The sequence below is a fragment of the Salmo salar genome, chromosome 15 (genome assembly GCF_965601325.2).
Source record: "Salmo salar chromosome 15, fSalSal1, whole genome shotgun sequence".
NCBI classification, from domain to species: Eukaryota; Metazoa; Chordata; class Actinopteri; order Salmoniformes; family Salmonidae; genus Salmo; species Salmo salar.
The window spans coordinates 29,562,443-29,682,704 of record NC_138305.1 but is presented as its reverse complement, the minus strand read 5'-3'; the positions used below and the strand labels follow the sequence as shown (position 1 = coordinate 29,682,704).

The following is a 120,262-nucleotide window of genomic DNA, read 5'->3' as shown; positions in this document are numbered from 1 at the left end:
GAGTGGACTGCGTTTTGTAGACTTTACCCTTTGCCAAAGTTTCTTAAAAAAAAATTGTTTAGGAGTGCAAGGGCGAATTGAGTTATTGCACAGCGCACTTCACAGAGTAGGCGTCCTCTAAGTGAAATATGCAAATTATTGCCCACTATGATTAATTTTCTTTCAATGGAAACGACAGGCTCTGGTCCATCTTGGGTTAGTTATACAAATCTTTGCTTTTAGCAAGTCATGAAATCTTCCTTTCAATAGCAGTCAATGGCGCCATCTTGTGGATATAGTTGAAACCTGTTTATTCCATAGTCCATGGCATCAAACCTTGTCCTAAAATTGCAATTCTCAGCCTGCTGAATTAGCGTGGTCATTTACTCATAATCCCTTTGTTCTCATAAACGAAAACACATACTCAAACCCACATGATGTAGGAACCAAGTACTGTACCGAAAGCTAAACATGTTTTTGATCTGATAAGAGCATGAGAAAATGTATTAATTATTTATTATACTTAAATTAAGTAATTATACTTAAATTAATCCAGATATAAAATATTTATTTCTGAGACATTGTTTGACTTCAGATTAATTAGTTCTAGACTAGGGAGTTCCATGCTAAGGTAAGTAAGGACTAACCAGTTAATCTTTGTGTAGCCTAATTAGATTAATGATGTGCACTTGGTGCTGAGCTGACCTGAGGATGCTTCAAAAACCAGGGATGGGACACCAATACATAAGCATTGTGTGGAATTGGAGCAAGTCACCTAAATCAAGCAATGTAAACATTTTCTAGAGGCAGATGATCACCATAGCTTGGAGGGGATAAGACAGGATGAAGGTCAGCCCGCTAGATCTGCAGCAGCCAGGAGCGAAGACTGTATCACTAACCCAGCCTGGAGGGGGCTGGAGGACAAAGAGAAAGCATTTTCCCATCCTGGAGTCAGAGACCATTTTGGAGATCTCTGAGACCTTATAGGAGGTCTCTGACTCCAGGGTGGGAAAATTCTTAACAAGAAAGAAACAGACGAAGACACAGAGGGACCATGAAACCCTATGTTGTGTTTTAAATAGTTAATCTGTTGTCAATTTCTATTCTGACTTGTAATGTTAAAAAGGGGAGAAAAATATCCCCCCCTGCACTTTTTATGTGAATAAGCTAGCCTACCCACTATACCAATGATAGGCTACAGATTTGAGTCACTGCAATTAAAATTGCTTTACCAATGTATCTTTCTATTAAATTGCATGTCCCTTACTATGTATTGCATATTTGAGGAGATTATATGCTTTTATAAATGTTTGTATCTCAATAAATGGCAAGAAGTTTTCCACTTTCTTTTAAGGTACAGTATATTTTAATAAGTTATATTGGTAGGCCTAACTCATTAGTAAATGGTCAGTAGGTTTCCACTTTCTTGAAAGGTATCTTTTCAGCAGTTATAAATGTTGGTAACTCATTTGTTAATGGTTAGTGGATTGCCACTTTAAAATAATGTATAATTTTAGTAGTTATAAATGTGGGAAAATAATTTTATAGATGATTTGGGAGTTCACTCCAAGCTTAGACATACTTATAGGCAGTGGTGGAAAAAGTACCCAATTGTCATACTTGAGTAAAAGTAAAGATACCTTAATAGAAATTGGCTTAAGTAAAAGTAATGCAGTGTCACGGTAGTCGTAAGGAGAAGCGGACCGAAGTGCAGCGTGTGTGTCGTTCCATAAACAAAACAACAAACCGTGATGCAGAGGTGAAACATACACTACCCAAAAACAATCTCCCACAAACCCAGGTGGAAAAAAAAGCCTACTTAAGTATGATCTCCAATTAGAGACAACGAGGACCAGCTGCCTCTAATTGGAGATCATCCCAAACAAAACCCAACATAGAAATACCAAACTAGAACCTGACAACATAGAAATAGAAAACATAGAATAGAACAAAGAACTACAAATCTCGAATGCCCACCCAAATCACACCCTGACCTAAACAAAATAGAGAAACAAAATGTCTCTCTCAGGTCAGGGTGTGACATGCAGTAAAATCCTACTTGAGTAAAGGTCTAAAAGTATTTGGTTTTAAATATACTTAACTATCAAAGTAAATGTAATTGCTCAAATATATTTAAGTATCAAAAGTATACATAATTTCAAATTCCTTATATTAAGCAAACCAGACGGCACCATTTTCTTGTTTTTTTAATTTACTGATAGCAAGGGCACGCTCCAACACTCAGACATCATTTACAAGCAAAGCAAGTGTTTAGTGAGTCCACTAGATCAGAGGAAGTAGAGATGACCGGGGATGTTCTCTTGATAAGTGTGTGAATTAGACCATTTTCCTGTCATGCATTCAAAATGTTATGAGTACTTTTGGGTGTCAAATGTATGGAGTAAAGAGTACATCATTTTCTTTAGGAATGTAGTGAAGTAAAAGTAGTCAAAAATATAAATAGTAAAGTATAGATACCCAAAAACTATTTTAGTACTTTCAAGTATTTTTACTTAATTACTTTACACACCTGCTTATAGGCAGTACTAGGTACTCATCACTACATACATGAGAGAAGATTCAACACTTTGCTAAACATGTTCAGTCAATGAATGGTGTGTATGAAGACCAAAACATTCAACATTGTGAGAGGATACCTCCTCCACTGCTTCACCAACCAAAGATTTTACGGTTACCATTTCACACCAGAGCCTTTCACCATACTTGGACTATCACAGAGAAGTGGTAAGTGTGTTGATATAATCTGGTAAGGGGTAAAATGTTAGGAATGATGATTGAATAATGTCCTGGATGTAAATTTGGCCAGGGCATCAGGGTTAGAAAGTTGGGTTAAGACACATCATGAAAACCAACCTCTACTGTTCCTGGGACAGGGCACCAACGCATCACACCCAAAAGTGAGAAAAGAACTATTGCTCAACTGTGCAACTATTGAAAATAAGGTTGCATGATTATACACAAGGGTTAATCTTATAAGCATTTGTAAGTGAATTTATAAATGGTTAATAACTGGAGGTAAATATTGGCTCACTATTTGGCAAACACTGACAAGTTATTGCACTATTTTGACCAATGCGATATAACCATTTATGAATGGTTTACAATGCATTTACAAATGATTAAATAATCATTATTAATGTAATTATAACCCCTTTATAAACACGTTACAAAAGGAACCTTATTGTAAAGTGTTACCCCTTGTCACGCTCGTCGTTAGAAATGGTGGACCAAAACGCAGCAGGTATGTGTATACTCATCTTCTTTATTTACGGGAAAAGAAGGGAAAAAAACCAAACAAACACGTATACAAAAATAAACAAACGATGAACGACAAAATGACAGTCTTGAAGGGAACACAGCAATCCAAGAACAATCTCCCACAATTAAACAAACAAACACACCCAACTAATATAGGACTTCCAATCAAAGGCAACACCACACAGCTGCCTTCAATTGGAAGTCCACCCCAATTAACCAAACATAGACATACAACTAACTAGATAAACATAGAAATACGTAAACAAAGATCATAACCCAAAAACCCGGAAATACTAAATCAAACACCCTTTTTCCAAAACACCACCCTGAACCACATAAAACAAATACCCTCTGCCACATCCTGACCAAACTACAATACCAATTAACCCTTATACTGGCCAGGACGTGACACCCCTTTTTGTTATCAATCCATGGCTATTGTTCGCTTCAATCACTTGAGCTACAGTATCTTTGTAAGAAGTGCTGCATAGCAAAAGCATCTCTTCAGGCTAGTCCATTTCTGTCATTGTCCGTCTCAACCATGGGAACATCCGGGTACTCATCTTCAAATCTTCAATGTGAGGATCTGGGCAGCCATGCTGTTTGAGGTCATTGATCTGGGCAGCCATTCTGTTTGAGGTAATTGTGAAACTACTGTTACAATTATTGCAATGCAGCATCTTCTTGGTTGAAAGCGCAATGTGTTTCTGAGACACCGGAAACGACTCTTCCATAAACCAAACATGCACTCCACTACACCTCTGGTGCGGATATGAGCTTGGTTGTTCCGTTGTTGTGCACGTCCTATTGCATTAAGATGGGGGGGTGAACAAGAAGTTGGTCTGTGCATACCCACTATCACCAGGTATGATTCCACTATGTTGTCCTCCTTGAAGCTGAGCAGGCAAAGAGGAGTTTTGGAAAAATCCTTGAGTCTTGAGATGCATCTTTCCAATTTACAACAATGTTGGAGTCTTGGAGAACTGAAAATTGGGAGTGCACTCACTTTGTTCATTTATTGAAAGCCAGTTTTTAAGATTCCTGTACTCCTTAGCATCTGCTATACAGGGAGACTCAATGGGAATATGACATATTCATAGAACTCGACCTTGTAGTTGGCTTGGGCAGCAGCATCAAGGAACTTGATGTACACTGAACACAAATATAAAACACAACATGTATAGCGTTAAAAGATCCCCAAAATATTCCATATGCACAAAAAGCTTATTTCTCTCAATTTGTTTGCCCAAATTTGTTTAAATCCCTGTAAGTGAGAATTTCTCCTTTGCCAAGATAATCCATCCACAGGTGTGGAATATCAAGAAGCTAATTAAACAGCATGATCGTTACACAGGTCCACCTGGTGCTGGGGACAATAAAAGGCCACTAAAATGTGCAGATTTATCACACAACACAATCCGCAGATGTCTCAAGTTGAGGGAGTGTACAATTGGCATGCCGACTGCAGTCCACCAGAGCTGTTGCCAGAGAGTTGAAAGTGAATTTCTCTACCTTAAGCCACCTCCAACATTGTTTTAGAGAATTTGGCCGTACTTTCAACTGGCCTCACAACAGCAGACCACGTACAGTGCAGTCGGAAAGTATTCAGACCCCTTGACTTTTTCTACATTTTGTTACATTACAACCATATTCTAAAATTGCTTAAATATTTTTTTCCCCCTCATCAATCTACACACAATACTCCATAATGACAAAGCAAAAACAGGTTTTTATACATTAAAACCTTTTTATTAAACAAAAACTGAAATACATTTCCATAAGTATTCAGACCCTTTACTCAGTACTTTGTTGAAGCACCTTTGGCAGCGATTACAGCCTCAAGTCTTCTTGGGTATGACGCTACAAGCTTGGCACAGCTGTATTTGGGGATTTTCTCCCATTCTTCTCTGCAGATCCTCTCAAGCTCTGTCAGGTTGGATGGGGAGCGTTGCTGCACAGCTATTTTCAGGTCTCGCCAGAGATGTTCAATCGGGTTCAAGTCCGTGCTCTGGCTGGGCCACTCAAGGAGATTCAGAGACCTGTCCCAAAGCCACTCCTGCGTTGTCTTGGCTGTGTGCTTATGCTTTAATCACACCAACAGTGTTATTGCGCAAAATAGTACGCAGCATCATCTGGATATGTATGCAACAAAAGTTCAACGTTCACCTTCTGCTACCATTTCTGTCAAGCCGCCTACGCATATAGTTTGAAGCATATGTTTGATAAATCCAACATATACACCACACCGAAGGCACTGCAACTGCCTCAGTAATGCAATGCTGCAAGGGAAACATAGGGTTCCATTGGAAATGAATGTAATTCTGGTGTACCAAAATGCAATGACGCTGTAGGTGTGATAGAAGCGTCAGGGTTGTTGTCCTGTTGGAAGGTGAAACTTCTCCTCAATCTGAGGTCCAGAGTGCTCTGGAGCAGGTTTTCATCAAGGATCTCGCTGTACTCTGCTCCGTTCATCTTTGCCTCGATCCTGACAAGACTCAAGAGTCCCTGCCCCCAAAAAACATGCCCACAGCATGATGCTGCCACCACCATGCTTCAACGTAGGGATGGTGCCAGGTTTCCTCCAGACGTGACACTTTGCATTCAGGCCAAAGAGTTCTATCTTGATTTCATAAGACCAGAGAATCTTGTTTCTCATGGTCAGAGTCTTTAGGTGCCTTTTGGCAAACTCATAGTGGCTACCATCTGGTCACTCTCCCATACAGGCCTGATTGGTGGAGTTCTGCAGAGATGGTTGTCTTTCTGGAAGGTTCTCCCATCTCCACAGAGGAACTCTAGAGCTCTGTCAGATTGACCATGGGGTTCTTGGTCACCTCCCTGACCAAGGCTCTTCTCCCCCGATTGCTCAGTTTTGCCTGGGCGGCCAGCTCTACAGTCGTGGCCCAAAGTTTTGAGAATGACATAAATATTAATTTTCACAAAGTCTACTGCCTCAGTTTGTATGATGGCAATTTGCATATACTCCAGAAAGTTATGAAGAGTAATCAGATGAATTGCAATTAATTGCAAAGTCCCTCTTTGCCATGCAAATGAACTGAATCCCCCCAAAACATTTCCACTGCATTTCAGCCCTGGCACAAAAGGACAAGCTGACATCATGTCAGTGATTCTCTCGTTAACACAGGTGTGAGTGTTGACGAGGACAAGGCTGGAGATCACTCTGTCATGCAGAGTGAGTTCGAATAACAAACTGGAAGCTTCAAAAGGAGGGTGGTGCTTGGAATCATTGTTCTTCCTCTGTCAACTATGGCCACCTGCAAGGAAACACGTGCCGTCATCATTGCTTTGCACAAAAAGGGCTTCACAGGCAAGGATATTGCTGCCAGTAAGATTGCACCTAAATCAACCATTTATCGGATCATCAAGAACTTCAAGGAGAGCGGTTCAATTGTTGTGAAGAAGGCTTCAGGGCGCCCAAGAAAGTCCAGCAAGCGCCAGGACCGTCTCGTAAAGTTGATTCAGCTGCGGGATCGGGGTACCACCAGTACAGAGCTTGCTCAGGAATGGTACCAGGCAGGTGTGAGTGCATCTGCATGCACAGTGAGGCGAAGACTTTTGGAGGATGACCTGGTTTCAAGAAGGGCAGCAAAGTAGCCACTTCTCTCCAGGAAAAACATCAGGGACAGACTGATATTCTGCAAAAGGTACAGGGATTGGACTGCTGAGGACTGGGGTAAAGTCATTTTCTCTGATGAATCCCCTTTCCGACTGTTTGGGGCGTCCAGAAAAAAGCTTGTCCGGAGAAGACAAGGTGAGCCAACAGTAAAGCATCCTGAGACCATTCATGTGTGGGGTTGCTTCTCAGCCAAGGGAGTGGGCTCACTCACACTTTTGCCTAAGAACACAGCCATGAATAAAGAATGGTACCAACACATCCTCCGAGAGCAACTCCTCCCAACCATCCAGGAACAGTTTGGTGACGAACAATGCCTTTTCCAGCATGATGGAGCACCTTGCCATAAGGCAAAAGTGATAACTAAGTGGCTCAGGGAACAAAACATCAATACTTTAGGTCCATGGCCAGGAAACTCCCCAGACCTTAATCCCATTGAGAACTTGTGGTCAATCCTCAAGAGGCGGGTGGACAAACAAAAACCCACAAATTCTGACAAACTCCAAGCATTGATTATGCAAGAATGGACTGCCATCAGTCAGGATGTGGCCCAGAAGTTAATTGACAGCATGCCAGGGCGGATTGCAGAGGTCTTGAAAAAGAAGGGTCAACACTACAAATATTGACTTCTTGCATCAACTTCATGTAATTGTCAATAAACGCCTTTGACACGTATGAAATGCTTGTAATTATACTTCAGTATTCCATAGTAACATCTGACAAAAATATCTAAAGACACTGACACCAGACTCTGTGGAGATGGGACTGTGAAAATTAATATTTGTGTCATTCTCAAAACTTTTGGCCACGACTGTAGAAAGAGTCTTGTTAAGAATGATGGAGGCCACTGTGTTCTTGGGGACCTTCAATGCTTCAGAAATGTTTTGCTTTCCTTCCCCAGATCTGTGCCGCGACACAATTCTGTCTCAGAGCTCTACGGACAATTCCTTCGACCTCATGGCTTTTTTTTTTTTTTCCTCTGACATGCACTGTCAACTGTGGGACCTTATATAGATGTCCAATCAACATCCAATAAATTAGATTTACCATAGGTGGACTCCAATCAAGTTGTAGAAACATCTCAAGGATGATCAACGGAAACAGGATTTACCTGAGCTCAATTTCAAGTCTCATAGCAAAGGGTCTGATTACTTACGTAAATAAGGTATTTCTGTTTATTTTTACATTTACAAACATTTCCAAAAACCTGTTTTCATTCTGTCATTATGGGGTATTGTGTGTAGATTGCTGAGGAAATTGTTTAATTTCATCAATTTTAGAATAAGGATTTAACATAAATTGTGGAAAATGTCAAGTGGTCTGAATATTTTTTAAAGTCAGTGTCTGCAGATCACGTTTCTGTACGAAAATGCACTGCCCCATGTCACAACAATCTGTACACAATTCCTGGAAGCTGAAAACGTCCGTTTTTTTTTTTTTCATGGCCTGCACTCACCAGACATGTCACCCATTGAGCATGTTTGGGATGCTCTGGATCGATGTGAACGACAGCATGTTCCAGTTCCTGCCAATACCCAGAAACTTCACAGTGTGGGACAACATTCCACAGCCTGATCTACTCTATGCGAAGGAGAGGTTGCGCTGCATGAGGCAAACAGTAGACGCACCAGAAGATCAGAAAACCAGTGAGTCGCGCCAAGGTATGTGACCTACAGACACATCTGTATTACCAGTCAATTGACTGATTTCTTTATATGAACTGTAATTCAGTAAAATCTTTTAAATTGTTGCATACATTTTTTTTGTTCAGTATAACTGACATACAGCATTGCAGACATTGTGGACTATTATGCTGTCGGCTCACTTACACAAATATCCTGTTTCACGAAGGTTCCAGATACCAAAAACCTCAAGGTGATCAGTACATGTAGGGAAAGAGTGATGGGCCATCCGCAAAGAGTCAGATGAAAGCCTTGGATCGAGCAAAACAATTGTCAGCTCCATTTTCTTTGTAGTCACAGAAATTGATGTATTTTTTTATTCAAACAAATTTAGTGGGTTGCTTGTCTGGCCTTGGTGGTTCTCTTTGGTCATCATTGAAATAGTCCAGGTTATCAATTTGTCCATTGTCAAGGTCAACATCCATTAATCAAGTTAAACCTGCCTTTGGCCAGGTTTTATTTAAGCCTTCACTTCGACCTAGATCATCCTCCTCCTGGAAATCACTTTTTAAATCTAGACTAGGACAAATCCAAGACTATTTTAAACCATGTCTGAGAAATGCCATTTCATTTAAAAAAAAAGAAAAAAAAAAAAAGTGCAATTTAGTCTAGGATTGTCCATGAAACCTCCCCTTAGAGCCTAGTGCCAAATGGACCGAGTATTTTCACAGGCAGTTAACAGTAACGGTTGGACATTTTACTACTTTATTTTGTCATTTATGTTCCATTTTCATTCTCACATTGCCTAAGAATATCAAAGATGGGTTAGACTTTACAGCTCAAGACATTAACCTGAACTGTAAGCTACAGTAGCAGCCATTTTATGCCACTATACTCATCATATTGGTGTAACTACAAGCGTTGAAGAGGAAATGGCACCAGTCAAAGAGGAAATGGCACCAGTCGAAGAGGAAATGGCACCAGTTGAAGAGGAAATGGCACCAGTCAAATTCATGGTCAGCTTTGTTCCTAAATTTAGTACACCAATATCGGATCTCCTTGGAACCATGGGAGATAAAAAAAAAACTGAAACTGTTAACTTCAGAAACGTCAAACTATATGCGGCAAACATTCTTTAATTGATTGGAGAGGCAAAATACACAGAAAACAAATGCAGTGCATTTAGTGCTCTAGTATAAACCACAAAATACTCTCCACCCATATAGAAACGTCACTCCATCTAGCGATCTTGATAAAACAGGCGCAAAGTAAATAGATTGATCTGGTAAAGCTGGAAGGTAGTGGGGGGGGGGGGCATGCAAAATTGATGTTCCAAAACTGGTCGGTGGAGGCTTGTTTTGTTTCTAGATGGCGTCGATGTCAAGGTCGTCCTCTTCCTCAGCGGGCTTCTCTGGTGTCACAGTCTCCACTTTCAGCTCGCGGGCAGAGGACGAGTAGACCACCTGGGAAAGCGAAGTTGGGGGGGGGGGGGGAAATGTTAATTAGGTGAAATCAAGACACTCCGACACTACTCATTTCTCACCAGGAGCTTCAGTAGGATGCACAATAAACAGAACGGTTAGATAGAAATGTATTGAGTAGAAAAGACAAGTGCTCTGCCATGCAGAATAGGGCTTCGTGTCAGCTCTACACCTTTCTGAATAGATCCATGGAGAGCTGAACGCTTGTGACAGGGATCATTTGCATTTCAATGCCGTAACAGCAAACCTGTCTTTGTGTATGATGGGAATGACTGTCTTCAGGTAAATCAGCTGTAGCAATAAGTCATTACCTCCACATTATCATCTTCCTCCTCATCTGCGCCGCTGCCCTCGCTCTCCTCTTCCGCCTCCTTAAGCCACTTGACGAAGGGCGCAGCCTTGGCGTGGATCTCTTTGGCCAGCTCTTTGGACACGTACTTCTTGGACACCTGACACACAGGGTTGATGTGTTAGAGGTAGCATGTGAGATGACTTGTAAATCTCAGGTTCTAGTGTAGATTACCGGCTTTAAAAATATCGGTTTAATATGCAAAATATCTTGGATGGAGGCGTGTCTAACAAAATACATTCTCTCAATGACCTAGATGAATAAAATGTTCTCAGTTACCCCCTTTAACCCTGATGGTCATCCCAGTTACCTTCTCAGCCCAGGCCAGGATGACATCCTCCTCCAGCAGGTCGGCGTCGTACAGGTCTTTGAGGACGATGGGCACGCGGGGCAGAAGCTGGGCCTGGTGCAGCTTCACCAGACACTCAAAGCCCCCCAGGAGGTACTTCTGGGCCTTCTTGTTGTTGTGGGTAAACTGGACACCAGAGAGGAGAAATACTCAAGATTGTGGCAATAGATTTTCCCTCAATCATTTTTGTTGAGGTTATGCCAAACAATGACAGCACTGACCGTCATGACCAGTTTGAGTTACGGCACAGAGCTAAGAGAATAAGGAGCCAGAACGGACACAGTAAAGCAAAGTGGGACTCACTCTGAGGAAGTGGCGTTTGTACTTCTTGATCTGGTCACGGATGTTCTCGTCCATCAGAAGCTCTGTCAGGATCAGCGGGGCCGTGTCCTTCACGTCCAGACGCTCAGCTTCCGCCAGGATCTCTTTATCCGAGGAGTCGACGGCACCGTCCTCCTTCTTTTGCTGTGGAGGGAGTGATAGAGGTGAGAGCCACCCAAAAACATCTCAAACAGTTACGAGGATCTCTTCATTTCCCCCTCATTTTCTTTACTCATTCTTATACAGCTGATAAGAGTCAAATAAATGTTTAATCAACAGAGACCTGTCCAAAGGCAGTAACAACGGTGCATTTGCACTCTGCTTAGTGCATGTTTATTTCCTTGTGGTGTTTATCAAACCCATTTGGATACATCGATAAATTATTTTCATTCGTGTAAGCGTGCAATAAGCAAGGCAGAGCGTTTTGAGTTGACAGGGCTCAGGCAAAACAAAATGGCCATCATACCTAGACGTAGCAAACATCCAGGTTTGGGATGAGAATAGTCTCGAGTTTATAGGTGGAACACAAGACTTGGGTGACCGAGGCATCCCGTCACCTCCGTAACACTCCTAAGCTCCCTACTGTGACCGCAGTAAATTGAATTGGTATGACGCGAGCAGAGGCAAATCTGAACTACAGCAGTGGGGATTGTTTCCACGCGAGGCCCGGGATCTTCAAATATGCAAGCGAGCAATAAGCAAGGCAGAGCGTGTTGACAGGGCCCAGGTAAAACAGAAATAGTCATTTCTGGACAGGGTCCTCCTGAGTCTGACCTTGACAAAGTTGTAGAAGAGGTTGACCCTCTCCTCCAGGGGTTTCTCCAGGTCCTCGCTGAGGGTGAGGTTCTTAGCGTGCGCGCTGATCTCCTCCATCCGGCGCTGCTGGGCCTCCTCTGTCGTCTCTTCGCCCCAGTCCTGGTCATCATCGTCACCGTCCTACAGCAAATACATCACATTTAATTTATACAAGTGCTTTTGAAAATAAGACAGTCAGCGCTACACAGTAGAATGGAGACTGGTTGCGTTTAATTCCAGAAAGCTGTCCATTCAACTGGGTAAGAAACAGCTCTACCTAGACCCTAGAAACAGCTCTACCTAGATTATGCTTTCACCTATCCAGTTCTATCAGAAGTGTGAAGGATGATACTGAAACTTCTCCAGGTCAAGGTAACCGTCACGTCGGTCAAGGTAAATCAAGCACCCCCTCAGGTTTCTGCCGATGCTTTTGACTGAGGTCTGGCTGGCCACTGGGGCGATGAAGTGCTGGTACTCACCACAGCGTCGGGGGCGTCTATGTCATTGTGGTTGGAGGCTTCTCCATCACTGGAGCCGTTCTCCTTGTCCTTCTTCTTGCTCTTCTTCTCCTTCTTCTTGACAGACCCAGTGTCCTCTATTTGCAGATAAAGAGAGGTGGTAAATTAGGACAGACAACTTGACATTACACTCGCAATCATTTCTCGATGCCTTGTGTTTCTGACATTTACCCGACTAGAGAAGAATGGTTCTTTAGTGTAATAAATTCAACAAACCGACAGCCTTGGATGACTTGAGACAGTGCCAAGAACTGCGGTTAGAACAGGTGCCACAGCAGACTGTGCACTCTGAGGATACTGCAATGCTCACTGCTGCTCATCTTTGACTCATGACAATGACTCATGTTTAAAAAGGTGCATTGCGTAAGATTTCAGCAGCAAAATACCACCCAACATGACTCATCTAGTGCCTTAAGTTGGTCATGACCCACAATTCAAACATATCCTGTGTCTAGTAGCAAAATAATGGCTGTGTTGACATGTGCTTTAAAAATGAAGGACATAGCATGTCTGGTATTTTTAAACCAAGCCCACATTAAACAAGCCTCAGCCTGAACAACCCTGTATAGCACAGTCTGAAATTCACAGATTTTCAAAGAACAAATTAAAATGAATGGAATTTCCAGAATGGCAATGCTGGGAAAGTATACATGTCTGTCAAAGCAGTGTTCCTGAAAGTGCTAAATAAGAGAGTATTTTTCCAGAGTCGTAGCTTCCGTCAGGCTGCATTGGAACACTTCTGGCTCACCTGGTGGGTTCCTGAGGATGAACGTGCAGAGCTTGTGTCGCGTGTCCAGCATACCCCTGTAGCCGCAAGCCTTGCAGGAGTTCCCAATGGTTTGTTTCTTGGCATTGATGTGCTGAATGACAGAGAAAGAATTATATCTTCAGTATGGCCTTATTAGTACTCAAGTCTCATATCCTAAGCGGTAGCCAAAGCAACAACAATTTGCCTTTTTTTTTCTTTCTTCATAGCCATCTTGTGAAGTTGGGTAGCAAAAAATATGCAGATGTGTGCAAAACATTCGCAGGAGGCCAGTTTGAGAAGCTAATTGTGTTCTTGCTGTTAACACCTTTATGACCCAATATTGTGTTTAATATCATCCCAGAAAAAGAATGGTGCTCAAGTACCCTTGCTCTATGGGCCAGCTGCAGAGACCTAGATCAAGCATGGCCTGGGACCAAAAAAAAAGGAAGCTCAATGCTTGGCTTAATCTATGCAACCACCCCAAAATATACCAAGATTTTTTCCCCGGACTTGATAATTGAGCAGACAGTTAACGACATTGTTCTAGACAGTGTAATACAGTATGACGTCTTGGTTGGCAAACACTGTCCTCTACTATAGTGCTTGAGGGCAAGGCCTACTGTAGAAAACCAATGAATAATGCAAGCGGTTCGTTCCTGTTCTTAGAATAGACTGCATTCACTCCATACCAAAAGGGACGCGAACAGTCTGCGACAGGCCTATGAATGAGCCCAGTGTGGCCAGGAAAGATGTGCACAGATCCTGTGTCAGTTCATGATTGGTTTAGGGGGATGGAGACTTCGCTAGTCATGTTATTCTCAACATCTGAACCAAGATTTTAGTTCTAGGTTTTCGAGATGAATCAAAGTTCAACTGACCTATTCTATACATTGCCATTGGGAATTTTTCAGGCCCTGATGAACAAGCACCTTGCTGCCTCCAAAGATACGCAAGTTGTCAGCAGGGCCCAGACTGACTGCAGCATCCTGAGCCCCACGGAGAGATCATGTGACACCTCCAGGAAGTGCCTGGATCGCTGCAGTGCAGGGGAATAGGGGACGAAAAAAAACGCACCACCGCTTTGAAGGAGAAACACTGACTTTATCAAATTAGGGCCATCCATAGACAAGCTATACTAGTCAATCAAATACTGTGCTAATCCTCTATGCGGACAACTTAAACATATTATATGAGATATGCATCTATCAAACAGCAACACCCCTCATTGCAAGGTTTAGAACCTGACAATTCGATATCAATACATTGGATTTCAATTCATCTCTGACATAAGAACCCCTGCCAACTAAACAGTGTCAGCCAGCCCCAGTTAACCGCTGAAAGCTGTGGAATGAGTCACTGTGCACATTCCATCCGGTCATCTGTAACAGCACTGGAGTTCTCTCGGAAAGCATCCGCGCATCAACTCGTGATGCAGGCCCTGCCTAGATATGCCTCGCTGCAGAACAGAACCCCCATGGCTGCGCAGACCAGTGACAGTGCTGACCTAATTACAATAGAAACCTGTCCTGTCAGCGAAAAAAACAGCACAGAGGGGTGTGGCGGGACCATCGAGTTCACCCCTAGATCCTTGTTGGGACAACACAGCACAGAGGGGTGTGGTGGGACCATCGAGTTCACCCCTCCCTCCCTGTAGGGACAAGACAACACAGCACAGAGGATACCAAGTCTAGCAAACAAAGCTGTTTGGATGAAAAAACAAAGCAAATACCAAAAAGGAAGCTCCAGCATGTCACACTTCATCTGCAAAACAGTGGATTTGGTATCTAAAAGGAAGGGAGCCCAGTCGGTCCTGGTTGGATCTAGGAAGAGTACGGTCACAAGCTAAAATGGAGTGATAGTGAAGTGGTGTGCGTGCCACCCCCCCCCCCCCCCCCCCTTCATTCGATAACAGAGGGCGGGTCAGTTTCAATGAGGCCTTTTCCAGGATCTGACAAATGCGAGGAAAAGGAAAAGCTTTCCGGACTATTTACCAGGTCAGTTTCGGGATTGTCACATTCGGGACACAGCACAAACTTGCGAATGAATCCGTCCAGCATGTCTTGCAGCTTGCTCGCTTCGTGCGACCCGTTGACGATGAAGCGGTCGTTCTTGGCGTCAAACTGGGTCTGGGCACCCAACTCACAACCAAAGAACTTGGTGGGATCTGGATAGGGAGAACAAGAAATAAATGTCAGTTTACTTTGTCCAAATATTATCAGATTAAAGCTTTTACCATCCTCCTCATAGGTTGGAGAGCTTGGCTTATTGTATTTTGTGCTGATGTTCATAGCCTCACTCTTTCCTACAGATGAAAAAGGGGTTCCACCATATTGCCATGTCAAAATGAATCCACACGCCACAACATCAGTTGTGTAGATCGAGCTACCTTCCACAATCCAAAAAGAATGAAAAAGATAAGCAGCATATAACTTCCAGAATTGCTGTGCTCATCTTTTCCATTCATTTTGTGTTGATGCATAGGCTTATAGACCAATCTACCCCACAACATATTGTGGGACGTGGACTCATCTTGATGTCAAGACTACATCCAAAAACATCCGACAAACTTTAAATGTGGAGTACGATGTCCCCTTTTAACCTATCGTTACAGATGACTGGGCACAATGGAGGGAACAGAGAGAGGCATTTACAAGTACTAACAACTATTCCAAACTGTTCACAAACTTGTGAAATAGATGTCAATCTCGTGGGTCAGACCAGTGCCCAAAAGGCTGGGGTGTGTTCAGCAGGACAATGTGGAACATTCAGATAGAAAACGACCTGTTATAAATAAACATGCCTTTAAGAGAAGATATCCTGTCTGCTCTATACATGGCATTTCTACCTGCAAAGTTGGACAACATTTGGCTACTGAAGGTGCCCCTGGCAACGGTGGTGGGGGTTATACTTACAGGTGGGAGGCCTATTCAGAGACTTGGCAACGTCAGTCATGTTGACTATAACAGTCTTTATACCATTCCCCTTGCCTTCCACCTGGAGGATGACATGAGAAACAAAGTTTGATGAAGACATCCTTCCAACTGGATCACATTCTGACAGCGTAAATACCTTTCAACTTGCACCATCAATCAAGATGCTCCTCATGTGCAGGGGGGGAGGGGGGACATTTAAGTAATATTTTGTAAATGTAACCTTTTTATTTAACTAGGCAAGTCAGTTAAAAACAAATTCTTATTAACAATGACGGCCTACACTGGCCAAACCCAGACGACGCTTAAACGTTGACCTATGGGACTCCCAATCATTGCCGAATGTGATGCAGCCTGAAAGGCTGTCTGAGGAAACATCTCCTTCTGTGTCTTATGAACAAGTTAACCCGCAGTTAAGCTGTGGGTGGCCTTATTCCCTTGCCTCCAGCACTAAAATGGATTGGTTAGGTTTCCACCATATTGATTTCCTTTATTTCAGTGCGGGAAACAAGGGAATGAAGCTTTGACTATTGGGACATCCCTAGGTCGCTGGACTAGTTGTGCCCTGTTCACTGACCAAACCCTCATGGGAACAACTAAACTGTTCACGGTAGGCATTTCCCCTAACCACAGGTCTAGAATCAGATCCTGACCTCCAAACCATTAGGGATGACAATGACTCCAGTCAACTATGACCCTGTACTCACCTTGGCGATTATACGGGGCATCTTGTATCGGTAGAACTGATCCAACACGCTGCGGTTGACGTTGACGGACATGATGGCTGGCCGCAGGCTTTATCAGTATGATAGAAAGATCTTGGACTGCAAATTTTTGGTATCCTCTGTCTGGCGAAGATGGGATGACATAAACGACTGGAAGAGGGTTCGGGCTCGGACATGAAAAAGGTCTTGCCAATGAGGCTGCAAGCTCCGCGCTTGTAGGTTAAGTTCACCCCACACAGGTTCCAACAGCTGCGCAACAGCTCTGAGAAGAGAAGGGAAAAGACTGTTGATCGATGGAAGACATCACAGCAAAGTATGAACGTACTCTGCTATCTTGTGTGAGACCAGTACAAGACATGAGTCCCTATTGGCTTCCCACCCTTGCCCGAGGTCACTTATCTGTGGTGAACACCTGCCAAAAGGCGTACCCAATGCATTTGCTTATATTAGGGCTGGGTGATAGTTGAATTAATTTATGTTTTTGCGCAATATTCCAAATGTCTGTATCGCAAGAATCATTTTTATATATGAGCATTTAGGTCCGCTTGTTTCCATGTCTTTTTGGTCTCGTCTCCTTTGCTCCTTCTGTGCCGTGTGCGCCTTCCCATTTATACCAGAGATCTGTATATAATGACGAGATGCTCATGTCTCCGCCCTAACAGTTGGAGTTATTGTCCCCAAGACAAGCGACAACAGAAACACATTGGGGCTTATTTTGGAAAGACTTTGGCGAGTGAAACCTCTTGCATTGCATCTTCTTCCACACACAAACAACTTCAATAAATAGATATCACTTCCACCTCAATATCTGCATTTGAGAGGTTTGGTCCAACAGACAAAAATATAAATAAAGATTTGTCAAAATGGACACATTTTACTGTAAAAGAGAAGTTAATATTGTATTGTTAGAAGGAAGGTTATGTCTCAACTCTTCAATTTGCAGACACTACAAAAATTAACATTGATTCTGGAAAATGCTCAGTTTGTCACACCTGGCATTGCGGTACCACATACTACTAGCAGCATTTTAACCCAAGACCATTGTACTAGCTGTCTAGTCAGTGATTTATAAAGATATCCAATCGGCAAAAAAAATAAACACAATTATAAATGAATTGGCAACTTCTTATTCTGAGAAAGATGAGCCACTTGATTTCAACATCGGAACAAAGTGGGGAGGCTGTTCAAACAGTTGGAGACAGAAGGGTGTGTTTATAACAATTCCACAGTTCTTCCTTGTTAGCTAGCAAATAGACCCAACTTGGTTAAACTTTAAATATAAAAAGATTAGCTGGCTACTCACTAGCATGTAGGCTTGTGCTGGGAGTGTTTATGTTACCAGTGGTCATTTTATATAAATGCACAATACAAAAAGTTATTCATTAGTTCTGGTTAAATTAACAAAATAAGCATTTTAATAGACGGACTTGAATGCCAGATCTGTTTTTTGCCATCACTGGTTACACTTTGGATAAAATAAATTATTATTATTGAGTCTGGTTGTGGCTTATATTTAGCCTTGGTATAATTTCACAAGCCCTGAATTCATTAGATTATTGCTGACTGTTTGTAATGACGTGTGAATCACCCTGAAGTTTGAAAAAAAAAAGACTAAATGTTTAGGCCATATCGCCCGCCGTAGGTTATATCCCATCATTTTGGGTAGTACTGAAGTAGCCATGACTTTTTTACGTGAAAAGTACAAATATAGCTTATTTTTCGAATCTTCTTCCAAAAAACAATCACCACAATGTACAAGTTAATTTGGAAGGGATTAACTGGCCTACAGACAGTAGTATCATATGGCTAGCTATGCCATTGTAGCTTGCTAACTATGTAACACTAACCATAGGAAAATGCACACGTGATAACTACTACTCAAACATATGACTCATATAACCTATAGCTAGTGTACTACAGTGGGTTTCAATATAAACCTAACATGTCGATTCCACTATTGGTACGAAAAGATAAAATTGCCAATATAGCTAACATCACTATTAATCATGGCACATGTAACAGGCTAAATGGGGTTTGAGAAGCACACCAGGCCTCGATTGAGCAATGTGCTGCAGAGTGCGTCATTCAAAGGAACAGTACGCGAGGGAAGAAAGACGCCATCTTGGTCCACCGAGGAGGCGCATTCACCATAAGAACATGCTGTAAATAAATGCAATACGAAATGCCACACAGTAATTAAAAGTATAATTGAGTTAAAAATACCTTTCCCATCCGTCGCTCCTGTCGTCCGGGTACTCACCGTTTTCGCAAAACAAAGACATAAACACACCGCTGGTCGCCCAGAGACGCAATAAAGTGTTGTGTGGATGAGCAGTAACGTTAGGGTTGTGGAGACCTAGCGGCACTGCAACAGTGCCGAAAGAGCAGTCCGACCTTACGGTGGAGGGTACTAGAGCCCGCAGAGAAAACTCGAGACGCCCAAAAATGGGGTATCTGGAATAAACCAAAAGGGACACTCAAAATCAGTACAAAATGACAGGTGTCAGCTTATAGTAATAACTAGTTAACATTAGCCAATGACTATGATAACATATGGAAGCCACAGAAACGCTAGCTAACCTAGTTATAGTGTTGGCCAAATTGTTTTTATACAAGTTGATCTGCTCTGTTACCCTTGATATATTTGCTGAATAATTAACATGAATAATTAAAAAATAAATAAAACGGTCATTTAGCTTAGTCACCATTGCTCTTCAAACTTGCTTCGACTCACCTCCAGAACGTTCTCACCAGGTTCTTGCAACGCCACTGTAATGTAGCTGTCAATGTAGCTGTCAATCTACACCAGCGCCGTCACTACTTACCGCCCATTTGAATGACGTCACTGAAATGGCAACTTCTTATTCGTTTATTTTGGTGCCAATCATTATTGGCTGAGAAGCAATCTCACGAGCTCGTTCGTGACAGTAAAATTGATGGGGAAAAAAAATATGAATGAAAAATGAGAACACTGTTCAATTGGATGAGATCCCACCATTTTGAGGACAGGTTCATTTCTATTATGCGGTGGCTTTACTGTCTCCAGGAAATATCAGTTCTTATTAAATGTAAAATGTGGATTCCAACAGGCTTTAAATATGTCAGTTTTTTTTCTCATCATTATTGTGTTAATTATTTTTATTTAAGATTTTCTGTGTCCCTGATATCCCTTTTCCACCCTGTTAGCGTGTTGTAATTCTCCATTTAAGAAAACAATCCCTTGCTGCAATGACAGCACATTCAGGAAGTGTCATAATGTCTTTGGTGGGATAACTATGGTGCAAAGCTAAATACATATAAACACTCAGTTGTATCTATTTTTCAAGTTGTTAAGTCTGTATGTCTCACTCATAAATTTCCATCCTGTTAGGCTAAATTATGTATAGATTTAAAAAAAAATCTAGATGTTAAAATATGTTTGATAGAGAAGTTAACATCCTGTTCAAGTGTTCACCGTTTTACTAGGTCAGTCTTGCTCACTCACAGAGCTATGGCTAATTTCTGCTCAAAATGTCCACCCTGTTAGGTTCCACCCTCTTAGGGTTATACACCTAACAAATTGGAAAATGCACCCAAAATGTGTTGATAGTGCCTGAGCTTGATCAATATGTTTTTCTGAAAACCAAGCATGTCCTTTTTCTGATAGAGTACTTAAAAAAATATTACCATTCATTCCTACAGCAATACTTTGGTAGAGAACTAGCTTCGATGCACCTAAGAGTTTTTACAGTGTTTTTACATTGTGCTGAACTCTGTAAAAAAACACTATAAAAACTCTCTTGGTTGCTTTGAAGCTAGGAGAGAGCATGCACATGTTAAAGTATAACATATCAGAGAGTGCTTATGCGGTGGTTCAGTTACTTATTTTAAACTGGATGTAAACTGCAACACATCTCTTTGTGGTGACACATATAATGCTCAGTTGGCCTGGGCAGAGAGGGCTGCATACAGGCCGAAGTCTCTGGACGTGTTTTCAGCCACTGTAGTAAAAAACAAATACAGCTCTGGCAGGGTGTGAGGCCAGGGGACAGATTGCTAAAGCATGTGGAATGCTGGTCTGAATAGAGTGGGCCACTGGAAACCTTCCTGGATTACCTGTGGAATTATTGTTGGGGGTGGAGAGTGGAGGCTGAGGGGGAGTTGTTGTTGACCACTGAAATCTGGGGCAACCTAGTTCAGCAGCGAGCGAAGCATTTAACCCTTACAGACCACCAAATTAAGATTATAGCCCCCCTCAAGTGTAGTGTATATAAGAATAATATGCTATGCTTCATAGTTACAATTCATCTTACTTCCTTTTCAGGGTACAGTTCACTTTGAAAATGTAAATTTACTGAGTGTGGTGCCCAGTTATGCCATTGTGCACTTTAATTAACAAAAATATTGCCTGTTCAACAACATGTTGACGGAATCGTCCGGCGGACACTCCACCAAGTCAAGCATTCACACTGTGCCATCATGTGAGCTTAATTTAAATTTCAAACTGTTCCACAATCCACAGTGGTTGGGTTCAGCAACTTCACTAAAAAGCCAACTGGGGTCATTCATTTGATTGCATGCTGCTGCTGGCTCTATGAAAAAAAAGCTGACTTGACTACTTTTAAAACCTGCCAGACGTACAGTTCATCTACTCTATGCCAATCAGATCCTCCCTTCAGGGTTGGAATTGGTGTGACCTCGGTTTAACCTTTCACCTCACCTCATGTCAGAAATAGACTTGTAACCCAAAATGGAAACTCAAGAGTGTGAAGACAAAGCTACACTCAAAAGATGAACAGCTGGGGCAATCAAATTAGATTTCAATCAACATGACAAAATCAAACTGTGAATAGTAATAAACACATTTTATTTGGCTAATGGATTAAAAACAATGAAGAAAGTCCGTTTTTCCAACTGATGGCTATATAGTTGCATGTCAAATCTGTCTGATTTACAAGAATACATTTGTCAGGCCACACCTCTATGCACATTAATTGGTTCGTAGTGGCCATGTTCGAGCTAAAAATCTGATCATATTTATCTACTCCTTGGACCATAGATGCTGTATGCTATTGTCTACCAGCTACGACAACATCTTCTTCCACTAAAATGACAAATACTTTTACTAACATAGCTTACATAATTTTTACTTATATAGTCTACTAAAGAAATCAGACCTATCCATACTAGGCTATTATTAACCTGCTTCAGTTTCTGTTCATCTTAAATTCTACATCTAACATTTCTCCCACTTCCATTAAAAATATTTTTAGATGGGTGAAGCAAGCACACACATTTTCTTTAGGACATTTAGCCTTTCTAGTTGTAAAGTACGTATTTTTTCAGATCATTACATATGTAGGATCTTAATTTGATCCCTTTGTTGCAGGATAACTTTCCTGCAATGGTGGCAATTTAACTTGCATTGTATTTGAGGTTTAAAAAGGCTTCTGAAGTTTGAAATTTCCACTTTGAAATTTCAGACTTGATTTTCCCTTACGAAAAATTGATCAACCCGAACAAAAATCTCCATTATTTAATCCTCATAAAAATTCTAATTTCCTGATGCTGCAGGTTTTTTTCCCCTGGTGTAGCAAACTGGGCTCAAATTAAGATCCTACATCTGTATGCAATTATTATAATCATGTCTACATATATTCATATCAAAGTTCCTTCTGTGTCAATGAAAGTATCTTAACAGATGGTCCAAAACCAAAATGGATCCCATGCTGAAATCCAAGCCCAGGATAGAGGGGCTGAGTGAATTTGGTCTGGACTCTGTGGAGGAGGATCATTGTATCAGAGACGTTGTAAAAGGACAGAGTCCCTGCCTTGTGGTCTAGGTACACTCCTACTCTGGAGGAGTAGGGGACACGTATGGCAGTCTTTTTATCATTGTGGTAGAAAGAACAGCCCGAGTGAGAGCAGATTAAACACCAGGATTGATCATTCTGTCCAAACAAACACTCCTCTCTGCATTTCCTGCTGATGCCTTTATATGAGACAGCTATATAAACCCCAAACCCTCTCCACTCAACTTCCCAGTAGCAGGCTCCAGACAGACCCTTGCTACATAGCACCTGTGGGTGTGAGGTAAATCTGTCTGGATGGTCAGGATAGGACTGGAACCTAGAACTCCATGTCACCTTTCTATTCCCCTCAGATAGACACAGACGATTATGTACTGTATTGGGATCCAGTGTAAGCTGATCCAGTCCAGATACCTTAATAATTTCCTTCTTAAATACATCTTCTAGTTGCTTTTTCAGCCCAGAGAGTAATTTCTTTACACCCTCAAAGGAGACGCATTGGTTGACGGTGATGATGGTCTCAGATCCAGGAGGGACGGAGAGAGACTGGAAACTCTGGAGGAAATGAATATGATCCTCTGTGTTTGAGAGATGCTCAAACTCAGCATCTCTCCTCCTCAACTCAGCGATCTCCTGCTTCAATTGCTCCAGGAGTCCTTCAGCCAGAATCACTTCAATCTTCTCCTGGGCTCTGATCTGCTCCTTCACCTTAGAGCAACTTCGTTCAATGGAGCGCATCAGCTCAGTAAAGATCCTCTCAGTGTCTTCCATCGCTGCCTGAACAGAGATCTTGAGTGACTTCATAGACTGTCTTACCTCCTGCATCTCCTTCTCTCTCTTCTGGATTCTCTGCTGGGATTTCTGCCTTTTGTTCTCCAACTGCCTTTGTTTCTCAGTCCTTTCTGCTGCAACTGAGACTGTATCATGGCCTTTATGTTCATCTAATAAACACTGATAACAGATAAACTGCTTATCGGTGCGGCAGTAAACCTCTAACAGTTTGTCATGACGAGAGCAGATCTTCTCTTGTAGTTGTGTGGAGGCTTTGATCAACTTGTGCTTCTTGAAAGCAGGAGATTTATAGTGAGGCTGGAGGTGAGTCTCACAGTAAGAGGCCAGACACCCCAGACAGGACATGACGGCTTTGCGTTTTCTCCCAGTGCAGAAGTCACACTCCACATCTCCAGATCCAGCATAATAGTGAGCTGGAGAAGCAACTTCGAGTCCTTTCTTCAGTTTTTCCACTAATTCAGCCAGCAGAGTGTTTTTCTTCAGAACTGGCCGAGGAATAAAGCTTTCCTTGCACAGTGGGCAGCTGTAGACACCCTTCTGATTATCCTGATCCCAGTAACCCTTCATACAGCCCATACAGTAGCTGTGCCCACAGGGAATAGTCACTGGATCCTTCTGTGTATCCAGACAAATCGAACAACTGATCGAGTCCATAGCTTCTGCCATTTTGCCGCACTCACTTCCTGGTTCTGTGTGTGAGCATGTGCACTCTGAACCTCTAGAGGGTGTGGTGTTGGATAGAGGCCAAGAAGAGATTAGCTCTGATTGGAGAGACAAAATTCCACACCCCTTATAATACATTATAAATTGCTTCTTCTTATCTATGGTAACAGAATAAATGTTTTATTATTTTAAGCAAATACGGTACATCTTAGTTAGGGTGCTGAGTCAAGGCCTCAGACCTAAGTCAACTAATGTTCCTGGAATCTAAGCTACTTTTCAGCTGACTTGGGGGTTCAGCTGAGGTCTAGAACTTATGGAATGATTTGTACCAAATGCAATGCTCTTAGTTTTAGAGATGTTTAGGACCAGTTTATTACTGGCCACTCATTCCAAAACAGACAGCAACTCTTTGTTAAGGGTTTCAGCGACTTCATTAGCTGTGGTTGCTGACACGTATATGTTTGAATCATCAGCATACATGGACACACAGGCTTTGTTTAATGCCAGTGACAGGTCATAGGTAAAAATAGAAAAGAGTATGTATTTGTATACATAAAAGCCCCGCAAACAATTTGATGACACTCGGATGTTATAACATTATAATCGATAGACATTTTATCAGAGTTCCAATAAATTCCAAAAGAACAAAAAAAAATACCGTACTATAACAGCCCAAATAACATTATGCAAATAGCTTTAGTTATTGGTCAACATGGCATGTTCACAATAGAATTGAAGGCTATTTGTAGAATAATTTTACAAGAAATCAAAAATGATTACACTCAAAATATAAGCCTACTCGTTTTCAAATTATAATCACTAGGGGGGAGCAGAGTTTATAATATGAAATTTATGAATGTGTCTCGGAATGATCTGTTCACTAAGAACACCTTTGAACAAAGCAATGTAAATGAAATTATAATTTGACATTTCTTTTTCATATAGTCATTTTCTATACATATCTGTCACAATCCATCATCTGCTGTTGCTAAATCCATCTATCAAGAGAAGGCCTTTAATGAACATTTAGCGAAATACTAATTTGACGTGTTATTCATTAGGGTTAGTCTGGAAACGCTTGAGCTGAGGTAATGGAAATGTCAGCATTGTTCTACAAAATCACGTAAATAATTCTGCCAGTCCTTTCTCCTCTATAAGCAAACATCACAGTCATAAGAACGCATTTCCCTCAACATCATCAACAAGAACACATTTCCTTTCTCACAATATGTTAATTTCCTCCCTCAGAGTCTCATCTGAGAAACCATTCTGTTGAGTGAGTTCTCTTTATAGGGCTATTGTCATTTCCATGCCCTAGTTTTGATTAAATCAAATAAGTAGACGAATACGTTTTATCCCCAGAATTTACCAACAACTTCACAGAGGAAAGAGATTGCTTCTATTGGTCTGTACTATGTTTCCCATTATTCTAATGGTATGTATTGTACTGAAATGTTGTGATACAAAGTCACTAATGGAATTTTGGCTTGACCATTATCAAGGTTTCCCAAACTCGGTCCTGGGGCTCCACCTGGGCAGTGGCGGTTCTAGACCATTTCAACTGGGGGGGGGGGGGGGGGGGGGGGGGCAAGCTGGGGCCAGTTGTACTGTTAGAGGGGCCAGTTACATTAGACGTTATTGTTGTGATATCGTTTCCTTCACTGCATTGCAGGCATTAGCAGGCAAAAGACCATGTTCATAATCATCATCGTTGCCACTGTCTAATAACGGATATAAAAAAAGAACGATAGCAAAAATTAGTTATGTAAAAATTATTATTTCATACTCCACATTTAGGGGGGCCACAAGGGGGTCCAAAATTGTTGTCACAGGGGCATTGCCCCCCGCTAGTGCACCTGGGTGCACATTTTGGTTTTGCCCTAGCACTACACAGCTGATTCAAATAATCAAAGCTTGATGATGAGTTATTTGAATCAGCTGTGTAGTGCTAGGGCAAAAACCAAAATGGGAGCCACAGGTCAGAGTTTAGGAAACCACACCCTCTTCCTGAGGTGTGGCACGGTGAGAACAGATCATTGGCACCTGTTTGTAAATTTACATTTACATTTAAGTCATTTAGCAGACGCTCTTATCCAGAGCGACTTACAAATTGATGTTGGTCTCATGTTAATCTAATGCTGGATTATGATCTAATGGTAATCAGTCACGTTGGAGGGAGAAATGTATATGATTGCAAAGGTCTGGGGGGGGGGGGGGGGTTAAGCCAGACTGACTCTCAACCCTAACAAAATGTTTATGAAATGTAGTTTCAATTTGATCACAGCTTAGTTGTTGTCCTGGCACCACACGGGCAGGTCTCTGACCTTATATACTGTCTCGTCGTTGTCGGTGATCAGGCCTACCACTTTTGTGTCATCGGCAAACTTATTGATGGTGTTGGAGTTGTGCCAGGCCGTGCAGTCATGAGTGAACAGGGAGTACAGGAGGGGACTGAGAACACACCCCTGTGTTGAGGATCAGCGTGGCAGATGTGTTAGTTACCTACCCTTACCACCTGGGGGCGGCCCGTCAGGAAGTACAGGGTCCAGTTGCAGAGGGAGGTGTTTAGTCCCAGGGTCTGTAGCTTATTGGTCACATACACATGTTTAGCAGATATTATTGCGGGTGTAGCGAAATTATTGTGTTTCTAGATCCGACAGTTCAGTAATATCTCCCAATTTCACAACAAATACCCAATACACACAAATCTAAATAAAGGAATGGAATTAAGAATATATAAATATATGGACGAGCAATGTCAGAGTGGCATAGACTAAGATATAGTAGAATAGAATACAGTATATACATATGAGATGAGTAATGTAAAATATGTAAACATTATTAAAGTGACTAGTGTTCCATTTATTAAAGTGGCCAGTGATTTAAAGTCTATGTATATAGGCAGCAGCCTCTAATGTGCTGGTGATGGCTATTGACAACAATCTGACAATCTGATAGAAGCTGTTTTTCAGTCTCTCGGTCCCAGCTTTGATGCACCTGTACTGACCTCACCTTCTGGATGATAGCGGGGTGAACAGGCAGTGGCTCGGGTGGTTGTTGCCCTTGATGATCTTTTTGGCCTTCCTCTGACATCGGGTGATGTAGGTGTCCTGGAAGGCAGGTATTTCCCCCCGGTGATGCGTTGGGCAGACCGCACCACCTGTCGGGCTGTATCTGGAGAGCCCTGCGGTCTGGGGGGGTGCAGTTTCCGTACCAGGTGGTGATACAGCCCGACAGGATGCTCTCAATTGTGCATCTGTAAAAGTATGTGATGGTTTTAGGTGCCAAGCCAAATTTCTTCAGCCTCCTGAGGTTGAAGAGCTGCTGTTGCACACTGTCTATGTTGGTGGACCAATTTAGATTGCCAGCGATTAGTACGTCAAGGAAATTGAAGCTTTCCACCTTCTCCACTGCGGTCCCGTCGATGTGGATAGGGGTGTGCTCACTCTACTGTTCCCTGAAGTCCTCGATCAGCTCCTTCGTTATGTTGACATTGAGGGAGAGGTTTTTTCCTGGCACAACTCCGCCAGGACCCTCACCTCCTCCCTGTAGGCTGTCTCGTCATTGTTGGTAATCAGGCCTACTACTGTTCTGTTGTCTGCAAACTTGATGATTGAGTTGGAGGCGTGTGTGGCCACCCAGTCATGGGTGAACAGGGGGTACAGGAGGGGGCTGAGCATGCACCCTTGTGGGGCCAATGTGTTGAGGATCAGCAAAGTGGAGGTGTTGTTTCCTAACTTTACAAACTGGGGGCAGACCGTCAAGAAGTCCTGGACCCAGTTGCACAGGGCGGGGTTCAGACCCAGGGCCCCGAGCTTAATGATGAGGATCTGTGGATCTATTGTGGCGGTAAGCAAATTTAAGTGGGTCTAGGGTGTCGGTAAGGTAGAGGTGATATGATCCTTGACTCGCCTCTCAAAGCACTTCTTGATGACAGAAGTGAGTGCTACGGGGCGATAGTCATTTTGTTCAGTTACCTTTGCTTTCTTGGGTACAGGAACAATGGTGGACATCTTGAAACAAGTGGGGACAGCAGACTGGTATAGGGAGAGATTGAATATGTCTGTAAACACTCCAGCCAGCTGGTCTGCGCATGCTCTGAGGACACTATGGATGCCGTCTGGGCCGGCAGCCTTGCGAGGGTTAACACGCTTAAATGTCTTACTCACGTCGGCCATGGAGAACGAGAGCCCACAGTCCTTGGGAACGGGCTGCGTCGGTAGCATTGTGTTATCCTCAAAGCGGGAGAAGGTGTTTAGCTTGTCTGGGAGCAAGACGTCGGTGTCCACGACGTGGCTGGTTTTCCCTTTGTAACCGTGATTGTCTGTAGACCCTGCCACATACATCTTGTGTCTGAGCCGTTGAATTGCGACTGCACTTTGTTTCTGTACTGACGTTTTACCTGTTTGATTGCTTTACGGAGGGAATAACTACACTGTTTGTATTTAACCATATTCCCAGTCACCTTTCCATGGTTAAATGCGGTGGGGTGAACTTTCAATTTTTCGTGAATTCTGCCATCTATCCACGGTTTCTGGTTTGGGAAGGTTTTAGTCACCATGGGAACAACATCACCTATACACTTCCTGATTAACTCATTCACTGTGTCTGTGTAAGCGTAAATGTTATTCTCAGAAGCTATCCGGAACATAGCCCAGTCTGCGTGATCAAAACAATCTTGAAGCATGGATTCCGATTGGTAAGACCAGTGTTGAATAGACCTTAGCATGGGTACTTTCTGTTTGAGTTCCTGCCTATAGGAAGGGAGGAGCAAAATGGAGTTGTGATCTGAATTCCCGAAGGGAGGGTGGGGAGGGTCTTGTAGGCATTCCGAAAAGGTGAGTAGCAGTGATCTAGTGTTTTTCCTAAGCGAGAACAGTACTTTGGTTGCATTTTCCAAAAATGTTCTTTGTTAAAATCCCCAGCTACAATAAATGCGGCCTCAGGATATGTCGTTTCCAGTTTGCATAAAGTCTAGTGTAGTTCCATGAGGGCTGTTGTGGTATCGGCTGGAGGGGGAATATAAATGTCTGTGACTATAACCAAAGATAATTTTCTTGGGAGGTAATACAGTCGGCATTTGATTGTGAGGTATTCTAGGTCAGGTGAACAAAAGGACTTGAGTTTCTGTATGCTATCACAATCCTACCATGAGTGGTTAATCATGAAGCATACACCCCCGCCTTTCTTCTTCCCGGAGACTTCTTTATTCCAGTCTGTGCGATGAACTGAGAACCCAGCTGGCTGTATGGACGGGGACAGTATATCCCAAGAGAGCCATGAATCCGTGAAACAGAGTATGTTACAGTCCCTGATGCTTCGTTGGAAAGAGATCCTCGCTCTGAGCTCGTCTACTTTACTGTCCAGAGAATGAACATTAGCGAGCAATATACTCGGAAGCGGTGGATGGTGTGCCCGCCTCCTGAGTCGGACTTGAAGTTCACTCCGAATACCTTTTCTTCACCGGAAGCATCTTGGAGCAGCTTCTGGGATAAGTTAAATTGTGCTGGGGGGTACGAACAAAGGATCCAATTTGAGAAAGTCGTATTCCTGGTCATAATGCTGGTGAATTACCGCCACTCTGATATCCAAAAGTTATTTCCGGCTGTATGTAATAACACAAAAAACGTTCTGGCCTAATAATGTAAGTAATAACACACACAAAAACAAAATACTGCAAAGTTTCTTATGAGCTACAAGCAAAGCTGTCATGTCTGTCAGTGCCATTTTACATGTGAGACGTGGGGCCATAAAAAATAAATCATATCTTAGCTAGCTATAAATGTATACTCCAGTCCAGTTGGTTGTGGTAATGCACCTTATAGTTGGTTGCCAACTGTCAAATAAAAGTCAAAAGAAGAAGAAGAAGCCTGAAGGAGGACAGATTACTACAAACAAACTTGGCTTACCATTTTATCTGTGGATTAATTGTCGGGTTAGAGGACCTTGTGCATTTCCTAGTACATTCATTGTCAAATTCATCAACCAGCATCAACCCTCTCGGCCTTCTCGCAAAAGTAGCCAACTCAACAAGCCCGCCAAAAGCTTGTGTAGTCAGCAGCAGCGAGCACTCTGCCTTCTCACGAGGTACATTTTCTAACCTCGAAGGTTGCATGATGTAACTTATTGGCGGGCTGGATGATGTGCTCTTGTCTTTTCTATTCCGAGGCTGTTTACTCCCAATTTGATATGTTGAGTTTTTTTTTAATAATGCATGTCTACTAGGGTTGAGGTTGAGTGCATCTGATTAGTGATTATTTTGCCGGGGCTCAATACCTACTCCCAATAGTTTTTTTTTTTCAATACCTACTCACAAAAAGTAATGAGTGACCATTTTAGAAAATCGTGGGACATATACTCTTTGGTTGCATGCTATTTTATGTCAATCATATATATATATATATACACTGTATATTGGAAATATTAATGAATTAATTTATTCACATTAAAACATTGGTGAGGCAGCTGAGAAATAAAGTGTATTTTTCTTACTAATTCTTGAGATCAGTCTCAAACACACCTATCGCAGCCAATTGCTGGACTTTCACAGAGGTTATTAGGGATGCATTCGTAAATTCCCTCTGGCTATCTACTCCGATTTCAGAGCACTCTAGTCCGAGTGTGCCAGAGCGCAGAATAACTCATTGTTTTACACTCAACACCCGTTGAATATGGCTGGTGTCAGTAAATGTCAGCAAAAAAAGTGTAATTAAATTGTTGGCAGCAGCACAGTTAGTCACCAATGCTCTGGATAATATACAAACAGCCTAACCAGAGTGAGGTGTTCTCTCATTTGTGTCTGGAAGTAGCTAGCAAGCTAGCCAATGTTAACTAGTTAGCTTGGGTGCTTGACTGTCGTTGTGAGGTCAGAACACTCTGGTCAACCCTACTCCTCTGCCAGAGCATCTAGTGTGCGCTCTGAACCTGACCTCTTCACCGGATGTGCTATCTGTCCCAAACCTGCTGTTTTCAACTCTCTAGAGACAGCAGGAGCGGCTATGAAAAGCCAACTGACATTTACTCCTGAGGTGCTGACCTGTTGCACCCTCTACAACCACTGTGATTATTATTATTTGACCCTGCTGGTCATCTATGAACTTTTGAACATCTTGACCATGTTCTGTTATAATCTCCACCCAGCATAACCAAAAGAGGACTGGCACCCCTCATAGCCTGGTTCCTCTCTAGGTTTCTTCCTAGGTTCTGGCCTTTCTAGGGAGTTTTTCCTAGCCATCGTGCTTCTACACCTGCATTGCTTGCTGTTTGGGGTTTTAGGCTGGGTTTCTGTACAGAACTTTGTGCCATCAGCTGATGTAAGAAGGGCTTTATAAATACATTTCATTGATTGAACGCTCCAAGAGCGAAACGCTCTGAATTTAAGAATGGACAATCTGACAAAGCTCTGAGTTTACGAACGCCCAGAGCAAACTCTGAGCGCTCTCTGGCACTCCAGAGTGAATTTAGGTCACACCCAATTCAAACCACATGTGGCTTGTTTAGCAAGTGTTCTGCCTTGCAATAATAAATATGATAAAATAACTAATAATAACAAAAAAACTGCAAAATGCTTACTTAGCTTTTGATTTATTTTCTTCTAAATGCTATTTAGTACTATAATGGTATTTATTAACATAATATTATTACTAAAATAGTTTCTAAAAGTGTTCTAGGCTACCCTACCCAAGAATTAGGGTTAAGGCTAAAATAGGTTATACCTATTGTTAGGGGTTAGGGCTAAAATAGGTTTAGGGTTTTTAAGGCAAAAAACAGAATGGGTTTATAGCTCTCTTGCGCCATCATGTGGCCTTCTGTGGGTATGACATAACTCATTCATGATACTATAGGCCTTCCTAGTGTTTAAATATTTTTTTAAATATATATTTTTTAATCTATTCATTCGTTCACAGTGCGGACCGAACTGAGGCCTCCGAACCGTTCTGTACGAATATGTGTACCGTTACACCCCTACACAGTACAGTATGGCACAGTAAAGTAACATACGGTACATACAGGACAGCAGAGTTTTATTCAGTAGAGTACAGTAGACTACAGTATGGCATGCTACAGTATAGTAGAGTTTAATACAGTAGAGTACAGTACAGAACAGTCAAGTTTAATTCAGCAGCGTAGAGTACAGTTTAATTAATCTGAACACTGACACTGAGTCACCAACCACTCCTGGACATGATTCCAAAACCAAGCCCCCGAAGGAGAGTACCAAAAGAGATGATCTATTGATTCTGTTTCTTTGCTGCAGTCCGCACATGCAGGGCTGACTGTTCAACATCCCATATATTGAGGATTCTTTTTAATTGGCAAGAATTTTATATAATAGTTCAAGCTGAAAATAACAGAATGATGTGTCTTGTTGATTTGCATATCAGTTCATAATCCCGATGCCATGGTATTGGGACATCAAAAATCTGTTCCAAATTATCTTGAATTTTATGCGGTATAGTTCTCAAAGCTCTCAACCTTTTATACAAGTTATTTTAAGCTATGCATGGTTTTGGATTGGCTGCAGACAAACTAATTCATTCCTTTCTCTTTTGAGTAATTGCCTCTTCCATTTTTGTGGCAGAGTTGTGATTGAGTTGGTTATATTTTTGTATTGAGCATACATCTCCATCTCCATACACCTTTGTCAATTGCTTGGGTGACAACATTTTGGCGTCCTTGTTTACAATGTCATTCATAAACATTTACATTTTACATTTTAGTCATTTAGCAGACGCTCTTATCCAGAGCGACTTACAGTAGTGAATGCATACATTTCATACCATTTCATGCATTTTTTTTTTGTACATGATACCGTCCTTATATATTTGATATTTTATTAATTTTCATTTAACCTTTATTTAACTAGAAAAGTCAGTTAAGAACAGGTTCTTGTTTACAATGAGGGCCTAGATGTGCCACATTGATTCATCACCAAGTAGTATATTCAAGGCTTCCTTGAGGATCTATTTGAACAGATTGCACCTAAAGATCTAGATTATTTTTCAGTAGGATCATAACACCTTTTGCCTTCCTTAGCCTATGACAGAAATAGATTTTACCATCCTACCCATTTTCCCTGGCCACTTTGTCAGAAGATATTGAAAGTGTTTCCTGTAAACAATAAATATGGTAATCCTTTTCCTTTAGCCATGTAAACACTGCCCTTCTTTAGCCAATTATCAGCCAAACCACTGCTATTATAGCTAGCTATATTCAATTCACCAATTACCATGATACAGTTGAAGTTGGAAGTTTACATACACTTAAGTTGGAGTCATTAAAACTCATTTTTCAACCACTCCACAAATTTCTTGTTAACAAACTATAGTTTTGGCAAGTCGGTTAGGACATCTACTTTGTGGACGACACAAGTCATTTTTACAACAATTGTTTACAGACAGATTATTTCACTGTATCACAATCCCAGTGAGTCAGATGTTTACATACACTAAATTGACTGTGCCTTGAAAACCTGTTGGGGCTAGGGGGCAGTATTTGCACGGCCGGATAAAAAACATACCCGATTTAAACTGGTTACTACTCTTGCCCAGAAACGAGAATATGCATATAATTAGTCGATTTGGATAGAAAACACTCTAAAGTCTCTAAAACTGTTTGAATGGTGTCTGTGAGTATAACAGAACTCATATGGCAGGCCAAAACCTGAGAAGATTCCATACAGGAAGTGCCCTGTCTGACAATTTGTTCTCTTCTGTGGCATCTCTATCGAAAATACAGCATCTCTGCTGTCATGTGACATTTTCTAAGGCTTCCATTGGCTCTCAGAAGGCGCCAGAAAGTAGAATGACGTCTCTCCTGTCTCTGGGCGAAAAACAGCAGGAGATTTTGTGAGTGGTCAGGCTGGGAACAGTGACACTGGAGATGCGCGTTCATGAGAATTCTAATTTTTTTTCTTTCAGCCTTTGAATGAATACAACGTCGCCCGGTTGGAATATTAACGCTATTTTACGAGAAAAATAGCATAAAAATTGATTTTAGATAGCGTTTGACATGCTTCGAAGTACGGTAATGGAATATTTAGACATTTTTTGTCACGAAATGCACTCGCGCGTCACCCTTCGGATACTGACCTGAACGCACGAACAAAACGGAGGTATTTGAATATAACTATGCATTATTTGGAACCAAAACAACATTTGTTGTTGAAGTAGAAGTCCTCGGAGTGCATTCTGACGAAGAACAGCAAAGGTAATCCAATTTTTCTTATAGTAAATCTGAGTTTGGTGAGGGCCAAACTTGGTGGGTGTCAAATTAAATAAATTATTTCGCGCCACGCGATTCCACTGGCTGTTGACTAGGGCGGGAAGTTAAAAACCTCTTACATCTAGATGTTCCGCTAGCGGAACACCGCTCCAATATCCAATGATAGGGCGTGGCGCGAATTACAAACACGTCAGAAATCCAAAAACTTCCATTTTTCAAACATATGACTATTTTACACCATTTTAAAGACAAGACTCTCCTTTATCTAACCACATTGTCCGATTTCAAAAAGGCTTTACAACAAAAGCAAAACATTAGATTATGTCAGGAGAGTACCCAGCCAGAATTAATCACACACCCATTTTTCAAGCTAACATATAATGTCACAAAAACCAAAACCACAGCTAAATGCAGCACTAACCTTTGATGATCTTCATCAGATGACACTCCTAGGACATTATGTTATACAATACATGCATGTTTTGTTCAATCAAGTTCATATTTATATCAAAAACCAGCTTTTTACATTAGCATTATAGATCTCGAGTTGTCTTCCATTTTCCCTCCCGGAAAGAAACGTCCCCATCCCAGGTAGGGAAATGTTCCTTGTCACTAGAAGACCACCCCTTGTACACATGGATCCTAGGGCCATACGAAGTTGGGACCTGTTCCTTGAAGAGCATAAAGTGTCACTTTCACCAGAAAGCAGTTCTAACCCTTTCACCAACAATTGTACTACAGTGCATTTGGAAAGTATTTCCACATTTTGGCGGGGGGGGGGTCTTGGTGGTTCCAAACTTCTTCCATTTAAGAATCATGGCCACCGTGTTGTTGGGGACCTTCAATGCTGCAGAATGTTTTTGGTACCCTTCCCCAGATCTGTGCCTCGACACAATCCTGTCTCGGAGCTCTACCAACAATTGCTTCGACCTCATGGCTTGGTTTTTGCTCTGACATGCACTGTCAACTGTGGCACCTTATATAGACAGGTGTGTGCCTTCCCAAATCATGTCCAATCAATTGGATTTACCACAGGTGGACTCCAATCAAGTTGTAGAAACATCTCAAGGATGATCAATGGAAACAGGATGCACCTGAGCTCAATTTTGAGTCTCATAGCAAAGGGTCTGAATACTTATGTAAATAAGCTATTTCTGTTTTTTATTTTTAATACATTTGCAAAAATGGCTGAACCTGTTTTAGTTTTGTCATTATAGGGTATTGTGTGTGATGAGGAAAAAATGTAATTTAATACATTTTAGAGTAAGTAACGTAACAAAATGTAGAAAAAGTCAAGGGGTCTGAATACTTTCCGAAGGCACTGTATATATATTTTATCTAATGCCTTAATTCCTTTCACATTAGATTGCTAGAACTTCCTCCAAAAGGATAGCGACCTTTGACAAAGGAACTGCTAATAGAGTATCAACATTTAGGCAAGCAGATAGTATTTAATCACAATTGTGGGATGCACTTGTCCATCTATCCCTTTCCACTTGTACACTCACCTACACAAGAGTAGACTTGCTAAGTGAATGTGCATACAGTACCATTGTAGACATTCGAGAGGAGCGCCAAAATGGGTAGATTGCCCAATGTCTAATCCTTGCTTAAATACCGCCTTCCCCCATAACAGATGCACGCTGGTCTGCCCATGCACCAAGTTTTGCCCGCTGGGACCTTGGAGAAGAATGGTGGGATGGTATTGAAAGTGGTGACCGTGGGCCGGTTCTCTACTAGGCTCTCTTTGATACCTTGGACATCAGCCGTGGATAGGTTGGCTTTGAGGGAAAGCAGAGCCGAAATATGTTTCCAACTGAGAAAGGTGGAAGAGCAAAAAAAACACAGTCATCAACAAAGTTCAAAACACTCAATTTTAGTCCATTATAGTTCATCAACATACAGTCATGTGAAAAAGTAAGCACAACCCCTGGAAAGTGGTATTTTTTTTTAAATATTTGGACAGATGGATATGTAATCTTCACTTCTACACTGTTGACAGATGAAGGTAACCTAATTTAACAAATGAAACTTTAAGATTATACTTTAATAATTTATTCATCAAAAAGTAACAAAAATGCAATTCCATAGTGCACCCCTAGCTTCAATAGCTAGTGTTGCCCCCTTTGGCTGAAATAACTTAATGCAGTAATTTCTTGTAACTGTCTATCAGTCTCTTATATCGACTTGGAGGAACTTTTTCACACTCTTCTTTACAGTACTGCTTCAAATGTGTCATGTTCGAGGGATTTCTTGCATGCACGGCCTGCTTTAAGTCCCCCCACAGCATTTCGACAGGATTGAGATATTGGCTTTGACTCGGCCATTCCATAACCCTCCATTTCTTCTTTTTGAGCCATTCTGTTATAGCTTTGTTTGTGTGTTTTGGATCATTGTCCTGTTCCAAGATCCATGTTCGGTTTAGTTTCAGCTTTTTGACAGATGGCCTCACATTCTCCTCAAGAATTCTCTGGTACCATATGGAATTCATGGCTGACTAAATGATGGCAAGTTGGCCCTCAGGCAGCAAAGCAGCCCCAAACCATGCTTTACGATTGGTATGAGGTTCTTCTGTTCAACAGCAGTGTTTCGTTTTTGCCAAAGAATGGCATCTGGCATTGTGGCCAAACAACTCCACCTTTGACTCATCTGTCCAGAGCACATTGTTCCAGTAATTTTGGTCTTTACCCAGGTGTTGTCTGGCAATGTCAGTCTTGTTTTGATATTCATTTTTGAGTGCAGAGACTTCCTTCCTTCTTGACCTCCTATGTGGGCTAAGTTTGTGCAGTCCCTTTCTGACAGTTGACTGTCATTGATTGTGGTAAGAGAGGCCTGTAGATCCCTTGATGTTACCCTGGGGTTGTTAGAGACTTCTATGAGCATCTTTCGGTCAGCTCTTGGGCTGAATTTGGTGGGACGACCTGTCCTAGGTAGATTGCCATTGGTCTGGAATGATCCGTCGGACACTGGAATGATGTACTTTGAATTGCTTGGAAATGGATTTGTAACCCCTCCCAGACATCAATTATCTTTCTTCTGAGGGCCTCGGAGGTCTTTTGATCTTTGCATGATGTGTTACCACACACCCATATGGTTACGACCAAACCAGACCAAGTTTCTAATCTTTATGGAAGGCTGGGCCCTCCAAGGTACTCTTTGATGATTCCTTAATCATTTGCACCTGTTTTGGGCACGTCCTGGATGGTAAAGTTAGGGGTGTACACATTTTTTCTACATAAGAACATTTTTGTTTATTTGAATTGCATTTTCAAATATTTTTCTGTTTGTGTGTGATTTGTTAAATTGGGTTACTTTTATCAATGAATGTGGTTGGAATATAGCTCAAATATTAATTTGTCCAAATATGTATACATTTTGTTTTACTTACTTTCACATGCCTGCAGTTCAAAACAGTCCATTTAAGTCCATTATGGTTCATCAACATAGTTCAAAACAGTCCATTGTAGTCCATTATGGTTCATCAACATAGTTCCAAATGTCTAAGTCATGCTAAGCTTGAGTGAAGTTCCTGTACAGAGTGCAGGTCTCTTCCAAGAGAGGAACCTCCACCGACAAGAACATAAGCCTCTGCAGTTATAATTTTGACCTCATGGCTTGGTTTTTGCTCTGACATGGACTGTCAACAGTGGGACCGTATATAGACAGGTGTGTGCCTTTCCAAATCATGTGCAATCAATTTAATTTACCACAGGTGGACTCCAATCAAGTTGTAGAAGCATCTCAAGGATGATCAATGTTAACAGGATACACCTGAGCTCAATTTTGACTCTCATAGCAAAGGGTCTGAATACCGATGTAAATAAGGTATCTGTTTTTTATTTTTAATACATTTGCAAACATTTCTGAACCTGTTTTCATTTTGTCGTTACGAAGTATTGTGTGTAGATTGATTACATTTTTTTTATTTAATCAATTTTAGAGTAAGGCTGTAACGTAACAAAAATTGGAAAACTCAAGGGGTATGAATACTTTCCGAATGCACTGTATATACAAAAGCATGTGGGACACCCCTTCAAATTAGTGGATTTGGGTATTTCAGCCATACTCATTGCTGACAGGTGTATAGAATCGAGCACACAGCCATGCAATCTCCATAGTCAAACATTGGCAGTAGAATGGCCTTACTGAATAGCTCAGTGACTTTTATCGTGGCACCGTCATAGGATGCCACCTTTCCAACAAGTCAGTTCGTAAAATTTCTGCCCTGCTAGAGCTGCCCCGGTCAAGTGCTGATATTGTGAAGGGGAAATGTCTAGGAGCAACAACAGCTCAGCCGTGAAGTGGTAGGCCACACAAGCTCACAGACTGGGACCGCCGAGTGCGTAGCACATAAAAATCATCTGTCCTCAGCTGTAACACTTACTACCGAGTTCCAAACTACATCTGGAAGCAACGTCAGCACAATAACTGTTTGTTAGGAGCTTCATAAAAGGGGTTTCCATGGCCGAGCAGCCGCACACAAGCCTAAGATCTCCATATGCATTGCCAAGCGTCGGCTAGAGTGATGTAAAGCTCTCTGGAATGACGAATCACTATTCACCATCACCCAGACCGATGGAAGAATCTGGGTTTGATGGATGCCAGGAGAACGCTACCTGCCCTAATGCATAGTGCCAACTGTAAAGTTTGGTGGAGGAGGAATAATGATCTGGGGCTACAGCATTCAATAACATTCTAGATGATTCTGTGCTTCCAACGGTGTGGCAACAGTTTGGGGAAAGCTCTTTCCTGTTTCAGCATGACAATGCCCCTTTGCACAAAGCAAGGTCCATACAGAAATGGTTTGTCGAGATTGGTGTGGAAGAACTTGACTGGCCTGCACAGAGCCCTGACCTCAAACCCATCAAACACCTTTAGAATGAATTGGAACGCCGACTGCGAGACAGACTTAATCGCCCCCAAAATCTGTGCCTGACCTCACTAATGCTCTTGAGGCTGAATGGAAGCAAGTCACCGCAGCAATGTTCCAACGTCTAGTAGAAAGCTTTCCCAGAAGAGTGCAGGCTGTTATAGCGGCAAAGGGGGGACCAACTCCATATTAATGCCCGTGATTTTGGGATGAGATGTTCGACGAGCAGTGACCAAAGGTATGTGGACATGTAGTGTATCAAAGGGACGCAAAAGGCACTCTTTTCATGGATCAACCCTCTGCTTATATGAGGCACATGCAGGTTTGGCTTTTACACTAGGCAAACTCCACATTTAATCTGAGGGACCCATTTTGTTAGTCTTGTGTCTTGTGATTGGGGTACTGTGAAAGCAGTACCTGGTCTTGTGATTGGGGTATTGTGAAAGCAGTACCTGGTCTTGTGATTGGGGTACTGTGAAAGCAGTACCTGGTCTTGTGATTGGGGTACTGTGAAAGTAGTACCTGGTCTTGTGATTGGGGTATTGTGATAGCAGTACCTGGTCTTGTGATTGGGGTACTGTGAAAGTAGTACTAGGCAGTGTTGTAGTACTCGAGTCCAGGATTTTCATGACTTCTCAATCGACTTGGACTCGACCATTGGTGACTTGGACTCGCCTTCTTGACCATTGGTTACTCGGACATGGACTCGGATCCGCCTTCTCGACCGTTGGTTACTCGGACTCGCCTTCTCGACCGTTGGTTACTCGGACTCACCTTCTCGAACGTTGGTTACTCGGACTCACCTTCTCGACCGTTGGTTACTCGGACTCGCCTTCTCGACCGTTGGTTACTCGGACTCACCTTCTCGAACGTTGGTTACTCGGACTCACCTTCTCGACCGTTGGTTACTCGGACTCACCTTCTCGACCGTTGGTTACTCGGACTCACCTTCTCGACCGTTGGTTACTCGGACTCACCTTCTCGACCGTTGGTTACTCGGACTCACCTTCTCGACCGTTGGTTACTCGGACTCACCTTCTCGACCGTTGGTTACTCGGACTCACCTTCTCGACCGTTGGTTACTCGGACTCACCTTCTCGACCGTTGGTTACTCGGACTCACCTTCTCGACCGTTGGTTACCCGGACTCACCTTCTTGACCATTGGTTACCCGGACTCACCTTCTTGACCATTGGTTACTCGGACTCATCTTCTCGTGACTTGTATTTGCACTGGATAGGCGACTATGATAAGCAGAATATTAGTAGCACTGTATGCGCAGAGCGGCGAGGGTTCTGTTCTCTAGCAGTGGGAACAATGCGCCACACCCGGCATACACAACCACATCAGCTGGTGATCTGTGGGGGAGCATGCGATAAGTGTGGGCAGGCAGGCTCTGCCTCCAATCATAGGCTACACATCGCTCAAGCGACTCTCTTTCTTCCCTGTAACCACCAGTCACCAGCCTACTTTTTAGCTTTGCCTGGTTAAGAAACACAAACTGCTTTACGAAATTGAAAATAATAGTTATTAATAGTAAAACTATAGTCTAGCTATTTGTCTCTCTAGCCCCTTCAGTATAGAAAAGTAGGCTGTCTTTGAGTTTGTCGTCTCGCTCTACCCTCCCAATTTCCACCCTGCATCCCATAGCCAGGTTCTGACAAGTCTCCCTTTAATATCAGTGGGCAATTACAAAAATTGCAAATAATAATGAGGGCCCGGTTTCCCAAAAGCATCTTAAGGCAACGTCAATTTTTTTTTAAACCTTTGTAGGAGCATCGTTAGATCTCTGAGCTGTTTCCCAAAACCATTGTTACTAAAGTTGCTCTTGAAAATGCTCGTTATTTATCATCGACTGCCACTCGTAGAACAGCTAAGTATGTCGTTAGTAGCTTTTTTGCCCTTCATACACAGTAGATCTGTCTTTCTATGACCGCCGATAACTTCAGAACTAATGTGACAGTGACTGCAAATACAAAGTTGCCCATTTCTTTGCATAACAAGTGAAGGATATAAAGACGCTTCAAATGAAATGACAGTATTAAAAGATACATACATTATAGGCTACATAAACCTTTATACTGTAATTTGAATGATTTTGAAATCAAGGTCATGTTAATTCAATTGAGTTTTATTTAGCTATTTGTATGCTACAGTCTGTAATTTTTACCTCAATATATATGTCATTATGTGTATTGTGTAACGTGCACAATGATGTGCCAAATCTTGATCAGATTCAGTTCATCATTACAGGGTAAACATTAGAACAAGCCACATCAATATTTGTAGCCAATATTTCTCTAGGAGTTGATCCGTGGTCAGTATTGTGCAATCATTATAATGTTAGGGGTAGGATTAGAAAGAGAACCCTGATCGGAGAACAGTTAGCGAACGTTCTCTCTGTGTGGTGTTTTTGGAAACGCATGTTACACCTTTAGGCTGTTGTAGGTAAGCCTAAATTCCATTGCTCTCAGGAAACCAGGCCCTGGTCAATCTGATAGGATCCAATTTCGTCTAGAGACCATTCATCCTGACCTACCTAGTTAAATAAAGGTTAAATCCCTTGAAAACATCATGATTGATTTGACATAACTATTGAACATTATATAAAAATAAAATGTGTGTGAGCCTGTGTATGAATTACCTTGTTTCATAGGCTACTGTATATTGCAGGCAATTATGACCATTGGGCAACAGGAGGAAAATCTTTGCCTTACTTCAACGCTCACAGGAAAATCTTTCCGCCAGCCCGCCACTAGTTTTAGCTGAGCAGATTTAATCTACCATATCCGAGCCAAATCAATAGAGGAGCGAATCTAGCAATAGACAAGCACAGAGCCAGCAAGCCGGCAGTACGAGCAAGCAAAAAACTTCAGTAACCAAAATACCAAATATGTCTAAACAACCCTGAATCATTTGTTTTGCTTACAAACGTTTCTTCAGCAGATGGTGCAAAGAGCGTAGTGCAATGTCAAATATGTATCAGAAATATAGAGGAGACCAGAACCATGTCGAACTTCAAAACTCCGACCCAGTGACTCAGACATGAGCACTGGGAGTCAGATTTCAGCCATAGACCATTGGTGACTCGGACTTGGACTCGACTCGGATTTAGCCATAGGTACTCGAGCACAGGGTACTTGGGACTTGACCTTGAGATTTAGTGACTCGACTACAACACTGGTACCAGGTCATGTGACTGGGGTTCTGTGATTATGTGAATGTAAACTCTCCATCTGTCTTCAGCCTGTGGAGGAGCTGTCTGTCTGTCTCACCTAAGGTCTGGGAAGTCCCTAGCCAGGGTGACAATCTCCAGCTGGATGCTTCCTGGGTCCTGCAGTCTGACCACCTCCGCCATTTTAGGGAGGACCTCACTCAGCCAGTTTATTTTGGACCCCTGTGGACAGTGGATAGGTAAGATTATGCATACTTTCATATATTTAATGTCTTCCATTTACTGTATTATGGCATTAAAATGTCTACTTTACTGTATTGAGATGTTTACATTCACTTTAAATAAAGTTGCATTTGATTTGATACTACACTGAACAAAAATATAAACGCAACATGTGAAGTGTTGGTCCCATGTGTAACGACTGTCGTGGTGAATGGATGACCAAAACGCAGACGGGATATGAATGCTCATCTTTCTATTTAATTAGAATAAAATGAACACAAAAATACAAGACACAATAGACCGACAGGAACCGTTAGCAGGCTAACATAAAGCAGTGCTAAAACAACAACCCACAAACCCCAGGTGAAAAACACACTCCTAATATATGACTCCCAATCAGGAACAACGACATACAGCTGTTACGGATCGGGAGCCACACAGACTAACAAAGAAACAGAACAACTAGATAAACCATAGAAAACCAACACTAGAACAAAACTTAAACACCAGACTACATAAATCAAACACCCCAGGACGTGGCAGAGGGGTATTTGTTTATGAAACAAATACCCCTCTGCCACGTCCTGACCAAATATAATACAATTACTCCCTCTGCTGGTCAGGACGTGACACCATGTTTCATGAGCTGAAATAAAAGATCCCTGAAATTGTCCAAACATACAATAAAAGCTTATTTCTCTAAAATGTTGACAGACCTCTCCCCATCTTTATAACCATTGAATCTATATGTTTTGACCATGACAGTTTACAATCTAAGGTAACGCCAAGTAAATTAGTATCCTCAACTTGTTCAACACCACACCATCCATTACCCGATTCAGCTGAGGTCTATAAATTAGAGAATGATTTGTACCAAATACAATGCTCTTAGTTTTAGAGATGTTCAGGACCAGTTTATTATTTCCAAAAAAGACTGCAACTCTTTGTTAAGGGTTTCAGTGACTTCATTAGCTGTGGTTGCTGATGCTTGTATGGTTGAATCATCAGCATCGGCATTAAAATAATTACAGTTGCAACATCAAATGGTTTTGTGATGAATAAGCCATCTGATTCAATGAAAGATGGAGTTGAATTTATCCTTCCGCCCATAATTTCATTTAAAGTACTCCAAAGTTTTTACGAAAGAAGTTGAATACATTTGTTATCATCTTGTGTTAGAAATACATAGGCTTGCTAACACTCATATTCTTTACTTTATAGATAGCCTATATCTTACAGAACATTCATTATGGAGGGGTGGAGTGACGAGGTTGGCCTGCTATAGAGCAGCGAGAGAGAAAGCTGGAGGAAGGTGCTGACAGACAGGTGATGAGGGAAGTGTAGCTCAAGATCAAGCTCCTCGTGAAAGGCATGAAGAGGGATGGAGAGAAAGGTTGAGAAAAGGGAAATGAGAGACTGGAGAAAGAAAGAAAACAGAAACATGAGCAAGCAGAGAGACGGAGAACGAATGAGAGGAGAAAGAGAAGGCTGGAGGACATAGTGGAAAAAAAAGAGACTGAATGAGAGGAGAAAGAGAAGGCCGAAGGACATAGTGGAAGAAAAAGAGACGGAATGAGAGGAGAAAGAGAAGGCTGGAGGACATAGTGAAAAAAAAAAGACGGAATGAGAGGAGAAAGAGAAGGCTGGAGGACATAGTGGAAAAAAAGAGATGGAACGAAAAAGAACGGAAGGTTTGGAGGGTGAGAAAAATATTGGTCGGGCGAGAGAGTGAGTGCATATTTCCGGAGGAGAGAAAAAGAGAGATGGAAAGACATGAGAAGAGAATGGAAGAGGACAGAGAATGAGAAGAGAAATAAAGAGAAGGAGAAACAGGCTGAGGACATGAAAATTAGAAAGGAGGAGAAGAAATAGAGCAGACACACTGCAGAGCAAGAGGAAGACCTAGAAAGGAATGCAGAATGGTCAGAGACTAAAGAAAGTGAAAGTGATGATGAAGAACAATACAGTACATAGAAAGTCAAAGCTTTGAAGTGTTTGAGTAGTTTTTGTGGGTCAGAGCAAGAACAATGCTATTACTTTCATGTGTTTGTGTTCACACACGCTCAAGCTGTATTAACTGCAATATGAGGTGTGTGTGTGTGCGCGTCTTCAGTGCTTACCGCTTCAGTAAAGTAGGTGCTCAGTGTGCTGCTGTCATCAGCAAGTAACTTGGCTGCTGCCTCCTGCTGCTCCTTGTCTTTCAGCCTCATCTTCCTCTTCATCATCCTCTTCACATACTCCACCATCATCTCCATGTGGAGCCGGCCCAGCAGCTCCTACACACACACACACACACACACACACACACACACACACACACACACACACACACACACACACACACACGTCCATATGTGTGTAATGTTACTATGTGTGTAATGTTACTATGTGTGTAAGGTCAATGTGTGTGTGAGTGTAACCTTACCTCCATACAGATGGGTTTGAGGTCTGTGAATTGCTGCATGTGTCTGTCCAGTGTCTCCAGAACTTCATCCAGTACCATCTGACCCCCAGTAAACCAGGCCTGCGTCCACAGCATACGGTACTGCACCTGAGGAGACAGGAAGTCATGGAGAGGTCAATATCTGACCTTGAAGCAGTTGACACCAGCGGTCATAACATGCTGCAGAGGCACAGACTCATTAGCAATTTTTTGTTTGTTTTTCTGTTATTTCATAAAATCGTAGAAATGAGCGCCACTTGGTTTCTGCCTGGAAATGACCCAGTTTGATAGAAATTTAGGGGAGACCATTGATAGGATATTGGACCAGTTTGAATGGCGATGTCCACTGCTCTCAGGGAGTGACTCGACATAGGGCAAGACCATCACCCACCTGCCCGCTCCGAGGTCTCCACCCTTAACACCGGGCAGAGTCGACACCCCTCTGCTGTTACACAGGGCCTTGATGAAAGCACCACCAGACCTGTTCCAGGTGCAGAGAAGAATCAGCCCTCACTGAACCTCCTGTGTGCCTACTGTAGACATTCTGACATCTTAGGCACTGCAGTGGAGCCCATTGTGGCAGAAAAGCGCAGACCAGCTACGAGCCGTCTGCTGACAGTACTTTTTTTATTCCATCTGTAGTTAGTGAAGTTAGCTAGCTAGCTAGCTAGCTAGCTAGCTAGCTAGTTAGTGCTAACAGATTGCTAGCAGGATAGCTAGCCATCGTTGGGCTAATAAAATGTTGCAATTGCAACATCAACTCTCTAGCTTCTCAGTACCTGATTAACTAGCCATTTTTAAATACTATAGCTGTCATTGTTACTGTAGCCTGCACATCTTGCTTTTTTTCACAGCCTTCACAAATCCTGTTGTGCCCCAGCAGTGTTGATGTTGTTGTCAAATTCTATTTGCTTCCATTTCGTTTCAATGTTGTTGTTTTTATGGCAAGTTGTTGGTATTATAATGGGTCCTTTTTTAAATAAATAAAAAAAGTACATCTGTGCTCCCATTTGACCATGTTTCTTGGAGATCCTTTGAATGGTAAAGTTTTGTGATACTCTCAACTCATCCTATGGTATAAGCACATTCATAACTGTTTAATAACACTTCAAATTAAGGTCACTTTACTTGAGGCATCTATGCACACTCTATAAGGGCTGTTAGGTTCTAATTCTCAGAGAAAATAACTCTACGAACATTATGAAAAGCTTAACCAAGCTAAATTCCTCCCAGAGGATCAATACAGCTGCAGTAGACTAAACATGTTTCCACCAACACAAGTATATATACTCCAATTTAGGAACAACTCCTTCTCTCCAATCCTTACATCTATTATGGTTTGACAGGAAGACAAAGTAATAGGGTAATAAACCATAATTTCTCCCTTAAGGCGGTCTGACTTCAACCCTCTTAATGCCTAATCCAAAGATCTTCACCCATATCCCCTATAGCAATCCTGTGACTTCCTCCCGTCCACCCAACACATTCCAAAGCCATCTGACTCCTACAGATAACCATTAACTTCTGATGTAAAAACAGTCTCTATCACTCCTCAGATACTATACTGCTGAGTATAACAATGTTCCAAGTTTAACCCAGAATCTAACAGGACATATGACATTCTATATACACAGAGGTTGGTAAATTACACAACATCCTGTTATTACATCTGGTATGTAGAATCTAATGTAGCATGTAATAACATATGACATAAGTTGTCAAGAAGACTGTATAATAGTAGTTGTTATTAACAGTTGACATTAGAGCATGACAACAGGATGAACAGTCATTTATAACACCCATTATAATCGGTTTCATATCATCTCATGCCGTGACTCATAAGTCTTGAACATTACTTATGACAGCTTATGACAAATGTTATAATGTGTTATATAGCTGTTATAATGGCATATGAATGCATGCATAAGGACAGTAAACTGTTACCTAGATTTTAACTATGGTGCTATCCAGAGGCCGTTTAACTCGTTGGTAAGGCAAAATCATCTAATTTGAGAAAGGTTGTCTGGGATTTTGAACTAGATGCCAAAAGACAACCAAATTAACGGTGCAGATGTAACGTTGTACATTGGAGTATTGCTAGACTATTATGCTTGGTGTCTCTGCTGTCCCATGTTGCCTACCCTGAGCTCCTCATGTATGGGGTCGGTGAAGTATCCGTAGCCACAGTCTCTCAGGTCTGCCAATGTGGACATACAGCTTGTCTTGATCTCTTCTGGGATTGACTCCTCTCTTCTCACTATGAAGTCTCTGTAAAGGAGGATCCAATGTCATTACATCAATGTTGGATTTATGAAGTCAAATAAGACGTTGGGAGGATTGGAGGAATAGAATGACAATGGCAGTTCAAAGGTACTTTCAATCATCGAGCTGACAAGGTCAAAATATGTTGTTCTGCCCCTGAGCAAGGCAGTTAAAACCTGTTAAGGATAGGGGGCAGTATTTTCACGGCCAGATGAAAAACGTACCCAAATTAAACTGGTTACTACTCTTGCCCAGAAACTAGAATATGCATATTATTAGTAGATTTGGATAGAAAACACTCTGAAGTTTCTAAAACTGTTTGAATGGTGTCTGTGAGTATAACAGAACTCATATGGCAGGCAGAAACCTGAGAAAAATTCAACCAGGAAGTGGAGGATCTGAGAATTGCAGTTCTTCTTTCTAGTCCCTTTCGAAACTACAGTGTCTGTGGGGTCACGTTGCACTTCCTAAGGCTTCCATTGGCTGTCAAAAGCCTTCAGAAAGTTGTTTGAGCATTCTCCTGTCACTGGGCAGAGTATAGTAGCTCATTCACTGAGTGGACTGCCTGGGGACAAAGAGATTGGATATGCGCGGTCCCTGCGAGCACGCTGTTCCTTCTTGCGCGTTAGCCTTTGGATAGTGACCTGAACGCACGAACAAAACTGAGGTATTTGGACATAAATATGGATTATTTCGAACAAAAATAACATTTCTTGTGGAGGTAGCACTCCTGGGAGTGCATTCTGATGAAGATCAGCAAAGGTAAGAGCATATTTATAATACTAATTCTGAGTTTAGGTGACCCCAAACTTGGCGGGTGTCTGTATAGCTTGCTGTGATAGCGAGCTATGTACTCAGAATATTGAAAAATGTGCTTTCTCCGTAAAGCTATTTTAAAATCTGACACAGTGGTTGCATAAAGGAGTACTATATCTATAATTCTTAAACTAATTGTTATGTATTTTGTCAACGTTTATGATGAGTATTTTTGTAAATTCACCGGAAGTTTTTGGTGGGAATACATTTTCTGAACATCACGCGCCAATGTAAAATGCTGTTTCTGGATATAAATATGAACTTTATCGAACAAAACATACATGTATTGTGTAACATGATGTCCTAGGAGTGTCATCTGATGAAGATCGTCAAAGGTTAGTGCTTCATTTAGCTGTGTTTTGGGTTTTTGTGACATATATCCTTGCTTGGAAAATGGCTGTGTGGTTATTTTTGTCTATGTACTCTCCTAACATAATCTAATGTTTTGCTTTCGCTGTAAAGCCTTTTTGAAATCGGACAATGTGGTTGGATTAAGGAGAAGTGTATCTTTAAAATGGTGTAAAATAGTCGTATGTTTGACAAATTTAAATTACTAGATTTTTGAGGTTTTGTATTTCGCGCCATGCTGTTCCATTGGATCTTGGCTAGGCGTTCCGCTAGCGGAACGTCTGTCCTCAACATTAACCCACTGTTCCCCCGGGCGCCAATGACGTGAATGTCAATTAAGGCAGCCCCCCGCAGGGGTTGGGTTAAATGCAGTGGTGTAAAGTACTTAAGTAAAAATACTTTAAAGTACTACTTAAGTAGTTTTTTGGGATATCTGTACCCAAAAGGACCACCAGGGTGCCAGCTGGCCCCAGGGATAGTAGCCCAGCCCAGCATTTGAGTAAAGGTGATCAGAGGAAGTTAAGCACAGCTGACGGTACTAATCACCTATTTTATTCCACCTACAAGAACAGGCAGTGGGGAAGACTGGAGGAAAAACAGGGTGATTGATTCTCCAAAGGGGAGGATTTACCTGATGAAAGGGAGAAGAAGAGGACAAACTACCTCTTGGGAATGGCAACCAGGGATCTGCAACACCAACCGAAAGGAGCTCTCCACAAACGGATAGTTAAGGCAGAGACACACCCGTGATTTATGTTATAGTTAAAAGTTATTCACCTTGTGTTCCTTATTCCTGTAAAGAAGAAGATTTGTGATATCCTTGTGAGATCATCCTTGATTGTGTGGGAGTGTTTGAGAAGAGAAAATACCTCAATGGAGAACTTTGTTCAATGTAAGAAAACCTGCTCCCGACTCGTATATTCCACCTTTCCGCTTTAGAGCAACCTAAAAATACTTGGTCCGCTCACAGTACTTTATTATATATATTTTTAACAACTTTTACTTTTACTTCACTACATTCCCAAATAAAATACTGTACTTTTTACTCCATACATTTACTCCTGGCATCCAAAAGTACTCGTTATATTTTTAATGCTTAGCAGGACAGGACAATGGTCCAATCCACGCATTTATCACTTGAACATCCCTGGTAATCTCTACTGCCTCTGATCTGGTGGTGTCACGTCCTGGCCAGTATAAGGGTTAATTGTTATTGTAGTTTGGTCAGGACGTGGCAGAGGGTATTTGTTTTATGTGGTCCGGGGTGGTGTTTTGGTAAAAGGGTGTTTGATTTAGTATTTCCGGGTTTTTGGTTTATGGTCTATGTTTATGTATTTCTATGTGTAGTCTAGTAAGTGTGTTTCTATGTAGAGTTAATTGGGGTGGACTTCCAATTGAAGGCAGCTGTGTGGTGTTGCCTTTGATTGGAAGTCCTATATTAGTTGGGTGTGTTTGTCTGTGTGTTTGTGGGAGATTGTTCTGTGTTTAGCCGTGTGCCTTGCCAGACTGTCTATTAATCGGTCGTTCTCTTGTTTTGTTATTTTTGTACGTTCATTTTGGAAGTTAATAAACGTCAAGATGAGCTTACACATACCTGCTGCGTTTTGGTCCTCCATAACCGACGAAGATCGTGACAGGTGGACTCACTAAACACAAATGCTTCGGATGTAAATAATGTATGAGTGTTGGAGTGTGTCCCTGGCTATCTGTAAAAAATATATATATGAAAATTGTGCCATCTGGTTTGCTTAATATAAGGAATTTTAAATTATTTATACTTTTACTTTTGATACTTAAGTATATTTTAGCAACTCAATTTACTGTTGATACTTAAGTATATTTAAAACCAAATACTTCTAGACTTTTACTCAAGTAATATTTTACTGGGTTACTTTTACTTGAGTCATTTTATATTAACGCCACCAGGCGGGCTCCCCCGGAGCGGGCCTTTCGGGCCGTTCCTGCCTCCCCGGAGTGTCTAACAGTAGGTAGATAAGTAGAACAAATGATACATCTTCAGATTATGAGACTGCATGCATGTAGATCAAGACTGTTTCATGAGATTGGGGATTAGTAGAAACAAAAAGCACTTACGAAATGCTTATGAATGCTTTATGTAAGGATTATACGTGTGTTATGAAGCTCGTGTGTATCTAGCTACCCTTCAAATACCAAGCAAATTCGTGAAACAAATGACTTGGTGAAATGGACAACGGTCGTTAGCCTACCTGAATTGTTCGATGTTAACCAGGTTAGCTTTCACGACTGCCTGAGTGTTCTCCCCTGTTCTCTTCACAAATTCTTCAAGAGAGCTCTTATAGCTGCAAATATACATTGTACAAAATGTCAACAGGCATCTCCAGGTTCTTCTTTATCATGTCAGTAAAATGTTGAATAGTAACACTGCAGTGCATATTACTCATTTGTAGCATACATGTCCATTATAAACTAAACAAGGTCAAAGACAGTCTGCAACAAGACAGTGTAGATAGAACACCAAGGTTGAATTACCAACTTTTCCCTGGAAAAAGGTCATGTAGAATTATGCAATTTGTCTGTGTGGCTGTGAAACCAGAACATAGTAAGCTAATTGAATGGCTTTGAGCATGATGCTGGATATCAACGTGCATGTTCATCAGTAAAATATTATTTCGCTCAGTGTGGACAAGCCTAAGCCAAACCATTCAAACTTAATGCAAAAACGAATTTGGTTTTCAATAGAAACTTGGTGAATAAGTTCAGAAGAACAATGGAAAAGCAAACGTTCAACTACGACAGGATGTGTTCATTAAGGCACACAACCTAAATGTTTTGCAATGGAAAAGGAAAATCAGTGTTACTTATTGGACAAGTCCAGGTAGTCTCTCTCTGTTTCAGTCCATTTGGTGCCTAAGGAGCACGACCCAGTGGCCAGAGCTATAAGGAATGGTTACACTACCTTATCAAGAAGCTGTCCAGCTGACGCAAGATTCTCTGGGCTTTAGCCTCACTGCCCAGAATAGTCCTGGCCTCTCTCATGGCCCCATCAACAGCCTAGTTAACAGAACAACATACAGTATTAGCACATAAAACCTGACCCTGTACAGTCAACATAGCTTAGAGCAGGGATGGGATTCATTCCATGAAAACTCAATTCAGTGCAGTGTTAGGTTCTAATTCTCAGACTAAAAAACTCTACAAACACTATGAAAGCTTAACCAGGTTTATTCTGCCCAGAGGATCAATACAGCTGCATTAGACAAAACATGTTTCCACCAACACAAGTATATATACCGTAAATTCCGGACTATAAGCCGCAACTTTCTTCCCAGCTTTGAACCTCGCGGCTTAAACAATGATGAATATATGGGTTTTTCCCGCTTTCACATTTTTTTCTTCCAAAAAAACATTCTGTGACGTGCTCAGTTTTTTGACGGCATGAAGCTTTCATTAGACCAATGAAATTGCCGAACGGGTTAAGGTCAAACAACTTTTTTGTTTACTGTTTAGATTAAATCGAGCGCTCTCAAACCTCCCATCATTCTGATTACGGTAGTCATTTTGTCACCCTCATCGTGGCAAAGACACGGAGAAATGCATATGTGTCACGTCCTGGCCAGTATAAGGGTTAATTGTTATTGTAGTTTGGTCAGGACGTGGCAGAGGGTATTTGTTTTATGTGGTTCGGGGTGGTGTTTTGGAAAAAGGGTGTTTGATTTAGTATTTCCGGGTTTTTGGGTTATGATCTTTGTTTACGTATTTCTATGTTTATCTAGTTAGTTGTATGTCTATGTTTGGTTAATTGGGGTGGACTTCCAATTGAAGGCAGCTGTGTGGTGTTGCCTTTGATTGGAAGTCCTATATTAGTTGGGTGTGTTTGTTTGTTTAATTGTGGGAGATTGTTCTGTGTTTAGCCTTGTGCCTTGCCAGACTGTCGGTATATCGTTCGGTCACTTGTTTTGTTATTTTTGTACGTTCATTTTGGGAAGTTAATAAACGTCAAGAGGAGCTTACACATACCTGCTGCATTTTGGTCCTCCATTACCGACGAAAACCGTGACAGAATCTCCCACCAAACCAGGACCAAGCAGCAGAGGAAGGAGCAGTGGGATTTTGAGTTGGATTATGGTGAGAGATGGACTTGGGAGGAGATCTTGAAGGGAGAAGGCTCCTACACTTGGGAGGAGATCCAAGCAGGAAAAGATCGCCTTCCATGGGGACAGGTGGTAAGAGAGAGAGAGGAAAGGCGAAAGGCTGGTATGGACCGGGAACGTTTCCGAGGAACACGACTGGCGTTGAAGCACGAGAGGCACCCCCAAGACTTCTTTTTGGGGGGGGCACACGGGTAGTTTGGCTAGGCATAGGAAGAGCCGGAAGCCAGCTACCCGTGGTTATATGGAGGAGCGTATGAGGTGGAGAGCGCCATGTTTCGCTGAGGAGCGCACTATCTCACCCATACGCACGCACAGTCCGGTGCGCGTTATTCCAGCCCCTCGCAGGTGCCGTGCTAGAGCGGGCATCCAGCCTGGTAGGAGGATGCCTGCGCAGCGCATCTGGTCGCCGGTACGCCTCCGAGGACCAGGCTACCCAACTCCCGCTCTACGCACGGCTACCATCAGGCCCCTGCACAGCCCAGTCTGCCCTGTACAAGCACCCCGCTTGTACAGGGCTACTAGTTCCATCCAGCCAAGACGGGTTGTGCAGGAGGTATGATCAAGACCGACTGTGCGCCTCCATAGCCCTGGGTTTCCAGCTCCTGTCTCTCGTGCGGACCCGGAAGTGCGTCAACCCAGTCCGACTCGTCCTGTTCCCGCTCCCCACACTAGCCTGGAGGTGCGTGTTCCCTATCTGGTACGCCCAGTACCAGCACCAGTCACCAGGCTTCAAGTGCGTAAACCCAGTCAACATTCACCAGAGCCGCCCGCCAGTCAACAGTCGCCAGAGCCGCCCGCCAGTCAACAGTCGCCAGAGCCGCCCGCCAGTCAACAGTCGCCAGAGCCGCCCGCCAGTCAACAGTCGCCAGAGCCGCCCGCCAGTCAACAGTCGCCAGAGCCGCCCGCCAGTCAACAGTCGCCAGTGCCGCCCGTCAGTGAGGAATCGCCAGAGCCGCCCGTCAGTGAGGAGTCGCCCGTCAGTGAGGAGTCGCCAGAGTCACCCACTAGTCAGGAGCTGCCGGAGTGGCCAGACTGCCCCGAGCTGCCGGAGTGGCCAGACTGCCCCGAGCTGCCGGAGTGGCCAGACTGCCCCGAGCTGCCGGAGTGGCCAGACTGCCCCGAGCTGCCGGAGTGGCCAGACTGCCCGAGCGCCAGCTGCCCGAGCGCCAGCTGCCCCGAGCTGCCAGACTGCCCCGAGCTGCCAGACTGCCCCGAGCGCCAGCTGCCCCGAGCTGCCAGACTGCCCAGACTGCCCCGAGCTGCCAGACTGCCCAGACTGCCCAGAGCTGCCCCGAGCTGCCCAGACTGCCCCGAGCTGCCAGACTGCCCAGACTGCCCCGAGCTGCCAGACTGCCCAGACTGCCCCGAGCTGCCAGACTGCCCCGAGCTGCCCCGAGCTGCCAGACTGCCCCGAGCTGCCCCGAGCTGCCAGACTGCCCCGAGCTGCCCCGAGCTGCCAGACTGCCCCGAGCTGCCCCGAGCTGCCAGACTGCCCCGACTGCCCCGAGCTGCCAGACTGCCCCGACTGCCCCGAGCTGCCAGACTGCCCCGAGCTGCCAGACTGCCCAGACTGCCCAGACTGCCCCGAGCTGCCAGACTGCCCAGACTGCCCCGAGCTGCCAGACTGCCCAGACTGCCCCGAGCTGCCAGACTTCCCCGAGCTGCCAGAGTGGCCCGACTGCCTGGAACGGCCAGAACCGGAGCTACCTCCTGATATAGGTGGGTTGGGGAGGGGGGGTGTAGCACAGTGCCGTCGTTGACGGCAGCCACCCTCCCTTCCCTCCCTTTTAGTAGAGGGGAAATTTTGTTTTGTTGTTTGGGGTTGTGTTTTTTTTGTTTTGTTTTTTTAAGGTGCTTCCCGGGGTTAGCACCTTTAAGGGGGGGTACTGTCACGTCCTGGCCAGTATAAGGGTTAATTGTTATTGTAGTTTGGTCAGGACGTGGCAGAGGGTATTTGTTTTATGTGGTTCGGGGTGGTGTTTTGGAAAAAGGGTGTTTGATTTAGTATTTCCGGGTTTTTGGGTTATGATCTTTGTTTACGTATTTCTATGTTTATCTAGTTAGTTGTATGTCTATGTTTGGTTAATTGGGGTGGACTTCCAATTGAAGGCAGCTGTGTGGTGTTGCCTTTGATTGGAAGTCCTATATTAGTTGGGTGTGTTTGTTTGTTTAATTGTGGGAGATTGTTCTGTGTTTAGCCTTGTGCCTTGCCAGACTGTCGGTATATCGTTCGTTCACTTGTTTTGTTATTTTTGTACGTTCATTTTGGGAAGTTAATAAACGTCAAGATGAGCTTACTCTACCTGCTGCATTTTGGTCCTCCATTACCGACGAAAACCGTGACAATATGATGCAGCTTTCAAGTTGAAGGCGATTGATCTGGCTGTTGGAAAAGGAAATAGAGCTGCTGCACGGGAGCTTGGTCTTAATGAGTCGATGATAAGATGTTGGAAACAGCAGCGTGAGGAATTGACTCAGTGCAAAAAGACAACTAAAGCTTACTGCTAATTGTTTTTTTGTTACAAGCCGTGTTTCATTAAAGCCTATTTATTTTTGCTACAAGCCGTGTTTCGTTAAAGCCTGTGTAAAGTTCATTTGTTTCAATGTACCGGTAGGCACCTGCGGCTTATAGACATGTGCGGCTTATTTACGTTCAAAAAAAAATAAAAAAATTCTGTGGGTGCGGCTTATATTAAGGTGCGCTTAATAGTCCGGAAATTACGGTACTCCAATTTAGGCACAAATCCTTCTCTCCAATCCTTACATCTATTATGGTTTGACAGGAAGACAAAGTAATAGGGTAATAATCTACAGATGTCTATCCGTCTCCCCTGTAGCAATCCTGTGACTTCCTCCCATCCAACCAGCACATTCCAAAGCCATCTGGCTCCTACGGATAACCATTAACTTCTGATGTAAAAACCCTCTAAACCTCAGCACTCCATCAGTGACATGAATAAGTATATTTTCATATTCTCAGAACCCAACAGTAGAAATGTATGACATTCAGTGCATTTATTAAATATTTCTGATTTGTGGCGCTCATTGTTTTGAAGTCTGAAAATATCAGAGAAGCCTTGTTGGCATTGGAGGTTAATGTCAGTTTAAATGGAATTATGTCAAGGTTGACATGTTAATATGAAGCTTGTATAAAACCATGCGGGAGAAATAACTACTTCATATCTGTAGTATGAATACGAAGTAGAACATGTTCAGGTCAAAGACAGAGTAGGGCTAAACACAGAAAAGTACTAGAAGAAGTAGTAGTAATCCAATAGGTATCAACCTGTATGATGTCAATGGCCAGAGGACAGAAGCAGTACCCGTCAATGAGTTCTGGACTCTTTCCACTGAGCCAACCCTCCTCCATCTTACTGAGAGCCTTGGAGAACCAGGTCCTGACTGTACTCTGAAAACGACATAGCACAGGTCATCACAAGTCTGTAAGTTTGACACTACGGTTCTGAAAGACATTCCATGCAACATTATAAAATAGTCCATTATTTCCAATTCTAAAGCACTCTGAAAGTAGACTGGTCCCAGATCTTTTTTTGCTATCTTGCCAAACCCTACACTCTTATAAAAAAGAGTTCCGAAAGGGTTCTTTGGCTGTTCCCATAGGAGAACCCTTTTTGGTTCCAGGTAGAACTCTTTAGGATTCCATGTAGAACCCTCTGTGGAAAGGGTTCTATATGGAACTCAAAAGGGTTCTACCTGGAGCCAAAATGGGTTCTTCAAAGGTTTATTCTATGGGGAGAGCTGAATAACCCTTTTGGAACCCTTTTTTTCTAAAAGTGTAGGGATTGGAACGATAGCACAAACATCTTGGACCAGGCTACTTTCAGAGTGCTTTAGAATTGGAAATAATGTTGTTTTTTTCAAAGAGTGTATGGTCATTGTCACACCATAGGAGTTGGCAAGACAGCACACACAACAGATATGGGACCAGGTTACTCTGAAAGGATGGTCTAGAAGTATACAATTGGATTTAGCCTGTTCCTTAGATTTAGCTGTTTCTGGCATCCTGTTTACCTCTTTTTGTAGTAGATACTGCTCCTCCAATGTTGTGAGATCCTTCTCAGATAAAAGAGTTCCCAAAGACTCAATGTTGATGTGCCCCTCAAGGTCTTTGTGTTTTAAGATGTCACTGAAACAGATATAAAAATGGTATAACATGTTGCAAATGACATCATGTCATTGATAGAAACCATACAAGACATCTCAGAAACACTCAAAGATTGTACAAGGCAGGAGGATAATGTAGAAAAACTTCAGCTATCAGCTACGCAAAATATGCAGCATTTATGTTAGCAGACTTTCTAAAAAGGGGAACTAGCCTTTTTTAAAAGGGGAAGGTCATGATTTTACAACTTTGTTAAATGATTCCTCATCATGTAAATAGTCTATGGGTCTGGAGAAACTATAATCCATGGTTCAGTTCTTTAAACAGCCACTACAAACTTCAGCTAACTTTACCCACTGCTAGCTAACAATCAATGGAAGTGATAGGGGAAATTGTGCAATTTTCTAAATGTAATACCCAATCAACTCAAATCAACTACATATGCGGTTTGACATCACTTAAATGTGATTTGTTTTTTTAAAAGAAGATTGCACAATTGCCCCATCACTTCCACTGATTGTTAACAAGCCCTTCAAGAATCCAGGGCAACTGCCCTCCCATTTCCCACTTACTTTGGATAGTAATTGTTCACCCAGCAGAGGAGGTAGTTACAGTCATCCACATCGAGCCCAGAGCGGGCCAGTTCTGTTAACCTTGCTGAGAACTTCTGATGGTAAAGTCTCACATACAAGTTGCACACGTCAAAGTCTGGGGGGTAGCAGTCCCTCACATCACTTGCAACCCTGAGAACGTCCTCCTTCAGACACTTGCCCATCCTATACACCTCCCTTTCCATGGACGTTGACAGGTTGCTATTACTAGCGCTGACATTGTCCTCCTCCACTGCCGCATTCCTCATTCGAGAATCCACAATTTTTTCAAGCAGGGTGTCGTGGGTGAGCCGGCACTGGTGTGGCCGCCACACGGGGGCCTCGCTGCTGCCCTCGAGCCGCACTTCCCATTGCTGGTCTTTCTCTTCCAGCAGCGTTATGGTTTCCACCGCACTTCGAAGTATCTCTAGGTGTTCTCCTGAGGGTGTGGAACTAAAGGTGGTGTGAACTGCCATCCATAAGTGGAGCAGCAGGGTTTCATAGTCTTTTTGGAGCGTGTCTTCATCGTCCTCGTTGCAAACCTGACCCAACCCCTCTACAGTCATGGTTTCTTGGCCAAAGAGCTTGTCCTCTCGCAAGAGCAACTGCTGGCAAGCCTCCACCAAGCGATTTTCCTTCAGGTTCTCCAGAAAGTCCATAATCACCTCTGAAAAAACAACCAAGTAGAATTCAGGTGAATGTTTATGACAATCACAGACCACCAAGTACAATGATTGAATAGTTATTTTAGTGCAGTCTGTACGTGACAATGAACGGTGACACACACACACATATTATATATATATATATATATATATATATATATATATATATATATATATATATATATATATATATATATATATTGTGCCAATAATTTCTCATGGTGAAAGACAATATAATATGACACTGAGTTCTTTCATTTAGAGTTCCTCTTTAAGGATGATAAATCTGACAAATCAATATATTGACCTAGTAGGCTAGTACTTCATACAGGCTACTTCATAGTATATGCACATTGATTAACCTTAAAGTAGGCAGCTTAGTCTATATACTTCACAACCTTGTGTTTTCCCACATTTTGTTGTGTTACAGCCTGAATTTTAAATGGATTAAATAGAGATGGTAGTCACTGGCCTACACACAATACCGCATAATGTCAAAGGGGAATTATGTTTTTAGACATGGACTATTTATGTTATGGGTATGCTTGTAATTGTTAAGGACTGGTGAGTTTTTCAGTATAAAAAACGAACAGAATGGAGCTTAGCACAGGCAAAATCCTAGAGGAAAACCTGGTTCAGTCTGCTTTCCACCAGACTGGGAGATGAATTCCAGCAGGACAATAGCCTTAAACACAAGGCCAAATCTACATTGGAGTTGCTTCCCAAGTAGACAGTGAATGTTCCTGAGTGGCCGAGTTACAGTTTTAACTTAAACCTACTTGAAAATCTATGGCAAGACCTGAAAATGGTTGTCTAGCAATGATCAACAACCAATTTGACAGAGCTTGAAGAATTTTGAAAAAGATAAATGGGGAAATATTGCACAGTCCAGGAGTGGAAAGCGCTTAGAGATTTACCCAGAAAGACTCACAGCTGTAATTGCTGCCAATGGTGCTTCTTCAAACTATTGACTCAGGGGTGTGAATACTTATGTAAATTAGATATTTCTGTATTTCATTTTCAATAAATGTGAAATAAAATTCAAAAAACAAGATTCCATTTTGTGATTATGGGGTAATGTGTGAGAAATAAATACATATTTAGGCAATTTTTAATTCAGGCACTAACACAACAAAATGTGGAATAAGTCAATGGAGTATGAATAGTTTCTGAAACGCTGTAAATTATACACACATCAGATAGAATGCTGAAGACAAATTCTGACTAATTAATACTGTAGCTAAATGTACCTGTTGGAGGAGGATTACTCTCCACTCTGCAGGTGGTGCTGGGTTTGGGGCTCCGTTGACGTCGCACAAAGCCTGGTATTTTTGGTATTTTCAGTTTATGCCTAAACTTCCCATGTACTGTTTTGGGACTGCCCTGCATTGCAGGCAATAGATTAACCCTTGCTGCCACCAGGTCGGGTCCAAGCGCACCCACTTCTTCTGTAAAAAATAATCATATTTTGTACAGTCGTCAATATATTCTCTTTATAAAACCTATCATGGCATTGCACCATTTTTTTCTATTGCCTATTATCAACCCGCAACCTCTTACCATTACCATACCATCTTACCATTCATTGTTGCACGGGTAAAGGTCGGTATACAAACTGGATTTGAAGTTATAGGCTACAATAGTGGGTTAAACGTGGGAACGAAATGACCGCAGGCGCGCAAGAGAACCAGCGTTATGTCATGTTAACGCATAAGGCTGATATCTGAGTGGGAGTGACTAACAAAATCAATGGGGCCCCCCTGGAGGTCAGGGTTCCTGGGAACCTACCCTGCATGCCTGATCGCTATTCGGTCATGATTACTACAAGTTTAGATTGCTGGCTAGATTAATTTACCAATTCAAAAATTGTTAGGCGACATGCTAATCAAATCAAATCAAATGGTATTTGTCACATGCTCCGAATACAACAGTATGCTTACTTACAAGCCCTTAACCAACAATACAGTTCAAGAATGAGTGAAAAAATATGTACAAAATAAACTAAAGTACAAATAGTCAAATAAAGATAACAACAACGAGGCTATATACAGGAGGTACCGGTACCGAGTCAATGTGCGGTGTCAAGGTTAGCCTAGTTATTTGTACATGTAGGTAGGGTAGATAATGACTATGCATAGATAATAAACAGTGAGTAGCAGCAGTGTAAAAACAAAGGGGGGGAGGCGTGTCAACGTAAATAGTCCAGGTGGTCATTTGATTAATTGTTCAGCAGTCTTATGGCTTGGGGGTAGAAGCTGTTAAGGAGCCTTTTGGTCCTAGACTTGGCACTCTGGTACCGCTTGCCGTGCGGTAGCAGAGAGAACAGTCTATGACTTAGGTGACTGGAGTCTTTGACATTTTTTTGGGGCCTTCCTCTGACACCGCCTAGCATATACAGTTGAAGTTGGAAGTTTACAAACACCTTAGCCAAATACATTTAAACTTAGTTTTTCACAATTCCTGACATTTAATCCAAGTAAAAATTCACTGTTTTAGGTCAGTTAGGATCACAACTTTATTTTAAGAATATGAAATGTCAGAATAATAGTAGAGAATAATTTATTTCAGCTTTTATTTCTTTCATCACATTCCCAGTGGGTCAGATGTTTACATACTGTCACGTCCTGACCAGTAAAGGGGTTATTTGTTTTTGTAGTTTGGTCAGGACGTGGCAGGGGTGTGTTTGTTTAGAGTGTTTTGGGGTTTGTTGGGCTATGTGCTTATGTAAGAGGGGTGTTTGTTTAGAGTGTTCCGGGGTTTTTGGTCTATGTTCTATGTTAGTGTATTTCTATGTTCAGTCTAGTCTTTCTATTTCTATGTTTAGGGTTTGTTGATTGACCTTCAATTGGAGGCAGCTGTTCCTCGTTGCCTCTGATTGAAGGTCCTATGTATAGGGGTGTTTGTGCTATGGGGGTTTGTGGGTAGTTGTCTCCTGTTTTGTGTCTGTGCACCTGGCAGGACTGTTTAGTGTCGTTTGTTGTTTTGTATATGTGTTTCTTTAGTTTTTTCCTTCTTTTCAATAAATAAAGAAGATGAGTATACACTTTCCCGCTGCACCTTGGTCCAATCCTTACGACGACCGTGACACATAGACTCAATTAGTATTTTGGTAGCATTGCTTTTAAATTGTTTAACTTGGGTCAAACATTTTGGGTAGCCTTCCACAAGCTTCCCATAATAAGATGGGTGAATTTTGGCCCATTCCTTCTGACAGAGCTGGTGTAACTGAGTCTGGTTTGTAGGCCTCCTTGCTCGTACACGCTTTTTCAGTTCTGCCCACAAATTGTCTATGGGATTGAGGTCAGGGCTTTGTGATGGCCACTCCAATACCTTGACTTTGTTGTCCTTAAGCCATTTTGCCACAACTTTGGAAGTATGCTTGGGGTCATTGTTCATTTGGAAGATCCATTTGCAACCAAGCTTTAACTTCCTGACTGATGTCTTGAGATGTTGCTTCAATATATCCACATCATTTTCCTTCAAGATGCCATCTATTTTGTGAAGTGCACCAGTTCCTCCTGCAGCAAAGCAACCCCACAACATAATGCTGCCACCCCCGTGCTTCACGGTTGGGATGGTGTTCTTCGGCTTGCAAGCCTCCCCCTTTATCCTCCAAACATAACGATGGTCATTATGACCAAATAGTTCTCTTTTTGTTTCATCAGACCAGAGGACATTTCTCCAAAAAGTACGATCTTTGTCCCCATGTGCAGTTGCAAACTGTAGTCTGGCTTTTTTTATGGCGGTTTTGGAACAGTGGCTTCATCCTTGCTGAGCGGACATTCAGGTTATGTCGATATAGGACTCGTTTTACTGTGGATATAGATACATTTGTACCCGTTTCCTCCACCATCTTCACAAGGTCCTTTGCTGTTCTGGGATTGATTTGCACTTTTCGCACAAAAGCACGTTCATCTCTAGGAGACAGAACGTGTCTCCTTCCTGAGCGGTATGACGGCTGCGTGGTCCCATGGTGTTTATACTTGCGTACTTGTGGAGGTCTACATTTTTTTCGGAGGTCTTGGCTGATTTCTTTTGATTTCCCCATGATGTCAAGCAAAGAGGCACTGAGTTTGAAGGTAGGCCTTGAAATACATCCACATGTACACCTCCAATTGACTCAAATGATGTTAATTAGCTTATCAGAAGCTTCTAAAGCCAAGACATAATTTTCTGAAATGTTCCATGCTGTTTAAAGGCGCAGTCAACTTGGGGTATGTAAACTTCTGACCCACTGGAATTGTGATACAGTGAATTATAAGTGAACTAATCTGTCTGTAAACAATTGTTGGAAAAATTACTTGTGTCATGCACAAAGTAGATGTCCTAATGGACTTGACAAAACTATAATTTGTTAACAAGAAATTTGTGGAGTGGTTGAAAAACTAGTTTTAATGACTCCAACCTAAGTGTATGTAAACTTCCGACTTCAACTGTAGGTCCTGGATGGCAGGAAGCTTGGCCCCAGTGATGTACTGGGCCGTACGCACCACCCTCTGTAGCACCTTATGGTTAGATGCCGAGCAGTTGCCATACCAGGCATTGATGCAACCGGTCAGGATGCTCTTGATGGTGTAGCTACAGAACTTTTCAGTCTCCTGAGGGGAAAAAGGTGTTGTCGTGCCCTCTTTGCGACTGTCTTGGTGTGTTTGGACCATGCTAGTTCATTGGTGATGTGGACACCAAGGAACTTGAAACTCTTTACCCGCTCCACTACAGCCCTGTCGATGTGAATGTGACTTCTTCAGGATCGGTGTCCCGTCCGCGGGATGGTTGAGCTAACTTAGGCTAATGTGATTAGCCTGAGATTGAAAGAAACAAAAGAAAATAAGAACGTAGACATGTCTGATATGGGCAGAAATCTTAAATTCTTGTCATCTCACTGCACTGTCCAATTTACAGTAGCTATTACAGTGAAAGAATAACATGCTATTGTTTGAGGAGAATGCACAATTATGAACCTGAAATGTATGAATAATCCAATTAGGCACATTTTGGCAGTCTTGATACATTTTGAATAGATATGCAATGGTTCATTGGATCACCAAAACTTTGCACATACAGTGCTTCCATCTAGTGGCCAAAGTCTAAATTGCGCATGGGCTAGAATAAATCATTTTGGCCTTTCTCTTGCATTTCTAAGATGATTGTTCAAAAAATAAAAATAAACAGTTGTTTTTTTCTTTGTATTATCTTTTATCAGATCTAATGTGTTATATTCTCCTACATTCCTTTCACATTTCCACAAACTTCAAAAGTGTTTCCTTTCAAATGGTGTCAAGAATATGCAAATCCTTGCTTCAGGTCCTGAGCTACAGGCAGTTAGATTTGGGTATGTCATTTTAGGCTAAAATTGACCCGCCTTTTCCTGTAGTCCACGATCAGCTCCTTTGTCTTGCTCACACTGAGGGAGAGGTTGTTGTGAGTAACTGTCTTTGACTGACATAACAGGAGAGAAACTGTTGATGCACAACTACATTTCGAAATTGCACCTTGTGTATTCTACTATTCTAATGCCCTGTACACATCGTGATGTATTTTGGGAGATTACAACCCAAAAAAAAACTTTCATTCAATATAGGAGAAACATTTTGTTCAGGTTACAATAAAACATGATTTGTTTAGTAACTTGTTCCTCAACTTGTTTCTCTAACTTTCTAGCAAGTCAAACTAGCTTACAGAGCATTACCATCACAATAAACTAAAACGCTAGGCAACATTCATATAATTGGCTTAAATCACCCATGCAGTCTATTTCATTTAATCTTTAAATCATCACTGTGTCTAATAAATCACAGGGTGTGTATATTTCATGAATATCCACTACCGTTCAAAAGTTTGGGGTCACTTAGAAATGTCCTTGTTTTTTAAAGAAAAGCACATTTTTTGCACATTAAAATAACATCAAATTGATCAGAAATACAGTGTAGACATTGTTAATATTGTAAATGACTGCTGTAGCTGTAAACGGATGATTTTTAATGGAATATCTACATAGGTGTACAGAGGCCCATTATCAGCAACCATCACTCCTGTGTTCCAATGGCACGTTGTGTTAGCTAATCCAAGTTTCTCATTTTAAAAGGCTAATTGATCATTAGAAAACCCTTTTGCAATTATTTAGCACAGCTGAAAACTGTTGTACTGATTAAAGAAGCAATAAAACTGGCCTTTAGTCTAGTTGAGAATCTGGAGCATCAGCATTTGTGGGTTCGATTACAGGCTCAAAATGGCCAGAAACAAATAACTTTCTTCTGAAACTCGTTAGTCTATTCTTGTTCTGAGAAATGAAGGCTATTCCATGAGAGAAATTGCCAAGAAACTGAAGATCTCGTAAAACGCTGTGTACTACTCCCTTCACAGAACAGCACAAACTGGCTCTAACCAGAATAGAAAGCCTTCAATCGCAAGGAGCGCTGCGATACCACTCCGTTGCGGAGGGTCCCCGTTGAAATGAATGACATCCAGTGAAACGCAACAGACTGCTCAGATGTCATGTGAATAAGGCATAATGTGAATGAGGTATAAGGCTATTTACCTGGGTTATCAACCCCAGTCTGAATGACATCATCCACTGTAAATCCACTTGGAGTTTCCTTGTCCCGCAAGTTGGCGTACATCTCTGGAGTGAGCACCTTGGCCATGTGGTTGTTATGCTGGCTGAGGTCGGGGTACTCCTGCTCCGCGGAGTAGTTCATCTTCAGCTTGTTGCCGAAAGGCATGATTTCTTTCACCTTTGAGCAAGGATGAAACAATGTAATGTTAGTGGACGAAATACAGCAAATCAAATACCTTACACAGTTTAATACGAAAAGGTTAAAATATTTTTTTATACTGCATGAATTGTGACGCAGTGGTAGGCTATTTAGGTGTCACAGTATTGCTTCCGCCCCTCTCCTCGCCCCGAACCAGGGACCCTCTGCACACATCAACAACAGCCACCCACGAAGCATCGTTACCCATCGCTCCACAAAAACCGCGGCCCTTGCAGAGCAAGGGGAACAACTACTTCAAGGTCTCAGAGCGAGTGACGTCACCGATTGAAACGCTATTAGCACGCACCACCGCTAACTAGCTAGCCATTTCACATCGGTTACATAGGCACCCCCAGTTCAAAGAAATAGCTAAAATTACAGCATTTCCATCCCCATTCCTCAAGCCTCATGTCCATCAGATGCATCAAACTCAGTCATTCATTGTCACTGGAGCAGTCTGCAATGGTACGTTGGGGATGCTGTGTTCTGTGTACCGCATGCACATTTTCAACTCGTGCGTTGCTTTACGTTGTGGTGATACAAACAGTAGTACACACACACAGACTCCAACTAGCTAGATTTGAGCTAGTTGAAAAGCGAAGCAAATGTGCGTTAGGTTCGGAAAATGCGGGCTAGACATCCCTTCCGGCAAAACAAAACTCATATGCATCTGGTGGACATCAGCGTCAGGTCCCCAAAACAGACATGCTACTTTCCCTTATGGTATTATTTACAACGTGTGCAACCAATGTGTCACAGATCAATCAAAACCTGTGGGTTTGATGCTTTGTGTGTCAGAGTATACAGCAATTCTTGACACCTCTGCAGACTGCTGCCTGGAGAAAGGTTGGTGTAATGGTTTCTAAGGTTTATTTGCTTTTTTCTCTCTGTGTGTGTGTGTGTGTGTGTGTGTGTGTGTATGTGTGTGTGTTTTTAATACTAGTTAATCATTTGAATATTTATTTCACAGTTTGCAGAGGATGATTGTAGAGGAAGTGGCGCAAACTGAGAGACAACAACATCAAGGGGCAGAGAAGGAGAGCAGTATGAGTGAGGCAGCAGCTACAAACCATAGGCCATAGCGGTTTAGCCATATCATTTATTTTAATAAGCCATTCGTTAAGGTGATGGCAAGAAGCTTTCTCAGTTTTGGTCTCATTGTAGAATGAAAGATAACTTGTCATCCACCAGCAGAGTTGGGTAGGTTACTTTCTAAATGTAATCTGTTAGTTACTAGTTAACGGTCCAAAATTGTAATTGTTACTTTTAGATTACTTTCCCCTTAAGAGGCATTAGAAGAATACTAAAATGTATGTTACCAATTGAACGACATCTATTGGATAAATCAATGTTAAAGTTTACATAGCTGGACATATATGGATGTTAAATTTTACTTTATGGGTTGGTTATGTAGGCTTCTTCTAACCCATCGCTTTCTACTACATATAATAATACAATTAAATTAGCTCTTTGCAATAAAAAAACAAAGTCTATCAGAATCCCAGACATTCCAATAAATGCTATACCCGTTGATCGTCAAGACTAGGACTTGGAAATATGGAAGTATAGATTAGCCAAATTTTTTTACCTGATCATAACCCCAAAACTGTCACGTCCTGACCAGTAAAGGGGTCTATTTGTTATTGTAGTTTGGTCAGGACGTGGCAGAGGGTATTTGTTTTCATGGTTTTGTGTATGTGTTTAGATAGAGGGATATTTTGTGTAGAGTGTTTCTGGGATTTATTGGTATAAGTGTCGATGTAGAGGGGGTAGTTGATTTAGGTGGTTCGGGGTGTGTGTTTATTGTAGAGGGGTATTTGATTTATGTGTTCCGGGGTGTTGGGTATGTTCTTGTGTTTGTATTTCTAAGGGGCTGTTCTAGTTTTGTATTTCTGTGTTGGCCTGGTATGACTCTCAATCAGGAACAGCCGTACATCGTTGTTGCTGATTGAGAGTCATACTTAGGTCGCCTGTTTTCACCTGTTAGTTTGTGGGAGATTGTGCTGTGTATAGCTTTGTGCCTTACCGGCCTGTTATTCGTCGGTGTGTATACGTGTTTGTTTTGGGTTTTACCTTCTTTGTCCCAATAAAAGAAGATGAGTGTACATATTCCTGTTGCGTTTTGGTCTCAATCCTACGACTGCCGTGACAAAAACAAAGGACTTATTAGCCAGCCCTACTCTGTTGTTTACGATTGTGTTGTCATGGAGGACTGATTGGGCTCATTGATTCGATTTGAAAAAGAAATGCTGTGCTCATGGAATGGCATGCTTTGAGCACTACTGAAAAGTGCTATTTATATGTGAAAAATGTTCTTTAGGCCTATTGTCACGTGTGCACCCTCTCCAGCCTATAGGTCACCAGACTGCTCATTATGGCGCACACCTGTCACCATCGTTACGCACACCTGCGTGACATCAGACTCATTTGGATTCCATCACCTCCCTTATATATGTCACTCCCTTTGGTTCCTTATATAGACCTTATTATTGCTTGTCTGTGTGCTGTTAGTGTTTCTTGCTTTGTATTATGTTCCGTTTATTTTATTAAAACACTCAATCCCTGAACTTGCTGACTGACTCTCAGCGCACTCGTTACAGAATAACGCCTCACCTAGGAGAAGCATCATGGAGTGTTTATTTTTTCGGTGGGAATGAGGTCCGGGAGCCGCTACAGGCTCTCATGCCTCAGCCAGATTGCCAGGCTCCCCTGCCTCCGCAGGCTTGTCAGGCTTTCATACCTTCGCCGGATCGCCAGGCTCCCGTGCCTCAATCGGTCTGTCAGGTTCCTGCGAACCAGCCAGCGACAGGTTGCTGCGCATCAGCAGGGGTGACCGGTCCACTCCTGATTCCCGGGATCATCCCTTTGGTTGGCGTCCTGCGGCTGGAGCCGAACGTGCCGGGTAAGGGGTACCATTATGTATGCTCTCTCTGCGGTGCTCTAGGTCGCCATGCTCCTGTTTCTTTGCAGCAATTCAACCATGAAGGCCTGATTCACGCAGTCTCCTCTGAACAATTGATGATATGTGTCTGTTACATGAACTCTGTGAAGCATTTATTTGGGCTGCAATCTGAGGTGCAGTTAACTCTAAACAACTTATCCTCTGCAGCAGAGGTAAATCTGGGTTTTCCTTTCCTGTGGCGGTCCTCATGAGGGCCAGTTTCATCACAGCGCTTGATAGTTTTTGCGACTGCACTTGAAGAAACTTTAAAAGTTCTTAAATGTCCTCATTGACTGAATTGTAATGATGGACTGTCGGTTCTCTGCTTATTTGAGCTGTTCTTGCTATAATATGGACGTAGCCCTATTTGACAAAATACCATCTTCTGTATACCACCCCTGCCTTGTCACAACACAACTGATTGGCTCAAACACATTGAGGAAATTCCACAAATTGACGTTTAACAAGGCGCACCGTTTAATTGAAATGTATTCCAGGTGACTACCTCATGAAGCTGGTTGAGAGAATGCCAAGAGTGTGCAAAGCTGTCATCAAGGCAAAGGGTGGCTACTTTGAAGAATCTAAAATATATTTTGATTTCTTTAACACTTTTTGGTTACTACATGATTCCATATGTGTTACTTCACAGTTTTGATGGCTTCACTATTATTCTACAATATAGAAAATAGTAAAAAATAAGAAAAACCCTGGAATGAGTAGGGGTGTCCAAATATTTGACTGGTACTGTATATATATAATTTATACGTCCTAAAATGGATGCAGCAACTACAGGTTGCCCCTTTTAAGTCTGTCAAAAGTGTGTGAGTTTGAGCATGTGTCCATTAGGCCCATGGATTTATATTTTTTATCAGCATGTATTAGATTGAGCAATAAAAGCTCCCCTTTTATTCCATAGGCTGGGATTTGCACTTTGCAGCTATTGCAAGAGCCCATTTTTCAATTGCTGTCCATTGGTTTAAAAAAACAATGATTGACAGGCAGCTTACTGTCACGTCCTGACCAGTAAAAGGGGTTATTTGTCATTGTAGTTTGGCCAGGGCGTGGCAGGGGGTGTTTGTTTTGGTGTTTCGGTTCTATGTTCTCTATTTCTGTTTATATCTAGTTATCTATTTCTATGATTTTTTGGCAATGACCTCCAATTAGAGGCAGCTGGTTGTCGTTGTCTCTAATTGGATGCCATATTTCGTGGGGTTTGTTTCACATGTGTTTTGTGGGTGGTTGTTTTCCTGTATAGCCTGTGTTGCCTTACGGAACTGTTTCTTCAGTTTGTTTAAGTGTTATCTTTAAATAAATTAAGAAGATGAGCACTATACCCGCTGCGCCTTGGTCCTATCCTTACGACGCCCATGACACTTACACTTCTTGAATTCAACCATTATTGGGTTCAAATACACATTGATTTGTGAACAGCCATCCACAACCACAAATAGTAAGGCACAAATAGCTAAATGAGAGAGCAGCAGTGTGATTCACACCAATGCGCTTCTACACCTGCATTACTTGCTGTTTGGGGTTTTAGGCTGGGTTTCTGTACAGCACTTTGAGATATCAGCTGATGTAAGAAGGGCCATATAAATTAATTTGATGTAGATATCAATAAGTGATATCCGTATCACCATAGACTACAGCACTGCTGTCATCCTTACCTCCAAGCATTTATTAAAGTTGGATAATCTTTGGATGCCGACAGTAGTTGCACCATTGGAAGACATAGCTTGGACTGTAGCCTACAAAAGCCCATTCCTGCTCTTTTCCCGCGATCCATCAAACACATTTGGTGTGTCATCATAGTGGTCTCTGACTTGTGGTCAGACTCGCTCAGGTGGAACAAATTTAAATTTGCGCATTTTTTTCAATGCTGATTTGAACGTCATTGCGAAAACAGAAGTGTCAAAGATTTTTTTTCTCGCAAACATCGTTTCTGAATTTAAAAGTAATCGAGTCTAGTTTTCAAAAGTAATCTGTAATCTGAATACAATAAAAATTCCGGTAACGGAGTACAATTACCTTTATATGTAATCCGTTCTTAATATTACATGTAATCCGTTACTACCAAACCCTGTCCACCAGTTAATCCAACAGTATTTATAGAAACCGCACAATTTTCTTCGTGACGAACCATTACAATCGAATATAGTGGGTTATATATGACTAATATATAGATTACAATATATAGACTATATAACATTGATATAATAATAAGAGTAATAAGTATAATCATAATTATCACGTTCAGCCTAACATCAACTTCAATTTAGAATTAAAAGTGTAGGCCTGCCTAGTAGTAGTGAAAGATGAAAAAGCCATACAATGGCAGAAAACATGGAACAATATAACTTTTCAAATAGTACTTTAAATGTATTGTAACGACCCGGTATTGTGTTTGTGGGTGTGTTATGGTTCTCATGGCTACTAGCATGGGTTAAATATGTCAGGACAGAGGGAAAGGTTGGGGGGGTATGATGGGTAATCCCGCGGGATTTGGAAATGCATAAATAGGGATTACTGTCTCATCTTCTTTTTCTGTTCGGGGCCTTGATCTGTTCCTATGGGAGTGACCCTTAACTCGACATGGTATAATTGTGTACGTTCGGCATTTAGCGGCGTGGGCTGTGGCCTGAACAATAGCCCAGTTTAGGAATAAACCTGTGTTCTGACCTGCACACCTAGAGTCCGTCTCTTTTCCCTTTATGACCCAGCCGGGTCATTACAGTATGTATTGTGCTGTCAAAAAGTTATATTGTAGCCATCCCATGAACATATGTCGAAAGCTACAAGTATTCATCTTCTTTGACGGTTCATCAACTTCAGTTTCTGTGACTGCACGGAAGAAACTAGCTCACGAGTTGGATTCGTTCAACGCAAACCAGCCTGGTCTTGTTGCAGCTGCGCTGATCGCGTCACATTGAAATGAACGCACTTCCACCGGATCGCAAACAAGTGGTGGGAGTCTGTCTGTACGAGGCTTCATCACCGAGATGGGATACACCCAACCTACCCTCGGTGTCCAAATCTAGCAACTGTTATTTTCTCTTGAATGTCAAAAATCTACAACATATAAATGGAACGCTTTATTTAAAATGCATGCATTCAAATGTAGGCTACAGTGCGAGTATATACTGTGCACCTTTGGTTGAAACCTTCGTCCTCACTTCCATACAATACCTTGCAAATTGGACAGGCTCCATGGTCATTGTCGATGTAAACTGCTATGGCAAACGTTAAATACAACCATTGTTCACACTAGATTGAGTCAGTTTTAACCAGGATAAAATATTTCACGTCAGTTCAATTTAATCATCCAACATTTTGAAACCAAATCACTGACATCTACATATCTCTAGGGTAGATGCGCTTTCCCGAGATATTGTCTAAAATACTTATTTCAACCAAAATTCCAAATGTTTAGCCATTGTCATCATATATGTACTAAATACAAAAGAACATTCGATGCATTAAAACAATGACACAAATTATGCATTTACGATTCTACAAGAAAAAATATATATAAATATCCTACCTATGACGTTTTTCTTTGGGAAAAACACAAACAATTTATTTTCGACCAGGAACGAACACACCGAAACTAATTCTGGTGTTCAGAATTAAGCGGCTTTGCTACTTTTGTCTATTAATTCTATCGGAGAGGGAAAATGCAATAGTGACTGCGCAATTTAACAGCCGAGACCTCCGACCCCGCACTGTTCTCGCCTCTCTCGAGTCCGTATGAGAGTTGCAGCGATGGGACAAGACAATTGGATACCACGAAATTAGGGAGAAACAAAGGTACAAAAAAATAAAACCTGGTGCTTTTCTTGAACGCTCTCACGATTGACAGTAGTAAGCCTGAATGTCTCCACACACAGAACAACAAAAACCGTGGTAAAAACAGATTCAGATTGGATATTCGGCTGTAGTTTTCCTTACGACCATCTGCACAGTGACAAATCACATTTTTCAAATGTAAATTTTTTTCAAATTTCAGCTCTTTAACCATTACTCCTAAAACGTTCAAAACTGTCGATTTACATCTCGCACTATTTTAAATTTTTGAAATTTAATAGCACCTTGGTCATGTGACCCACACACCTCGAACAAGGTTCAGAACGTACACTCAGTGGGCCTACACATTAAACACTCTTTAGTTTGTCCATTTGCCTCATGAGATTTTACATGAATTTTTAAAAGTTTCAAATTTCAATAGCTCCTTAGTCTCATGACATACAACCCTCAACCTACTGTCAGAATATCCACTGAGTAGCCTTATATGTAGCACAACCTTTTTGTTTGTCCATTTTCATCTCACACGATTTTACATAAATTATCTATGTTTTTCAATGTTTCTAATTTCAATAGCTCCTTGGTCATGTGTCCTACAACCCTCAATCTACTTACAGAACATCCACTCACTAGCAATATATATTGCACACCCTTTAGTTAGTCCATTTTCATCTCAGGTGATTTTACATACATTTTTCTGATTTTCATTGTTTCGATTATCAAGAGTTCTCTGTTCATGTGACCTAAAATCCTTAAACTGCTGTCAGAATATGCACTGACAAGTCTTATATATTGCACACCCTTTAGTTTGTCAATTTTCATCTCACACGATTTTACATACATTTGGTCAACTTTATAATTTCAATAGCTCCCTCAAACAAGGTTCAGAATGTACACTGACTACGCTTCTATATTGCCACCATCTAGCCCCCTATAGGGCCCCTACCTATCCAGAGCCCAATTTTTATTTATTTTATTTCACCTTTATTTAACCAGGTAGGCAAGTTGAGAACAAGTTCTCATTTACAATTGCGACCTGGCCAAGATAAAGCAAAGCAGTTCGACAACATACAACAACACAGAGTTACACATGGAGTAAAACAAACATACAGTCAATAATACAGTAGAAAAATAAGTCTATATACAATGTGAGCAAATGAGGTGAGATAAGGGAGGTAAAGGCAAAAAAGGCCATGGTGGCAAAGTAAATACAATATAGCAAGTAAAACACTGGAATGGTAGATTTGTAGTTGAAGAAAGTGCAAAGTAGAAATAGAAATAATGGGGTGCAAAGGAGCAAATAAATAAATACATACATACAGTAGGGGAAAGAGGTAGTTGTTTGGGCTAAATTAAAGATGGGCTATGTACAGGTGCAGTGATCTGTGAGCTGCTCTGACAGCTGGTGCTTAAAGCTAGTGAGGGATATAAGTGTTTCCAGTTTCAGAGATTTTTGTAGTTCGTTCCAGTCATTGGCAGCAGAGAACTGGAAGGAGAGACGGCCAAAGGAGGAATTGGCTTTGGGGGTGACCAGAGAGATATACCTGCTGGAGCGCATGCTACAGGTGGGTGCTGCTATGGTGACCAGTGAGCGGAGATAAGGGGGGACTTTACCTAGCAGGATCTTGTAGATGACCTGGAGCCAGTGGGTTTGGCGACGAGTATGAAGCGAGGGCCAGCCAATGAGAGCGTACAGGTTGCAGTGGTGGGTAGTATATGGGGCTTTGGTGACAAAACGGATGGCACTGTGATAGACTGCATCCAGTTTGTTGAGTAGGGTATTGGAGGCTATTTTGTAAATGACATCGCTGAAGTCAAGGATCGGTAGGATGGTCAGTTTTACGAGGGTATGTTTGGCAGCATAAGTGAAGGATGCTTTGTTGCGAAATAGGAAGCCAATTCTAGATTTAACTTTGGATTGGAGATGTTTGATGTGAGTCTGGAAGGAGAGTTTACAGTCTAACCAGACACCTAGGTATTTGTAGTTGTCCACATATTCTAAGTCAGAACCGTCCAGAGTAGTGATGCTGGACAGGCGGGCAGGTGCAGGCAGCGATCGGTTGAAGAGCATGCATTTAGTTTTACTTGTATTTAAGAACAGTTGGAGGCCACGGAATGAGAGTTGTATGGCATTGAAGCTCGTCTGGAGGGTTGTTAACAGTTTCCAAAGAAGGGCCAGAAGTATACAGAATGGTGTCATCTGCGTAGAGATGGATCAGAGACTCACCAACAGCAAGAGCGACATCATTGATGTATACAGAGAAAAGAGTTGGCCCAAGAATTGAGCCCTGTGGCACCCCCATAGAGACTGCCAGAGGTCTGGACAACAGGCCCTCCGATTTGACACACTGAACTCTATCAGAGTAGTAGTTGGTGAACCAGGCGAGGCAATCATTTGAGAAACCAAGGCTATTGAGTCTGCCGATGAGGATGTGGTGATTGACAGAGTCGAAAGCTTTGGCCAGGTCAATGAATATGGCAGCACAGTATTGTTTCTTATCGATGGCGGTTACGATATCGTTTAGTACCTTGAGCGTGGCTGAGGTGCACCCATGACCAGCTCTGAAACCAGATTGCATAGCGGAGAAGGTGCGGTGGGTTTCAAAATGGTCGGTAATCTGTTTGTTGACTTGGCTTTCGAAGACCTTAGAAAGGCAGGGTCGGTGGAAAGCATGGCCAGCCGTAGAAAAATGCTTATTGAAATTCTCAATTATATTAGGTTTATCGGTGGTGACAGAGTTTCCTATCCTCAGTGCAGTGGGCAGCTGGGAGGAGGTGTTCTTATTCTCCATGGACTTGTCAATGTCAATGGCTTATGCCTTCCCGCCTGCCTGGGCTCTCTCACACTCTGTGTCTGGCCTCTGGCCCCTTCTGCGTGCACCTGGTAACCTGTAAGTAAAGAAGGAGGATGGTGGAGGAAGACGCCTTCCGTCCCCGACAAAAGCTTGGATCGAGGGCTGACTTTCAATAGATCGCAGTGAGTGAGCTGCTCTGCTACGTACGAAACCTTGACTCAGAATCAGTTCGTCTATAAGTGATTTAGCACCGGGTTCCCCACAAACATGCGGTGCGCATCAGGAGAGGGGTGGCAACTCATCTGGCTGCACCACAAACCCCGTCACGAACTGCTCTACTCACCTGCCAAAAGAGGCAGGCTATCCCGGGCCAACCGAAGATCTGCTGCACTACGGTATCGTTACGTTTAGGGGGGATTCTGACTTAGAGGCGTTCAGTCATAATCCCACAGAAGGTAGCTTCGCACCATTGGCTCCTCAACCAAGCACATACACCAAATGTCTGAACCTGCGGTTCCTCTCGTACTAAGCAGGATTACTACAGGTGAGTACGCTCCTTTGAATTTCATCAAGTTGACATTCAGTGATCCGTGCCCAGGGGGAACCTAGGCTTCTTCCATCCATTTTATGGGTCCGCAGCAAATCAATGGGTGTGAATGGTACTACCCACATCAGATGTAGGCCTCCCTCCCCAGACAAGCTGGAGATACCTCTCCCCACTTCGTAGGGCATGATCCAGATCCATGCAATGCACTATCACTGCAGGGCCAATGGGTTTAGTCTCCGTCTCGAGTCTAGTGAGCGTGGAGGATTCCATCACCACCTACAATGTGTGGTGTCCCACACTCAGGCAAGCCTGAGGCCTGGTAGTGTCAACTAATGGTAAGGCACATGCCATCTCCACTACATGCTCTAAGGAGCATGGAGGAGAGCTCCCACATAGAATGTGTAGAGTCCGGCAACCAGGCGGACCTGAGACCTGGCAGTGTCCATAACCGCAAAGCACATTCCATCTCCATTTAGTGCTCCACTGTTAGCGGGTCCAGCCGAAGCCAGCATTCGATATCAAACCTTTGCGGTTTAGAGTTAGCTAAGTATACGGGGGATGCGTGTTTATACGTTTCACCACAGCCGCTCTGTGATCAGACTGATGCCAGTAGTACACTTTCATCAGCGGTCTCCCAGGACTTTGAGCCATCATTCTCAGATTGGCTTCCTGTTAAGGTCAGGTTTACAAGAGCCCCGCAGCAAATCATTGAGTCTGGTGGAACCGCCCTCACATTTTCATGCTTAACTGAAAGCTCCATATTCCAGAACCGACTGCCACCTTCCGTAAACGATCAACAGCCATCACCATCTGCAGGTAACTCCCGTTTGGTTTGTATCATTAGTGACACCTGAAAACAGGTGACAGGGAGGGATTGTAAGAGCCCTGCTAGAGGGCTACCTCATTGTCTCCCTTACCCCCCCCCTGTACTAACATGCTAAAGACAGTTTGTCTCCTAGCCGTTGGAGAGACTCCCTCAAACAGGTGACACACAGAGTAAGGGTTGGAAGAGCCCTCCAAGGGCTATGGTACTATTTATCCTGAAGTTATGGATCTGACTTTGCCGTCTTCCCATACCTCCCGTCTTAATCTATCTGAGGTATTCACTCTCAGCCAGACCAGGGTTTCGTTCGACCTTCGACGAGATGTAAATGGACAAGCTAGAGGGTGTGCAATGTGTAGGCCCACTGATTGTACATTCTGAACCTTGTTTGAGTTCAGTAAATCACATGACCAAGGAGCTATTGAAATTATAAAGTTTACAAAATGTATGTAAAATCATGCGAGATGAAAATGGACACACTAAAGGCTGAGATGAAAATGGACAAACTAAAGGGTGTGCGATATAGAAGGGTAGTCGGTGGACATTCTGAATCTTGTTTGAGTCTAGTAGATCACATGACCAAGAATTTATTAAAATGCTAAAGTTTACAAAATGATTGCAAAATCGTGTGAGATGAAAAAGGACACACTAGAGGGTGTGCAATATAGAAGGGTTGTCAGTGGACATTCTGAACCTTGTTTGAGTCCAGTAGGTCACATGACCAAGGAGCTATTGAAATTCAAATGTAAAAAAAGTTGGTACTTTGTTTATGCTCCCTAACTAATTCAACTTGGAATACAAAATGCTGCTCACATTTCCACATGTTTATTAGCTTTGGAAAGCAAATGAATGTCCAAATCGTGAAAATAAGACCTGTGCAATGTTGTGTGCAATTTTTCCAACATTATGACACTTATTTGGAGTCTGTGGCTCAAGAGGTTTGAAAGCAATTGAGGTTTGAAAGCATGAAAATCCTTTGAATATCCAACCTGAAACTTTCTTTACCTTAGTGAACAACCAACACTGCCTTGCTCAGGTACCAATGTCAAACGTGTTCATAATGGTCAAATCGGCTTCAGGTAGCCTATACATACCTAGGCTAAAATGTCAGGTTATTTCAGGGGAGATGTTCTTGATGATGATATTAAGTATCTTATTGATTTCATATTCCAGTTAGTGATTTTGTGTGGCTCGTTTGAGATTACATTTTAAAGGGGAAGTGGAGTCAAAAACATGATTTGTCCTATGTTTTATATATATCCACAAGGTTGGAATAATACTGTGAAATTATGATAATGCTCTTTTGGTTTAAGAGCTGTTTTAAAAGACCGCCTGACATTTCAGCTTGTTTGGCTGGGTGTTTTCTTTTGTAAAAGGTTAATAAGCCAATAACAAAGACAGTTTGTCCCCCTCTCTACCAATAACAGCTAGTTTTCAGGTTACACATCCCTTCCATAGATTACCACAGTATCATAGTATCAGTATGAGAGTCATAATACCCATAAAACCTAGCAGTCAAACAAGGAAATGGTTCCAATCGTTTTTCCACCATTCTTTTTCCATAGGGGATTTTAGAAACACTTAAAACAAGGACTGTGTTTTGTGTAGGCTTGATAACTGTGAATCTCTCAAGGACAAGGTGACTTTTATCAATATATTTGCCGATATTTACAGGCAAAAAAATGAAATGCTAATTAGCTGCTAACTACAAATACCATGGTGATCTGGACGAGACTTGAGGCAAAGGTAAGAATCTCTGGAATAACTATCTAATGTTAGCTAAATGTAGTAATGAATAAATTTGATACATTTTTTTAAATTGGCAATTCTGTGAACTGTCTTGTGCACGTTTTAAATTGGCAAATTGAAAAAATTATTGCAAGAGAAATTGCATTTAGCTAAGAAGCTATTGACAACAATCAAAGTAAGGTACTTAATTGTTAGACAGAAATAATTTGACATTGAGATAAAAATGGTTGCATCCTACCTTAAAACATCAAATGAAATTGTATTGGTCACATACACATATTTAGCAGATTTGTTATTGTGGGTGTAGCAAAATGCGTGTGTTCCTAGCTCCAACAGTGCAGTAGTATCTAACTAAATGCTTGTGTTCCTAGCTCCAACAGTGCAGTAGTATCTAACTAAATGTGTGTGTTCCTAGCTCCAACAGTGCAGCAGTATCTAACTAAATGTGTGTGTTCCTAGCTCCAACAGTAGTATCTAACTAAATGCTTGTGTTCCTAGCTCCAACAGTAGTATCTAACTAAATGCTTGTGTTCCTAGCTCCAACAGTGCAGTAGTATCTAACTAAATGCTTGTGTTCCTAGCTCCAACAGTGCAGTAGTATCTAACTAAATGCTTGTGTTCCTAGCTCCAACAGTGCAGTAGTATCTAACTAAATGCTTGTGTTCCTAGCTCCAACAGTGCAGCAGTATCTAACTAAATGTGTGTGTTCCTAGCTCCAACAGTGCAGTAGTATCTAACAATTCACAACAATACACCCAAATGTAAATTTAAAGGAACGGAATTAAAAAATATATAAATGTTAGGACAAGCAATGTAGGAGTGATATTGACTAAAATACAGTAGAATACAGTGTATTCACATCAGTAGTTCCATAATGGTTGATGTTGTTTTGCATCATTCAACTGACTACAATACTATAATACTGACGTGGGCACATCTGTGTTTACCTGTCAGCTTAAACAAAGCTAACGGAACGGAGGATGCCCTATTGATATATAATGAACAACAATATAAACGCAGCATGTAAGTGTTGGTCCCAGGTTTCATGAGGTGAAATAAAAGATCCTATACGCAGAGAAAGCTTATTTCCCTAAAATGTTGTGCACACATTTATTTACATCCCTGTTACCTTTGCCAAGATAATCCATCCACCTGACAGGTGTGGCATATCAAGAAGCTGATTAAACACCATGATCATTACATAGGTGCACCTTGTGCTGGGGAAAATAAAAGGCCACTCTAAAATGTGCAGTTTTGTCACACGACACAATGCCACAGGTGTCTGAAGTTTTGAGGGAGCATGCATTTGGCATGCTGACTGCAGGAATGTCCACCAGAGCTGTTGCCAGATAATTGATGTTGATTTCTCTACCTGCCTCCGACGTCACTGCCTCCGACGTCATTTTAGAGAATTTGGCAGTCACAACCACAGGCCACGAGTAACCACGCCAACCACGCCGTCCCAGGACCACTTCACCTGCAGATGAAACTCTGGAGTATTTCTGTCTGTAATAAAGCCCTTTTGTGAGGAAAAACTCATTCTGATTGGCTGGGCCTGGCTCCCCAGTGGGTGGACCTTGCTCCCAGGCCCACCCATGGCTGCGCAACTTCCCAGTCATGTGAAATCCATAGATTAGGGCCTAATGAATTTATTTCAATTGACAGATTTCCTTATATGAACTGTAACTCAGTAAAATCGTTGAAATTGTTGCACGTTGCATTTATATATTTGTTCAGTATAATTAGAAAAGGCCTTCTTTGATCTCTCCTAATCTCTTGGTTGGTGGTGCTGTTGTTGTTGTAGCCTGTACACATAAGCCACTACTGTTTGTGTCAGATTCTAAGATGATCATTGATCGGGTCTTGTTTTTGCAGCCGCAGCCATCAGAGAGCTGAGAGAGCATTCCATATATCAACTACCCAGTATTATTTTTTGTATGTCTTTGCTTGTGTTTCTGTATTTAAGTGTGTGTAACTGTATATGTGTATTTCTGTGTGACTGTATATGTGTATTTCTGGGTGACTGTATATGTGTATTTCTGGGTGACTGTATATGTGTATTTCTGGGTGACTGTATATGTGTATTTCTGGGTGACTGTATATGTGTATTTCTGTGTGACTGCATATGTGTATTTCTGGGTGACTGTATATGTGTATTTCTGGGTGACTGTATATGTGTATTTCTGGGTGACTGTATATGTGTATTTCTGGGTGACTGTATATGTGTATTTCTGGGTGACTGTATATGTGTATTTCTGGGTGACTGTATATGTGTATTTCTGGGTGACTGTATATGTGTATTTCTGTGTGACTGCATATGTGTATTTCTGGGTGACTGTATATGTGTATTTCTGGGTGACTGCATATGTGTATTTCTGTGTGACTGCATATGTGTATTTCTGTGTGACTGCATATGTGTATTTCTGGGTGACTGCATATGTGTATTTCTGGGTGACCTGTATATGTGTATTTCTGGGTGACTGTATATGTGTATTTCTGGGTGACTGTATATGTGTATTTCTGGGTGACTGCATATGTGTATTTCTGGGTGACTGCATATGTGTATTTCTGTGTGACTGTATATGTGTATTTCTGGGTGACTGTATATGTGTATTTCTGGGTGACTGTATATGATTGTTTGCATGTTTCTCAATTCAGGTTAGATGTTGTGTGTTTCTCAGTACAGATTAAGTGCTGGGTTATTATGGGGAGCGGTGGGGGAGGGTTGTGTGAGGCGAGTGGCCCCCACCGGTGACTGTGCACTTTCCCGCTGCAGGCCTCTGAATTATTCATTGGAGGTGGAAGCGCGTATGTGTGTGTGAAGGGGGGGTACATACACACACCCACTCTCCTATTAACAATACACACTCTATTAACAATACACACTCTATTCCCAAATTCTACAGGCTACTATAGTGTTGCGTCTGCAAATCAGTGCTGTGTTCACCTCCCTAGCCTGACTGTCCCGTGCAGCACACAGGCCTCCTCTATTCAGTCCCTAACACCACAGTCCTGTTTTACACACCGCAGGCAGCGTAATGTGCTGCCTGTTTCCGCTCTAACTGGCCGTGTCTAGACTTGATAGTTCATAGAGCTTTAGTGTTCTGATCATAGAGTTCTGTTCATGGAATTCCGAACGCGTTTTGCGTCTACACCGACATTTAGATGTGTCTACCGTGTCCACAGTGTGTCTGGATTCTCTTTTCCCGCTCTATATTCAAATGCCAGAATGTATTCTACAAATGGTGGAATAGGCCAAATATGATAGTAACACAACAACAACTGATGCCAGTAGCTAACTACTGCAGCTAACTAGTCAGCTAGCCTCTGTAGCTAGCCAGCAAGCTAGCAAGCAATTCTAAAGGAATTGCAAATAGGTTAGCATAACTCTAGCCAGACCAAAAAATAGTTTTTTTAAATATTAACTAGCTTGCTAGCATTTATGAAGCCAGCAAACAAGTTCCTCACATACTAGGAACACATTTCCTTCAACATTATAATGAACATGTGCCTCCAGATCTCAAAACACAGGTTTTCTGGAGTCTTGTGGGATTGTGTGCTGATGACGTCGCCCACTGTATGCACTTTCGGTAGCCTGATTGCGTCCAAACTGAGGACAAATCCGCACACAATGCATCCCTGACTACCTTCTGAGGTGGTCAGCCAGATCTGAACACAATCAGACCACGGAGTGTCTTCTGTGCATCTCCTGTCTTTTCAATGCCATCTTCGTATTCTGATAGCAGAAGTCGCATGTAACATATTCAGAATATTCAGAATTTCCCCAAAACTGGACAAAATAAACATTCGGAAAATGCTATCTTAGCCAATACAAGGAATATTCTGGAAGCCTAGGCTTGGTTATAGCTGGAGCCTTTCATAGTACTACCCTGTCACAGCAGATAAATCATTGCCATTTCCTGGTCCAGCTTTCTCTTCAGACTCGAACTAGCACATAACGTTCTGAGAACCATGGCCATGTCCGAATACCCATACTAGCGTACTACAACTGCATACTATATACTCATCGTCACATACTATTAAGCGCGTAACGTTTAGTAAGAAGTATGCAGTATGCCACGGCTACAAAACAGTAGCAGCTTCTGTCAGGCTGAGTAGGTGGGGCGGGGCCGAGCGTGGGTGGATTTTCCCAAATTCAACAGACATGCATCATATTAACCAGCCTGATAATAGCTCATTTCCAATTTGATGCATTTCTCTAAACTCTGAATAGAACAGGAATGGAGTGATAGGCCTACTCAGGCTGGTTATAGGCACTCTATCACATTCAACCTAATGGAGTTATAGGCCTACTCAGGCTGGTTATAGGCAGACTATCACATTCAACCCATATAACCCATCTATCCTACTTAAAAAGTAATGAAGACAGAAACAGATAAGTTGGTTCAATCTCAACATATTAGTGAAACCAAAGTGCTAGAACATACATGTGACCAAAAGTATGTGGACACCTACTAATCGAATATCTCATTGCAAAATCATGACACTGGTTACCCTCCCTACCCTACCCTCCCTTTTTGTTTTTGTTTTTTAGTTGCATTCGGAGTCTGCACCTTTTGGGGGGGGGGGGGGGTGGGTACTGTCACGTCCTGACCATAGTAAGCTGTTATTTGCTATGGTAGGTCGTGACGGGGGGGGGGTTATTCTATGTGTTCTATTTCTATGTTAGGTTCGAGTTTTTTTATTTCTATGTTGGTTTGTTTGGGATGATCTCCAATTAGAGGCAGCTGGTCCTCGTTGTTTCTAATTGGAGATCATACTTAAGTAGGGGTTTTTCTACCTGGGTTTTGTGGGTGATTTATTTTTGAGTAGTTTGTTTCTCCTCTGTGTCACGGTTTGTTGTTTTGTTTATTCAGTTTATTTATGTATTGCATAGTTTCACAGATTAAATAAAATGTGGAACGACACACACGCTGCACTTTAGTCCTCTTCTCCTTATGACAACCGTGACATCAGTATTCCATAGTAACATCTGACAAAAATATCTAAATACATTGAAGCAGCAAACTTTGTGGAAATTAATATTTGTGTCATTCTCAATACTTTTGGCCACGACTGGAGATGACTCTGAAGTAAAAGAAAAGAGCCATCGTGCATTGTGGCGCAAACTGATTGAGAATTCCTCTGAGAAGAAAGATTTAATGGAATCGGAGGACGAGGGATGGCTGCTTCAACTGAAATCAAAGGAATATCGGAGGTTGCTGTGAAAAGTCTACCTACGTGTCCCAGCCACTCGGTGCCATTGTCGCAAGTGGACAGGGAACCCAGAGGAGAGGCAGGAGCGGCGGCAGGACAAAAAGGAGCAGAGAGGGTCTCCTCAACCCAGCAGAGAGGTGGGCCCAGCTCCAGAAAGGCACGCACCACAGAGAGAAAGTGGAGTGAGTATGCCCAGCATGGACAGATCAAAATCAGAAAGATAAGCTCAGCTTCAGAACACCAAATTGAAAATGGACAGAGAAAAGGATACAGTGAATTAGACATACAGTGAGGGGAAAAAAGTATTTGATCCCCTGCTGATTTTGTACGTTTGCCCACTGACAAAGAAATGAGCAGTCTATAATTTTAATGGTAGGTTTATTTGAACAGTGAGAGACAGAATAACAACAAAAAAATCCAGAAAAAGCATGTCAAAAATGTTAGAAAATGATTTGCATTTTAATGAGGGAAATAAGTATTTGACCCCTCTGCAAAACATGACTTAGTACTTGGTGGAAAAACCCTTGTTGGCAATCGCAGAGGTCAGACGTTTCTTGTAGTTGGCCACCAGGTTTGCACACATCTCAGGAGGGATTTTGTCCCACTCCTCTTTGCAGATCTTCTCCAAGTCATTAAGGTTTCGAGGCTGATGTTTGGCAACTCTAACCTTCAGCTCCCTCCACAGATTTTCTATGGGATTAAGGTCTGGAGACTGGCTAGGCCACTCCAGGACCTTAATGTGCTTCTTCTTGAGCCACTCCTTTGTTGCCTTGGCTGTGTGTTTTGGGTCATTGTCATGCTGGAATACCCATCCACGACCCATTTAATGCCCTGGCTGAGGGAAGGAGGTTCTCACCCAAGATTTGACGGTACATGGCCCCGTCCATCGTCCCTTTATGAGTACATTTGAGTTATTTTAGGTAACTTTGGAAATAACAAAAAAAAGTTTGAGTGGAGTGTGTTTTAAGGATGAAATCTAACAAAAATTCTGTAAACCGCTGTTACATCGTTCTGACATGATTAAAAAGTAAAGTAAACAGTATCTTTCATGTTGGAGTTTATATTATAAGCTCATAGGAAGTGTAACGGTTGTCGTCGGATAAAGCGGACCAAGATGCAGCGGGGAAATGTGCACTCATCTTCTTTTTTATTTAGTTGGCAAAGAAGGCGAACCAAAAATAAACTGAAACAACAACAAATAACAGTCCTGTAAGGCTTGAAGCTATACACAGAAACAATCTCCCACAAAACACATACCTATATATAGGTCTCAATCAGAGGCAACTAAAAACACCTGCCTCCAATTGAGAGTCCAACACCCAATTACCTAGACATAGAAATACTAAACTAGAGAGAACATAGAAATACAAAAAACATAGCACATAACCCAAAACCCAGAAATAATAAATCAAACACCCTTCTAAACAAGCCACCACCCCGAACCACATAAAACAAATACCCTCTGCCACGTCCTGACCAAACTACAATACAAATAACCCCTATTACTGGTCAGGACGTGACAGGAAGGATAACATGGGAAACAATAAACTTGTGAGAAACAATACTTTTATCTAGCATATAGTCATCATGATTGTACTTTTGGAATGGTTTTGGAATGATTTACTAAACTGTTCTCTTTTCCTGGATATCCATGCTCTTGATGGTTTACATGTCATATTAGCATACCTACAGTTGGGTAGATATCCAGAAAGACCAATGGACTACCCTGGTGTAAAATACAGTAGAAAACAATCGGTCCGATTACACAGATCGGGTCAAATAGTTTTGATATAAACAAGAATGGAAGGCAGTCTCTAACTTTCCTCAAAATAACAAAAGCACAGTCTAAGGGAAACATTTTGATAAAGTACTGAACTGATATCACCTAGACCAAGGACAAATTCACAAAACAAAATGACTTACAAAGATATCACCAAATGAAGTATTTTTCCTAATTGGGATCCAAAATGAAGAATAAAGTACAGTGTTGTAATGGAGAGTGTTAACCTGTTATGTAAACATACTCGGTAATAAATAAATAGAATATTGCAGTGGTGAAATGGCAGCAGTTGGGTTGTAAGGTGCTGGAGTCTCCCTGCAATGTAGGTGCACCAGAGCTGTTGAATGTTCTGCAGTCAGCATGCCAATTGCACGCTCCCTCAAAACGTCAGACATCTGTGGCATTGTGTTGTGTCACAAAACTGCACATTTGAGTGCCCTTTTATTTTCCCCAGCACAAGGTGCACCTGTGTAATGATCATGCTGTTCAATCTTTTTGATATGCCACACCTGTCTGGTGGCTGGACTATCTTGGCAAAGGAGAAATGCTCACTAACAGGGATGTAAACAAATCTGTGCCAAAAATTTGAGATAAATGATTTAACCTTTATTTAACATTTCTGGGATCTTTTATTTCAGCTCATGTAACATGCGACCAACACTTTACATGTTGCATTCATATTTTTGTTCAGTGTATCTTCAATCTTGTCTGTAACTGTTATCGCCTCAGCATCCAGTCTCAAATTTCCTGACAATGTGTCACGTCCTGACCAGTTTAGGGATTATTTGCTATTGTAGTTTGGTCAGGACGTGGCAGAGGGTATTTTGTTTGTGTTTCGGGGTGGTGGTGTATGTAGTAGGGTGTTTGATTTATTATTTTCGGGTTTTGGTCTATGTTCTATGTTTTGTATTTCTATGTTCTTTCTGGTTTGTTGTATTTCTATGTTTAGGTTGATGCTTTCTCGTTGCCTCTGAGAGTCCTATATATGGGTAGTTGTTTGGTTTGGTGTTGTGGGAGATTGTTTCTTGTTTTGCCTGTGTGAGCGTGACAAGACTGTTTTGTGCGTTCTTTGTTTTGTTATTTTGGTGTTCTCTTTATTTAAAATAAATAACAAGATGAGCATCCACATTCCTGCTGCGTTTTGGTCCTCTATTCCCGACGACAGCCGTTACACAATGTTAGGTTGTTACTAGTTACCACAACCAGAAAGTCAATATTTTCTACACTGGGTTTACAGTAGATAACACAGCCACAAAGTCTCAGTGCGGATGTTGATGCTTAGTCATCACAGTGGCGACCATCAATGAGAGCTGGGGTTTCTGGGATATCGTGTTCAAATCTAGAAAAAAATATTGCATACTTGCCAGAGGGGACACCTGTACACACATAGTTAACACAGGGATCTCCTAAAACACCTGTACACACATAGTTAACACAGGGATCTCCTAAAACACCTGTACACACATAGTTAACACAGGGATCTCCTAAAACACCTGTACACACATAGTTAACACAGGGATCTCCTAAAACACCTGTACACACATAGTTAACACAGGGATCTCCAAAAACACCTGTACACACATAGTTAACACAGGGATCTCCAAAAACACCTGTACACACATAGTTAACACAGGGATCTCCAAAAACACCTGTACACACATAGTTAACACAGGGATCTCCAAAAACACCTGTACACACATAGTTAACACAGGGATCTCCTAAAACACCTGTACACACATAGTTAACACAGGGATCTCCTAAAACACCTGTACACACATAGTTAACACAGGGATCTCCAAAAACACCTGTACACACATAGTTAACACAGGGATCTCCAAAAACACCTGTACACACATAGTTAACACAGGGATCTCCAAAAACACCTGTACACACATAGTTAACACAGGGATCTCCAAAAACACCTGTACACACATAGTTAACACAGGGATCTCCAAAAACACCTGTACACACATAGTTAACACAGGGATCTCCAAAAACACCTGTACACACATAGTTAACACAGGGATCTCCTAAAACACCTGTACACACATAGTTAACACAGGGATCTCCAAAAACACCTGTACACACAACTCCACAGAGTTGGGTAAAGCTGCTTTAATTTTTTTTGAGCCCTTAATGTGGAATAACTAACAGACAGAGCTCTCTGAAATGAGATGTTCTGGTCCCCTTTGGTCAGTTCAGAGTCATGACTGGAGACCTCTATGTTAAGTGTGTCTGTTTTTCTTAATATGTTTTGTATATTTGTTTGATTGTGTTGATACAGGGCTCATCTGTGAAAGAGACCCTAGTCTCAATAACAAAAAGTTTGCTGATGACGGTGGTAGGCCTGATCACAGACGATAATGAGACGGCCTATAGGGAGGAGGTCAGAGACCTGGCATTGTGGTGCCAGGCCAAACAACCACTCCCTCATCGTCAGCTGATTGTGGACTACAGGAAACAGAGGGCCGAGCACGCCCCATTCACATCGACGGGGCTGCAGTGGAGCAGGTTGAGAGCTTCAAGTACCTCGGTGTCTACATCACTTAGGATCTATCATGGTCCACACACACGAATACAGTCATGAAGAAGTGTTAGGTTCTAATTCTCAGAGTAGAAAAATATGAAAAGCTTTACCAAGTTTATTCTGCCCAGAGGATCAATACAGCTGCATTAGACAAAACATGTTTCCACCAACACAAGTATATATACTCCAATTTAGGAACAAATCCTTCTCTCCAATCCTTACATCTATTATAGTTCGATAGGAAGACGAAGTAATAGGGTAATAAACCATAATTTCTCTGCCTAATCCACAGATGTCCATCCGTCTCCCCTGTAGCAATCCTGTGACTTCCTCCCGTCCACCCAACACATTCCAAAGCCATCGGGCTCCTACAGATAACCATTAACTTCTGATGTAAAAACAGTCTCTGTCACTCCCCAGATACTATATTGCTGAGTATAACAATGTTCCAAGTTTAACCCAGACTCCAACAGCGGGCACGACATCACCTCTTCCCCCTCAGGAGGCTGAATAGATTTGGCATGGGCCCTCAGATCCTCAAAACCTTCTACAGCTGCATCATTGAGAGCATCTTGACTGGCTGCATCACCTCTTGGTATGGCAACTGCTTGGCATCCGACCTCAAGGCCCATATAGAGGGTACTGCAGACGTCCCAGTACATCACTGGGGCCGAGCTCCCTGCCATCCAGGACCAGGCGGTGTCAGAGGAGGGCCTTATAAATTGTCTAAAGTTACCTAAGTCATAGACTGTTCTCTCTGCTACCGCAAGGCAAGCGGTACCATTGCACTTTTTTTTGACTCATCACAAATGCTGCTGCAACTGTTTATTATCTATCCTGTTGCCAAGTCACTTTATTTCTAGTTGTTTGTACATTCCTACCTCAATCACCTCGTACCCTGCATATCGACTTGGTACTGATACCCAGTCTATGTAGCCAAGTTACGGTTAATCATGTATCCCTTTTATTATTCAGGGTTTTTATTCTTCTATTATTTCTCTCTTTGTCTCTGCATTGTGATGCCCAAAACAGTGTTCAAAATCCAGTTTGATTTAGCCAGTCTAAGTATCTTTCTTACATTGGGTTTTCAAGGGAGAGCGTTCTTTTTTTTGGCAACTTATTCCATTGGGCTGCAATAGCATCTGCAATACGTTGGAGCAATTTATTCTATTAAACTGTAATACCGTCTGCAATACGCTGGAGCAACTTATTCTATTAAACTGCAATACCGTCTGCAATACGCTGGAGCTTCAAGTCTTCAGGGACACCCCAAACCCTGGGCCTCTGGAGGAGACACACCCTATACACAACGAAGCTGTGGTAGAAGAATACGGATAGGGGACATAATCCAAGGAAGTGCTGTTCCAATCCCTGTTAAGTTCTGGGTGCGAAAGCAGAGCCTTCACTCTGGCGAGCCACAGAGGACTGTATATAGTCCAGCTCTGTGACACCAGGAGTGTGAGCGTTTATTTGAGCTATTTCGTACTGTAGGTCTTAACAAAAATTGAGTGAACATCACAAGTTTACTGATAACTGCTTTAATGAGGGAAAATGCACTTGATATGTGGTTGTCTCGCCCAGCCATCTTAAGCTGAATGCACTGTACGTCGCTCTGGATAAGACCGTCTGCTAAAATGACTAAATCTAAACAACATGGTGACAACATGCAGTGGCTTAGCTGCAGAGTGGAACACAAAGACCGATAACAGTGCAACACTGTCTATATCTATTCATAAAAGCCCTGCAAACAATTTGATGACATTCCAATGTTATATCATTATAATACATAAACATTTTATCATAGTTCCAATAAATGCCAAAAGAACAACAAAAAATACCATACTGTAACATCCGCAATAGCATTATGCCTATGACATGTTCACAATAGAATTGAAGGCTATTTGTAGGATAATTCTACAAGAAATATAAAATGATTACACTCAAAATATAAAACGACTCATTTTCAAGTAATATCCACTAGAGGGCAGCATCGTTTCAAATAGGACATTTATGAATGTGTATCGGGAATGATCAGTTCACCAAGAACACACTAGAACAAAGCAATGTAAATGAAATTATAATTTGACATTTCTTTTTCATATAGTCATGTTTATAAGTGTCACAATCCATCATCTGCTGTTGCTAAATCCATCTATGAAGAGAAAGCCTTTAATGAACATTTAGCGAAATATTAATTTGACATGTTATTCATTAGGGTTAGTCTAGAAACGCTTGAGCTGAGGTAATGGAAATGTCAGCATTGTTCTACAAAATCACGGAAATAATTCTGCCAGTCCTTTCTCCTCTATAAGCCAACATCACAGTCATAAGAACGCATTTCCCTCAACATCATCAACACCATTATCTTTTCACAATATGTTCATTTCCTCCCTCAGAGTCTCATCTGAGAAACCATTCTGTTGAGTGAGTTCTCTTTATAGGGCTATTGTCATTTCCATTTCCTAGTTTTGATTAAATCAAATAAGAAGTAGACGAATACGTTTTATCCCCAGAATTTACCAACAACTTCACAGAGGAAAGAGATTGCTTCTATTGGTCTGTACTGTGTTTCACATTTATTCTAATGATATGTATTGTACTGAAATGTTTTGATACAAAGTCACTATGGCATTTTGGCTTCACCACAAAACACCACCACCCTCTTCCTGAGGTGTGACACAGTGAGAACAGATCAATGGCACCTCTGTTTGGAGACCTGTGGTCTCGATCTAATGTTGTGTCACACCCTGATCAGTTTCACCTGTCCTCATTATTGTCTCCACCCCCTCCAGGTGTTGCTTGTTATCCCTGGTGTATATATCCCTGTGTTTCCTGGCTCTCTGTGCCAGTTCGTCTTGTACGTTCCAAGTCAACCAGCTTGGTTTTCCTGTGCGCCTGCTTTTTCTATTGTCTTTTACTAGTCCTCCCGGTTTGGACCCTTGCCTGTTTTCTCAACTCTGTACCAGCCTGCCTGACCATTCTGCCTGCCCTGACCTCGAGCCTGCTTGCCACACTGTACCTCCTGGACTCTGAAGTGGTTTTGACCTTTTGCCTGTCCACGACCATTCTCTTGCCTAACCCTTTTTGGATGTATTAAATATCAAAGACTCAAACCATCTGCCTCCCGTGTCTGCATCTGGGTCTCACCTTGTTCCTTCATAGTTAGATTATTATATAATGGTAATCACTCACGCTGGGGGGAGATATAAGTATGATGAGTGCGAAAGGTTTACGGAATGTACTTTCAACACATTTAAAAAAAAAATTCTTCACAGCTTTGTCTGCTTGAAAACCTCTTGGCCATTTCTGGAACACTCATGACATGTTATGACATTGGCTCTATTACCAAGGAGCTTTTTGATGGGTTTCATCGTTCTACAGTAGATGACCCCCCTCCCTCCCCCCAAAAAGTAAGAATACAAACGTGTTAAGTAAGAATACAGATGAAAATCCTTTGGGCCGGTTTCACACACAGATTAATTCTAGTCCTGAACTAAACATTATTCTAAAAGGAGAATCTCGATTAAACATGTTTTTTTAGTGCATGACTACACTGCCCTCCACTAATATTCACACCTTTGGTAAATATGAGCAAAACAGGCTGTGAATTGTTTTATTTGCTGTTTATCCTCTTGGTCCTTCATTCAAAAATATTCACATAAATCGAGCCTTTAATTGAAAATTAAATTAAATATTTTTCTCCGAAACATGTGTGCCACAATTATTGGCACCCCTAGAACTTATGAGTAAAATCTAGTTGAAGTATATTCCCATTCATATTTAATGTTTTTAAGTTCACCTGAGTGATTAGGAACACTTAAGTGGTAAGCCATGACTTCCTGTTTCACTGGGGTATAAATATGAGCTGACACACAGGCCAAGTTCCCTAAGTCATCCATCACTATTGGAAAGACCTGAGAATACAGTAATGATGTGCAACAGAAGGTTGTTGAGCTGCACAAATCAGGAAATGGCTATGAGAAAATACCTCAACGGTTAAAAATGCCCATTTCCACGATCAGGGCAATAATGAAGATGTTTAAAACAACTGGAGATGTTAACAATCAGCCTGGAAGAGGACGTGTGTCCTATATTGACCCCCCCCCCCCCCCCCCCCCCCCCATGCACAGTGAGGAGGATGGTGGTAAAAAAATCTCCAAGGATCACAGCTGGAAAATTGCGGATGTTAGTTGTGTCTTGGTGTCAAAAAGTCTCCAACACTACTATCAGATTCCCTTTTTTTGTCTGATAATACAGGCTAGTTATCTCAAAGCAACACTTCTCTCCGCACCCCTGTGCTATGGAACGCTACTGTCATTGTATTTCCTGTGATACAAAATATCAGTAGTGGATGTAACCCCTTACACCAGCATGGTTGGGTTGTTTGTGGCAGGTAGGACTGATGCTCCCATAGTCACTCGAATATCAAAACTGTTGTTGTGAGAGCACGTGCTTCTCTTGTCCTTTGGATCCAGCCAGGGACCGGGTTCAAATCCACAGCTTAGCAGTTAAAGCCTGTGCAATGGAATGTGGGTGATGGCACATTTTCCTCTCCGCACAATGGCTAGTGGTGACAATAAGGTGCATTTTCACTGAATTTGCACATAAACCAATACATCAAATAGGCGTGAGTTTAGCAGGCAGACATGACCAGCTCTATACCAAATGACACAGTCATTTATGCTGAACAAAATTACCTCGTTGGATTTGCAACAATAAAATGTGACTCAGAGAGACCAGCTGCTATTGCTCATAACAGATTCAATTCATATGAAAATATTTTAATCAGAGACAACATTCAGGAGAAAAGACAACAATTCTACGATAGAAACTAGAATAAATAATGTTGCGGGATGAATCTGTTAATCGATTTTATGAATTCTGTGGAAAAATTTTTCCTGTGGCTCAATTGGTAGAGCATGGCGTTGTGGGGTTATGGGTTTGATTCCCACTGGGGACTAATATGAAAATGTATGCACTCGCTACTAGTAAGTCGACCTGGATAAGAGTGTTGAATACATGACGTAAATGTACATTTTCTCACTTATCAGCAAATCAGTTTGATGATTCTCTGAATTTTCTTGTTTCAGCAAAATGTTTATCTGGATCTCAATGTTTTCAGGGGCAACAGGGGTGTAGTCTTGTTTGACAATCTTCTTCAGCAACAAAATAGCTCACTTGTACAATATATCCTGCAGACAGACACATACACAAGCAAACATACACACACACACACACACACACACACACACACACACACACACACACACACACACACACACACACACACACATGGAACACATTTCAGACATCTGCAAGATGCTAATCCAGGAATCCACTCATTTCTGTAGCAGAACATTTCAAGCAACCTACTCAGATACCTTTGCTCCTCTTCCAGATTGAGTAACTTATAAAAATCTATCATATCATTGCTATGTGGATGACACTCAACCACTCGCTGTTGGCTGGGCTCCCCACATTTGCCATCAAACCACTGCAACTTATCCAGAACACCGCAGCTCGCCTGGCGTTCAACCTTTCCCAAGTTCTCCCATGTCACCCCTCTCCTCCGCACACTCCACTGGCTTCCAGTCAAAGCTCGCATCCACTACAAGATCATGGTACTTGCCTACAGAGCAGCAAGAGGAACTGTCCCTCCCAACCTTCAGGCTATGCTCAAACCCTACACACCAAGTACTCTGTTCTGGCACCTCAGGTCTCTTGGCTCTCCCACCCCTACGGGAGGACAGTTCCTCTCAGCCCAGTCAAAACTCTTCTCTGTTCTGGCACCCCAATGGAGGAACCAGCTTCCCCCTGAAGCTAGAATAGTAGAGTCCCTGCCCATCTTCTGAAAACATCTGAAACCCCCAACCTCTTCAAAATCCCACAGCCCCCCCCCCCTCCTCATACCCCCTCATCACCCCTCCCACCACCCAACATGTGTTTTGCCCTTTCATAAATTCACACTTGAGGGATATTCACCACGTCACTTACAGAACTGAGGGGAGGACAGAGAGCAGTTGTGTAACATTGGAGTCCATTAACAAAGGGCTTTTTGTAAGGGAGTATGGGAGGAAATCATATGGGTTGAAACTCAAATGGCCCACTATTATCTATTTAGTGCACTACATTTGACCACGGCTCAAAGGGTCACAAGTAGTACACTATGTAGGGAATAGGGTGCCATTTGGGACACAGATTTAGAGTAATAAAGAAGCATGGGGGAGTAGCTATTGTCAGTGCCCTGGTGACATATTCGCCAGTGATTGGCTGAGGCATCACTTGGCTGGGGTCAGTCATTTATTAATGTGAGGGTTGTGTAAGGAGTTACTTGTTGCTTCAGACAACAATGAGGTCATTTTGAGAAAGTGTCATGGATGGGGTGCAACGCATTCATACATACATACTTTGACAATGGACCCTCTCATTTTACATGTCCAGGGGCTGGCACTCTAAATTAAGATGATGTCATCAGGGTTTTTGTTGTTTTGTTTTACTAGAAAACATGTGAGTCATGAGTCAAACTGAGACAGACTGAGTCATCAAACTGAGTCATCCATTGAAACAATTTAATTTATTCCACATTTGATATACAATACCAGTCAAAAGTTTGCAAACACCTAGTCATTCTAGGGCTTGTATTTACAGTGGCTTGCGAAAGTATTCACCCCCCCCCCCCTTGGCATTTTTCCTATTTTGTTGCCTTACAACCTGGAATTAAAATAGATTTTTGGGGGGTTTGTAAATCATTTGATTTACACAACATGCCTACCACTCTGAAAATGCAAAATATGTTTTACTGTGAAACAAACAAGAAATAAGACAAAAAACTGAAAACTTGAGTGTGCATAACTATTCACCCCCCCAAAGTCAATACTTTGGTAGAGCCACCAGTCTCTTGGGGTATGTCTCTATAAGCTTGGCACATCCAGCCACTGGGATTTTTGCCCATTCTTCAAGGCAAAACTGCTCTAGCTCCTTCAAGTTGGATGGGTTCCGCTGGTGTACAGCAATCTTTAAGTCATACCACAGATTTTCAATTGGATTTAGGTCTGGGCTTTGACTAGGCCATTCCAAGACATTTAAATGTTTCCCGTTAAACCACTCAAGTGTTGCTTTAGCAGTATGCTTAGGGTCATTGTCCTGCTGTTAGGTGAACCTCCGTCCCAGTCTCAAATCTCTGGAAGACTGAAACAGCTTTCCCTCAAGAATTTCCTCATATTTAGAGCCATCCATCATTCCTTCAATTCTGACCAGTTTCCCAGTCCCTGCCGATGAAAAACATCCCCACAGCATGATGCTGCCACCACCATGCTTCACTGTGGGGATGGTGTTCTCGGGGTGAGGAGAGGTGTTGGGTTTGCGCCAGACATAGCATTTTCCTTGATGGGCAAAAATATAAATTTTAGTCTCATCTGACCAGAGTACCTTCTTCCATATGTTTGGGGAGTCTCCCAGCTGCCTTTCGGTGAACCCCAAATGTGTTTGCTTATTTTTTTCTTTAAGAAATAGCTTTTTTTCTGGCCACTCTTCCGTAAAGCCCAGCTCTGTGGAGTGTACAGCTTAAAGTGGTCCTATGGACAGATACTCCAATCTCCACTGTGGAGCTTTGCAGCTCCTTCAGGGTTATCTTTGGTCTCTTTGTTGCCTCTGATTTATGCCTTCCTTGCCTGGTCCGTGAGTTTGGTGGGCGGCCCTCTCTTGTCAGGTTTGTTGTGGTGTCATATTCTTTCAATTCTTTTATGATGGATTTAATGGTGCCCCGTGGGATGTTCAAAGTTTCGGATATTTTTGTTTATAACCCAACCCTGATCTGTACTTCTCCACAACTTTGTCCCTGACCTGTTTGGAGAGCTCCTTGGTCTTCATGGTGCCGCTTGCTTGGTGGTGCCCCTTGCTTAGTGGTGTTGCAGACTGGGGCCTTTCAGAACAGGTGTATATATACTGAGATCATGTGATAGATCATGTGACACTTAGATTGCACACAGGTGGACTTTATTTAACAAATTATGTGACTTCTGAAGGTAATTGGTTGCACCAGATCTTATTTAGGGGCTTCATAGGAAAGGGGGTGAATACACATGCACGCACCACTTCTGTTTTTTAATTTTTTTATTTTTTTTAAACAAGTCATTTTTTTCATTTCACTTCACCAATTTGGACTATTTTGTGTATGTCCATTACATGAAATCCAAATAAAATCTATTTAAATTACAGGTTGGAATGCAAAAAAATGCCAAGGGGATTAATACTTTTGTAAGGCACAGTATTTGTATTATTTTCTACATTATTGAATAATAGTGAAGACATCAATACTATGAAATAACACATATGGAATCATGTAGTAACCAAAACATGTTAAACAAATCAACATATATTTTACATTTTAAATTCTTCAAAGTAGCCACCCGTTGCCTTGATAACAGCTTTGCACATTCTTGGCATTCCATCAACCAGATTCATGAGGAATGCTTTTCTAACAGTCTTGAAGGAGTTCCCACATATGCTGAGCACATACATTTATGAAGCATTGGAAAGCAGCATAATCACACAGAAAAAAAAGTATTTGGACCTATGTATTTCAAATGAAACGTTATTTGTCACATGCTTTATAAATGTCATGACCCATTCCCTTTAAGGTGAATCACCATTTTCTTAAACCATTTCACTAGCAGCCCAGTGGGCAAAACTAGTTACAATGACATAAATATGACATATTTTATGAAAAGCAAAGGACATCTTTATAATCTGGTTAGATGATAACATACATGATGATACATACAACATAACCAAAAAAGGACATCAGACTGTTAAATACCCATCACTAGCCGGCTACCACCTGGCTACTTAACCATGGACCTAAGAGGCTACTGCCCTATAGACTTCGAATCAATAGTCACTTTAATAATGTTTACATGCTTTACTCATCTCGTGTATATATATATATATATATACTGTATTCTATTCTACTGTATTTTAGTCTCCGCTACACCTGCAATAACATCTGCTAAATATGTGTGTGACCAATACATTTGATTTGATAACAGAGACCAGTTAGTTGTAATCTGGATATATGACGTCTTCTCAACCAAAAAAACAGTTTACAACAAGAAAATAACACAATTAAGATGGCATTTGCCAAAATGTGCCTGCTGGAACCTTGGAAAAGAATGGTGGGTTGGTATTGGAGGAGGTGACTGTAGGACGGTTCACTTCCAGGCTCTCTTTGATGCCGCGGACATCAGCCGTGGATAGGTTGGCTTTGAGTGAGAGCAGGGCCGAGATCTGCCTCCAACTGAGAAACGTGGAAGAGCAAAAAACAAAAGTTCATCAACAAAGTTCAAAACGGTCATTTTTTGTCCATTATATTAATCAACTGGGCTCCGAAGTGGCACAGCGGTCTAAGGCACTGGATCTCAGTGCTAGAGGCGTCACTACAGACCCTGGTTTGTTTCCATGCTGTATCATAACCGGCCGTGATTGTGCGCCTCCCTATGTGACTCCCAATTGGCCCAGCATCGTCCGAGTTTGGTCCGGGGTAGGCCATCATTGTAAATAAAAATGTGTTCTTAACTGATTTGCCTAGTTAAATAAAGGTTAAATATAATAAAACATGTATTATGTTGCATCAACATGTTTTGACCATGCCAGTTTACAATCCAAATAAAAATAAACAGTTCCCAATGTCTATATTAAGTCATGCTAAGCTTGAGAGAAAAGCCAGTATAAACAGAATGTGCCAAATTTACAGTATAAACAGAAGGACATTTTCGTAAAAAAGGAGCAGAATAGTGGTAGAAAAAGTAGCAAGACATTTACATTTTACATTTAAGTCATTTAGCAGACGCTCTTATCCAGAGCGACTTACAAATTGGACTAGCCCACTAGTAGAGGTAATATTACTGTTGACTGTGGTAGGACAGTACTACAGCAGTAGTAGTAACGGTAGCAATAGTAACGGTATCATCAGTGGCAGTAGTTGCGTTAGTTCAGTAATAGTGATAGAGGAAGAAGTAATACAAATAGTGAAGCACTATAGCAGCTGTTGTAGCAACATTAGTAATAGTACTGCTCTGGTGTGTCTGGCATCTCTGCCTCGATACACTATTAGAAAAAAAGGTGCTATCTAGAGCCTTAAAGGGTTCTTCAGCTGTCCCCATAGGAGAACCCTTTTTGGTTCCAGGTAGAACCCTTTTTGGTTCCATGTAGAAGCATTTTGGTTCCATGTGGAACCAAAAAGGGGTAGAATAGTCTCAAACGGCACCCTATTCTCTACATCGTGCACTAATGTTGCACTATAATGGGAATAGGGTGCCATTTGGGATGCTCTAGCCCTGGCCTGTATTTTTCCACTGCACAGTGCTGGGGATAGCAGGGATCGCTGGCCGGTTCTAGACATTAGACAGGAATCATATTACACCCCTTCTCTGTGTATCTCCCTCCCTCCCTCCCTCCCTGTATTAGTACATGACATAAGAGATGCCTCATATTGTGTAGTCAGCCAGACACCTGAGATCCGCAGTGGAGGCCCTTGTTACCTAGGTTACCGCCCGGTGATAACTGACTTGCCCAGAGTTACCTCACTGCAACAACCCCCCCATAGGGATTCATTTTAAGATATTGTGAGAGAATTAGAGGGAAGATAAGGAGATAATTGGATTCAAGGGACTCAAAATAACTAAGGATCAGCTATGGCTTGTATTTATAAATCAGCAAGGCATTCATTGTCAAATAGAAATCAAAGAGCCTTTATTATATTCACAAATATAATTAAATATTTTTAAAGGTGTGGCTCAGCTACCAGGGAGTCATTCTCTGAGTTCTATTTCCATTGTCTATATACTATTTTCATTCTCCGTGTTCTATTTTCATTCTCCGTGTTCTATTTTCATTCTCCGTGTTCTATTTTCATTCTCTGTGTTCTATTTCCATTCTCTATTCTTATTTCAATTCTCTGTTCTTATTTCATTCTGTGTTCTTATTTCATTCTGTGTTCTAGTTTCATTCTCTGTGTTCTATTTCCATTCTCTGTGTTCTATTTCAATTCTCTGTTCTTATTTCATTCTGTGTTCTTATTTCATTCTGTGTTCTATTTCCATTCTCTGTGTTCTATTTCCATTCTCTGTTCTTATTTCATTCTGTGTTCTTATTTCATTCCGTGTTCTATTTTCATTCTCTGTGTTCTATTTCCATTCTCTGTGTTCTATTTCAATTCTCTGTTCTTATTTCATTCTGTGTTCTTATTTCATTCTGTGTTCTTATTTCATTCTGTGTTCTATTTCCATTCTCTGTGTTCTATTTCAATTCTCTGTGTTCTATTTCAATTCTCTGTTCTTATTTCAATTCTCTGTTCTTATTTCATTCTGTGTTCTTATTTCATTCTGTGTTCTTATTTCATGCTGTGTTCTTATTTCATTCTGTGTTCTAGTTTCATTCTCTGTGTTCTATTTCCATTCTCTGTGTTCTATTTCAATTCTCTGTTCTTATTTCATTCTGTGTTCTTATTTCATTCTGTGTTCTTATTTCATTCTGTGTTCTTATTTCATTCTGTGTTCTTATTTCATTCTGTGTTCTTATTTCATTCTGTGTTCTAGTTTCATCCTCTGTGTTTCTTTTTCATTCTGTGTTCTTATTTCATTCTGTGTTCTAGTTTCATTCTGTGTTCTTATTTCATTCTGTGTTCTTATTTCATTCTGTGTTCTAGTTTCATTCTGTGTTCTTATTTCATTCTGTGTTCTTATTTCATTCTGTGTTCTAGTTTCATTCTGTGTTCTAGTTTCATTCTGTGTTCTAGTTTCATTCTGTGTTCTAGTTTCATTCTGTGTTCTAGTTTCATCCTCTGTGTTTCTTTTTCATTCTATGCGTTCTATGTTCATTCTCTGTGTTCTATTTAAATCCTATGTGTTCTTTTGAGTGTGAACAACATCATGCAAGGATGAGTTTAGACAAAGCAGATGGCAAAGAAAGTGCAAGCAGAGATGTTGAGATCAAATTTGGCCCAAACAGCTGTGTTCAGCAGGATTAAGGCCAAGTTGATCTTTGACCACACAACTTTTACAATGGCGTTGCTGCTTATGTGAAATATGAAAGATATACAGGCAGACATGTCTTTTACACTTGGCCAACCCCACATTTAATCGGAGTGACCCATTTTATGTTAGTCCTGCATCATGTGACTGAGATACTGTGAATGTAGTACCAGGTCATGTCACTGGGATACTGTAAATGTAGTACCAGGTTATGTGATTATGTGAATGTACTGTAGGTAATCTCTCCATCTATGTCTTTAGCCTTGTGTGGAGGATCTGTCTGTCTGTCTCACCTAAGGTCTGGGAAGTCCCTAGCCAGGGTGACGATCTCCAGCTGGATGCTTCCTGGGTCCTGCAGTCTGACCACCTCCGCCATTTTAGGGAGGACCTCACTCAGCCAGCTTATTTTGGACCCCTGTGGACAGTGGATAGGTCAAATTATGCATACTTTCATGTACAGTATTTAATGTCTTCCATTTACTGTGTTATGGCTACTTTACTGTATAGCGATGTTTACATTCACTCTAAACTGTCAAGGGGTGTACTAGAGGTGAAGTCAGGTGCAGGAGAGCAGAGTAATGATAACAGGCACACTTTTATTTTTGTTCCAAAACGAGAGCACTACATAAATCAAACGCGCTCAAAACACGGGACATAACAAAAGTAAGGCGTGTAACAAAACACCACAATAACATGAAACAATTACACACAAATACATGATGGGAAACAGAGGGTTAAATACAGTAGATGATTGGGGAAATGAAAACCAGGTGTGTATGAAACAAGACCAATGGACATGTGAAAAATGAGCGGCGATGGCTAGAAAGCCGGTGACGTCGATCGCCGAACGAACAAGGAGAGGAGCCGACTTCGGCGGAAGTCGTGACATAAATAAAGTTGGATTTGATTTGATACTAATATCTATTGAGTGTCTAAATAAATAGAAGTTTAGGGGAATCAGACCACAGCTGCAGTTTATGATACGTGGGTGATTTTACTTAGAGACTCGGCCTGGAGTCTGCCAAGTCATAACATGACCCAGATGGTGGTGGTTTTGAACCGATTGGCTACAGAAAAGGCTCTCATGCATTCCAGTGGGCTTAGTCTAAGTTGGGAGAACAACTTAACAGCCAAAAGAACGCTATATATAAAGTACCAGTCAAAGGTTTGGACACACCTTCTCATTCAAGGGGTTTTCTTAATTTTTACTATTGTCTAATAGTGAAGACATCAAAACTATGACATAACACATATGGAATCATGTAGTAACCAAAAAAGTGTTAAACAAATCAAAATATATTTTATACTTGAGAATCTTCAAAGTAGCCACCCTTTGCCTTGATGACAGCTTTGAAATAAAGAAAAACCCTGGAATGAGTAGGTGTATCCAAACTTTTGACTGGTACTGTACATCTCTAGCTTAAATGTACATTTTGATGGGGATTCTTTTAATATGTTACTCTAGGGGGTTATATTGTTGTTTAAATTCTTTATTTCTTTGTTATTCTTTATGCATCATAAACATTTGAAATAAAACAATTCTTAGGATAAATGTTTTGAAGTGTATTTGAGTTGGTTTTGTGTGTATAATGCTATTACTTTCATATGTTTGTGTACACACACGCTCAAGCTATATTAACTGCAATATGAGGTGTGTGTGTGTGCGCGTCTTCAGTGCTTACCGCTTCAGTAAAGTAGGTGCTCAGTGTGCTGCTGTCATCAGCAAGTAACTTGGCTGCTGCCTCCTGCTGCTCCTTGTCCTTCAGCTTCATCTTCTTCTTCATCATCCTCTTCACATACTCCACCATCATCTCCATGTGGAGCCGGCCCACCAGCTCCTACACACACACACACACACACACACACACACACACACACAGACACACAAATGTCACTGTGTGTGTAATGTCACTGTGTTTGTGTGTGTGTGTGTGTGTGTGTGTGTGTGTGTGTGTGTGTGTGTGTGTGTGTGTGTGTGTGTGTGTGTGTGTGTGTGTGTGTGTGTGTGTGTGTGTGTGTGTGTGTGTGTGTGTGTGTGTGCGTGCCTGTGTGTGTGTGTGCGTGTCTTTGTTTTCACACATCTGTTAGCGTGTGTGTGAGTGTAACCTTACCTCCATACAGATGGGTTTCAGGTCTGTGAATTGCTGCATGTGTCTGTCCAGTGTCCCCAGAACTTCATCCAGTACCATCTGACCCCCAGTAAACCAGGCCTGCGTCCACAGCCTACGGTACTGCACCTGAGGAGACAGGAAGTCATGGAGAGGTCAATATCTGACCTTGAAGCAGTTGACACCAGTGGGTCAGAACATGCGAAAACTTTGCAGTTGTACTGCCATAACAACTTCATATTAGTTCAAGTTAAAATCAATTCCCTCTCTATTCCACTCATTTGTAAACTATTTGAATAAAACAAATTTGTTTTATTAATAATATGCATCAACTGTTTCATCACAACTGAAGAGCAAAGTAAAACATTATGGAGAATAACATGGAAAATCTGTAACCCACAAAGATGGGACCAGGCCATGTGATTTGAGTGGTCACTTGGATGACCACATTGTACCATTGTAACCTACAATCACACTTTGCACTTCAAACATTGTGGCTTTGATAATGATGGTCGGAAACCATTTAGGAGGGAATTCTCCTGAATGCTTATATTTATTCTACTTCCTTCCTATCATTAGGTTAGATAAGAAAAACAAAGGTTCACAGAAAAAAACTAATAAAGCACCTCCAGCCTCTCCCCATATGTGACCTTCTCGTTGTGTGCATGTACGGACATGTACAGTGCATTCGGAAAGTATTCAGAGCCCATTACTTTTTCCACATTTTGTTACGTTACAGCCTTATTCTAAAATGGATTCAATAATTTCCCCCCTCATCAATCTACACACAATTACACATAATGACAAAGCAAAAACTGCTTAAAAAAACTGAAATATCACATTTACATAAGTATTCAGACCCTTTACTCAGTACTTTGTTGAAGCACATTTGGCAGTGATTACAGGCTCAAGTCTTCTTGGGTATGACGCTACAAGCTTGGCACACCTGTATTTGGGGAGTTTCTCACATTTGTTTTTGCAGATCCTTTCAAGCGTCGCTGCACAGGTATTTTCAGGTCTTTCTAGGTCCGGGCTGTGGCTGGGACACTCAAGGACATTCAGAGAATTGTCCCAAAGCCACTCCTGCGTTGTCTTGGCTGTGTGCTTAGGGTCGTTGTCCTGTTGGATCCTGAATCTTCACCCCAGTTTGAGGTCCTGAGCGCTCTGGAGCAGGTTTTCATCAAGGATCTCTCTGTACTTTGCACCGTTCATCTTTCCCTCGATTCTGACTAGTCTCCCAGTCCCTGCCGCTGAAAAACATCCCTACAACATGTTGCTGCCACCACCATGCTTCACCGTAGGGATGGTGCCAGCTTTCCTCCAGACGTGACGTTTGGCATTCAGGCCAAAGAGCTCAATCTTGGTTTCATCAGACCAGAGAATCTTGTTTCTCATGGTCTGAGAGTCTTTAGGTGCCTTTTGGCAACTCCAAGAGGGCTGTCATGTGCCTTTTACTGAGGAGTGGCTTCCATCTGGCCACTCTACCATAAAGGCCTGATTGGTGGACTGCTGCAGAGATGGTTATCCTTCTGGAAGATTCTCCCATCTCCACAGAGGAACTCTGGAGCTCTGTCAGAGTGACCATTCTGACTTTGGTCATCTCCCTGACCATGGCCCTTCTCCCCCGATTGCTCAGAAGATTCTTGGTGGTTCTAAACTTCTTCCATTTAAGAATGATGGAGGTCTATGTGTTCTTGGGGACCTTATTTCCGCACGTGTAATAGTTCCAATGTAGTTTCCTTTTGGTTTTGGACTCATCAATCAATTCAGTTGATTTTATCCGCTATCCCCTCATGACCGAAAACAAACTCTGTTTTGACATCAAGGCCGATTCCACTGTGTGCAAACTGATAGCATATCCTACAATCAATAAGAGAATGTGTGTGTTGCAGAGGTGGTTCGTTGAACTGCGCTCCTTTTGACCTTTGCATAAAACCCAAATACCCATGTTGGTTGTAAATGCCTATGGGCTATAGCTCAGTGAGGTAAGATCGTCAGTGATGTGTACGCTGAGGAACTTGAAGCTTTCCACCTTCTCCACTGCGGTCCCGTCAATGTGGATCGGGGCGTGCTTCCTCTGCTGTTTCCTGAAGTCCATGATCAGCTCCTTTGTTTTGTTGAGTGCGAGGTTATTTTCCTGGCACCACTCTCCCAGGGCCCTCACCTCCTCTCTGTAGGCTGTCTCGTCATTGTTGGTAATCAGGCCTACTACTGTTCTGTCATCTGCAAACTTGATGATTGAGTTGGAGGCGTGCAGTCATGGGTGAACAGGGAGTACAGGAGGGGGCTGACCACACACTGTGTTGAGGATCAGCGAAGTAGAGGTGTTGTTTCCTACCTTCACCAGCTGGGGGTTGCCCGTCAGGACCCAGTTGCAAAGGGTTGGGTTCAAAGCCAGGGCCCCGAGCTTAATGATGAGCTTGAAGGGTACAATAGTGTTGAATACTGAGCTATAGTCAATGAACAGAATTCTTACATAGGCATTCCTCTTGTCCAGATGGAATAGAGCAGTGTGCAGTGTGATGGCGATTGCATTGTCTGTGGATCTATTGGGGCGATAAGCACATTGAAGTGGGTCTAGGGTGTCAGGTAAGGTAGAGGTGATATGATCCTTAACCTCTCTAGGCTAGGCGGGACGAATTCGTCCCACCTACGTAACAGCCACGGCTATCCTGTGGCGCGATTTTCAAAACCTTAAAAATCCTATTACTTCAATTTCTCAAACATATGACTATTTTACAGCCATTTAAAGATAAGACTCTCGTTAATCTAACCACACTGTCCGATTTCAAAAAGGCTTTACAACGAAAGCAAAACATTAGATTATGTCAGCAGAGTACCAAGCCAGAAATAATCAGACACCCATTTTTCAAGCCAGCATATAATGTCACCAAAACCCAGAAGACAGCTAAATGCAGCACTCACCTTTGATGATCTTCATCAGATGACAACCCTAGGACATTATGTTATACAATACATGCATGTTTTGTTCAATCAAGTTCATATTTATATCAAAAACCAGCTTTTTACATTAGCATGTGACGTTCAGAACTAGCATACCCCCCGCAAACTTCCGGGGAATTCGCTAACATTTTACTAAATTACTCACGATAAACGTTCACAAAAAGCATAACAATTATTTTAAGAATTATAGATACAGACCTCCTCTATGCACTCGATATGTCCGATTTTAAAATAGCTTTTTGGTGAAAGCACATTTTGCAATATTCTAAGTACATAGCCCAGGCATCACGGGCTCGCTATTTAGACACCCGGCAAGTTTAGCACTCACCATAATCATATTTACTATTATAAAAATGTCATTACCTTTTGTTGTCTTCGTCAGAATACACACCCAGGACAGCTACTTCAATAACAAATGTTGGTTTGGTCCAAAATAATCCATCGTTATATCCGAATAGCGGCGTTTTGTTCGTGCGTTCCAGACACTATCCGAAATAGTAAAGAAGTGTCGCGCGCATGGCGCAATTCGTGACAATAAAATTCTAAGTATTCCATTACCGTACGTCGAAGCATGTCAACCGCTGTTTAAAATCAATTTTTACGACATTTTTCTCGTAGAAAAGCGATAATATTCCGACAGGGAATCTCCTTTTCGGCAAACAGAGGAAAAAATCCCAAAGGCGGGGGCGGTCGGGGTCACGCGCATAAGCTAGTGTCTCTTGATGGGCCACTTGAGAAAGGCGATAATGTGTTTCAGCCTGGGGCTGGAATGACGACATTCTGTTTTTTCCCGGGCTCTGAGAGCCTATGGAAGACGTGGGAAGTGTCACGTTAGAGCAGAGATCCTTAGTAAATGATAGAGATGGAAAAGAAGTTCAACAAATGGTCAGACAGGCCACTTCCTGTAAAGGAATCTCTCAGGTTTTGACCTGCCATTTGAGTTCTGTTATACTCACAGACACCATTCAAACAGTTTTAGAAAATTTAGGGTGTTTTCTATCCATATGTAATAAGTATATGCATATTCTAGTTACTGAGTAGGAGTGGTAACCAGATTAAATCGGGTATGTTTTTTATCCAGCCGTGTCAATGCTGCCCCCTAGCCCTAACAGGTTAACTAGCCTCTCAAAGCACTTCATGATGACAGAAGTGAGTGCTACAGGGCAATAGTCATTTACTTCAGTTACCTTGGCTTTCTTGGGTACAAGTGGGCACAGCAGACTGGGATAGGAAGAGATTGAATAAACACTGTAAACACTCCAGCCAGGTGGTCTGCGCATGCTCTGAGTATGTGGCTTGGGATGCCATCTGGGCTGGCAGCCTTGTGAGGGTTAACACGCTTAAATGGCTTATTCACGTCGGCCACATCGGCCACAGTCCTTGGTAGCGGGTCGTGTCGGTGGCACTGTGTTATCCTCAAAGCAGGCGAGGAAGGTGTTTCTCTTGTCCGGAAGCAAGACATCAGTGTCCGCAACGTGATTGGTTTTCCCTCTGAGCCGTTGAATTGCGACTCCACTTTGTCTCAGTACTGACATTTTACCTGTTTGATTGCCTTACGGAGGGAATAACTACAGTTTGTTTTCGGCCATATTCCCAGTAACCTTGCCATGGTTAAATGCGGTGGTTTGCGCTTTCAGTTTTGCGCGAAGGCTGCTATCTATCCACGGTTTCCGGTTTGGGTAGGTTTTAATAGTCACAGTGGGTACAACAGCTCCTATACACTTCCTGATGAACTCACTCACCGTATATGTGTATTCATCGATGTTATTCTCAGAGGCTACCCGGAACATATCCCAGTCCGCGTGAGCAAAACAATTTTGAAGCATGGATTTCAATTGGTCAGACCAGCGTTGAATTGACCGGGTACTTCCTGTTTGAGTTTCTGTCTATAGGAAGGGAGGAGCAAAATAGAGTCGTGATCTGATTTGTAGGCCTTGTAGGCATTTCAAAAAGTTGAGTAGCAGTGGTCCAATGTTTTTCCAGAGTGAGTACTACAGTCAATGTGTTGGTAGAACTTCAGTAGAGTTTTCCTCAAATTTGCTTTGTTAAATCACCAGCGACAATAAATGCGGCCTCAGGATGTGGTTTCCGGTTTGCATAAAGTCCAGTGTAGTTCTTTCAGGACCGTCATGGTATCGGCTTGAGGGGGGAATATACACGGCTGTGACTATAACCGAAGAGAATTCTCATTTGATTGTGAGGTATTTTAGGTCGGGTGAAGAAAAGGACTTGAGTTTCTGTATTTTATCACATTTACACCATGAGTAGTTAATCAGGAAACATACACCCCCACCATTCTTCTTCCCGGAGAGTTCTTTATTCCTGTCTGCGCAATGTACTGAGAACCCAGCTGGCTGTATGGACGGGGATAGAATATCGTGAGAGAGCCATGTCTCTGTGAGTATGTTACAATCCCTGATGTCTCTCTGGAAGGAGATCCTCGCCCTGAGCTCGTCTACTTTATTAGCCAGAGAATGAACATTAGCGAGTAATATACTCGGAAGCGGTGGATGTTGTGCACGCCTCCTGAGTCAGACTAGAAGTCCACTCTTAATACCTCTTCTCTGCCGGTGGTGTTTCGGAGCTGCCTCTGGAATAAGTTAAATTGCCCTGTTTTTTTTTTTCTTTTCTACTGCATCATTGATTGTATGTTGTTTTACTCCATGTGTAACTCTGTGTTTTTGTATGTTGTCGAACTGCTTTGCTTTATCTTGGCCAGGTCGCAATTGTAAATGAGAACTTGTTCTCAACTTGCCTACCTGGTTAAATAAAGGTGAAATAAAAAAGAACAAAGGATCCAATTCGGCAAAATCGTATTCTTGGTCGTAATGCTGGTGAGTTGCCGCCACTCGGATATCCAAAAGTTCTTTCCGGCTGTAACACAAAAACAATTCTGGGCTAATAATGTAATAATAATAATGTAAAAACGAAATACTGCAAAGTTGCTTAGGAGCTAGAAGCAGAGCTGCCATATCTGTCGGCGCCATCCAATCAAGTTTTAGATACATCTCAAGGATGATCAATGGGAACAAGATGCACCTGAGCTCAATTTCGAATCTCATAGCAAAAGGTCTCAATACTTATGTAAATAAGGTATTTCAGTTTTTAATTTTTAATACATTTGCAAAAATGTTTAAAACCTATTTTCACTTTGTCATTGTGGGGTATTGTGTGTAGATTGATGAGGATTTTTCTTTATGAATTCATTTTAGAATAAGAATAAGTATGTCATATGCCCTTAATGTAAGGTTACGTTTAAATGAGGTGTTATTGAATGTGCAGAATTGTAGCACAGATTTACTTTATATATATTTAAAAAAAGGACATTATAATACCAACAACTTGCCAAAAATACAACAACATTGAAACGAAATGGAAGAAAATAGAATCTGCCTTTATAACATCTGTTTAAGAAGAGGAAAACAACAAAACAGGTATTTGGAGTCAGATCACTGGAATGTTTCCACTACCTTTGATTGGTTTGATTTTGACTCATTAGGATCCCTATTAGCCGATGCCAACGGCGACAGCTAGTCTTACTGGGGTCCGACATATAATGAAATATACATTGCAGACAAAATACTTTACAATTTACATACACACACTACATGTTCATGTTTTAACCTGTTGGGTCTAGGGGGCAGCATTTGCACGTCTGGATAAAAAAAATGTACCCGATTTAATCTGGTTACTAATCCTACCCAGTAACTAGAATATGCATATACTTATTATATATGGATAGAAAACACTCTAAAGTTTCCAAAACTGTTTGAATGGTGTCTGTGAGTATAACAGAACTCATTTGGCAGGCAAAACCCTGAGACATTTTCTGACAGGAAGTGGATACCTGATGTGTTGTATTGATTTTAAACCTATCCCATTGAAAAACACAGGGGTTTAGGAATATTTTGGCACTTCCTATTGCTTCCACTAGATGTCACCAGCCTTTACAAAGTGTTTTGAGTCTTCTGGAGGGAGATCTGACCGAACAAGAGCCATGGAACGGTGATGTCCCATTAGACACCTGGCGCGCTACTTCATGTTGGGTACCCTCGTTCCAATACGTTATAAAAGGCTATGCATTCGTCCACCTTGAATATTATTCATGTTCTGGTTAAAAAAGGCCCTAATGATTTATGCTATACAACGTTTGACATGTTTGAACGAACGGAAATATATTTTTTCCCCTCGTTCATGACGAGAAGTCCGGCTGGCTTACATCATGTGCTAACGAGACGGAGATTTTTGGACATAAATGATGAGCTTTTTTGAACAAAACTACATTCGTTATGGACCTGTGATACCTGGAAGTGACATCTGATGAAGAGAATCAAAGGTAATGGATTATTTACATAGTATTTTCGATTTTAGATCTCCCCAACATGACGTCTAGTCTGTATCGCAACGCGTATTTTTCTGGGCACAGTGCTCAGATTATTGCAAAGTGTGATTTCCCAGTAAGGTTATTTTTAAATCTGGCAAGTTGATTGCGTTCAAAAGATGTAAATCTATAATTCTTTAAATGACAATATAATATTTTACCAATGTTTTCTAATTTTAATTATTTAATTTGTGACGCTGACTTGACTGCCGGTTATTGGAGGGAAACGATTTCCTCAACATCAATGCCATAGTAAAACGCTGTTTTTGTATATAAATATGAACTTGATAGAACTAAAAATGCATGCATTGTCTAACATAATGTCCTAGGAGTGTCATCTGATGGAGATTGTAAAAGGTTAGTGTATCATTTTAGCTGGTTTTATGGTTTTGGTGACCCTGTCTTTGACTTGACAAAACATTACACACAACTCTTGTAAATGTACTGTCCTAACATACTCTAAATTTATGCTTTCGCCGTAAAACCTTTTTGAAATCGTAAAACGTGGTTAGATTAAGGAGATGTTTATCTTTCAAATGGTGTAACATAGTTGTATTTTTGAAAAATTTGAATTTTGACATTTATTTGGATTCAAATTTGCCGCTCTTGAAATGCACCTGCTGTTGATGGAGTGCACCACAGGTGGCACGCTAGCGTCCCACCTAGCCCCAAGAGGTTTTAAATGTATCTATCAGTTACACGTACAGTGCATTCGGAAAGTATTCAGAGCTCTTGTCTTTTTTTACATTTCGTTACGTTACAGCCTTATTCTAAAATTGATTCAATTACATTTTTCCCTCGTCAATCTACACACAATACCCTTTTGTGAAAAAGCAAAAAGAGGTTTTTAGAAATGTGTGCAAATTTATAAAAAACAGAAATACCTTATTGACATACGTTTTCAGAACCTTTGCTATGAGACTCGAGGTTGAGCTCAGGTGCATCCTGTTTCCACTGATCATCCTTGAGATGTTTCAACAACTTCATTGGAGTCCACCTGTGGTAAATTAAATTGATTGGACATGATTTGGAAAGGCACACAAATGTCTATATGAGGTCTCACAGTTGACAGTCCAAAAACCAAGCCACGAGGTCAAAGAAATGTTCTGTAGAGCTCCGAGACAGGATTGCGTAAAGGCACAGATCTGGGGAAGGGTACCAAAACATTTCTGCAGCATTGAAGGTCCCCAAGAACACAACGACCTCCTTCATCTTAAATGGAACAAGTTTGGAACCACCAAGAATCTTCCTAGAGTTGGCCGCCCGGCCAAACTGAGCAATCGGGAGAGAAGGGCCATGGTCAGGGAGCTGACCAAAAACACGATAGTTACTCTGACAGAGCGCCAGAATTGCTATGTGGAGATGGGAAAATCTTCCAGAAGGATAACCATCTCTGCAGCACTCCCTCCGATCAGGCCTTCATGGTAGAGTGACCAGACGGAAGACACTTATCAGTAAAAGGCACATGGCAGCCCTTTTGGAGTTTGCCTAAAGGTACCTAAAGGACTCGGACTATGAGAAGCAAGATTATCTGGCCTGAATGCCAAGCATCACATCTGAAGGAAACCTGGCACCATCCCTACAGTGACGCATGGTGGTGCAGCAGCATCATGCTGTGGGGATGTTTTTCAGCGGCAGGGACTGGGAGACTAGTCAGGATCAAGGGAAAGACGAACAGAGCAAAGTACTTCGGTGGCTTCGGGACAAGTCTCTCAAGTAACTCGTGGGTAAGTCAAAATCATCTAATTTGAGAAAGGTTGTCTGGGATTTTGAACTAGATGCCAAAAGTCAACCAAATTAACGGTGCAGATGTAACGTTGTACATTGGAGTATTGCTAGACTATTATGCTTGGTGTCTCTGCTGTCCCATGTAGCCTACCCTGAGCTCCTCATGTATGGGGCCGGTGAAGTATCCGTAGCCACAGTCTCTCAGGTCTGCCAATGTGGACATACAGCTTGTCTTGATCTCTTCTGGGATTGACTCCTCTCTTCTCACTATGAAGTCTCTGTAAAGGAGGATCCAATGTCATTACATCAATGTTGGATTTATGAAGTCAAATAAGAGGTTGGGAGGATTGGAGGGATAGAATGACAATGGCAGTTCAAAGGTACTTTCAATCATCGAGCTGACAAGGTCAAAATTTGTCAAGGCAGAACTGTTCCCCCGGGTGCCAATGACGTGGATGTCGATTAAGGCAGCCCCTCGCAGCTCTCTGATTCAGAAGGGTTGGGTTAAATGCGGAAGACACATTTTCAGTTGAATGCATTCAGTTACAACTGACCTTTCCCTTTCCTGGAGTGTCCAATAGTAGGTAGATAAGTCGAACAAATGATACAACTTCAGATTATGAGACTGCATGCATGTAGATCAAGACTGTTTCATGAGATTGGGGATTAGTAGAAACAAAAAGCATTTATGAAATGCTTATTTAGTGCTTATGAATGCTTTTATGTAAGGATTATACGTGTGTTATGAAGCTCGTGTGTAGCTAGCTACCCTTCAAATACCAAGCAAATTAACACAGAAAATGTGATCTCATGAAACAAATGACTTGGTGAAATGAACAACAGTTGTTAGCCTACCTGAATTGTTCAATGTTAACCAGGTTAGCTTTCACGACTGCCTGAGTGTTCTCCCGTCTTCCCTTCACAAATTCTTCAAGAGATCTCTTATAGCTGCAAATATACATTGTACAAAATATCATCATGTATCTCCAGGTTCTTCTTTATCATGTCAGTAAAATGTTGAATAATTACACTGCAGTACATATTCCTCATTTATGCAACAGGTGGGTCTAATCCTGAATGCTGATTGGTTTAAAACTGCATTCCAGCCGGTGTCTATTCCACAAGTTATCTATGACGTTAAAATGCCTATTTACTCTGTTCCATCTGACTGCGCAATCCACTGTCTCATCAGCCCAGCCAAGCAACTATAAAAGCAGACATTATGTCACATTTCTTTTAGACTAACATTTCGTTTTTAACAGCGGAGATTTGTTTAAACATTGCTGTCTGTCTCGCCGACATTTGCAACATTGTTTCAATATTCAAATTCGATCTCCAGCTGTCCCATAGTAATGAACGAGTCAGAACGAGACAGACAGGCAGGCAGCGTTTCTTAGCCAGTCGAAATCATGTATCAGATGGCATCATTTTTAAAGATATATACAAAGAAATGTTAATTGGAAAAAGGTAAAACGAAACGAAGTGCAGCTAGTTTGCAGTCTTTCCAGCTTCAGTTTGAAGTGATTGTGTTAGCTGTGTTGTTGGCTAGCTCCTCTGAACAACAGTGTCCTGATGAGTGAACACATTTTTTGTGCCAGCCGAAATCGGGCCTCATTAGTTAACTGTTATGGATGTATCCAAATAAATGTCACTAGAAAACAGCTTAAACAATTGCAAATATAGATACTTTGCTGTTATTCTGGATTTTTGACGTGATTGTAAGTTAGCCGTAGTTGACTAGCTAGCAAGCAAGGGATAAGAAGGTTGCCAGCCATTATGGCAATGGAACATTTAGAATGAGCAACTGGGTCGCGTCCATAAATACAGAACAAATAGACTGAGCAACTGGGTCGCGTCCATAAATACAGAACAAAAAGACTGAACAACTGGGTCGCGTCCATAAATACAGAACAAAAAGACTGAACGACTGGGTCGCGTCCATAAATACAGAACAAAAAGACTGAACGACTGGGTCGCGTCCATAAATACAGAACAAAAAGACTGAACGACTGGGTCGCGTCCATAAATACAGAACAAAAAGACTAGATTTGTTTTGGGACTATATCTTGTGGAAGGATGAAATAGTATGAATAAATTAATACAAATAAAGTTATTTGAACATGTTGGTAATCCATTGTATAAAAGTGATAATGCTCTCGAAGCCGACATCGTCTCAGGCCTAACAACACCCTTGTCAATATATCCTCCAAACACTGGCTTCTCATATGGAACGCCGTTTGGGTCTTTGTGTGTCAAAAACAATACATGTCAAATAACACTATTTGACGCGTCAAATAAGTTTTTAATTTGACACGTCAAATAACACAATTCTATTATAGAATGTTGTGTGTGCTGATCTTTCACGTGCAAGCCAAGCTCCACCACTACAATCAGTAGCACTGTCAAAGCTGTACAACAAAATAAAAGTCTGCAAACAAGCACACAGTGTGATATACCTGCCACGAACGATGAGTTTACAATACCGTGTTGGTAATAAGGCATTATTTTTTTCAACCGAATGGGGAAAACGTCTGTGTGAGCATTTGAAATAAGATCAGGTTCAAACTGATCAGGATCAAACTGATTTTGCTAATATCTTTGATACAGATGTTATTAGCAGCTTCTGCGGTAGCTAGCTTGACTGGTACAATAAATGTGGCTCAATTCAGTGGTTTCAGAGTCCTGCAATAAGAGCTACGATGCTAATGTTCTCTGGGTGTCACTGTCTGATACCTCATGTCATTGATCCACAATCCATAGGTAAGGCTGTACAGTGAAATAAGTATGCTCACAATGCAATTCTAAACTCTAATACATCCAGTGTGATTTCAACAGCTTTTTGTCAAATTAACAAATGATTGTATTTTGTTGAATTTATATAACAACATTCAAACCTTGTTTAGCATGGTTTATTCAATTATGCCATAATTCCACTATTTGTATTCATTTGCATCACTGTCAATGACAGACTAGCAAACCGTTAATTCCACTATTGTGGTTAATCCTTATTGTGGCTAGATTCATATAGGTGGGTCCGACCACCATTAATCAAATAAGACCTATATTTTGCAACAGCTAATGGGGATCCTAATAAAATACCCAAATTATAAATTAGGGGTATTTTAGATGATGAAACCTAGCTAGACAGTTAGCTAGCTAACTATAGCTACTGAAACAGATGTCGTTTTGCTGTGTTTTTGGTGAAGAACTTTGTTTGCATCCATCAGCTAGCTAGCTCTTTATGACCATTATCACTTAATTGTAGCATACATATCCATTAAAAACTAAACAAGGTCAAAGACAGTCTGCAACAAGACAGTGTAGATAGAACACCAAGGTTGAATTACCAACTTTTCCCAGGAAAAAGGTCATGTAGAATTATGCCATTTGTCTGTGTGGCTGTGAAACCAGAACATAGTAAGCTAATTGAATGGCTTTGAGCATGATGCTGGATATCAACGTGCATGTTCATCAGTAAAATATTAGATTGGACAGCCCTAAGCCAAACCATTCAAACTTAATGGGAAAAGTTATTTGTTTTTCAAAATAAACTTGGTGATTAAATTCAGAAGAACAATGGAAAAGTAAATGTTCAAATACGACAGAATGAGTTCATTAAGGCACATAACCAAAATGTTTTGCAATGGAAAAGGAAAATCAGTGTTACTTATTGGACAAGTCCAGGTAGTCTCTCTCTTTTTCAGTCTGTTTTCTTCCATTTGGTGCGTAAGGAACACAACCCAGTGGCCAGAGCAATAAGAAATGGATACACTACCTTATCAAGAAGCTGTCCAGCTGACATAGGATTCTCTGGGCTTTACCCTCACTGCAAAGAATAGTCCTGGCCTCTCTCATGGTCCCATCAACAGCCTAGTAAACAGAACAAAATACAGTATATAGCTTAGAGCAGGGATGGGATTAATTCCATGTCAACTCAATTCAGTGTAGAAATGTATGAAATTCAGTGCATTTATTAAATATTTCAGATTTATAGTGCTCATTGTTTTGAGGTCTCAAAATATCAGACAAACTTTGGCTTTGGAGGTTAATGTCAGTTTAAATGGAATTATGTCAAGGTTGACATGTTAATATGAAGCTTGTATAAAACCATGCGGGAGAAAAAGCTACTTCATATCTGTAGTATGAAAACGAAGAAGAACATGTTCAGGTCAAAGACAGAGTAGGGCTAAACACAGAAAAGTACTAGAAGAAGTAGTAGTAATCCAATAGGTATCAACCTGTATGATGTCAATGGCCAGAGGACAGAAGCAGTACCCGTCAATGAGTTCTGGACTCTTTCCACTGAGCCAACCCTCCTCCTTCTTACTGAGAGCTTTGGAGAACCAGGTCCTGACTGTACTCTGAAAACAACATAGCACAGGTCATCACAAGTCTGTAAGTTTGACACTATAGTTCTGAAAGACATTGTATACAACATTATAAAATAGTCCATTATTTCCAATTCTAAAGCACTCTGAAAGTAGACTGGTCCCAGATATGTTTGTACTATCTTGCCAAACCCTATGGTCATTAAGACACCATAGCAGTTGGAAAGACAGCACAAACAGATCTGGGACCAGGCTACTCTGAAAGGATGGTCTAGAAGTATACAATTGGATTTAGCCTGTTCCTTAGATTTAGCTGTTTCTGGCATCCTGTTTACCTCTTTTTGTAGTAGATACTGCTCCTCCAATGTTGTGAGATCCTTCTCAGATAAAAGAGTTCCCAAAGACTCAATGTTGATGTGCCCCTCAAGGTCTTTGTGTTTTAAGATGTCACTGAAACAGATATAAAAATGGTATAACATGTTGTAAATGACATCATGTCATTGATAGAAACCATACGAGAACTCTCAGAAACACTCAAAGACTGTACAAGGCAGGAGGATAATGTAAGCAAACTTGAGCAATCAGCTATGCCAAATATGCAGCATTTTAGTTTGCAGACATTTTGAAAAGGGGAACTAGCCTTTTTTCAGGAAGTTCAGGATGTTATTTTAAATGGTTCCTCACCCTGAAAGTATTGAGCATCTTAGCATCTGCCACAAACAGGGCACACTGGGCACAGATGTTAGTTCATCATCTGGTTTTGATTTACATTTGGTTGAGTTGTCAACTACCGTCAATTTAATGTGAAATCAACCAAAAATGTCACTCTATCATTGGATTTGGTATAAATTTGGGTGAAAACGAAATTCCATTAGGTTGAAGACTTTTTGGAAATCCAAATAGTTTTCCACATTGATTCAACCAGTGTTTGCCCAGTGGGATGGTTCCAGCCACTACAAACTTGTCACGACTTCCGCCGAAGTTGGTGCCTCTCCTTGTTCGGGCGGCGTTCGGCGGTCATCGTCACCGGCTTTCTAGCTGCCACCCATCCATCTTTCTTTATCCATTTGTTATGTCTTTATTGTTCACACCTGGTTCCCATTTCGTTGTGATTACTTCCCTATTTAAACCCTCTGGTATTCATGATTTTTTGTGTGTTATTGTTTTACTGTTGGTTGTGTTCGTTGTATGTATACTTATTGTTTTATCCCTGCATGGATTTTGTATGATGAACTTTTCCAAGAGTAAAATACGTATGTTTTACTCAGTTCGGTGTTCTACGACTGACTCTATTTCTCATCTCATATACACGGACACTGACAAAACTTCAGCTAACTTTAGCCACAACTAGCTAACAATCAATGGAAGTGATAGGGGAAAGCGTGCAATTTTCTAAATGTAATGGCCCAATCAACTCAAATCAACTACATATGCAGTTTGACATCACTTAAATGTGATTTGGACATTTTAAAAAGAAAATTGCACAATTGCCCTTATCACTTCCACTGATTGTTAACAAGCCCTTCAAGAATCCAGGGCAACTGCCCTCCCATTTCCCACTTACTTTGGATAGTAATTGTTCACCCAGCAGAGGAGGTAGTTACAGTCATCCACATCGAGCCCAGAGCGGGCCAGTTCTGTTAACCTTGCTGAGAACTTCTGATGGTAAAGTCTCACGTACAAGTTGCACACGTCAAAGTCTGGGGGGTAGCAGTCCCTTATGTCCCTGGCCACCCTGAGAATGGTCTCCTTCAGACGCTTGCCCATCCTACATACCTCCCTTTTCATGGACGTTGACAGGTTGTCCACACTGCTAACGCTAATATTGTCCTCCTCCACTGCCGCATTCCTCATTTGAGATTCCACCATTTTTTCAAGCAGGGTGTCGTGGGTGAGCCGGCACTGGTGTGGCCGCCACACGGGGGCCTCCCTGCTGCCCTCGGGCCGCCCTTCCCATTGCTGGTCCTTCTCTTCCAGCAGCGTTATGGTTTCCACCGCACTTCGAAGTATCTCTAGGTGTTCTCCTGAGGGTGTGGAACTAAAGGTGGTGTGAACTGCCATCCATAAGTGGAGCAGCAGGGTTTCATAGTCTTTTTGGAGCATGTCTTTATCGTCCTCGTTGCAAACCTGACCCAACCCCTCTACAGTCATGGTTTCTTGGCCAAAGAGCTGGTCCTCTCGCAAAAGCAACTGCTGGCAAGCCTCCACCAAGCGATTTTCCTTCAGGTTCTCCATAAAGTCCAAAGCCACCTCTGAAAAAAATACAAGTAGAATTCAGGCAAATGGTTATGACAATCACAGACCACAAAGTACAGTAATTGAATAGTTATTTTGTGCAGTCTGTACGTGACAATGAACGGTGACACACACACACACACACACACATATATATATATATATATATTGTGCCAATAATTTCTCATGGTGAAAGACAATATAATATGACACTGAGTTCTTTCATTTAGAGTTCCTCTTTAACCTGATACATCTGACAAATCAATATATTGAGGTAGTAGGCTAGTACTTCATACAGGCTACATCATAGCGCATGTATTGTATCCGGCAAAAGTTTGAACATACCTACTCATTCAAGGGTTTTTCTTTATTTGGACTATTTTCTACATTGTAGAATAGTGAAGACATCAAAACTATGAAATAACACATATGGAATCATGTACTTACCAAAAATGTTACAATTGTTCAACAAATCAAAATACATGTTATATTTCAGATTCTTCAAAGTAGCCACCCTTTGTCTTGATGACAGCTTTGCACACTCTTGGCATTCTCTCAACCAGCTTTATAAGGAATGCTTTTCCAAAAGTCTTGAAGGAGTTCTCACATATGCTGAGCACTTGTTGACTGCCTTTCCTTCACTCTGCGTTCCAATTCATCCCAAACCATCTCAGTTGGGTTGAGGTCGGGTGATTGTGGAGGCCAGGTCATCTGATGCAGCACTCATCACTCTCCTTCTTGGTCAAATAGCCCTTACACAGCCTGAAGGTGTGTTAGGTCATTATCCTGTTGAAAAACAAATGATAATCCCACTAAGCGCAAACCAGATGGGATGGCGTATCGCTGCAGAATGCTTTGATAGCCATACTGGTTAAGTGTGCCTTGAATTCAAAATAAATCACTGACAGCAAAGCACCCCCACACCATCACACCTCCTCCTCCCTGCTTCACAGTGGGAACCACACATGCAGAGATCATCTGTTCACCTACACTGCGTCTCACAAAGACGTGCCGGTTGGAACCAAAAATCTAAAATTTGAACTCATCAGACCAAAGGACACATTTCCACCAGTCTAATGTCCATTGCTCTTGTTTCTTTGCCCAGGCAAGTCTCTTCTTCTTATTGATGTCCTTTAGTAGTGGTTTCTTTGCAGTAATTTGACTATGAAAACTTGATTCATGCAGTCTCCTCTGAACAGTTGATGTTGAGATGTGGCTGTTACTTGAACTCTGTGAAGCATTTATTTGGGCTGCAATTTTGAGGCTGGTAACTCTAATGAACTTATCCACTGCGGCAGAGGTAACTTTGGGTCTTCCTTTCCTGTGGCAGTCCTCATGAGAGCCAGTTTCATCATAGCGCTTGATGGTTTTTGTGACTGCTTTGAAGAAACTTTCAAAGTTGTTGCCTGTGAGCACTGCTTGAGCGTCACGTATTGTTTATTATTTTTTGTTTTTGTGAGTTTCATTGATTAAACATGTGGAACTCTACGTACGCTACGCCTTGGTCCAGTTCTTACGACGATCGTGACATATCTTCTGTATACCACCCATATCTTGTCACAACACAACTGACTGTCTCAAACGCGTTAAGAAGGAAAGAAATCCCACATATTAACTTTTAACAAGGCACACCTGTTAATTGAAATGCATTCCAGGTGACTACCTCATGAAGCTGGATGACAGAATGCCAAGAGTGTGCAAAGCTGTCATCAAGGCAAAGGGTGGCTACTTTGAAGAATCTAAAATATAAAGTATAGTTTGATTTGTTTAACACTTTTTTAGTTAATACATGATTCCATATGTGTTATTTAATAGTTTTGATGTCTTCACTATTATTCCACAATGTAGAAAATAATAAAAATAAAGAAAAACCCTTAAATGAGTAGGTGTGTCCAAAACATGAATTAACCTTAAAGTAGGCTATAGCCTATATAAATTATGCACACATTCTAACATCAGAGAGAACGCCGAATACAACTTCTGATCAATTAATACTGTAGCTAAATATACCTGTTTGAGGAGGATTGCTCTCCACTATGGGTTTGGGGCTCCGTGGACTTAGCACAAAGCCTAGTATTTTGTGCATTTTCAGTTTATGCCTAAACCTCCCATGTACTCTTTTGGGACTGCCCTCCATTGCAGGTGATAGATTAACAGTCGCTGGCTCCGGGTCGTGTCCAACCGCACCCACCTCCTCTGTGAAAAAAAATACATTTTGTACAGTCGTAAATATTTTCTCTTCATAAAACCTATCAGGGCATTGCACGATTTTTTTTTATATCACTTATTATCAAACCACACCTTACTTTTCATTGTGGCACGGGTAAAATCAGGCAAACAAACTGGATACGAAGTTATAGGCTACAATAGTGGGTTCCCGTTATAACATAGGCATAACTGAACACACGGTTTCTATTAAAACTATTTCACCGCAGGCGCATCTTGAGCAAAATAATTTTGCCGTTCTCTCTCTTATAGCCGAAGTTGAGTGAAGCTTTCTTAGCCAAAACAACACCACACAGGCAGACACATATTTTTTGTTATTTAATATTTAATAACGTGCCCAAAAAAGGTGCACAAAGACCAATACAAATGTGCCTACCTTTCATGCTCTCAGAACATTCGGTACCTACTCGTAACCTAATAGTGACAGATAGACCTGTAGACTAGGCTTTGGTATAAACAATTGCTGTACAGAGGGCGGAGACAACGGCGTAGATAGCCTACATCTGACAAACGACTGCTATTCATCATTGTCAAAGACAATAATTCGCAATACTTTACAACACTTAATGTATCATTAGGAAAACATTATTTGAATGTCATTCTTATGAGACACTTGCAGATAAAATGTAAATCATGATGAGAATAACAACATTGATGTTACTGTTCGGACTGTCCCTCCCACATAAATTGCATCAGATATTAAAAAGACCACATTTAATATTCCCCTCGTCATTTCCCACTCCACTCTTCAATCTCATCTTCCAATGTGATGAAAGTCAACCTCTTACAAAATCACTGGACAAATGTGAAATGATCACATGCTGTATATTACAACCACTAAAAATGAAATCCTATCATTTAGAATGTGCTGTATATCGTAGTAGTAGTGGGCGTCAACAAAAGGCTATTCATATCTATTAATACATTACAACCTTTGCATATTGTAGGCTATTTATATGTGTTATGCTATATGTATTTATCTTACCTTTAGTCTTCCTCGGTCTTCTGGGCAGTATGTGGAGAGCAGAAAACTTCATTGTGAATAGCCGAATGAACAAGGCTTGCAGCAGCTCTTCAATATCACACTCTACTCAAGACTGAATAACTCCACTGTGTCAGCTGTTTATATTGATTGCCCACAGATCTGAGCGTTTCTCTTTGTGCATATTGTAGGGGGATACCATGGGCTTTTCTGGAGGAAGTCATTTCCCCCTTCAGTTTCTATTTATCTTAAATGTGCTTCCTGCTTTCCACTCACTGTAATTGCCTTATCTTTTCCCCAAATGAAAATAATGTATACCTTATAGAGGCAATCTGGAATTCAAACAACCAGAAAGCAGCCACCCTGCCACTTTTTGGTAAACAGTTGGTGCTGGAGAAATATGACCATTCTCAGATTCATTGACATAGCTCAACATGAGATCAAAATGATAGTTTGAACCATGTTTTAAAGATACACAATGTCTGTTTACAGTTTACAAACACTG

General features: G+C 41.7%; 4 protein-coding genes and 1 long non-coding RNA gene across 9 annotated transcripts; 1 reads left to right on the top strand and 4 right to left on the bottom strand.

The window, feature by feature from the left end:
• Nucleotides 1-9,631: 9,631 nt before the first annotated feature.
• LOC106571123 (eukaryotic translation initiation factor 5) lies at nucleotides 9,632-19,552 on the bottom strand. Of its 4 annotated transcripts, none has more exons than XM_014143809.2 (12): nucleotides 19,433-19,552; nucleotides 18,951-19,181; nucleotides 16,710-16,989; nucleotides 15,985-16,066; nucleotides 15,064-15,236; nucleotides 13,073-13,184; nucleotides 12,286-12,401; nucleotides 11,786-11,947; nucleotides 10,994-11,155; nucleotides 10,652-10,816; nucleotides 10,304-10,441; nucleotides 9,632-9,974 (listed from the first exon to the last, which is right to left on the bottom strand). In XM_014143809.2, exons 3-12 carry the CDS (start codon nucleotides 16,779-16,781, stop codon nucleotides 9,876-9,878), a joined length of 1,281 nt encoding a protein of 426 aa, XP_013999284.1. In that variant the 5' UTR covers nucleotides 16,782-16,989; nucleotides 18,951-19,181; nucleotides 19,433-19,552; the 3' UTR covers nucleotides 9,632-9,875. The 4 variants fall into 4 exon arrangements, with proteins under 4 accessions (XP_013999284.1, XP_045551533.1, XP_013999282.1 ...); XM_045695577.1 differs by having other exon boundaries at nucleotides 18,988-19,181; XM_014143807.3 differs by having other exon boundaries at nucleotides 19,462-19,551.
• A 2,521-nt stretch (nucleotides 19,553-22,073) lies between these two features.
• LOC106571122 (E3 ubiquitin/ISG15 ligase TRIM25-like) lies at nucleotides 22,074-24,008 on the bottom strand. The gene has a single exon (XM_014143806.3). It carries the CDS (start codon nucleotides 23,972-23,974, stop codon nucleotides 22,370-22,372), a length of 1,605 nt encoding a protein of 534 aa, XP_013999281.2. The 5' UTR covers nucleotides 23,975-24,008; the 3' UTR covers nucleotides 22,074-22,369.
• Nucleotides 24,009-34,581: 10,573 nt separating this feature from the next.
• LOC106571120 (tumor necrosis factor alpha-induced protein 2) lies at nucleotides 34,582-71,437 on the bottom strand. Its single transcript, XM_082961478.1, has 13 exons — nucleotides 71,079-71,437; nucleotides 64,380-64,575; nucleotides 59,092-59,289; nucleotides 57,159-57,843; nucleotides 56,496-56,610; nucleotides 55,750-55,872; nucleotides 51,269-51,363; nucleotides 50,559-50,651; nucleotides 47,046-47,172; nucleotides 44,887-45,012; nucleotides 44,527-44,737; nucleotides 42,340-42,493; nucleotides 34,582-36,011 (listed from the first exon to the last, which is right to left on the bottom strand). Exons 2-13 carry the CDS (start codon nucleotides 64,561-64,563, stop codon nucleotides 35,795-35,797), a joined length of 2,328 nt encoding a protein of 775 aa, XP_082817604.1. The 5' UTR covers nucleotides 64,564-64,575; nucleotides 71,079-71,437; the 3' UTR covers nucleotides 34,582-35,794.
• A 5,589-nt stretch (nucleotides 71,438-77,026) lies between these two features.
• LOC123727248 (uncharacterized) lies at nucleotides 77,027-89,889 on the top strand. The gene is made up of 2 exons (XR_006759138.2): nucleotides 77,027-77,249; nucleotides 86,534-89,889. It is a non-coding gene; the product is annotated as an uncharacterized LOC123727248 (long non-coding RNA).
• Nucleotides 89,890-93,453: 3,564 nt separating this feature from the next.
• On the bottom strand, nucleotides 93,454-119,925 carry LOC106571119 (tumor necrosis factor alpha-induced protein 2). Of its 2 annotated transcripts, none has more exons than XM_014143802.3 (12): nucleotides 119,761-119,925; nucleotides 118,560-118,745; nucleotides 115,879-116,566; nucleotides 114,650-114,764; nucleotides 114,225-114,347; nucleotides 113,762-113,856; nucleotides 110,842-110,934; nucleotides 110,138-110,264; nucleotides 100,917-101,042; nucleotides 100,488-100,643; nucleotides 99,099-99,220; nucleotides 93,454-96,071 (listed from the first exon to the last, which is right to left on the bottom strand). In XM_014143802.3, the coding sequence occupies exons 1-12, from the start codon at nucleotides 119,810-119,812 to the stop codon at nucleotides 95,900-95,902; spliced, it is 2,055 nt and encodes a 684-aa protein (XP_013999277.2). In that variant the 5' UTR covers nucleotides 119,813-119,925; the 3' UTR covers nucleotides 93,454-95,899. The 2 variants fall into 2 exon arrangements, with proteins under 2 accessions (XP_013999277.2, XP_013999278.2); XM_014143803.3 differs by lacking the exon at nucleotides 119,761-119,925 and adding an exon at nucleotides 119,152-119,300.
• Nucleotides 119,926-120,262: the final 337 nt, after the last annotated feature.

What these genes read in the sequence shown, in the direction of transcription:
- LOC106571119 (XM_014143802.3), bottom strand. Translation starts at nt 119,812, where the DNA reads ATGAAGTTTTCTGCTCTCCACATACTGCCCAGAAGACCGAGGAAGACT. An exon ending in AGTATCTACTACAAAAAGAG is followed by an intron (nt 114,348 to 114,649) that starts GTAAACAGGATG and finishes TGTTGTTTTCAG; the next exon opens with AGTACAGTCAGGACCTGGTT. An exon ending in CCATACATGAGGAGCTCAGG is followed by an intron (nt 101,043 to 110,137) that starts GTAGGCTACATG and finishes CTGTCTCCTCAG; the next exon opens with GTGCAGTACCGTAGGCTGTG.
- LOC106571123 (XM_014143809.2), bottom strand. Translation starts at nt 16,781, where the DNA reads ATGTCCGTCAACGTCAACCGCAGCGTGTTGGATCAGTTCTACCGATAC. An exon ending in ACAATCCCGAAACTGACCTG is followed by an intron (nt 13,185 to 15,063) that starts GTAAATAGTCCG and finishes TCTGTCATTCAG; the next exon opens with CACATCAATGCCAAGAAACA. An exon ending in TCCTGGCCTGGGCTGAGAAG is followed by an intron (nt 10,442 to 10,651) that starts GTAACTGGGATG and finishes CCTGTGTGTCAG; the next exon opens with GTGTCCAAGAAGTACGTGTC.
- LOC106571122 (XM_014143806.3), bottom strand. Translation starts at nt 23,974, where the DNA reads ATGGCAGAAGCTATGGACTCGATCAGTTGTTCGATTTGTCTGGATACA.
- LOC106571120 (XM_082961478.1), bottom strand. Translation starts at nt 64,563, where the DNA reads ATGCCTTTCGGCAACAAGCTGAAGATGAACTACTCCGCGGAGCAGGAG. An exon ending in TGGCCATTGACATCATACAG is followed by an intron (nt 51,364 to 55,749) that starts GTTGATACCTAT and finishes TCTGTTAACTAG; the next exon opens with GCTGTTGATGGGGCCATGAG. An exon ending in TCAAACCCATCTGTATGGAG is followed by an intron (nt 44,738 to 44,886) that starts GTAAGGTTACAC and finishes GTGTGTGTGTAG; the next exon opens with GAGCTGCTGGGCCGGCTCCA.